At 37.2% G+C, this 144,179-nt stretch overlaps 3 protein-coding genes across 11 annotated transcripts; 1 reads left to right on the forward strand and 2 right to left on the reverse strand.

Moving 5' to 3' along the window:
- Positions 1 to 3,366: 3,366 nt before the first annotated feature.
- Positions 3,367 to 34,138, reverse strand: ZDHHC2 (zinc finger DHHC-type palmitoyltransferase 2). 4 transcript variants are annotated; one of them, XM_015862345.2, is made up of 13 exons: positions 34,121 to 34,138; positions 23,162 to 23,188; positions 20,024 to 20,118; positions 16,803 to 16,923; positions 15,830 to 15,899; positions 14,368 to 14,400; positions 11,716 to 11,836; positions 11,285 to 11,417; positions 9,940 to 10,066; positions 9,671 to 9,763; positions 8,806 to 8,915; positions 8,372 to 8,449; positions 3,367 to 6,789 (listed from the first exon to the last, which is right to left on the reverse strand). In XM_015862345.2, the coding sequence occupies exons 2-12, from the start codon at positions 23,181 to 23,183 to the stop codon at positions 8,409 to 8,411; spliced, it is 966 nt and encodes a 321-aa protein (XP_015717831.1). In that variant the 5' UTR covers positions 23,184 to 23,188; positions 34,121 to 34,138; the 3' UTR covers positions 3,367 to 6,789; positions 8,372 to 8,408. The 4 variants fall into 4 exon arrangements, with proteins under 4 accessions (XP_015717831.1, XP_015717828.2, XP_015717829.1 ...); XM_015862342.2 differs by lacking the exon at positions 34,121 to 34,138 and adding an exon at positions 33,639 to 33,847; XM_015862343.2 differs by lacking the exons at positions 23,162 to 23,188; positions 34,121 to 34,138 and adding an exon at positions 33,639 to 34,014.
- Positions 34,139 to 39,828: 5,690 nt separating this feature from the next.
- MICU3 (mitochondrial calcium uptake family member 3) lies at positions 39,829 to 83,076 on the reverse strand. 6 transcript variants are annotated; one of them, XM_015862320.2, is made up of 15 exons: positions 82,775 to 83,075; positions 73,214 to 73,367; positions 69,209 to 69,240; positions 68,301 to 68,379; positions 65,957 to 66,004; positions 64,730 to 64,812; positions 61,278 to 61,349; positions 60,280 to 60,318; positions 57,904 to 57,999; positions 53,496 to 53,596; positions 51,528 to 51,699; positions 49,623 to 49,731; positions 48,552 to 48,709; positions 46,049 to 46,123; positions 39,829 to 41,694 (listed from the first exon to the last, which is right to left on the reverse strand). In XM_015862320.2, the coding sequence occupies exons 1-14, from the start codon at positions 83,054 to 83,056 to the stop codon at positions 46,055 to 46,057; spliced, it is 1,494 nt and encodes a 497-aa protein (XP_015717806.1). In that variant the 5' UTR covers positions 83,057 to 83,075; the 3' UTR covers positions 39,829 to 41,694; positions 46,049 to 46,054. The 6 variants fall into 6 exon arrangements, with proteins under 6 accessions (XP_015717806.1, XP_015717804.1, XP_032300083.1 ...); XM_015862318.2 differs by lacking the exon at positions 46,049 to 46,123; XM_032444192.1 differs by lacking the exons at positions 46,049 to 46,123; positions 82,775 to 83,075 and adding an exon at positions 81,909 to 81,950.
- A 5,697-nt stretch (positions 83,077 to 88,773) lies between these two features.
- On the forward strand, positions 88,774 to 93,565 carry FGF20 (fibroblast growth factor 20). The gene is made up of 3 exons (XM_015862148.2): positions 88,774 to 89,405; positions 91,485 to 91,588; positions 92,244 to 93,565. Exons 1-3 carry the CDS (start codon positions 88,943 to 88,945, stop codon positions 92,487 to 92,489), a joined length of 813 nt encoding a protein of 270 aa, XP_015717634.1. The 5' UTR covers positions 88,774 to 88,942; the 3' UTR covers positions 92,490 to 93,565.
- Positions 93,566 to 144,179: the final 50,614 nt, after the last annotated feature.

Here is a 144,179-nt window from a genome sequence, read left to right on the forward strand (position 1 = left end):
ATGCTGCTTGTTGCTCACTCAGGGGACGTGCCATGCAGTGAAGATGGAATGGTTACTTCATGGTTTAGTTTATGGACTGGAATACATAACTGGCCACAAAACAGACAGTTTTGTGTAAGGTCTGTGCTTTTCCTCTTTGTGTGCTCTTGCAGTGTTGTGTTTGGCTGAAATAAAGAGATGACTGGTTCCGCTTACGACAATGGGGCATCATGAACTCTGGGAGCTTAAGGTGCAGTGTGCCTTGGAGTCGATTGTTCATCTGGTTTTATTTAACTTCAAACTGCTATATCAGAGATAATTTTAATACTGCTTTAAATGGGGGGAGCCTGAACAGTTGCAGAGACCAGAGTGGATCTGAGCAAGATGTTGAGAAGGGGTCCAGACACACTGGGATAAGTTGGTTGCTAATGAGTATGTGTAATGTATAGCTCTACATAAACACAGTTAAGATGCTTCTGCAGTGTTACAGGTTGTGTTTCCATTAATAACACGGCACCAATAGTATTGATTTTCATGCTAGGGGAGTCACCTTAAACACTGACTTAAGTAACACTGTACTTCAGAATGCAAGTTACAGAATCAAACCCATCTGTCTTTTGAGAGATAGGTGAGATTTTATGTTTTCACTTTATAGTGCTAAGTAGTTTCCTAGGTTGTAAGCATTGGTGCTTAAGAAATCTTGCTTTTAATTATGTTGGCTGAATGTTTTTTGAGTAGCAGCTGCTGTTCAGCTGTATAAAATTCTTTTGCTTCATCCTTTTTTTTTGTGGCCAGTTAAAAAAAAAAAAAAAATGATGAAAGGCTGATTTCAGTCAGCTTGCAAAATGAGTATGTTGGAGCCCAGCATTGTTTGACAGGGTTCTTTTAGGGATTCCACACTGGAACGTATTGTTTCAATACTAAGCTTATTTGAAGGTGTCTGATATTGTCTGGGCCTTTTTGTATTTAGAAAAGTGATGAAGCAATATACTGAAATCACAACAGAGCCACAGCGTAGCAGTTGTAAAACACAGTTGAATCTCTTTCTCAGTACTGGTTTCCAATGGCTTACCACTGTGAAGGGGCATGTTGAGGTTGGTTATTTTTCTTTTTTCTCCTTTGTGTTGGACTGAGTTGCATTGACAGAATGAAAGTGTAGCTTTAAAAGGCCTGATATTGGTGGCTTTATTTGCAGTATGCTGCATACAAACTAATGTGCTGTTCAAAGGAAGGGGGAGGAAGGGAGGCAACAAATGTGAGGCCTGCATTATGCTCCCAAAGGTACATCACTTCTTGTTTTGCCAGTGTGCTTTTTAGCTGTTATTTTTCCATTTTGCCCAGTGTCATTTTTACTTGAGAAAAGTGCATCTCCAGATCTTCTGGTTTTGAACTTCAACCTGGTTTCTTAACTTGTATAAGCCAGTTAAAAACACTGAAAGGAAGAAAATCATTCCATGGTCAAACATTTTTAGAACTTCTCAATGGACGCCAGCTGTTTAACATTCCTGTGATGGTAATTGTGAGTTCAGTGCAGTTTAAGGAATTGTTATTATTTTACTCATGGATAAATGAAATAGAGCTTCCTGAGCTTTTTATATAACTGCAATAAGTCAGTGCTGCAAAGGGAGCCAAAAGCATCCAATGAAGTTTGTGGGATATTATATCATTTGTAGAATCAGAACAAAATCTCACAAATAATGCAACTTTTTTTTTTTTTAATTATTTTTTTTATTTTTTGGGGGGGCAGAGTGAAACATAGATTGTCTTAGGCTCCTTCCCCAGTCATAGCACAAAGTTGTTTTAATGGTATTTCTCAACACTGAATGTACCTTGGCTGGTTTACAGGAGCTTGTTTAGGTGTTTTCTTCCCTCTTGCCTGAGTAGGTGCAGTAGAGAACTGAGGAGGATTCTCCCCCTTGTTCCACGTCTCAGGTTGGGGAATGTAATTTGCTTTCTGATGGCAAATGTCAAAATCTGATTTTGGCAGAGGCTTCTCTTGTCCTTTTCCTGCCAGCACAGATGAGATTTTCTTTGCCTCTACTCAAGTGGGAGAATTCTTTTGCCTGAGTGAGCTTTCTCCTGCTTTTGTGAGGCACCTCAGCTAACTGATGATAATGCAAGGGAAGTAGATAGAGGGGAGAGGAAGGAGGCCTTTCCCTTCTGTGGGAACTGGAAATCAGGAACAGCTGAACTGTGAGGGTCAAGTGAAATTACATAGAGCATGTCCTATCTTTTTTAGGGTAGTAGTTTTGAGCTGTGGTTACATTTATCATCACCTCACCATCTGGAGCAGTTTGCTGATTTATTTTTTTAAAGACATTACATTGGTGTCAGTGTCTTTTGTTTACTTTTTGTTATATAATAGATGAACTTTGCAAGCTCCTTTTCTTTCACGGCTGTCTCTTCATGCTCTGCAGCACAGTAGTATCTGTGGTAGTGTTTTACCCAGAGGTTGTTTGTTAATGTGTCTGTACCATCACTGAGCTTCTGGCCTTGTTTTGTGCTTGCCAGCTTTAACTAGTGACCAGTTTAACATCTATTACTATGGGGAAAATAACAGCTGTAATACAGCCTGTATAATTAATGTATTTTGTGTTTATAACTGGGACTTCTTAAATGAATTGAGAAGGGAAAAAGGGCTTCTAAAAATAGTGACTGTCAGGAGGTGTTGGGTCTGTTCCAGATACGCCAATCAGTTACGGCTGTGAAGATGGAGGAGGGTGGGAAGGGGGTTGAGGCTTACCCTGTGTACTCTCTGAATTACTGCTGCAAAGTGTTGGGCCCATCTGCTTGAGAAGATTTCAGCATGAGGATCTAGGCAAGAGCCTGTATTCACTGCCCCAGATACTACAGGGGCAGGATGGCTGAGTTACTCTACACCAGGAATAGGTGCTATTAGGAAAACTTGGAGAAACTGAAGGATTATCTAGAATGAATGACCAGCAAAGGGGAAAATTAAAGAGCAAAGGACAAACAAGCAAGTCTTTCCTTGTGTTAAGTCATACACTATTTGCTCTAAATTTCACCCCAGAAGGCTGCTGCTTTTCCTGTCCTCTTACCATGTGACTACTGAAAAAGCGATAGCTGCAAACAGTGACACCCCATCACCCAGACAGCATTACAGTATGTTCTTTAATCTTGTTTTGCATGAGAAGTTTTGTACAGGGTTTAGTATTCATGTACAAAGATTTCAGCCAAAAACCCACAGAGGCTGTAGAAAGAGGGGAAAAGCTTTGGGTGCGTGATGCAGGCCATGGCTAAGCAGCAGTTCCTGTGGAGTGAAGAGCCTTGGTGAAGAGGGCAGTTACAGTAACTACATTAATGAAGGTGTAGTACTGATGATAACTGGGGAAACTGAAAGTAGGGTATGAATGACCACTACATATGTGATTTGCAGAATGTGAAGCATTTATTTATATGAGCAATACATTAACAAGTGGCAAAGTTCTACACTAACGATATGTGGAAATTTATTTCCCCCTACATCCAACACACCAGTCAAGTGAATCAAGGTGAAAAAAAAAGTTTAGTCCAGCTGTGAGACAAACAACAGCCGTAGCATACCATGCACTAAAAGAATCTTGTTTCTTCCACCCATGCTAAAGCCTTGCTTAATGACCATGATTTTAAGTGCACATAGTTGGAAATAATTACCAGGGCTTCATTAGTTCAAACTGCTGACCTTTCAGGCTGCATTTTAGTGCACAGCAGCAGCTGTGTGTGTCTGATTGCTCAATTGAAGGAACCAGCCAACATCTATATGCTCAGTCTTAGTAAAAATAGTTCTCTGGGAAGACTTTGAGCATCACATCACCTGTACATACCTGATAAATAATATTTGTGGGCCACTTCTGGTGTAGAGATGTAGTGGGTTTGTTCTAACATAGAAATTAAGGAAGCTTGTTAAGCATGTGGGGGTGGCTAGTGATTCATATGACTGCTTATGTGTATACAAAATAAACTCTCCTGTCTCAAAGGACTCAGGCTCATTGGATGAGTCCAACAAACTCATCTAACTTCCAAAGCAGCCTGAAATGTAGGGTTGTTATTTCTAGACAAATATCAGGGCTTTTTATTTCTTTTAGCAAAAAAGTTGATTAACTGTACAGTAGGTATAAAGCAGTCTTTAAAAAAAATACAGAAATCACTTAGAAGACTATAGTAAAGTGCCTAGCAATAACAGTGTAAAGAACAGGAGAATCCGAGTAAGTGGGCAAACAGCATTGTGTACTTGCTCCTGTTACCTGTTCACAGATTCTCCCACATGCATGGGAATAGCATCAGTGCTCAACAACAATATGTCAGGATGGCCGTTTTCACTTCTCTATATACTATATAGATTGTTGGGTTGTTTAAAGCCAAAAATAGAGTTGATTCAGAAACTACACTTTGGAGCATGATGAGCTTGCTCTCACCTTAGCCGCCATCAGTGTTCTTGGTTCTTGGTTGTTATGAGCGCAACTCATACCAGCCTGTGATCAGGTATAGCCATGGCCCTCTGATTCGGATCTGCTGATCACAACTGAATGACCCTTGTATCTCATCTTCCTGTCCCCTCCTTTCATCAGTTTGTTCCCTGGCCTTATCCTCTCCCTCACTTTTCTCCTAGAGGGACAGCCAAAGGCTACATCAAAACTGAAGATTACTGAGGGCTATTGTGCTTTCTAACTGTGACTGCTGAGACACTTGGGCATTTCCTTATCCCTGTCGTATCTCTACATCAGTTTCTAGCCTTACTGCGACCCCACCTGAACACAGCCAGGGAGGGTGACTGCTGTCCTGCCAAAGGGCAGGTCTGCCACCTGCACTATAGCAATTCCCATTATGAATTTTGCTGGGAAGAAAGCTGTATTTGCCTTTATGTAAAAACATGGAGCAAGTTACATTAAAGCTGAATTTCAACTTCTTACTTACTCTTTTCAAATGCATGCTCCACAACAAATCACCCTGACTGCATAAGAAACAAGACTATACAGCCAGAGAACTTGAAGTGTCAAAAATAGATATTATTTTTCCCTCTCCCCTTTACCCGTTGACACCCTAAACAAACACTAATACAAACTAAGCTGATAAGACAACACTGAATAAATAGCTGTGGAAAACTTTTTGGTTACAAAGATGTCTGCAGGCATCATGTAAACCATGTGCTACCTTCATGCTAGTTTCTAAGAATTGTTCTACAGCAATGGATCCAGACTCTGGCACTTCTGGCAAGAATCAGATGGTTTCAGGCTGCTAATATTTTGAGAGTAATAAAAACTAAACAAACCCAGTGCAGTACTTTTTCCTCACAAGAAAAATAAAGCCACATTTGTGCTCCAACACTTATCACTTAAGCTGTAATCCCACGAGAAACAAAAGAAAGTTACCTGCCTGTAGAAGAGTTAATGATTTTTCCTTTCAGGGATCCATCACTTAGTACTCCTACCAGTATTCTGGCTTGCTCTTCTTCAACAAACTGGAATCTCTACACTGTGATTCTACCTGAAAAGAATAACTAAGTTCCTTCTTGTTATCTTCAGAAGAACAAATACTTAGCATTTAAATGTAAACACTGATACCAAAGATGTGGTGTATACTAAAGGCACAAGACAATTAGATCTGTGTTGCAGGAACACATCTTTCATTATCTGACTGGTTAACTGAGATGTTAAGAAAGCTGCTGCCTATTAGAGGGGGCTTCCTATGTGCAGCAATCTGGCCTTTTGGTATTACAGTCGAGTATTCATTATCCCATAACTGCAAATATCATAAGTTACCAAATGTCTCCTTGATTGTAGATGATATTAATTTATGCATTCAGAAATGCAGTGTCTTAAAAGAACAAGTAAAAAAATATCCAAGCCAACTGTCAATTAAGCAGAAGTGAGATTCTGAAAGACAATGGCCACCAAGAACACAGACTTGTTTAAAAAAACAACAAATAAAACACATGCACAAAACTGGCATTAATAACAGAACTAAATGCCTTTTGGTTTGAGTGAGGTGCCAGCCTTCCTTTTCTTAAAAGGGATGAAGGCTCTAAATGGGAGAATAAAATCCCCATTTCATAGGATTGTCCTGTGCAGCTTCCATAAAAATCCCCAGTGTACCAGCTTCACTTCTATATTATCCTTCTGAATGTGGGCTATTTATTCACTCACTCACCAGAGACTAACAAGTGTTCACTTATCAAAGGAGATTTCCCCCCCTCCACAACTTTCCAAGTTATTTAAAAGGGAGCCTTTGCTGTAACATTTTCCAAAACAATATCAGGAACAGTCTGACACTTCACTTGGGTTGCTTTATCTTCAGAAAACTGCATCAGCGCTCAAAAGAAGCAGCAATCCACCAAGCAACTAAATTGTCCATAATCAACACTGATTATTCGCCCACTTTATCAAGATCAAGCCAGCAGTGCAAACATCTGATTGAAGTCAAATACTTACAGTGATTTGAATTAACAGTTGAACTTTCAAAGTCAGGCCAAGAACCTGGGCTGTTATGTAAGGAGGGTTTTGTTTTCTTGTGTTGAATATTGAAGTAAAACCAGCCACAGAATTTTTACAATAGTAAACTCAGACTCTCCCCCCCCACCCCTCCCCACAGTACTCAGAACCACCTTTTACCATTCAAAAATAGTAATTTTAAGTTGAAACGTTCTTTACGTGATTCAAAATAGCATGTTTTGTTTCATGTTTCAAGCAATGACATGGAGGCAGCTAATCATCTGTCAGTTTGTTTTCCACGTAGGAGCAGACAGGAGCAGCTGGCCAATAGGGCTGATTTTGGAAGAACCCATCTTCCTTCCACCAACAGCTTTTTCTTGAACTGGAATAGAACATAAAACACAAAATACATCATTAGAATTGAAGAAAGCTTTTTAAAAATAAACTATTGCAAGAAGTCTTGCTAGTTTATTTGGGATAGCATCTCTGAGCAAGTGGAAGAATCATACAATTATTGAATGATTTGAGTTGGAAGGACATTTAATATCACCTAGTTTCAATCCCCTGCTATAGGCAGGGACGCCTCCATCTAGACCAGGTTGCTCAGAGCCCCATCCAGCCTGGCCTTGAATGCTTCCAGGGAGGGGGCATTCACATCCCCACTGGGCAACCTGTTCCAGTGCCTCACTTAATTCACAGTCAAGAATTTCTTCCCAACATCTAGTCTAAATCTACACTCTTCCAGTTTAAAACTATTTCCCCTTGTCCTGTCACTACATTCCCTTATAAAAAGCTCCTTTCCAGCTTTCCTATAGGCCCCCTTCAAGTACTGGAAGGCCACTATAAGGTACCCTCAGGATTCAATTCACATTCAATGTGACCCAGGATACAGTTGGCACTCTTGGCTGCAAGTGCGCATTGCCAGCTCTTGGTGAGTCTTTCATCAACCCACACTCCCAAGTCCTTCTCCTCAGGGCTGCTCTCAAGCCGTTCTCTGCCCAGGCTGTATTTGTGCTTGGGACTGCCCTGATCCAAGTGCAGGACCTTGCACTTGGACTAGTTGAACTTCATGAGGTTGGCACAATCCCAGCTCTCAAGCCTGTCCAGGTCCCTCTGGATGGCATCCCTTCCCTCTAGTGTGTCAGCTGCACCACTCAGCTTGGTGTCATCTGCAAACTTGCTGAGGGTGCACTCAATCCCACTGTCCATGTTGTCTACAAAGATGTTAAATAGCACCAGTCCCAGCACTGATCCCTGAGGAATGCCAGTCATCTCCAGTCTCCATTTGGATGCTGAGCTGTTCACTGTAACTCTGAGTGCAACCATCCAGCCAATTCCTTATCCAGTGAGTGGTCCATTCATCAAATCCATTTTTCTCCAATTTGGCAACCAGGATGTCATGCAGGACAGTGCCAAATACTTTGCAAAGTCCTGGTAGATGACATTAGCTGCTCTTCCTTTATCCATTTGCACTGTAATTATCACAAAAGGCCACCAAGTTTGTCAGGTATGACTTGTCCCTGGTAAAGCCAATTTCTCTGATGATTTAACTACTGAACTTCTGGGACTTTTTACTACAAGCTAGAGGCCATCTGTTTGCATCTGTACACCTCCCATTTTTATCATCTGTCTTGACAGTGTCATACCATGTCTGGCTGGTCTAGTTGCAATAGTTGCACTTCCCCAGTAGTTTTCATTCCTTATGCTTTCTGCAGAAGTCACAAAGCAGCCTGACAGCAGAAATACTACCTACAAGCAATGCCCACAGAAGTGAAACAATATTTTGCAAGCATGACCCATCAGATGTTTAGTTTAAAACCATGAATTCATGTACTCTTAACTCAAAGTAAAACAAATTGAGAGGAGAAGTAAACAGACAGGAATTATTTTGGGAACTTCTGTGCATTCTCCAAGTGGTAGGGAATAACGGAGCAGAAAATTAAACATACAGGATATCTACATACCGTTCCTAAATTATTCAGATGTTTCTTTTTAGGGAAGCTAGGTTTCATTCTCCATGGTTAATGCAGGATTGCTCATACCTTTAATGAAAAAAAAAGGAAAAACAGTTTTCGTTTCTTTACATGGCTTTTGCAACAAGGCAACATCATATTCTCATATAAGAAGTTTGTCCCCAGAAGAATCCCCAGCCTGACAGTAAATGTCAACTGGTACCCACTAGTGCTGATGCTCTCAGTACCTCTCTGTCAGGTTTAATGTGGAAGGGCAAGGCAGCTTGAAATGCCCAGCTTTCTATAAACACGCATAAAATAAGCTTAATGGCACAGCACAGCTGCAAGAAACATGAAAACAGAGTGTCCACAGTCATTTTTACACTGTATCTGCCAAAAGTAGTTTATTATGGAGAAAATCATTTCAGCATACATCAGTTCCTTACCAACTTTGCCCTTTTCGGCCTTTGCACCATTGTCTGACCAGGAATGTGTATCAGTAAGGAGGTGGCTCTGGGAGTCACGAAGTGGCTTTGCAGGGAACAGGTGGTTCTCACTGTAATGTCATTAAAAAAAAACAACACTGCTGAAAATCTCCATTTCTTTACCACACATTCCTTACAGTCTGTCATACGTGGTATTTTACTTCCCTTACCTTGCTTGTTTTCTGATGAATCACTGAACTTCTATCACTACATATATTGCAGTGTAGTTGCCAAAGGTACAAGTGTAATCTCAAAAGCAACTCTCTAAAGCAGAACAGGGAAACTTTATAATTCTTTGACAGATAATCAATATTTACATGCGTTATTTCCAAGTACGCTCTATCCATATTCTCTCCCACCACAGCAAACCTGCCACCATAACAGCAGAGAGAACATCTCCCGAATCTCTCTCCATATTTAGGCTGTGGTTCCCTTTTCCCTGACTTGGTCACTAGGGCAAGATTTGAAATATTCTCCAGCTGGATGTCATTGCTTGCACAGCAGCACCATCAGGCAGAACAACTAACTGCCCACAAGCAGAACAGAACATACTAACACTAATGAGGCAGTCATGGAAAACTCACAGGTTGTGGGATGTCACTGAACTGAGACTGAATTACAGGATGTATGTGGAGGAAAAAATCCTCTTATTTCCATACATTTAAATACAAGTCTCAGGCTTAGCTCAATTACAACTTACCTGTGTTAAATTTGACTTGTATTTCTTAATAGGAAAATCTACACATAAAACATGGTTCAATTCATACATGCACTGGCACAAAACAGAATACCAAGTACTCGAACCCAATAACAAAAAGCAGATTACTTTTTGCATGTTGAAGTAAGACCACCAGGTGTGGAGGCTTGCTCGGGATCTTGATTAACAAGGCAAGTTGGGAAGGAGCAACCATCCCCTAGGCTGAAAAAAAATCAAATTAGTCTAGTGCTTACAAAAAGTACATTGAAGAACATTTTTATTGCCTCCCCCAAAAAACAAATATTACCGTGTCTAATTTCAGAAAATTAAACGAACAAAAACCAAGGCACACACCCTGTGGGTCCTGACCATTGAAAGCTTTCAACAAATGAGCGTACCTTGAAAATATAGGCAGCAGCCAGTACTTCTTCTCATCACCAAACACCTGCCTTAGGTTTTTGCTGAAGCCCAAGCTGAAACCGTTCTTGTCTGTTCTGTGATGAAATATGGGTGCTCTGAATACCTCTTAAAGGTAAAGCAAAAATTCGTTAGATTTCTTCACAAGATAGCACATTCAAGTTTCACACCTATATTCATGCAATTACATCTCCAGCCAAGAGGAATGGCTGAGCTCAAGTGACCCAGTTGCCTCATGGAATTCCAGAGTCACTGCTACAAACTGTGTATGTAGGGATGGGTGGAAGTGTCCTGCCACCCTGGCCAAGGTGAGGAAGAGTGCTCCTTATGGCGAGACGTATTACATGAAGGTTTCAACATGTGGATACATGACAGATTTTAGGGAAAAGAACTAGGCTGAACTGTTTACTACAGTAATAGCAATGGAAAGGAAACAAAGCTTACCTTATGTTAGTAGTTCTCTACACTCTGGGGTACAAAAATTTTGTATGTTTTTACAGCTACATAAAGAAAGTATTTTACTTGTAGGCCCAGATCACTCCCTGTGCATGTCTACTCTAAATTTCAGGGGAAGAGAGCTAAATATAGCTTGAAGTGTTGCAGAGTGCCCGAGGCAGAAAATTCCTTCACCTTCCACATGTTGACTGATAGCCATTTAATTCCTCTAATTGGCTGTATATATAGCAGGCTACATAAAGCATGTCCTGAGGTGCTGACAGCACAGTTCACACGGACTGCTCTCGATCCATGGGGTGAATTGTGCTCCCACAGTGCTTCCCTATCTGAGGGTAAGAGGCTTTAAGTCATCCAGAGTGCAGAGGAAACCCACAAACCCTACACAAGTCTTCAAGTAAATAAGCTTTCCTCCAAATAACATATCTTCAGAATTTCCCTCTCATCTTCTACTAATTTGTAAATCTCAAGAAAACCAGAAAAAGAAAACAGGAAAACATTTAGAGATCTAGAAACTTCAGTGAGCTCATTATTTTTTGCAGACCACAACACAGTAAAAGGACAGGTGTGACTTGACAACTACACATCAGGTTGGTGTGAGATATTGGTTTAATGATGATGTCTGTCAGTTGTAAATACTCCCATAGCAGAGGCACAGGCCATCACCCCTGAGGCTTCTAAAATTACCCCATAACGTAGAGTCATTCCTGTGCACCTACAACTATGTGATGGACAGAACATGTAACTTTTCAACTGTCATTCACATATTTGAGTTTACAACTAAATGTGGAAGCACTGTCTTAAAACCTGTTTTGATATAATAGCCATCTGTTCACTATTTTTTGCTGCCAAACATAGAAGCATTAAGCTTACCTAAAGTCGACTTATTTTTGCTGACAAGCCAACAGTGGTATCCAAAGAGAGAAGACAGACTGACAGAAAACATAGCAGCAGCAAAGAATAAAAACATGATGTGGAACTTGGCTTGAGTATCAGGAAGACCATTCTAAAAATAAGAAAACAATGCTTTTAGAAATGAGGAAATAGCTATTTAACTTGATTATTAATAATCTATTCACCCAAATCCAATTCAGTGCAGACAGAAACACACCATGCAACAAGAGCCTGAGTAAATAAGTGATGCACCTTTTACGCACAGACAGCCACGCAATTTGGTTTTTGACAGCACGTAGGTTATGGAAACTGGTCCTTTCTTGAGCTTGTATAAACACTGACAAGAAGATTCTGACATTTGGATCTGGACTTCCAAGTGTATTTTAAGGAAAACTAAATTTATTACTTACTGTCCAAAACTTGATAAAATACTGTAAATCTGTTGCAGCAATGAAAAGGCAATATAGTAGAGAATAAGCCAAGAAGAGAAGAAAAAACTTGTAATTGGAGAATCCGACACAGTTGTTCACCCTGATAACAAAAAAGTTAAAATGAAAACAATGTAAAGGTATTTATTCACTTTGCATTCCTCCAATTTAAGATTAAACTTATTTACCTCATAGAAAGTAATATCAGTATCTAGACTCAGATTTGCTTCCTAGCTGTGGTGCCTCAAGCTACTGAAATGTGTTTTAGCTTTAACTTCCAGATTAGTGTAGTATTTCTAACTAAACCAAACAAAAAATTAACCTAATGAGGTTCTCCACAGTACAGTACAGATTCAGGTATCCATGTTATAATGCTTATAAAGGGTGGGAGGTGGGATTTTATTCTTCATTTGTTTTAACAAGACATGCTGTCTTGGGTAAATATTAAGCTTAGTATCTCCGTTTAAACAGAAAACAATAGCTAAACATCTGTATCAGTGACAATTAAATAGGACTCACAAGAGATGGTCCTAATTAAAAAAAAAAAAAAAATAACTACAAAGGCATGTTTCTAAGCTCATCTTGATTCTTACTGGAAAATAAATGTAGAATTCTCCCCAGTGAAGTGTTTCTTTCATTATATATGTCAAAGTTAGAGACTCCATGATAAACTGCAAGCTATTCAGATTCAAGGTTTCTATGATAACCCTGTTTACTCTTGCAGCATTTTTAATGGCAGTATTTACAGCACTTTTTAGCATGAGAAAAGAACTGTCATGCAAAATGTTGTTCAGCAAAAATAATGCATCTTGAATCAAAGATTTATCTCATCATTCTTTTGCACATTAAAATAAACTTTCATAAATCATCCTGCTTCTCTAAGTGACAAAGCCCCAGAGTGAGGAGTTATTACTAGAAAAGAATATTTCATTAAAAGATGAATGAAGAAGTAAAGATCAAGGTTTTGTAACTGTTCTATTTGCACATGCAGTATCAAACCATAGAAACCAAGAACAGTAGTTAAATACAAAGCCTAACATTATGAGGATGGGTAAAACTATTAGCACACAGGCTGGTGTTCTATTGCAGTTAAATATTCATTCAAAAGAACATTCTAGATTCAATTTGGATTATAGATAAAATTGAAAATGCTTCCTATTGAAGTAAAGTAGAAAACAGATCCTTTCTAACTCAAGAGTTAGTTTACTAGAAATGCCAGGTAAAAAAAAGGTAAGTTACAAGACAAGTCAGTTAATAAAAAGAATCATGAAATTGAGTAGTAAATTCTTCTCAGATAACTCCAAGGACAGAGGATATATGTTTCTCATAATTTCTAAGTTGTTCATAATGCATCTGGTTAGAGTTAGAGTTGTTATATATCAAATTATATCTTCTGATGATGCCTTAAACCATCACATTTCTGTCTACAGCTCCATCTATAACACATTGGTAGCAAGAGCACTCAGAAATCATTAAGGATTTTATTTCTGCATCTGTTAAACCATATACAGTAGCTAGAGGCAAATTAGCATTACATGTTTTTATTTATTACATTTCCTTTAGTACAGGAGCATATGAAAAAGTAAAGCCTCCTAGAAATCAAGAAATGGCTCATCTGAGGCAAGAACATGACTGCCATCTCTGCCATCTCACTACCTCTCCTTCCAAATGCTTTCCCTTACTTTCCCAAGGTTATTTTTAACCTGTCCTCTCCAGAAATCCTACTCCTAGCAGAATATTCAAATGCTAATTCCCATTACTGTTTCCCTGCTCCCCCTAAGCATCACATGGATTCTTTCCCATTCCCACTTTTCCTCACACACAAAACTAAATAAATAAATAAAAAATAATAAGCTTACCTATCTACTATACTGATCTGAACCCTTACTTTTATTGGTCATTGAAGTCAAAGAACTCTTGAAAATGGGTTTTTTTAAATAAAAGTCTTTGCAATTTGGACCTTTCTAACATTTGTCTTTAGTAATTTCTGTGAGATGGCTGCCAGAGTGAAAGAAATTAATTCCATATCCCCACTCACTGGTTCCAAGAGCTTCTGAGAAAGGGAAGGAAAACAAAAACATTGTATAGGCCAATATTCTGCAAAAGGGGGAAGAGTGGAAGGGAAAGAGAAGGGAAAAGAAAGCAAGAAAACAGAACCCTTAAAACCGAAGAGCTAACAAGATGTTTCCAGGAAGCCCATGCAAACTGTAGTAGGAGCTCTACTTTGCAGGGCAAATGTCACATTGGTAAGGGGGACAGGGCACAGCACTTCCCCTTGGTTTTCAACGCAGGGTAATATTTCATCATTTAATGAAATGAAGTCCTCAGCAATACTTAAAGGTCATGGAAAGAAAAAAGTGGAATTCTTAAAGGAATTTTTCTTTCTTACCAGAATTCTTCCTTACCCTAACTACAGAAATAGACTTGCCTAACACAGAAATGGTATCTAAACTTCTTTTCACATTTCACAAGCAGGCAAAGGGGATATAAAATAAACAATTCCAACTGCCCTGCAAGAGTGGTAATTTCATGTTAGCATCCAACTCTAGGAATGGTGAAACACCACCTATGATCCCCAAATGGTTTGTTTTACCAAATCAAAAAATGCAAAGCAAAAGCACATAGTACACTCACCAAGGACAATGATGGTCCATTTTCAGAATGCATCTTAAAAAGAAAATTAAACAAAAAAAGAAGAAAAAAAGAAATCCACCGCCAAAACAATAGATTTCAAAGCATATAAAAAAAAGAAAAAAGAAAAAAAGAAAAATCAGAAACACAGTTATGTGTCAGAATTCAACTATTTAAGTAAAGATCAGCATTACCTATGCATATTATTAGTTGCCTACTCTGTTAAGGAATGAGGCTTTGAAACATTTCACATAATACAGCTTACTTGCAAGTACTCAAAACAGTGTTGTTTTTTTTCAAGAGCTTAGTGGTGCCAGAACATGTTGTCTACAACAGCATTAAGATTTGGTCCCCTGTCTGAATAAGTTTTCAAATATTGTTTATTCTCTGACAAAGACTTGGGAATTAGACTAATTCAATGGTTACATATTTAATGATGCAACTAAGGATATTTCCAAGTATTTATATAAACATATGCACGTTCTGCATTCTCAGAACTTATCACATATGAAAAATCCAAAATTTTTGCACTTAATCACTCTCTATTAATAAAACGTATATAAGAAAATCAGATGGAAGCAATTGAAATTTAAAGGGCGAGATCAAGTTATTCTGCAAAATGTATTAACTAATGGCATTTCACAGGAAAACACTTTCTTCTGCTTAGATGGGGGCTGTTCTTTTCTTACACTGTAATCACCACCACACACTGCACAACCGAGACCCTCTTTCTGCCTTCAGTCACTGACTCTCAGTCTGCTCTGCCTCAAGGCAGTGTTCCAAAGTCTGATACATAATCAGCTGAAGTGTATTTGGAATAGCCCAAGGGCAACAATAATCAGCCTTTGAAGAAGCCCCTTTTCCTCCATTTAGATATTCAGATAATTAGCCACAAGAGTGGAGAAGCCCACAGACATTGAAGCAAACAGGAGAAAAGTCAGAGGGATGAAAGCTGACAAAAAGTAATTAGACTTTGGGGGCAATATGGAGGTGAGCTTCCTTCCACACTGTATGAACAAAAACTTTTTACTGCTGCTTCAGTTAGAAATGGGGGCTGTTTGGTTATCTCTGGTAAGATGTAAATGACACCGTGATTAGACTGAGATGAGTATTAGTTTTTATTCAGATTCTAACAAAACAAAATACTAATTTTAATCAGCTACTTTTGGTTGCATTCTTAAGGAGGGCTCCTTGTTTATGATTGTCATCCATTAATTACATGGTGTGTAAGATCACATAATCCAATTTGGCATCAAGAAGTCATCAAATGAATCAGACTTTACTACGTGCTTCCTCAGTAATAACTTAAAAAATAAACCTGAAAAACAAAAATCAAATCTTCACTGATGAATCATTAAACCTGTAAAATCTAAGAATAAAAAACAAAAGCTTCCGCATGTAAAATTCTGCATCAAAATAAAAAGCCATTACTCAGGAAAGCTACACATTTAAAGTGTTTTCTTACTTGTCACAGACAGAACAGTGATGGCAACGGTCTGGCTTTACGAGGTGGCATCTGTCACAGTATCTGATTGCTAAAGAAAGAAGTTGCAAGATTAGATCTTAATCTACAGATGCACAGTTTGTTTCCTGAGAGCTCTGCTGAGCTGTGGTCTCAGGAAAGTGCTGCAGTGAGATCAGAAGAACTTGCAAACCTCAAAGCATCCTTTAGGTTCTGCAATGCTGAATCTAGCAGAGCGAAGCCAAAACGCCTTTTTTGCAGTCTCTTAACTATGCCTGACAGGGTTTTTGTTGTTGCTGTTGGTTTTCAAAAAAACCTCACCTAAGTGGTACAAGCCAACCAACCATTCAAACCCATAAAATACTTTCTACAACCACACCATAACACAATTCCAGACTGTCCAACAAACAAAGCCATTTTAAGCTATTCTAACAGCTTTAATTTATTCTATGAGATTATCTTCTGTAATTGCTCAGCTAATAAACATTCACAAGCTTACAGTATCTTTAGGCTCAAACATTAACAAATTTACAGTATCATTTTTTCTTGCAGTGAACAGCCATCAAGTAAAACAGAAACTGTTTCTTTCTGTGAACTAATTACATACCTGCACCAGTTAATGATTAATTTGTTACTATTATTATTTTCTAACTCATGAACAAAGAAATTAAATCAATGCAGTTCAAACAGCTCCACCTGTAGTTTGTTAGTATTACAAGCTATTGGCTAATTCCAGTTTGCAAACATTCAGCAAGGCACTGTCAGTCCCCCATTAAATGAGAAACAGCGGTTTGCTTTCCAACACTTTTCACTGAATGAATAAAACTGCACAGAATGACATTTACATTGTTAGGTCAGATTGTTTATGAGCTATGAAAAGAACTTCTTCTGTACCATCCAAATCCCTTTAAATTAATTCAGGCAGCCAAGCACATGATGACACCTGCCTTTCATGGTCTCCTGAACACCTATTTACCTCCAGACATTGTCCGTGTGTAGATGGGAAGATCCTTGGCTGCTCGCCGCAATACTTCTTGCTGGGATTCACCTCTTGGCTCCCTTTCTAGGGATTCTTTGTCCGAGTATGACAGGTGAAACTGAAATAATTTTTAAAACCAAAGACAAAAAATTAGGAGACTTCAAGTACCCATAGAGATGCAAAAAGAAACATTCATTAAAATAAAGATAGATTAGCAGCATGTACAAGGTACTACAGCAAATAACTCATTGTTCCTAGGAGCATTAATTGAGTTGATAGCATTTTCTGACTAATCACTGAAGCAAGACAAAATTAAAATTATTTCAGATCTGGTATAGATGTAATGCTGAATGCTTCCAGAAGTATTAAGAGACACTCATCAAGGGCAGGATCAAGAGCTAGCAAAATAAATTTAATTACCAGTCCTTTGAAAAGTAGTTAACCTACTTCCATTATACCAAACATTAGATAATGAATATAAGCTAGGGATGACTTTAACTGAAAGAAAATATGCTGCTAGCAATACCAGAAAAGAAAGCTGAATTTCTTCCCAGGTTTCTGGCATTTTCCCTTTTTCACTCTGTCACTGGAGAGTGGCTATTCTCTTAATGGATGTGTTAGGATGTGGTTTTACCTCAGCCTAGCTGGGAACAGGGAAGAGCTGGGTATCCTGCATGGCAGAATCTCAATCTCAACACCTTCTGCATGAAACTGTCACTGCTGGAAACAGCAAGGACAAACATATCTCTGCTGAGAGGGTACAAATACTGAAAGAGATGTAAATAAAAGAGATGAAATAGTGTAGCCCAAATTTGCTGTACTTCTAGGTCCTCTGCAACACATCATACACATTCTTGAAATGGGCAGATCCAGAAGTCCTTGGTATCACTAGCATTTATGTCTACAGAAAGGCTTAAGAGTTAGTCACTATAGTAACACAATTTTTTTTCCCCCTAAAATGAAAGTAGTGCATGTAAAGCCAAGGGAGCAGAAAAAAAATAGAGGTAGAAACCCATTTTCACTTCCATAGAGGAGGTATCACTCTACCTTCCTGATGATATCATGGTCTTCCAGTAGAAGCTAGTGGCTCATATTTTAGCCCGAGCTTCTCACATCACCTTTCATTTTTAAGTAGCAAGAATGCACTCCTGTTGCTAGCATCTAAATTGATTTTAATTGGGTGACAAAAGATTTCTCACTACAGAAACTCACTTCATTAGACCTTTGTTTTTATGGCTTCTGTTTTGAAGAACATAAAGCTCCATAATTTTGTACTATTTCTCAGAGTAGTCTGCAAAACCTGCCTGGAAGCCATCTTCCTTCCCACAGCCACACAATACCTGCATACAGCTGGTGCATGCAGGCAAGGAATGGCACGGTCTGACCTGAAGCACTTAAGGTAGCACAGTACTGTGTGTGTTTGAAGCGTTACTCTGGGCAACTATCTCTAATACGGGAGGGATAAGGATAACGCACTGAACTTCAGAAGTGTCAGGTTAACAATATTTTCAATTACAAGCCACAGCGCTGATACTTTAACACCTTTTTTGTATCTGTAACATTTGAAATAAACTTAAAAAGCAGCATGCAGGCTGTGTGGTTTACAACAGCTGCTGTATTCATGAGAACAAAACTCAAAAGCCTTGCTCTCATTTTAGTCCTCAAATGAGTACTTGCTTTAGCTGACAGATAAGATGGATGGGTACCCACTTGCATGTACAGACTTTATCCCATAAACCGAAAGCCAAACAGTAACTTAACATCACAAAACATGCTAATTAATTTTTAAAATATTGCCCAGTGGATTAGCAAAACGACATGGAACAACACGAGATGTCACTTTGTCAGCAACACCGTGTAAATTGAAAGAACACAAAAACATCACACATTGCTTTCCATTACCTGGCTTCACTGCTTTTAATATGCTATTTGAAGTGCTTGAGTAGCATTTTGTGTTGGCTTTCAAATATCAGCATCATTACTGAGGATTTGTTATGATGTTCTGGAAATCTTTATGTGACATCAGATCAGTGACTTGAAAAGCATTCTGATTTACCACCACAGTCACCATGCACATATTTTGTGACATAATCACTAAATGAAATTAAAGTTATTAATTAAAGTTATTTCCCTGCTCTCTGCTCCAAGGTGTAGAAAAGACTGCAGTGTGAAATTCAAGACATCAGTTGCTTTGAATCATCTACCTGTCTTCACAACTAGGTCTGTTTTTAGTGAATGAAAATCATTCAGATAGTAACTTCTGCAAAAAGAACCACAGAAATCACAAGCTGCTTATATCACATTGGCACAATAGCTGTAGAAGATAAAGCTATGAGTCCATCCCAAGAGAAGTATTGGCTTTGTGGGCATTTCAAACTCCAAACAACCATAAGATGCTTCCTCTTGGCCAAGAGGTTCTGTGGCACGTCCTGAGGAAACTGAGGTGGCTGCATTGAGGCAGGATGGAGGATGTCAAATGCTTGTTTTGGTTGTACCAAGCTGCATGGGGAATAACTTCATTAAGACTATCAAGATTTTATTATTATTATTTAGGTAAAATCAACTACACAGAGCTAAAAGAAACTGCCTTGAGGATATATGACTTTGAACATAATTGGTGCCTTAACGTTCTTCAAGACAATTAGATCTTTCTCATCAAACACATCTATAGCAACTGGACTTTGATTTGGGGATATCAACCTTAGACCTTTCTTCTATGCAGACCTTTCTATACTTCTTGCTTCATCAGCCGTGGCTTCCCACCATCAGCTTACCAGACTGGGTGCTCGTGCCACAATCAAATTCCTTCATTTCCAAGCAGATATGGTAGTAGTTTGCATTTAAGGGACAACTGACAGGCAACTCAAAATGTGTCTTAAGCACACAGGAATCATACAGGGCCCTGTAGAGATTTAAACTGCTAGTTCAAATAACACTTTTAAAATTCTTTTATTTTTTTTAACTGAAGGAATTTTTCTTCTTCTTAATATAATAAATACTATCTCATTCTAAAAATTAATTCAAATATCTTTAACATTTAGAGGTGTATTTTTATTTTTATTTGTTATGATGCTCTTTGCAATCTGACTTATTCCTGATAAGAAGCTGTAATTACTGTCATGAAAAACCACATGAGATCAGAGATTAAGTTATTCAAATGCTACAAAATCAGTCACTCAACTAAGCTATTTCAGAAATGAAAGTTAAGTTTATCTTACTTCTTTTGAAGGATTCATTGGTAGAGTAAAGATTGTTTTCCAATATGACCAGACGAACAGCATGAAAAATATGTGGTAAGCGACCAGGCACACAACTAAAATCAAAAAGGAACAGAATTAATACCAACAGACCAGTGATATTTTAGTATTTGCAGACAGATACAATACATACCACAGGTATTTGCTTTAACGGATGTAAATACAGAGGCTCTGCAAAAGCTCTGCAACAGATATACTGCACTGCAACTTTATGTGAGACGAATACAGACTGCATGGGGAAAGGCATTATGCAGGCTACACGTATTTCAGAAGTTTGATGGGAGCTGTTAACAGCCTAGTACCAAGCAAGCACTCTCTCTTTACACATTGGTTAAATCCCACTTAATTGACTCAGGTCCACACTCTGTTTCATAAACTATGTGGTAATTATAGATACCTAAACAAGAAGGTGTTATAACATCTAAACAGCTGGAGTGAAAGGAGACTTAGTGTGCATGTGATAGCTGAATATTAACCAAAACTGGTCAACATGTTTTGCTAGATATTTTTTAGATTCAGTCTTTTACAAACAGCCATGCTGCCCCTCCAGGTTCTTTAATTTAAAGTGCTCACTACTTTATATTCTTCTCAGCAAGTGATGTATTCAGGGATTTACTTAAAGCAAAAACAAAAAAAAAACCCAAACCAAAAAAAACCCACAGAAGCCAGGCAACATTTACAATGCTGGTCTGTTTTATAATAACAGAATGTAACGTTCACTGCTCAAAAGCTCTCACTGTTCAAAAGGCATTATCTACCAATCATTCTGCACATTACCACAGGAAGTCACCAGCAATGCCATCAATTCACTACAATGAATGCTAAATCCAAAACGTGTTCTCTGATGTACTTGCTCTAGTATACAACAAAGAACATTTTCTTCAGTTCTTCTTCCTTGGGTAAATCACTTGCAATTAAAGGCCAGACAGGACCATAGCAGTGCAATATACTTCCCCATTGTACAAATGAATTCAGATTATACAGAACATTGGGTTACATGGATTCTACAGCTGTCACATTATTTATGCAGCTGCTGTAAACTCCTAAGGTCCTCAAAAGACACCACAAAGGGAAACCTGTGCACTTTCACTACAATCTGAAATACGGTCCCCAGATTTGTAGCCTACATATGTACGGCTATTCAGCATTAGAGAATTTTCCATATTGTATATGTGATGCTGTATATAACTGAAGGAAAAGCAGCGCTGAATGCTCTAGTAGTAGTTTGCCTCCAGAATACTCTTGAATATATATTTCTGGTACCAATGTTTTATAATTCAAAAGAAGTGGCAACATGGTAAATATTTACTCTCATTCACTAGACAGTTACAAAAATAAGAAACAAAAGCCAACAAAATCTGAAGAGCAACACTGCACAATGCCATATGTCCTACTTATAAAAAGAAAAAAATCTCATCAGCATAAGTAAAGAATAAATCTGGAACCCACAACAACCACAACATCCTAGATTACACTAAATAATTATTTCACTACTGTACAAGCATCTGTCAGAAACAGGCCATATTTTTAGCAGAACTTTAAAAATCAATTCTAAAAACCCCCATTTCTCTCAATTGAAATCAGTATCATTTAAAACAGTATATTCATGGTATAAAATGAGAGCAATGCAGGGCATTCCATCAATCTGGTACACTGTGCATTTACTAATCTTTGTCTGTACTTCATTGTTGCAAGAATGATAACTGCAATTAGTATCTTTTTCAAACATATGAATTAAAAATAGCCTAAAGACATTATTCCCTTTAATGTCTGCGCAAGACCCAAGCACCTCAGTTCTCCAACACAGCTTAGATCCTGATCAATCACTTTTCCCAGTTCACTCAGCACCCTATTCCCCACGCTGCAATGGAGCCTAGTCTAACCCACTGCAACTACAGAACTCAGGCAGAAATACTTCCATTTTACACTCTTCCTTTAGAACAAACAAACAACAACAGCTACAACAAAATGATAAAACAAACAAATAAAAAAAGGGAACATTGTACCCTTCACATGATTTTTTAGCCCACTTAAAAATAGCTCATGTTGCCTGGAAGGTTACAACACTATAATACAGAGCAATCCACACCTACCCAGCTCTCACTTCAGAAAACTCTACAGGCCAGGTGAAATTATTCCCCAGGTTTTGAGCAGCTAAAAGTATTTGCTTAATTTAAATTTTAATTAACATTAAATTTAATGTTTTCCAATGTCTTTTTCTGACAATTCTAACTTGCTTCACAAGCAAGACCTAACAACACACGGGCCTTTGGTTTTTATGGTAAGGAGCAGCAAGAAGCTGGAGCTGTCTCAAAGTCTGCAGGTGCTGAAGTTTGTGGGTACGCGCTTGTAAAACCACACATGAAGAAGATCACTGAACAGGGAAAAAAAAAAAGAGTTTGTTGTTTCAAGCAAATACTTCTTTATTAGCAAAAACCTGTACTAAGTGAGGGAGTCAAATGACTTAGCCTGCTGGAGCTACACAAGGATAAGCAGCACACCATGTACCTCATAGCCTCTATTCTCCTCCTCTACAAGCTCTATGGCCCCACACTTTGCAGTTCCAAGTTGCAATATAGCTTTAAAATAGCACCTCAAAAAACAGTCTCAATGACTGTGGGTAGGAGCTCCAGTGATAGCTGGCAGTTTTATTAATTTCTAGAAGGGCTACATATCTTAAGGGTTCTGTTCATTCAAAGATACTGGCTAAAATGAAGCTAAAGGAAAAAAGATAAAAATCACCTCTAATTTACATTATGTTGTACCCTGCACAAACACTGCTCATTTTCAGGAGCCTTCATTTTACATGTGCTTTCCCTGCTGTGAATTTAAAATAAAAAGTTGTTCAAAACAGAATATGACAATTATTTTAGTAGCTTCCTCAAAAAGACAGTAAAAAGAGTAAGAAGTTCTTTTTCTCATCTCTATTTTGAACGGCAAAAGCAGTAGCAGAATAGCAAAGGGAGCTGAGGAACATTAAAAAAAATAAACAGAAAAATTCATTTAAAGCTGACTAGATGTGCATCTCAATTTATTGGAAAACTATTATATTTCCCTGATATATGAATTCCACTTATAAACAGCTAACAAAAATCTTACCTTTTTCTCCAATGTTTGTCATTGTTACTGAAAATGAGAAAGAAAGAGTAGAAATTATGTTTAAATAGCAAATAACATAACTTGTTTTTCAGCTGAAAAGGAAAGAATCATCATCAAATGATACAGCTTAAGACCACATACTATCACACTTTTACAGGGCAGTTGTATACATTTATAAAAAATATGGGTAAATAGCTAATACCAAATTTAATTAGTTCCATAGCACCTCCTTTTATCCAAAGCTGCCTAAGTTTAGCCCAAGAGAAGCCATCTCTGAAGAGCAGTTATTTCCTTAGCTGTTGTTCATCAAGTTAAGTATTACAGTCTTTTTAATGTTCATTACTTACAAAAGTTCTGTTTTTGAGGATGAGGTTTCAGACTCCAGAACTGGTTTTGTCAGTGATACCTCAGATCTCCAAGGCAGAAAAATCGAAATGGACCACAATCAGAATGTTGCCCTCAGCTTTAAGCCCACCAAAACAAACAAGCTGCAAGACCAGGGAAGAGCCTCCTGGCTGGTAGGACTGGATCTCTTTTCCTCTGAGTAGAGGTTGCATGAGGTGCACTTGGCACTTCAGCACTGGGAAAGTATGGCTCTGGGAGGACCCAACCCTCCCTTTAGGGAGGCATCAAGGAGATGGAGCTGGGCTAATGTAATAGTGTTTGGTTAAGGACAAGAAATACTGGCCATATATTAAAATGAGAGGATCAGACTTGATGCAAGGAAAAGCTTCCCCATCACGAGAACAGTTAACTGGTAAAGCAAGCTGGCCAGAGATGCAGTGCAATCTCCACATTTGGAGACTGGATACAAACTTAAACAACCCTAGCTTGATCTCACATTTAACCCTGCTTTGACAAGGGGTTTGGACTAGATGGGCTAAATTATTCCAGGTCTATTAAAATGGATATTTGACTATAAATCAACTAAAACAAGCACCTACCTAACCTGAGTGAAAACAGTAAATAACCATGTTTATAGAGTTCCTTCAGAAGTCAGGAAGACACCACAGAAGTTGTGAATTATAAAGAAAACTCTAGTTTGTCCACAATCTTCTGACTTTGCTAATTGATAGCACAGATTGATAAACTAGATATCAATCCAGATAACTGCTAGAAAGAAGCTGAGGGAACCTACACACACAACTCTAAGAAGCAGAAATGATGCAGGATAAGGATGTACAAAAACTACTAAAACTTTAAATTAATAATTGTCCACAAGAAGTAACTGAAAGGTGTCTTTAGAGCTAATACATTAATTAAAGAGCACTGGAGCTCTCAAATTAGGGCAGAAAGCCAGTTCACAAATGTGGATTTTCTTCCTCTACTTGGTGAGGATTCTGAACACCTTCACCACCAGACCATCACAGTCTGTAATGGAAATTTTGCTAGTCTTCTCAGAATAACTACTCTTTGCCAGCAAAAAAAGCCTTAGCCAGGCATGCAGTGCAGAAGCTATAATTTCAAACTAAAGTTAATTCAACCAACCTCTGTATTATTTTTCCTCCTAACAAGGGAATGGCTTAGAGCACTGTTGAGAGTGCTTGTCACCACCCTTTCCTCCAAAGGCAATACATTTTATCCAAAGTTAAGTTGTTTGAGACTTATTTTCTGAACACTGAATTAACATCAGACAAGCACATTCTTTTCATCAGCACATCCTCATCCTTAAAGTAGCACAGCTGATGGTGACCAATTACAATTATTGATTAAGGACAGAGAGACTTTGAATGCTGATGGTCCATCCGCTGTCAATAAAAACTCTCTGCATGCATGCAAGTAAGGGACCATCTCATCTGACAAATTCAAATTTAGTAATTTCTTTCTCACTGCAAGCCTACAGCTTTTCAAAATTTCTGTACACTTCCCAGATTAAATACACTCTTCAGAGTCTGCATCTGCTCAGTGGAACATCTTTTCAGCTTCTGCGGTATCTAGCCTGGAAGCCTAGTACTTCCGACAGCAGCTGCAGACAACAAAAGACTAAAACATTAAGTGCCCACAGGTGACTGAGAACCAGCTTTTTGAACACATCAATCACTATCCTCTCTCTGACCCACTGGTAAAGCTCAGAGTTATCCTATGCACTCCCAAGTTGCCTCCATAGTGCAAGATCGAAGTAGAAGGGTGAACTCTGGAGAGCAGCCACCAATGTTCCACTTCACTAACCTTTATCTCTACTAACATCACAATGGCTGTTTACAAGGGGTCTGACTGAATGGTTGTGCAAACATCTCCTCTGACAGTGATGCAGAGGAACATGCGAGATATCCAACAACCTGCCACTTTTCACAGAGCAAACTATTACTCCTGTTTGCATCTTTTTAAATCACCTTTAAGAAACGCTCCCTGAAGGAAGCATAAAGTCACAGGAAAGTAATGAACAGGTATCTGCAGTAACACAGGATCAGAGATGAAATAAGATTTGCTATAATTCTGTTTTCCCCCACATATGAGGGAATTAACCATCAGAAAAATGAACAGCCCTTACAAATCAAACTTCTCTTTAAATCTCTTGTGAAAAACTATTTTTATAGGATGACTGCAATACAAAATCTTAGGGTAACTACAAGATGTCCATAATTCTAACAATCATGCTATTTATGTGCAGGGAACAATCATTTCCTAACAAGAAGAAACTGACTAATTTTCAAATTGAACAAAGAAATGTTTGTTATTTTCCCCCACCTTCTAAGTAGCACCCTTGATGTATTCATGAAAAAAATCATTCACTATTTTTTCAGTAAATACAGTGATCTGGCTTTGCAATACTATTCAACAGTATTTGATTATATAGTCTTTTGTGAATCATTTATACTACACTTTCTGGTGGTTTCCTCACATCTCTCTTCCTAGAGGTTATATTCACTGCTGGTAGTGCACAAAAAAGTAGGTCAGACCATGCATGGTCATTAATAAATATGAGCTTAACTGCTGCACATTCACTTAGTGGTAGTCAAATAGCGTAGAAATAATAAGCATAGAAATAATAAGCATAGAAAGTACCTACATCTGCAATGACCAAAAATAAGCACCAAGGACATGCCAAGCCCAATTGAGAAGCAATTTTTACAATTTCAGAGGAAGCAGGATGAATTCCTTTGAAATAGAAGTGGTATGGCAGTTTCCATATTTTCAGAGCCAGAGGTAATTGTAAACTCATGACCTGTCTTCAAGTAGTCAGTAAAAAGTTACAGCTCTGCTCATCTGCGATACTGCAGGGCCAGCCTCATTAGCAATTAGCCTTCCGCTGCTATGCTGCCAGGATGCCATTTACGGTTCAGTACCAGCAGACTATCACATAATTAGAGCCTCTCTGTTTCATTACACAGCCCACAGACGGTGCTCATCAGCATCAGGGAGCAGGCTGGAATATACGTGGGATGTTGGCCAAAGTAGATGCCAACTTCTAGCACCAGAAGCCTTGCTTCTTGCATGCCAACCTCCAAGACTCATCACACTCAGTCGTCTACACTGCTGAATACATTGTCTGCGCTTGCAAAAAAGTAACAGCGGACTGAAGACAGAATGCTACGTCACAGAAATTTAAAAAAAAAAAAAACAAAACAAATTTAAAAAAAAAAAAAAAGAGGAAAACAATCAGATGGAGAGAACTCAGAAAAGCCTGAAGAATTCATCCCCTGTTAGCTGAGAAAGGTTTTCAAACATTAGGAATGCTACCTTGATAGCCAAGTTATCTTAGACCTGCCTAGTATATCTCCTTTATCAAAGAACCACAGTCTGGTTGAGTTCAGAGTGGACCTCAGAGAACCTCTCCTTCAGCCAGGACATTCAGAGCAGGGTGCCCAGGCCCATATCCAGGGGGCTTAAGTGGAGACTCCAAAGTCTCTGGGCAACTTATGCCAGCGCTCTGGCATTCTCACCATAAAGACTTTTTTTTAACAACCAAATTAGTTTGCTATGAAGAAGATACCACATTGCTGGGCACAGAGACTTGCTGTTTGTCACAACATGGCCTTAGTGAGTTTGCTTCCACAGGACTGAAGATACCCAGAGAGTACCTAAGCCTCAGGACTTCAGGCATAGAGCAGGCTGGGATGAGATGGAAAATGACCAGCAAAATGGCCTATGACTAACTGAAACAGGTTCAGTCACACAACTGTAAGACAGAGTGACTAAGGCTGCTAGATTCTACAAATTGTTTGTAAAAGGTTTACCCATGCATGCTCCCTTTAACTCTGCCAGCTTACTTTGCAGTGGGTCAGGCTTTAGCACAGCATTAGGACTAGATTTCCCATATCTTAAAACATGGATCATTTTCTCTAGAAATCTTTTATCCTCACTCATGGAAAAATTAAGCGAGTGTCCATCTCCAGGTAGCTACATACAGGGAAAGGCATCTTGCTAAGACAAAGCCCAAAAGATCTTGGAAAATAAAAACTAATGTTAAAAAAATAAAACAAAAGCATCAGCTTTTCAGCATTAAATCTACCCTGATTTCTAAACCCCAAATCAAAGTTCCTGACCAGCGAATGTAATGGATTAAAATAAATAAACAAATTGAAGAAAGCAACAAATAAATCTTTAAGTTTAAAATCTTGCTTCCACATCTGATGTACATCTTCAATCTATTTAAGACTTTGGAATGGGAATACGGGATAGGTTTAAATCTGAGACTCCACAGCCACACCTACAAATAGTTGTTTCTCTCAAACTTTTACATAATTTAACACCCTGGACCTGATTCACAAAACTGAGCATGAGTTTTATCTTTATAGCACATTTGAAGCAGTAAAACACTGGTCTATAGATGCAGTTTAACTCTCATAAAAATGTTTTACTGTTGTGACAAAAATTGTATCCTTGTCTGAAAAAAATAAAAATAAATAAATAAATAAGTCAGTGTCAGTAATACAAACTACTGCTCTTCTAGACAGAGCAGTGAACTGCATTGATTCAGACTGACAAGGGAGGGAAGATTCAGCCACCAGTGCTTCATTAAAGGGCAAAAGCAGCAGAACAGTTCCTGGGAGATTTAAGGTCAGCTTAAGCAGTCCTTAATAATCTGCACATTTGGATTTGGCAGTATTTGTGAATGTGTTGGTAGACTCATTTTAACCCCTAGCACTGCGCCCATCAAACTACATCAATGCCCTCTACTCAGCAGTCAGCTGCTATTTGACAGTCTCTTAGGAAAGGTCAACAGAAATACTACTTGCAAACTGAGTATGTCGCAGAACAGACCTCACCTTTCCCCTCCATAGACTTCTTATTTACTTTCTAAGCTACAAAGAATACCTGAAGACTACTCCTAAAGATTTAGTATGATCAGATTTGTTTATTTTTTTTTATAGCAGAGAAAGAATACACACATACCAGTGAATACATCTACACAACATGATATGTGTCAAACAGTGTTACATCTTCAACCAAAGACACGATCCTATCTGATAATTGTATCTCCATCACAGTCCTAAGATTTTCAATTTATAGCCACGGTTTAACCTGCAAGGCACAAAAACTAGAGGTAGTACAGCAGGCACTACAGGAGATGAAATATCAGTCTTAACTTATGCAGAATTCAACTCCATTTCAGAAGTGGAATTTATCAAATTAAAGATGGAAAACACATGGGAAGTGTGCTGGCTAAAATCCAGGAGCCAGTTTTACTTCAGCAAGTTTTTAAACTTTCCTAAAAGTAATCAGAGATCTCAGGAGAGAAAAAAAAAAACAAAAAAACCAACAACAAAAAAGCAGTGTTTGCAAAACACAGTATATATATACAGTGTGCTTTGACCAAAATCCTCTGCTACCTTAGCAGCAAATGTTCAGATGGGGTATCTGTCAACAATCAACCACATTACAACATCCATGTATTTCTATAGCAAAGCGTAAGCAGTAGATGATTGCAAGACTTGAGCAGTAAGTACCACAAATCCTTTGATCCGTTTGGAGAACATATGGAGCAAAGAGCTCAAATCCAGATGACTAAGTCTTGGGCCCCCAATTTTGTCCTTTCTTTTTGCTGCTCCTGATCTGCTGATGACACCGTGCCATGCCTCTAGGGAACGCATTAATTCTGCCTCTAAATTGTGAAAATTAAGAACCTTTTTATCCCACCATAATTCCATTCCACTGACATTGCATTCAGTCAGAAACCTCCATTCAGCACTAACCAGCCTGGTCCTCCATCCATTACCCAACCACTGACATCTTTAGCAGCTGAGCTCTGTATCATGTTTTTCTGTTCCATACTGCAGGTTGGGGTTGGGCAGAGCATAGTTTCATACTCAGATCCAAAATCCTAGGTTGAAGCTTATGAGCTCTCCTGGCTGGACTGCTAACATCTTGTTACCTCCCCCTTCAGCCTTGCTGAAGTCACATACACTATCCCAAATCAGCCAAGCCATTAGCCAGGTGGGAATACTTCTTCCCCCTCCCTTCACTGAATAAAAATGAATAAATTTTATTTAATGAACTCCCTTCATTAAATAAAAAAGTGCACTGCTCATTTCTATGCTCTCTGGCACATGGGTTTACCTCCATTAGTTACAAATTCAGACTGTATTTCAAGACAAGATTAACTGACTAAGAGCATTATCCTTCAGATTAAAATCAATACCATGTAAAAATGGATCAGAGCTGAATACATGAAACCAACATGTGCACAACTGGACAACGATTTCATCAGCACAATCTCTGTGACAGATGTTTTTGATGACAATATTCCACATTTTCCTTCTTACGCAGAACTTCAAATCACAACCTGTAGGGAAAAAAAAAATCTCTATACACCAACAGGAACATCTCTGACAAACAACTGTCAGAAGCAGAATAACTATAGGCTCTGCCTCACCCAAAGCACAGAGCGGATAATTGCTCAAAGCCCCTCATAGTTCTACTAATGGGAGTTAGAGATGCACTAAAGGAGAAAGAGTGGAAAAAAATATTTTCTTTGCATAGGCAGAATTTACTAGATCCAAAATGCAATTTCTGAGTGTGGACATATAAATGAAGAAGATGGGGGAAGACTCAATTTGCAGTTCATGCTGTTTTTCCAGGTAACTTAAGTTGATATTTCACTGGGTTTGCTATCAAAATTGAATGTACTAATTGTACATGGCCTGTAATTTCTCTTTTTTAAAGCTTATCACTCTTTATTATGTTTATAAATCTCTTTAGTTCTATATTTATGCATGTCCAGATGTACACAGAAAAATGGCAGGAGTTAGAAGAAGGTGAGATATCACCAGGTACTTCATATATATTGTAACCAAGCAACATTTTGCATTCACTTTATCTCTAGGTGTGAGAATCTGTGAGAATATTCTTATGGAACAAAATAATTTGACGAGTTGTGGTATCTCACACAAAACTTCATCTGATTTAACCAAAAGCTACAAATTAATCATAAGCTCAACAAATCCTGGATTAAAACCTACCTTCTACAGCATGCAGACTTTTCCAGTACATAGATAGGGGTGGTTTCAAGCTATTGAAAGTCTGTAAGTATTTTCTCATTCCTAAAAATAAGTAGTCATTTCAACACTTGAATTTCTCATCTCTTTCTTCAGAACTGCATACTACTGGATGCATGCTTCCACCACCTTGAAAAAATAATATTACCCTGCATATTTGTATGCAGTGCCATGATTCGTCATGTTGACATGGCTTTTCAGCTGAGACATTTGCCTTGTATTATGTTGATTCTGAAAATGGCATTGATGTAGCATTCATCTTCAGGGCTCACACATAGGTATGCCTCACTCCTTCATGGAGAAATTACTCAAGATATCAACTGACCATTACATCAAAACAAAAAGAAAGCCCCATTTTACTTAAGTGTAATGCTGGTCCTAGAAACAGGTCTATCTATGCTATTCAGGAAAAATTAGAGACTGCTGTAAAGAAAGAAAGTTTCCAGTACAATGCATGTTTCCTTCCACACACATCGGTGTTCTATCCAGCCCTTCAGTGATGACTTCGCATCCTGCTCCAAAGTGACACACAGAGACACAGTAAGCAGCAGTATTGTTCTTTAAGTCTATAAGGAATAGCATTTCTCACATACTGTGTTACAGATCCTTTGAAAATAAACTTATTTTGCTTTTAACCCACTTCCAGCTTTGCAACTATTAAAAACAGACTCAGCTGTGTGTGTAATTCTTGTATTCCATGGCTAGCAGGAGAGGATAAATACTTGCTAGTATTCAGGAAATTTCTCCTTTATCTTAAAGGTAAAATCAGGTCAAAGTTCTCAATTCCCTTCTTCCCCACCATGATTTCTAAAGCTATATCATTACTCTTCACTCCTGTCCCCCCACCCACTTCTAAAATATTATTCAATGCTGTTAACTATCATCCCTAACTGTCTTAATGATGAAAAGAAACATCTTAAGGAACTTTTTTTTTCCTTTTAAAATGTAAACGTTTTCCTTCAATACAGACAAAACTGCAAAAACATCCAAACCACTCATTGAAACTCTGATCACTAAAAGCTCAAAGAAACCACTGACACGTGCAGTGCTGCTTGCTGAGACCTGCTGCACAATGGTTGATGCTGTCTGCTGTACATTGTGTTGTTGTTTGCAGTGGGGACAGCAAGTCACAATCAAATCAGCATTACACACATCCCCTGAGTCGGCAGCGTTGCAGGAACAGAGGATGAGTGGAACAGACAGGCTGGCTTCAAAGGCCTGAAAAGCTTACAGTCCTCTCCTGCTGCTGGCTTTCGTTCTCAGAGCTGTTAGCTATTCCGTCTGTTGTTTACACTAAATATTCATTAGTGAGACAAGACACAAGTTTGTTTTGTCTTAATATGCCAAAAATGAGGAAAAACATCCAGATACTGATAGGAGATGGAATTAATGCTAGTCACAGGCAACTGCTATGCTGAATTCCAACACTGGTAAGACACAAGAGATGGACAGGAAAGATTTAGAAAGAAAACTTAAAGAAATGCCTTTGCCCACTGAAAGGGCTTCTGTGCTCACAGCTTTCCGCATTAGAGTTCCTCTCTCCCTTTCCTCCCATCTAAAGCCTTTTGCTCTGAGGGGTTAAGAGCTTACATACCATAGCTTACAGTAAGTTTTAAGCCAAGTCTACTGTCTATGCATCAGTGACAGTGTGCACTGGGATAGATGTTGACTATAGGGTCACTGCCTCCTGATGCATCCAACCCTCCTGCTGCCACCTGACAGCCCATCAACCAGGGGCAGAACAACACTTCCTCACACTACAATGGGCCCTTTGCTCCTCTTGTCAGGATGCAGTACTCAAATCCCAGTCCTTAGCTGAAGAGCTTAAAGAACTTAAAACTCGAAAGAGCTGCTGCTTAAGACTAACACAATATTTTAGTACATTCTGGAACAGGCAGCACAGGGAGGTGGTGAAGTCACTATCCCTGGAAGTGTTCAAGAAACGTGGAGATGTGGCATAGAGGGACATGATTAGTGCACACAGGATGAAGGGCTGATAGTTGGACTGGATGATCTTATCGGCCTTTCCAACCTTAATGAATCTATGAAATCTGAATGCTGTTATTAGTGGGGGGGGGGATAAAAGCTATAAGAAGCTCATCCCAATGCAGCAAGTGCTGATGCCTTTCACTCAAAGAGAGGTGCTAGGCCTAGAAAACATTGCTGGTGCAATGCCCCAGCTGTGCAGCCAAGCTCCTGTACAACATGCGCCCTCTCATTGCATCCTTCCACAAACAACAACAATATATATATGTGTGCAGAATTAGTTACCAGACTGCTGAGATTTTTAACACAAAGAGCTGAAGTCCAGCAAAGTTACACAGCCATACAAAAGCACTGAGCTTGACCAGGGCACTCCCCTTCACCCTCATCTGCTGAGCTGTTGCCAAGCAGATCGACAGCCCCTGAACCTCACCTCCAACATCAGAGCAAAGGGGAAGCAACAGATGATTTGCTGTCGTTTGTGCCATGGAACACTTACACGAAAATTGTGAAGCATCTGAACATCATGACACATCTAAAATGTAAAGACTGTATCCAACAAGATGCACTCCAGCAGGAGCTGAAGTCGGCTCAGGGAGCCGAGCTAGATGAACGTGTAACAGACCCTCCAGGTTCGCCTGCCCTAAACCCACCCAGCTCCCAGCAGTGCGCACAGTCCGAGCGGCCGCGGAGCGCCGACCCGCAGCCAGGTGACTCCCGAGGGCAGCGGCCGGCGTCACGTCCTCCTGGAGATCCGACCAGCGGCAGGAGGAGCCCCGCCGCCCCAAACCTCCTGCCAGCTCCTCCCCGGCACCGGGAACTCTCCGGTAGCTGTCCGTGCCGGCCGGCAGGATTCCCTGCTCCTGCCCGCAGCTGTGCAGCGAAGGGGAGCGCTAACTGTGCTCGTACCGCCCGCACAAGCTGCAGTCCCGGCATCGGGTGTGGCGGCGGAGCGGACAAACAACGAGCACCGTCCCCGGCCCCCGACCCGCCCGTCCCGTGAAACCCTCTGCCTCGCCCTCCTCCCCTTTACCTCCCTGCCCGGTGACACTCACGCAGGCAAAGCTGTGTGACATAGGCGTAGTAGGACCAGCAGAGGATGCTGGAGATGAAGAGCACGGGCACCCAGTAGAGCAGCCGCTGGCAGCGCCGCCTCACGCCGCCCCAGCCGCCCGTCGCCCCGGCTGCAGGCGCGGAGGGCGCCGCCGCCGCCATCTTCCCGCACCGCATCCCGGCCGCGCACTCCGCGTCCCGCGGCCCGGCCGCACATCCCCGCCCCACCGGGTCCCTCCTTCCACGCTCCTCCCCCTCGTGGGGCGGCCCTGCCCGCCCAGCGCCGCCGCCGCCGGGACGGGCTGGGGGCGCAGCCTCGGCCGGTGCCTCTGGTGCTGGATCCGGTCGTTCTTTATGGTGCATCCACCATCTTTTTGTACCCAGGGCTGGTGATATTTGACCTCCCTTGAGAACGCTTTAAAAACACTTGGACAAGTGTTGCCCGGTTTGCAGGCGGTGTTTCACAGTCAGCCAAAATCCTCACCCTGATCAGTGATGACTGGTAGGGCTGCGAGGCTGCAGGAGCCCCGGCACCGCGCCGTGCTGGCACGGGATGCTTGGCGGCACGCAGCTGCTGACTCACCCTTCCCAAAGTTACGGGCATCGTCATCAAAACAGCCCCGAGGTGTCCCAGTAAATCCAGGCTGCCTTACGGGATGTGCGGCCGAATCCTGGCTGTGTGTCAGAAATACAAGGGCCCAGTCCCTGCGTGCTGCTGGAAGCTCCCGGAGTGCTGGCAGTGCGGGGAGTGTGGGGAGCTGCGGGCACAGGAGGCATCCACACTTGGAAGAAGGCTCCATAACGTCCCATGAGTGAGACCATTTCTGCAGCAAAGTAATGGCAATGCGGCTGCTGTTGATTAGAAACAGGATGTGAGACAGGAAAAAAAGAATGACATCAAATACAACATAGGTGTGCCACCAGGTTACAAAGTATGAGGATGAGATGTTGGCATGTTTATTACATTCATGGGGAAATGAGTTGGCCATATAGCTGCAGTGTTTCTAATGTAATGTGAAACCACATGCCCTTGTCAGTACAAGATTAGGCGAGGGAACTTCAGTTAGCCTGGGTGAACTGGGTGAGTGAGTGATGCAGGAGTATGCACTGAGGGGGAAGTGTAAAGCTATAAAATATGCCATGGCAGGAGATTAACTTCACCTGTTCAAGGAAAAGACCAGTGAATGGCTCAGCGGAACCATCTCATCAGTGTACAGTTGTTATGTGCAAGAAAGGAACAAAACTCTGTGCTGTGGAAAGACTGGAACATAATGATAAGAAAATATTCTGTGTTGTCTGGGATTATGGTATGGAATTTGCTTATAATAACTTTGAGAGTTTGATATAAATTGGAATGGGACAATCTAAAACACAAAATGGAAGGGGACTAATTAAATTAAGAAGGTAAAGATATAGCAAGAGGTGCTGAAAAACCAAATGTGATATTCATACACATGATGCTTCATAAAACAAGAGGATAAGGACCGAAACCAAAGTGACACAGACAATAAAACCACTTGGTTTTACTTAATGAATTTACATTTAATTAGTCTGTCTTAATACTAATTAATTTAATTAGTTCAAAATTAGTCTGTTCAGTGAAACAAACAGGCCAACTTCACTTTAGTTTTGCCAAGACCAGGTAATCCTGCCTTGACTGATGCTCATTTCCTTGCAGCATCTTTTGGTCAGAGTGCAGTAGTGTGTCCTCTTCTGCCCTCACCCCATGCCTGTCCCTCTGACTCCATGCCCATTGCCTCCACAGCTATATCACCCTACAGAGAAACCTTCACTCATCCTCCTCCCTCTTCATGGTGTGATGAAGCCTTCAAAGAGGTTAGTTAGCAGCAGAAAACCTCAAGAGAATTTATTAAAAGGATTTATTGCACTATGGTGAAAGTAAATTGTGGGCTAACATAAGTGGGTAGGTCTTCATAGATAGACTTCCTGACCAACTGCCTCTCCGCAATTACTTGGGCCATTGGTGTACTGTTGCTCACACAAACATAGACATAGAAAACAAAGGCAACTGACTGTCTTGTCTTGTCTTGTCAGGGGCTGGGTAGTGGGTAGCTGGGTTTGAAGAAGAGGCCTCAGTGTCTTCAGCACACCGAGGCTTGACAAGGTCCTTATCAGATGGTGATAATGAAACAGGAGCTCTCATCTTCCAGGTGCTCTGATGGGGAGCTTCCTCCTTTGGGTACAGAAGTAGAAGGTGCTAATAGCACCTCTTTCCATAGGAAGCCATCTTCATGTCTTCTGTAGAGGTCTAGTTTAAAAATATTCCTGCGCAAGTCGAAAGCACCACCTTGAGATAACAGTCACACCACGGCTGTCACTGCTGACGTTATGAGTTCTTTTATATTACTGTCAGATCACGCTGCATTTCCACAATGCCTGTTGTGTATGGGTAGCTGTTAAGAGCATTTTGGTGTGTTTAAGAAGTGAGAAACTGAACTAGGAATTCTGATCTTGGCAAGTCATCTATCTCGAGCAAACAGTAGGACAAGGTCTGTACACACATAATGAAATTATCCAGGCATTTTAAGGTATTTTAAGATGTGATCAACAGTTCCTGGTAATCAATCTTGTAAAGTAATAGCAGCAAAACTGAAGGAAATAACAAGTTGGGAGAACGTTTCATATGGTGGAGAGAAATGATCTGTAATTGATAATTTGGCATAAAGAGTCTCTTAAGAGCTCTGTTTTGTAACAGTTTGGAAGGTCATAAAATTTCAAACCAATAAGAATAAAAAAGTAAAATGAGCCACAAAAGGAAATAACCAGAACAACGATTATGTAAATTGACAGTGTTCTCCTTTATGTATATGTGATTTAAATACCCGAATACTGCAGTGAGAGAGTATTTGTCTGGATTAGGTGGGGAATTACTTCAGCATCCATTCAGTTTCCTGAGGATTTAATATCCAGAGATGGCCGTAGACATTCACATTTACAGCCCATTCATGAGTTATGACGAGCAGCTGGAAGCACAACATGTGTAAGAGCTATAAAATTCCACTGATCTCTTAAGACTGACATTACAAAAACTGAGTGTGGAAAAACAAGACTTCATACTGTGAGCTCATTTTAAATTGTCACAGATTTACTGAATGCTAGAACTGTCTGCATGCCACAAACAAGACACATTGCTAACTGGGCAAACCAGTGGCTCTGCAGGGATGTTCTTTGACCTTCATGATAGGGAACGTGCTGGTAGCTCCTCTCCAGAGTGCCTATGAGTGGGAGTACACTTACCACGCATGGAAAAAGAAATCTTCCAGTAGTGTCTCCTTCATGAGAGATATCACTTAGCAAATGCATGTCGCATACCAGCTGGAGTTGAGTACCATCTGTCTATAGTTCATGGCTCCCGGCTACGTGGAAACAAACCACTTGGTAACAACTCCTGTCTTAAACATTCTAGCCATAAGATGTATTTTCATTGAAAGGCTGGCCCAAAGGCATTCACTCCCTTGCTCTGTGCTCACCCTAGCAAGGTACTTTATTTGCAACTGTTAGGACACCCAAACCTGTCTGCTGTTGTAAGCTTTTCATTTTTTCACTTTCCACACTCTCCATAGGAGAGGCTCACTTAACTCCTCTCCAGGTAATGAAATCCTTCCTGGTGATTTCTTGAATTGCTGTTCCTGGACTGTTACAATACTGTATTTGCAGAGTCTGTTGTCCAAAGCTGCATTTAGGCTTATTATTTACCAACTCTTCTGTCACTTTCTGACAGTAATTTTTTCATTGTGCTGTTCCCCCCCCCAAACCTATTCATTTTGAGGTTTTCACTGTCCACTATTTTGCCTTTTTTGCCACTTAAGGTGGAAAAAACAGGAAAAAGTTATAACATTTCTAACCTGTCAATAGGGTTCTGCACAATGCAAAAATCAGGCAAAAATTGAGCCCCGTGGAGTGCAATGCCCCTGAAAAGCTCTTTGTAAGAAAGCTAATCTTCTATTGTTGGGGAGCAACAGAACACATCTCTGCACAAAATGCTGTATTCTTTTTCTTTCCCATTCCCAAGGGTCTGTGGACAAGGTTTTGGCAATTTGTACTTATGAAATTATAAAGGAAACAACTGGAGTAGAGAAAGTAAAGACTTCGATAGCCTCTCAGGGCATTTGCCACAAACAGGGACTCCTGGATTCCTGTTCCTGCTCCTTGTCCCATGCTTTGTAGTGTGATTTCAAGTGCAGGGGCATATTCTATTCACAAGATATACTGTCTCTGGCAAGAAGCATAATTTGCCAGCACCTAACACAGTGGCACAAGTTTCTCTGAATCCAGACTACCATCGTCCTGTTCTTCATTTTTGCTTCTGGAAAATATATTGGAACCATGGCAGCCCACTCTCAGCTCCATTTTTACTGTCAGCAGCCTCTAGTGAACCCTTACACTCAGGGCTGCCTGGTTAACTAGTTCAGCTAGCTGGCTGGTTGAAAACGGTTTGTGGTATTTCTGGATCTCATGCAATTCTCTACATGCTCTTGTTAGAAAGTGTATGTGACTAATTTAAGGCTCAGTGTCTTGCGGCAGAGATGTCCATCCTTGAAAGGTTGTTTTTGTTGCTTGTTTTTCCTTTACAGCACTGCACTCAGCAATGCATCCTTTTGAATCAAGCTTTTAGCTTCTAAATCAGGGTTAGAATGAGCTGGCTTCATTCTTTCAAAACAGAAATTACACCTCGGGCAAATCACCTAACACTGCTGAACAGTAAACCCAGTTACTAAATAAGCGTGGCTTACAGCTGTAGCTGTTTAAAATGAAGGAGGATTATAAATCTGTAAATGAAGAATTTGCAATGGATGTTAGAAAACAGGAGCTGGAACAGTTCCTGTGCAATGACGTTCATTTCAGTTATCTTTTTAAATTAAAGAGGACATATAAGTGCATAACTCAGCTCTGTGTACTTCAAAAGCAAAAACCAAACCAAATCCAAAGCACCTGACCAGGAGTAATAGTTTATTTGCTTACATTGAATAGAAATATTTTACTAAAACTTTAATCTGTTTAATAAGCTGCTATTTCTATGCATGTTTATACCTATAAGAGGTACTTTAAATTACAGTCTTTAAGTACTAATATTTTCTATGGAACTTTTCTAGTTAACAGTAATGTTCACCTGTGGGAGGAGTTTGTAAGTCAAGGTAGTGGTAAAGATTAACAATACCCATTCATGATTAACACACACCCCATGTACTTAATAACATTTTTGTGCATAAGAACTTAATCTATCCAAGGGCACCACCTGCTGACAGCTTCAGGGTGCCAAACCAAAGCTTTCATGGAAAAAACACTGTACATTCAGACCTCACATACGTTTGAAAACATATCAGCTTTGGCTCAACTTTAAGGGGAGTTCAGACATGGCACTGCTATACTTTTGCTTCAGGTTCATTTTTTGAATAGTCAGATTTTGGTCTGATTTTTCTTCTTTGACAAGTAATAGTTTGAAACAGTTACTGGCAAAAGAACTCCAGACACATCCCCAGAGCAGGACAGATCATTCGAGACTGTTATGCGAACAAAGTGAATCAAAAGGAAGTGAAACATTCCTCTATCACTTTCAGGTGGAAAATAGGAGACCCAATAAGTATGCAGGCTGTATGACCAACAACATGCAATTTTAATAATATACACTGCAATGATCATTAGTTTCAAGTGCATTTATTTTGAAATAAAATACATATATTCATATTCTACATCACATATATTATTATTATTATTATTAAATATGAAAAAAAATACTCTTAAAAACTAATCTGACATTTTTCACATTCTATTTTATACTGTGTGGCTACAGTTAGGAAATATATAGAAAAATGATAACATTGTCTCAAGCCATTCATAAAAGCAAAATGCACTGTTGCCTGTAAGGAAGGAGACAAATGATGATGGTTGCTGCTGCCTAATCCAAAGGGAGGACCACTGGTGAGAGGGCAGTAGTGATTGAAGAGGAGTGAGGGGAACTCCTGCAATAACTGGCTACCCCATTTTCCCATTTGTTTTGTTCTTCATCACTCAAGCAGCAAACTGGGTTTTACTTACACTGACAAGAAGCAGTGTGACAGCTCTGCGTACCAAGATGATACATTGAATACTAACGACTCTCTAAATCAAACACAGGGATTACATCTTATCCATGTCCTGTTGTATCAGTTCAAGAAACCCTATGCAAATCTTTTCTGTTTCTTTTCATGCTGTCAGTAGTTTAAGGAGGTCAGGGTGGAAATTTGGTATTTATTGTGAAATGTAAATTAAAATAGCGTTCTTCAAAAGCTTTCTGAACTCACTTTTCCTTAAAGCTACATTTAAAAAGACATTCTAATTAGCTCTTTTTTTTTGTTTGTTTGTTTTGTTTTAACTTTCTAGAGGGTAATTTCTCAAAAAACATCCTGCTTTTCATTTTGTTTTGTTTTTTAAACAGATAATTGTTACAATTATTTCTGAACACAGCTGTACTTACACAGATGCTATATAGTCTTCTATTTGCACGTGATGTAAGATGATATTTGAACAATGTGCACTGAATATAATTTTAAAAAGCTTGCTTATAATCATTTGGAGTAATAGAAGATTTCACACAACCACATATTTGTAGGGGTTGGAAGGGATCTCAGGAGATCATTTAGTCTAACCCCTTTGCCAAAGCAAGTTCACTACAGTGTATTCAGTTTGAAATACTTGAAGGCATATATTGTTCCTATGCAAATGCAGACGTATTTAACATCCAGCCCACCTCTTCAATAATGATATAAAAATTGTGTTTGTGTTTCTTGAGATCTAACACACAACATATAATAGTCACCTTGAAAGGGAGTAAGAAAAAAACACTGCTGCAGAATAGCAAAGAAAAAAATTAAGAGGAAAACACAAGCGTAACAACGTTCTTATGACTGTTTCAGTATTATCTAAACATACAGGACACGAAAGGTCATGGCGGCTACTGACTGCCTGAAGTCTCATCACCTTAGTAAGGCCTAATTTATGTCTAGTATTTGAATTGAAATATTTAAATATTAGTACATGTTGCTCCGTGCTGCTGCATGCATTCATATCTTGTTTTGCTTTTTCATTTGATGCAAACACGAGTTGTTTATTTTTCAGATGCTGCATTCCAGAGTAGTGAATCAGACAACGATAATTTCTACTCAGTGCCACATCTTCATATAAAAGTGCACTATTCACAAGAAACACAATTTTACTCTACCAAAAGTATATAAGTGAATATACACATGGAAATAAGGTCTGTAATAAATACTATAAAGTGTGTTACTTAACAGGAATTTGAATATTTTTACTTCCCTTCAACATAGTACTCATAAGACATCTTAAAATCAGTACAATTTTTAGAGGATTAAATTAATAAAGACAATAATAAGACTTAGAAAATCTGAACATTATAGTTCATACAGTACCTCTCTTAGGTAAATACCTATCTTTCACATTATAATCCATAATCTTACCATAACAGCTTTGTTAACTTCTAAGAGTAATTTGTACATTCAATTCATATGCAATTTGCTACATGAGACATTCTAATTCCCAATTTAGTACAAACATTTAATGGTATTCTTCTGAAAGCAAGTTCACAGTCTAAGTTGATACAGGCAGCTTCTCTCCATTGCCAAAATGTTTGCTTAGTCAGGTGTAATACTTATTTTTGTTTTCCTTTATGTGAGAAACATATCTCAGAAAAACAACAGATATTCAAAATGCATTCTTATAAAAAGGACTTGTGCCAATCAGACTACAGCTCATTTAAATGAAATACATACTGAAAAGTTGTTGTATGAATTCTAGACTTTTAGTGAAAAAGCAGTCTTGTGTTTTCTACTGCAACTGAAAGATTCATAAATCACCTGGGTTAGCCTGTTCTTCAACCAGAGTTTATAGGAATAAATACAGTTTTAACCAGGGCCCATAATCCTGCTTTCTTTATCTCAGCATATCTCGTCTCCGAAATTGTTTCCACAGATCTCTGAGATGTTCACTGGTTACAGTCATCACACAAGAGTAATATTCCTTCCAACCATACCTGGGACTCTCCTGTGAAAAGTGAAGAACATACAATTGGAAAAAGATATTTTTCACTAAAAACATACAATTGGAAAAAGATATTTTTCACTAAAATAATACATTAAATGTTACTGAAACTCATATAGACTCCATGTAAGTTTTAGTATTAGAATCACAAAAAATCAAATACTTCAATGGCCCAGAAGTACTTAAAGTAAGGGCTATAAATCTATATGTAGGGTAAGCTTTCAAACTACATTCTCACAGCACAGAATTAGCATTCAAGAAAAAGCCTATTGATATCAAAAGCTTTAAGAGAGGACTTCCTCTTCATTCAAGTATGTCCTACTCTCTATAGTTTCGTTTCTTCCTTCTCTGTGTTGACATTGCACTAAGAAGTTCACCTCTAGCACAAAATAAAGAAAATAGAAAATTACTGATGTTCATGAAACTCAGGCATCATGAAAAGCCAAATAAAATCTAGGTAGATTATATGAATGCTTCTTTATACTAAGTCACCTTAAATCTCAAACTGCACTGCAGTACAGTAACATTAATAAATGCTGTGGTCATGGATGCCTCATCCCTACAAGAGCTCAGGACCAAGATGGGGTCTGTAGTAACCTAATCTACTGGAAGGCGTCCCTGCCTATGGCAGGGTGCTTAGCACTACCTAACCTTGAGGGCATTCTGTGATTATATGGATAAGTGAACACTGAATAGAAAGTAATAACGGCCCACACATAGCCTGGGAGCCTCACTAGGCTGTATGTTGTCTGTAAGAATCACCAGACCTCCTTATTTCTTCCATTATGCCACACTTGTTGTTAGTACATACACAAAGATGTAGCAGGGTTAAATAGTAAAGCAAGAAACAGGCTAAGGAAGGAATAGGAATTATGTAGGTTACTACAAAGCATCCCTTTTTACATTTTACAAATGTATTTACAAATAATTTTATATTGTGATCCATCAGTATCTGGAGGCAAATGGTTACAGTATCAAGGTGAGAGACTGTCTGATATCTGGTTTTGGTTAAACTGTGTGAAGTTGTTTAAAATATTGTGCTAACACAGTATATTAAAACCAACTATTACAGATTGAAGCCTACATTCCATATATTCTTATTACTCATCTTGTATAATTAATAACATCCAGAAGCTGTAAATATTCAGAAAACAATCTAATCAGCACTATATGACAGACTTCAAATGAAATATTAGAAAGAATACTTACAAGAATGTAATTCAGTTGAGATTTATGATCAATTTCATTAAAAAAATCGTAACTTGCAAAATGCGTTGTGTTATTTAACAAAAACACATTCAGTTAATTAACCACTGCTCTAAGATATGCATTTCCTTTTTATTTTATTAAACAAATTCAGAGGAATATTTGTGAAAATCAGTAAAAGAAATACTGAACCACGTGAACTGGTCATTTACTTCTAAATGTTCTAAATGTATGCCTCATTATTTTATCTACTCTAAACTTACAGACGTAACAGGTTGTTCACGTTCTCTGATATTTTCACATTCCACATTTTCCTACCACTGTATCCAGATATAGTTAAGGAACTAGTCAGCTTTAGCATCAAAAGTCTGAGTTCTGAAACTTCCAGTTACATTTGTAAGATGAGTAAGATGTGGCTATCACACATTTTTCACTTCATCTATTTCAGAGATTAATTAAGTTTTAAAAAACCCCAAGAATCTGTCACTTCTTTTTTTTCTAATAGATGCATTCGGCCATTGCCTATTAGAGAAGTGTGGAAATGAAAAGCTTTCATATTACTAACCACAAGACAAAGCAGAAGACAAGATTGAAGTTTATTGCTGAAATTCAAATAAGGTTCTAAATTCACACTAAAGCCTTCCACATCTTTCTTGAAATGAAAATTTCTTCCCCAATAGTACCCTCCTTTTTTTATTATTATTGCTTCCTAAAAAAACTTACTGAAGATATAGAAAAATCATCAGAATTGAGACTATCTAGCAAACAGCTCTAGTAATGCAAAAATCTTAAAATATTTAAGAATGTATTGGGATACACATCTCAGTTTCTTTACAATTATGACAGAAAATATTTAACTTTAGTAATGTAAAAAAGTCAGCAAAATTGGAATTACATATTAAATCTCTATTACAGTTATTGAACACATAAATAGTTTAGCAAATGGTACTTTTAAATGGACTGGAATTCCTACTGAAAGGACTCTATTAAAAATTTCTTCATAGAATGGTTTGGGTTGGAAGGGATCTTTAAGATCATCAACTTCCAAACCCCCTGCTACAGGCAGGGACACCTCACTGTAGATCAGGATGCACCATCCAGCATAGCCTTCAATGCCTTCAATGCCTTCACAGAGGGGCCATCCACAACCTCACTGGGCTACCTGTTCCAGCATCTCATCACCCTCATAGCAAAGAACTTATTTCTAATATCTGGTCTAAACCTTTCCTCTTCCAGTTTCAAGCTGCTTCTCCTCATCCTATTGCTACACATCCTTATAAAAACTCCCTCCTCAGCTTTCTGTAGACCTCCTTCAGCCTCCTTCAGGTACTGCTACAAGGTCTTCTTAGAGCCTTCTCCAGTCTGAAGATCCCCAACTCTTCCATCCTGTCCCCAAAGGAGAGGTGCTTGGTATGCTTTTGCTCTTGGATAACCTTTTCTTACAACTTTCAAAGCAGAGTTTTCTTCTCAATTCTGTTTGTCAGTTCTCTGCTAATGTGATTTCTATGCTCTCCCTATAGGAGAGTACCTGCTGATGCCAAGTCAGATTCTGGGCCCTGTAGCAAGATCAATGTAGAAAAACAAGCTCTGCAAGAATACTGCCAGCTGCTTGGATCACACCAAGCTTGTGTAGTTGATCCCCAAGGACAGATTTTAATTATTTATCAGAAGGGTATAGTATTCTATATGCTGTAAAGTAAGTAGCATTGGTGCAATGTGGAGATAAACAAGGAGTGCAATGTACTGTTATACACCATTTCAGTGTGACAATTCAAACTACAGTATAATCAGCACTAAGTATGCCAACTATCTTAATCTCTTTCATCAGTTCTAAGTTTACCACAGAAAGTATATCACTTCTTATGCTTTAGCTTCAAGTTTCCATTAACTGACATTTGCTGTGGACTTTAGGAAATGTTAACAATAAATTAGAAAAAAAGTATTATAAACTATATACCATTTTAAACAACTCAGAATAGCTAACAGGATATGTTAATGTAATTCATCACAAGAGACAAGGAGCGGTTACTCAAGTGATGAGCAGTAGCTGATAAAAATGTCTGTAGGGAAGAAGGAGTTTTATATATATGAGGCTTATACTGCATTCTTCACTGCACAAGGAACAGATATCTGACAGGTACCAGATAGATACTAGGAGCATTCTTGTTATTGCACCCAAGGGAGTTACAGGCGGGAAGAAGAGCAGGTTAAATTAACCACCCACCTCCATACTACTGCCTGCAAGGCTGCTTCTAACCATGCTAGAGCACTCAATTAATTTGGTTTCTCCGTGCTGTCTCCCAGCACGTACTGTAGGCATACCATTATCCAATTTAAAAAATTTTCCTTGAGAATAACTGTCCATCATGCAAAATGACAAAATCCCCCACTATAAATCTCAATTGTGTGTATGCATGTCTGTATAGATTTATTTAAATATTTATCCAATTTATTGCATCTCAACAGGCAAATGAAATAATTTATTGCCTAAATTCAGGTCTTGTCTAGGTGTGTAGGGTATCCAAACCTTATGTTTTTATCACAGTCTCTCTTTTTGCCACCAAGCTAATTTTATTGTGTCTGATGTGCTTGACATTGGATTTTTTCATGTCACTGTATTTTGCTCCAGTCAGTCACACACTATTCACCGAAATTATTAGGAAAGCATCATGGCTCTACAATATTTTGACAGTTTCCTGCCAGAGCTTTTCATTATCTTGGAAAGTTTACAGTTTAAACAACATATAACGTGTAATTACAATGCAGACCATACCTGACATTGTAAAAAAAAAATCTGCTTTTCCAGTCTTCACTGGTAAATATTTATTAGAACTTGAGAAATTATTGAGAAGATGATCACAGGACAGACAAAAACAACAAAAACTACATAAGAATACTTTTCCATATCCTAAACACAGCACAAAATTGCCATTGGCTCACAAAACACTGACAGCATGAATTATTGTCAATTCCAGAACCAAATCCTAACATTTCAGTCAAAAAAACAACAAGACATTTTGAGCTGCTACATTGCTTACAATCAGATAATCTACTCTTGAACTCTGAAATGGGAAACAAAGCAGTGACAGTTTAACACTCAGCCATTCCTGCAAGCATGCCAGCACACTCAGACTGGGCAGCTAACACATACCGTGATTTATCTGCTATAGAGTTCCTTCCTCACGCAGGATTTGAAAGTAGTATACCTCTGTATAGGTTTGTAGCCCTGTGGAGCAGAAGATGGAGAAGTGCGCAGGTGCAGACAACATGTGAAGGCAGCCAGAGGTAAGCATAAGACAACAGTATCATGAAAATACAAAAAAATGGCTTTAAGTGACAAATAACTAGAAGATACAGTATAGTAGGTTCTGGGTAAAATGGTTATCATTTAGTCATTATGGCCAGAATCTTTCAGGTAAAAAAAAAAAGTGAAATTTGTAATGGAAAGGGAACCTATTTACATATGTTTAAACCAATCAGCAAATCATTTCTATATATTTTTGTAAGTTTATGGCAATACTCTGACTGACCACTTGATGGCAGCTTAATATACTAGTTGGTTTCAAAACACTAAACAAAGTTACAGGTTACAATACTGTGCTCCCAAAGGAGAGAAATTTCTTTAAATAAACTCCCGAAGACTTTTGTTTTCTCAAAAAATGAATATTTATGATGTTCCTGTAAGAGGGAGTACCTGATTCTTTTCAAGCTTATAAATTTATGGCTATGCGTTTAAGTAGGACAAATAGGATACAGATCTTTTAGAATTCCAGCTTCACCACGCTTCACTTTTGCTTTAAGTATCTTTTCTTCAGTATATCATTACAAAATGTCCTTTTTTATAACAAATGGTCCTCTTAGTGAAATCTGTAATCACCCCAAGGTTCTTCTGGGTAACATTTTAATCAAACAGCCATTTAAAAAGTTGAATTACTTCAAATTACAGACCTGTTATAATCTGATATTTTTAGATTTATTATTATTATTATTTTTAATGGTACCCAGGAACTACACTGATCTGAGCAGGCAAGAACTGTAAGTTACTTAATATTAAAATCAGGCATTTACACTTCATAAAAAGGTTACATTCTGCCAAGGCAAAAGTTTCCATGTTACTAAAAACTACTGCACAAGAGAAAATAATGTTCTTTCATCTGTATAACATAACTGACCAAACCTTAATACAGATTCAAAGCATAGTTATTAACAAAGATTTGTTAGTTGTATGTTAGTTTTGATATAGCACAAGACAGTGTTTGAGCCCACCACCATGTAGGAGCTATGGAGTAAACTTTTGCTTACTCTACCCACACTAAATATCCTACAATTTTTCACGTACAAACAATAGGATGCAATTAATTACACTTTCCGCCAATTAGTTCTGGGCAAAAAGTTCTTGTGTCTTCTCTAGCTCTCATTCTAAAACTAGATGGGAGGAGAAAGATGTTATTAAAATAAAAGGGAGGATTTTTACAGCTTTCATTTCACAGGCTACTACAGACTCCCAGAAGAATCAGCTTTGTGTGAGAAAATCTTACTTGAAATGTCAATTGGTAACTTCAGTACTGCAGCTGTCTTGGAATACTAATGATAATCAAACAAGCCTGAATATTGGTATGTTTAGGAAAAACAAAATTGAATATGGTATTTCTGGTCACTGAACAATAGGACTAAATCGCATCCCATTCTCCACAATCCAGGAGATATCTAATATCTAAATAAAACTAGACTTGATTTATGAAGGAAAGTGCTACTTGTCCTCACATCCTTGTGTATTCTCCACAGTTTTTTATGGAGTTCATTAGAATCTTTTTTAAAGGTCAAGGCAAAAGAAATATACGAGTAAGTTTAAATAGTGCTGGATGACAGATTTTCAGGGATTATACGTGATCTCATTCATGCATTTTGTGGCGTAGAAACATGTAAAACATTTACAAGAATTGCTTAGTAAGCAGACTGTGTCCTGGTTAAATTAACAGACAGTGGCACACTTACAATTGGTAAACAATTATAACATATAGCTGGACATCTTGAAACAGTAATGAAACAATTGTCATTCCCACACAATAATAAAAGGATTTGAGGACCAACAAGAAAATAAGCTCATCACAAATGCAGTGGCTGTTATCCACAGTTTAATATTAGATTATAATGTTACCAAAAATAAATAATAAAAAAAAATAAATTATTCCAAGTAGACTCAACAACATGGAAAGTTTTCAAACTACATGTAGAAAGCTAATCCTGTGTGACTAAAATTACATTACAGAAGTAATAAACTGAAATGTGAATTACAGAAATCATCATACACATCTTTTGGAAAAATTAAAGTTCAACATTTATGTCTATCTAGCAGGTTAAGCTGTAGCTAAGAACAGCACTTTGCATTTGATTAAAAATATTAACAGCTGTTATATGGAGTGTGATTACTGTACTATATAATAAATGTTATGTGTTCCTTATATTACTTTGTAATTTAAAAAATATCCAAGAATGTCAGAAGGCATTTATCTCACAGACTGCTTTTGGATTTCTATATAATGTATTTAAACATATGAACTGTTGGTTTGCAACATACCCAATGCCACAGATCAAAGTAAGAAGAGGCCAGCAGTAAAATCAATTAATATAAATTTAAAGGTTAAAATCCTTACCCTAAACCCTCGATTAAGTCTATCTTTCATAATGCCGATAAATTCTTTGTAACTCAATTGGTCATCTCTGTCGACGTCAAAAATCTTGAATACTGTGTTCACCAAATGTGGTGATAGCTTTACACCTGTGGCTACATAAACAGCACGCTTGAATTCATCTACATAAAGAAAATATCAGAAGAAAAATTGAACACAGAAATTTAAACTCTGAAATCCAAGCAATCTTTTAAGTTTTCACACTTATGTATTAAAAATAATAAAATTTGAAAAACGTAACTGAATTTAATGGGTTTAACGCAAGTAGTTCTCAGCTATTTTAAAATAACACACTATCAAACATTTTATATGAAAGACAACAGTAGATATACTACACTATATCTAATTACAAAACCAGAAAATCGTATTATAATTAATCTTACATTACATTTATGCTGATGACATTTTCTTAATTGACAGAACAAAAGAAACAGAATTTAGGAAATAGAACACAGAAAACCATATATTCCATTAGTAAAGCCATGTGATGTAGGACTACACTGGTGCTAATGCGTCAGACTCAGAGATACTACTTGGAGTGAGTACCCAAGCTTGACCACTTCAATTTGCACTACCTCATGCACTAAAGATTTTAGTGGGCATGTACCTTTCAATTCCCACTTATTGATTTGTGAAAACAATCCGTCCCTCTTTGAACTTTCTGATAGTTTCCTCCTACAAACTTCAGAGCAGCAAGTTTCAGAGACCCGCTATGTAAAAGATGCTTCCACGTACTTTAAGTTGATCTCTTATAGGTGTCATCAATTGCCTCTTAACCCTTGTACTGCAGGATTTGATGTCAAACTGTCCTGCATTCACCTTATCCAGCACTTACATGGCTTTCTAAGGTTTTACTGTATCTCTTGAGACTAAGACTTCTCTCTAAGTAAGTCCTACCCTCTTCAGAATTTTACCTAAGATGCTAAAAGTACAAACTAGGAATGAAAAGCCAATTTCCTCTCTATTTTAGCCAACAGCTCTGTATCTTTGTCAAAAAAATTGTTAAAAGTTATCTAACTTTTTATAAAAACTTACCTTGACCTATGGAACGACTTGCAAAATTATACATTTGCATTGCAATTGTAAAGTCTTCTAGGTTGTTCAAGAACTGGAAAAATGATCTAAACTCATCGAATGTGATACCCTAATGAAGAAAAGGGTGTACATTAGCATGATTAGAAGTATTGGTAGTGACAACAAAGGAATAAACAAACATTGCTTCTACACAACGCTGTTTCATTTGAAAACAGATACCGCAGTCATTAGAATAAACACGATTGTACTGAAGTCAGCAAGGTACAGAATTTGAATCTTGTAAAGAATGTAGGATGTCTTTCCTATTTTCCACTACAATGGATAGCAAATCCTTATTGAAAATACAGCCAGAAATACTTCTCTGCTACTTAAGGCTACCTCAAAAATTCCATGAGGATTATTAAGATGTGACAATTAACAAGAAGAATGAGTCTAGGTATGTATAAATATTGCAATGCCTACTAATGAAAACCACTACAAACCACTGTTATATCTGTGTATGCGCACTCACAAAAGTATATGGAATTAACAAATATGACCTAAAGTAAGCACTATATTCTAAAGAGAAGGTTTTATACATCCAGATGTAGCCACATAGATCTCTTTAGCTGATACTCTTACATTGCAGGACCTCTTCAATTAAAAAAAACATCTTTTCAATTTTGAAATTCTGAAAATTCAGAATTTCTTCTAAAAAAATACAAAGTTTTTAAGTGAGCATTTTTCCCTTTCCTTGTGGTATTTGTGGTATTTTTTCTTGTCCTAGCTACCAATCCAAAGACATGATAATTTACCTCTACATCAATACTGAAAGAACCTTAAACAGAGACTTTGAATTAAGCCAGGAATGATTTAATGCTATAATAGTATTAATCTCACCCTTTCCCATTCTTTGTAAAAATGGATGTGGTGGGTGGTTTATTTATTTTTTATTTTATTATTTCCACAGATTATATTCTACTAGACAAAACTGTTATATTAATGCACAAATCATGATAAAATTCATGGAATATCTTCAGGATTTGGTATTTGTACTAATTTCAGGTGCCAGAATGAATCACTAGATGCTTGGCATCTAGTTAGTAAAAGGAAGAAAACATACTGTGAGCAGGCAGCATGCCAGCTGAACTTTTTAACATGACCACAGTATGCCAAATGACTGCTATAGTTCTTTAGAGACTGCTACACAGAGCACTATGAAAGATTATTTAACAGGCTACACCCATTCACTTTTAGATGGAAACCTCTGATTTATATTAGTCTTGCAGAACATCAATAATCAGAAAAAAAGTAGTAATTTTATAATGTTGGAATTACAATGCTATTTCAAGTGTAAAAAAGCAAAAACATCTGAGCAATGCCTCTATGGCAATGAAAGACAAAGTCCCACTCTCAAGCAAGATGGTTGCCACAGGAATTAACTTCTTCCACTGCACTGATAACACTTTCACCAAAACAGTGATACAGCATTATGAAAAAGGGCAATGTCCTATTTTAATTAATAGATATATTGCATATGACATTTAGATACTTGGCAATGGTAAAGTGTCAGGATATTTCCAGGATGCAACAAAAGCAAGCTTTTTACCAGTTGACAAAGCATTCTACGTGGAAGTTACTCTTAGCTGATGAGCCTACTAGAGATCAGAAGAGGAAACTAACTTGGAAGACTTGCTATTAGAACGGTGATATTGGAAGACATGTTTAAAAGGAAGTGTGTATATTTGTATATTTGAGAAACTGAAACATCCGTGGCTCCCCTCAGTGCTGCTCAGCAACAACTAAAATGTGGGTGTGTTATCAACACTGTTTTTCTCATAAAGCCAAAACATAACATCACACTGGACAATATGAAGAAAATTAGCTCTGACTCAGCTGAACCTGGTCACCTAGGTAAACAATTACCTTTTCTTCAGGAATACTGCAGCGCATGTTTTCCAAGTAACTTGATGTATTTTCCACATTGGTATATCTCAAAAGAATATGTGCAAAATCTTCCTCACTGATAGTGTTCATCCCATTAGAATAGGAAAGGAATTCTATCTCTAGAACCTCAGTTTGCAGGTTATCCATAAATCTGAAGCATAAACATGAATATGGAAAATCAATAATATTTTATATTTTTACTATTCTTGTATAAGCATGTCCATTAAAAGACTTGTAAAATATAAAGCCAAATAAGATAATATAAATAATTTCCCTTTCTGTAGCACAGAGTGTACATTTGTTGATTCCACCCATTCCCACACTGTCATAATTTCAAACCAATGCAACAACCTTAACTCAAAGATAAAGAGTTTTAGCAAAGATTGAAATAAATTACAAATTTAAGGATTGCGTAATTTCCAGCTTGTGTTTGCCTAAATGTTTTCAGTGCATCACTGAAAATTCTTAATACTTTAATTTATAATTCTATATAGAAATTTTAATTTTTATGTGCTAGACAGAAAATAACATTGCATTAGCAATTTCCCCAAGTTTATTCCCCATTTATTTAACTTAGATTAATCTTACTTTTCTTTCTTTAACAACCCAAGTAGGATGAGCCAGCTCTTCCAGCCTTTCAATCCCACCTATTTTCTTTTCAATACTTCACTAACCTTATGACATTTCTATGAACATTTCTATGTTTAATTCAACAACATATTTATTAAATTCTGGACATCAAATCTGGCTAATGTACAGAACAGCTGGTTACAGCTATACATAAAAGGAAATGTAACTTCCCTGATCCTGCTTTATGTCCAAACTATACAACCAATGACCAAAGTCCTGGAGCTTAAATCCATTGATGGTCAGCCACAACCAATACCACTTCCCTCTTACAGGTTCCCAAAGCACCTGCCCTCTCAACACTGTAACACTACTTCCTAATATATAACTTGACTTTAAGAACTTGAAGCAGCTCAAATCAAAAAGATGCCTATGAAGAACTGTATGTAGAAGGAAAGAGCCTCCAGTTCAGAGATTTTTTTGAGCTGGAAAAATGGTTTTGAATAAAACTTGATGGATCTTCTTTTGTGAATATGACTAGTAGGTTTTGATCTCCTTAGCATTCACAGTATTCTGGTGATAAATGGGCATTGTAACTATATATCATGAAAAATGCTATTTTCTAGTTTTTGTTCTGAACTCACCACATTGAATTTCACTTGATGATCCATATTTTTTTCGATTGTATTAAAAACTGTGTATTCTTTGTAACATCCAAGATATTAAGGGAAAATGTTTCCCAAACATCTGATTAATTAAAACACAGTTTTAATTTTAACACAGTTAAAATAAACAATAACTATAAAGACAACAGACATTGGTACACTGGAAAGCATTACTATATAATTACAGAGACACTGAATATCCCGTGTTGGAAGGAACCCACGGGGATCAATGAGTCCAGCTCATGGCTCGACACAGAACAACGCAAACAACAGACCATTTCTCTGTCTCTTTGTTGCCTTTATTATATTACACTATGTGCAGCACAAAGGGAAAATAAACTAATGTAGTGTATTAGGCGAAAAGCGGGGTTTCGGGTTGTTACGGGAAAGGTTCCACCTCCCTAGTTAATATGCGTGACGCAAGCATATGGGCATCATAAGCCATGCCTACTCTCTAGAAGGCTCTGTGCCAAGGGTATATAAGGATGTGTAAACTTGAATAAAACGCCATTTGCCATGCGCTCTCTTGTCGCTGTCTCGGCATTTGGCCCAGCCGCGGATAGTCAGGGATGAACACGGGACAATTCAGAGCTACAAAACTTTATATCATACATACATTATATACACAGATGCATAAACTATGTGTATAGTAATATAATACACATTAATTAGAACAATCTTGCATTTCTCTAAAAGTCACAAAATTGAGACTTACCTATAAAAATCTTCAAAGTTCAGTTCAGCTTTTCCTTTCTTGCCAAAAAAGTGGACAAGCAGTGTTGTGTCAGACAGTGAACTTGCAATATCATCACCACGCTTAAATATTAGAATAAAAAAAATGTATCAAAGAGCATGACTGGATTAGTTACAGAACGGTAATCTGAGAATGTCTGTCAACACAATAGATCTTTCTATAAAAAAAGATTTTGTGTTTCAAGTTCATACTGTTTAAAAAGATTTTAGTATTTAAATTTGTTAAGTTAATTTAGTCATACAAAACAGCATTTTTTTCCACACAAAAAAGCATTGAGCTGTTAATTGCATTCAGTAGAAAACACTTTAGAACAACAACTAATATTATGGATGCTGCAATGAATACAGAAAAAGCATAAAAAAAAAACCCATCAACCCCTGAGGAAAAAACTGATCTAATCAGTTGAGGTAAATCACAAGAATAACTCCCTTTGTACCAAATCTCCCCTCCTTTCTATTGGGCAGCTATAAAGATATTAAAAGGAGTTACTTCATATAATCTTATATTTTCTTATATATCTTATTTTAAACTAATTATGGGACTTTATATTCCATGAGTACTCAATAAAGTGTACTTTATTTGATTCAATATCATAAACAGCAAATGACTTCTGTTCAAATCTTACTGTCAAATATATTAAAAGCACAATTAATTTAAAAATAAATAAATCAGTCTGTGGAGTAATATTATTTTCATTCATTCTCCTAAAAATATTCCTAAAGAAATGTTGTCTTTGCATCAGACATCGATTATTATTTTTTAAGATGTAGCAATACTTCTTCCTTAATAAATAACTATCAACTTTGAACACATAGACTTCTAAGAGTAGAAAAAACTAATTTTGACCATTTGTAACCATGTGACTATTATGTGCGCATTCAACTTTTTTACTATATAAATATCCTTACAGCACTGATGCATGTGCATTGATCTCACCTCTTTTACAATGACTCTTCAGATATCAAAGAGCTAAAAAAAATCAGTCAGTAAAATAAAGGTCTTAAACAAGCCATAGTATTCTACCATTAAAAGTATGTAGATATGGGCAATAAGGAAAAATATGAGGCAGAAACAACACATTTTCCTTTTAAGATACAAGAGCTAAAGAGGAAAACTTTTCTGTTCTATACTACCATCCGTTCAGGATTCTCAAGATTGTATTTCAAACTTCATCTTCCTCTTTATTCTCATATTCTTCTCCAGGGAGAAATAAGATGACATAGGATATATGCAAAGAGAGATTTCAGGTTCTTCAATTAAGACAGTGAGCAAATTAATTCAGAAAACTTACCACAATTTGTCTTTTAATATTGTTATCCTATACTACAGGACACAATACACTGAAACACAGATACCCTGATTTCTTATGTCTTTTAAGCAATTAAATCCCTAAGTACATTCAAACAATTTCCCTCAAGTACACTGAAAAGATATCAAATGTTAAATTACAGCCTTTCATCTTGCAAAAACATTTCAAAACCTTAGACTTAGGCTGCATTCACCCATATCTAAAGAACCATTTAACAAATACAATACATAAGTTTTTTGTTTTTTTTTTTTACAATTCCCATTTGGTCAGCCTCACTAAAAGAACAACAAAAAAACATACAAAATTCAGCCCAGAAACTCAAACCTGTGTGTTTCTCCATAGAACTGCAGGCAACTGAAAATTTATTTCTTTATTCCTTTCACCTTGATAGCACTGTATAAATTCTCTCTCTTTAAGGGCAAATGAAAAGGCTTTAGTCACTTAAAGCTATTGTTTATCGTTAATTTTTCTATTTTACATCAGTGAAAATGAAAAGACCACATCTGCTTGCATATATAAAAACATGAGACTATTTTGATCTAATATCTTTTAAAGTCTTTTAAATAAGAATAAAAACCTGTTTGATTTTGTATTCAGTGAAATTCATGTTTTTATTAAAGGTCTACTAAAAATAATTTAAGGTCATGAGTGACGGTTCACTTGCAGAACCATATTCCAAGAATGACATATGAATATTATGCTTTAAATTAATGAGAGTTTTCTCACTGCAAGTCCTTGGTTTTTCAATAGTTGTCACAGCCTCACTCATTTCCAGTTTCAGCCAGCAACTTAAGAATAAATTTACAAGCCAAATTCAGTAGTAAATGGAATATTCCAACATGATCATATAGTCGCTAAATTAGGAATAGCAGAATACTGTCCTTGCCCTTGCAAGACACTGAGTGTGAAGACCAACTTCCTCCCCCCTACCCCCCAAAAGATACTGTAAATTGATTCTCACAGCAGCAAACCATATTTACTCCCCTTTTCAACCTAGACAAGGCCTTCTCAAAAAGCTACAAAACAACACAGACTCCAGTGTCAGCTAGGTTTAGGCTACTTAGTACAGATGGCTATGGAATCACTGAGATGAGAGAGTAGCTGGGAGAGATAAGAATATGGATGAAAGCCAGCTGGCTCAAACTTAAAAGAAGATAAAGACTGTTGTAGTGAGAAGTGAGAAATTCTCAGTGGAGCAAATGAAGGACATAAGACTTTTTTTTTTCAGAAAATTATTTACAAGTGAGCTGAAAGACCTGCTATACACTTTACAGACAACTTATACCAATGTTTAACATAGGTTTTATTAAGCTTCAATGACATTATACGTTACAGACATTAGTCTGAGGTATTTGGTGTAAAAATTATCTCCAAATCAAAGCCCTGTAGAAATTACCAAGTATGAGGCCATCTATATTTGGGACTGAAGTTACGTCAGCTGTAGATTAAGAATAAAAACAATTCAGAAAATTTGTTTCCCCAAGCTCCTTAAGTAGCCAATCAAATGAGAGCCCCTCTCTACTCTCTCTGTTTTCATGAGCTCAACAGACTGGAGCACTGATGCTCTGGATTCTAATACTAGGTGGCTTAAATTAGAGCTACTAACTGGACTAATAGTCCGGGTGCTCATCAATTTAAAAGTAAGGAAAGAAAAATCAGCTACTCTAATTTACTGGAAGATTATTAATGCATTATTACTATGAATTATTACTGAAAATATTGGTTTAAAATTGAGTTCTGTAACACTTAATTCAGTGTTTATTTATTTTTATTTATATTATATCTATATTATTTATTCACTGATTGATTTATGTATGTTGCAAAAACAGATTCTAGCTGAGAGGTGTACAAAGAAGGTTTGATACCCAGGAAATGTATGCTCTATCTTAAGAGAACAATCAATGATCATGTTTTGTTTAGCCTACAATAACAAAAACTGAGAACTACAATTGTATTTATAGACATAACCATGCCTAAGAAGATACACACTAAAGAAGACGAAAAAGACCTACTGAAATTAAGTAATGACAGACTGGTGTAAAGGGGCTATGAGTAGATTTAGCTTGGCATTTAGAAAAGGTCCATCCAGGTCCTCAGATTATAAAACAGTTTCTGAAGAGGAGCAGCAGGGACACTAATTACTTTTAGTGTGAAACATACATAGCTTATGAAGCAAAGGAAAAAACTGTTTAAGCCTGGAGGTTTCTCTTTCAGTTCCATGTTCTCTCTCATTATGATTCTGCTTATGAAACATGCAGCTTAAGAGTAGACACTTGATAGTCAGTGAAGAGACTGCTGGGTGTCCTTCAGTGCCATGTTTAGATAAGCAATCAACTTCACCATACAGGGCACATGAAAGCTTAAAGGATGTAGTTTTCAAATCCACTTATTTATGTGGATTCACTTTCGTCTTATTCAGTTATTTCAAAACAGGTCATGAAACAAGAACCTTAACAGAATTCAAAGAACTATGAAAATCAATTAGGCAGCTCAGGGATATCACTAGTCCTCCATAATGATTCTGCAATATTCAAAAAGATTGACAAATATTTGTTTACTGTAACCATTTCTGTTTCAATCCAACAGCTACGCATTAACTGTTTTTGTGAGGATAAGCTTCGATAACATATATTAAAGAGCACCTTAAGAACATAAAGATTAAATGCTTAAGAGGCTGCAACTCTTATTAAGTTGTCCCATCACTGAAACAAGTCTTAATGACAAAGGCTTCCTGAATGACTGCTCTCCCTGTGAAATAGCATCACTGTTATTGTTAGAAAATGCTTCCTTACAGCAATGACTGAAGAGGACTTGATTTCCAACTCATTCAAAAGATAAAGTTATGTTTACTTGGGGTAATAGCCTTGAGTTATTGCACTGCACAGAAACAAATCCATTACATCTGAGAACTTCCAGGTTTAAAAAAAAAAAAAAAAAAAGAAGAAGAAGTAAGAAGAAGTATAATGAAGAAAAGAAACAAAACACATAAAATAGAAAAACAATGAGAAATAGTTAAAATAGCAATATGTTTATGGACCAGAGACAGAGGTTGCCTTATACCTCCGCAAGGTCTGAAAAGAGAGCTTGGCTTGTGCTACGCCTCAAAGTATCCCAGTAGCTTCTGGGGACATGGTCCTCTCCTTCTGTTTTAAGAACCTGCAGAAGTTTCAAGAAGGACAATAAAATAACAGGTAACAGACTTTAACATCTTTTCTAATTGATCCTCAGAAACACACCTCAATTCTTTTGCTCCAACAAAAGGAAATTCCTTCATCATTTACATCATTTTGTACATGAAAATACTGGTCTATTACAGCAATTTGATTTTTACTTATATGGCAGCTGTGCCAAAAAGTATCACCTGACCCCACCTTCTCAAACAAAACAAATTAGAGAAAGCACAGATCAGAATTATGCTTTTAGAAGTACACATGAAAATGGCCATCTAATTTCAATATTTTGCTGTTGTTTTTTTTCCTCACACATTCGTTTTACCAAAACGTATTAATTTCTTATGATATTAAATTTATTTCCTTATTGGTCAAAACATACAAGCCAGTATTCAATTAGATATACTAAACTAATTTTTCAGAATCATTAGGATGACATCCTCATAACATTGAGAAAAACTAAAAATAAAACATAATAAGCCCAACTTTAATTGTAACACACATATCAAGAAAACACTGTGCACATCTAATGAACTAAATTACCTTATTCAAATGAAAAATAAATGTATAATCTCCCCAAAGAAAAAAAAAAACTGATTACAATTTTCCTCTGGACTGGACTGCTGTGCAATGTGTAATGCACCATTATCACGAAGAATACCATTAGCATTAAATTGAAGGTTTATAACAGTATTTTACATATATAAATAAATGAATATGTATATGACTGATTACGTAATTACATAATTTACATTTTAAAAAAAAGTTTGATACTAGAGAGGTGAGCAATATTTCTGCACAAAGCAATTTGTAACTTCATAAAATAGAAGCAATAATATACACTGAGAAGTGAAGTGTTGGTTGCAAAATATTTGCTGGAAGGTATTTTTTAACTTGCCTGCTGCTTTTAGAAGTTGTTTACTTTTTCCTCTATCCAATTCCGTTCAGCTCTTCCGTGAATTATCATCGAAGAAATGTGACAAGCTACTCGGAATTATACCCTAGCTTAATATATATACTCAGTTCTAAATTGCTCAAACCAAAGAAACCCATATATTTCAGTGTGTACAGGATTATGTCCTTAGGTTAGTTTCTCTCTAACACTTACTCATCCTTTTTATATCTTCTAAGCCCTGGGTAGGAATAACACCTCCCTTTGTTACGCATATGATTCTGTAATACATTTATCTTAAGTCTTTGCTGAACTTACTCTTTTTAGCCAGTAGAATTAGTACTTCAGGGCATGCATATTTTCATTACATGCATCTTATCATTATCATAGTTCAGTTGGAATTTGGCTAGTAAAAGCAGTCATGCAATACATGCAGAACTAGTCTTAACAACAACTGCAGTATGCACCAGAAAATGACTTGAAACAATAAACTTAAGCAAATGAGAATACAGAAATATTTAAACCACTTGAATCTGCTCTACATGCTTTTTCTTGCTAAGTCTTGACACTTCTCAAATAATTACAAATGTTTTCAAAGACGAGGAGAAGGGCCTAATACATCACTTGTACCATTTCCCAGGTAGTCTATGGCTGCACTTCCTTGGTCTACAGCATCTTCCACTCTGCATGTCATCAACAGAAACTGAAAAAAGCACTACAGTTCTGTTGAAGACATTCAAAAACACCTCAGGATCCATTTTCTCTCTTGCCAGTTACATCTCCTACTCTTAAAAATGATCAAAAGTAAGTTTACTGTCACTTACATAACGCAAGGGCTTTTTTCTTACTGTAAAATCCTATTTTAGCCCAGGCTGAAAGTTCTTATTTGTTTGTTCTCTAAGTTAAGCACAAAAATATAAAAACTCTCTTCTGGTTCTTTCTTTTATTCTGTTTTTGTTTTTTTTTTTGTTTTTTGTTTTTGTGGTAGGATGGGGTCAAATGATAAAAATGGTAAAGTTTCATTTGATTTTAGCTTTTTTGTCCCATTACACACAAAGAAGCAAGACAGACTTGGGTTTAAGGTTAATTAAATACAGACCCAAAATTTCTTAAGACATGTTTTCTTATATTCCCAAAGAATATTGATTTCTTCATTTTATAGAAACAGAGCAGCCTTTCCTCCAGGTAGACCAAACTATTTTTGAATGCATGTAAAAAGCACATGCAACCTTTCACAGAGGTAAGGATCTAATATATCTTTATTGATTAATACTTGACTTGATGAAAAGCAAAAATGCAGTAAATATCCTTAAATCACACTATATCAATTCACTGGTGAAGACTGCATAAATGAAAAATATTTAGAGTACATACACTGTTAGTAGGAGCATGATATCCATAAAGTTGAAGACGCTGACATACAGCAAAAATGCGCCAAGCCAAGTATCACATGTCAGTGTGAAGACAGAAAGAAAAAATAAAGACAACAGAATAGGTTAAGATTCATTTTACATAATATCAGATTTTAAAATTTATTTTTAAGGTTATGGTGGATAGAAAATAGTTTATTTTTCATCTTATTCTTTAAATTCTCATACAGAAGTAGATGGTTGAGTGGAATATTGTGAGGTGGAACATTCCATTTTGTAATCATTACTTTTCCCAAAACTGAAGAATTTTTGCGGTAAATATGAAAATCTCAAATGAACTTTTTTTTTTTTTCCTGTGGATTTGACAGAAACTGGACAGAAACATGTCCATCAGTAAAAGTTTCTGCTACTGCTGCCATCCTCCAGACAAACCACAATCTTGTCTGTTTCTGACTTACCTTTCTCACGCACACCCTAGACACAAATTTGACGTGAAATGAGTATTCGGTGTTCCACAAAAATTTATTGCCATAATAATAACTAAATATATTTGGCATTGGTCATAAATGGCATTTAATATAGAAATAAACATGAATGTAACTTTGCTTATCATCTTTTGTCAGCTATATTAAAACTATCACAATAATATCAAGTCTCAGCATTTCTACGTAAACAGTCTTCCTAAGTTATGAGAACAGGAGCATAGTTTACTTTTGCTAAAGAGATGTTTCCCTTTTGCAAACAATGATACTGAGCCACTACTACTCAGTTTTCTTAGATTTAGAGATTCCAAAGGGAATCCATGCTACTGTCCTTACATATAATGGAATATTCACTCTATTTTCTATAAACCACTTATATAATTTTCCAACAACTGTAGTAACTGTTTTTCTTATGACAAGAATTTGTTTCAAAAAAGAAAAAAGTGATAAGTGGGCACAGTAGATCACTGTTCTAGAGAAAACAAAGTTGGCCAACTACAACTATTGTAATTATACTTACCAACATTGCACGCTTTTCTTCATCTCCTTTCCTTTCTCTCTTCTCATTTTTTTTCCTGAAGATCTCCTGTAGCTACGAAACAAATAATTTTGGTCTTGTATAGCTTTTGGAGTGTTTCACATGCATAACAGTCATTCTCCATAGGTAACATAACATGCAGTATGAAAATGCAGTTCTTTAGTAAAATATCAATGTTCCAATTACACTTTTTTTTTTTTTGCTAACATTTGTGCCTTCATGTTCCTTCTCTCATCTTAAGTGTAACACAGAGAGGCAAAAGGATTTTGTTTTTCACAAAATAAAGTCACTATCTCTATTTGGAAGCACAATACTCAGAACATCCCCTTTAGCTTTGTATTTTAGCCAAACTACATCTGTACTGGCCTACAAAAAGGGGGAGTTCCAGACTTTTCCACCTCCTCTAAGCACATCCTTTGTTGTCAGGTACTATTTAATACAGCTGTGCAGCTAAGCAGTCAGCTGGATCAATCTTTTTTACATGTTAGTTTCTAGACAGATCAGTTCTTACTCCTGCTGGCACAAGCATGGGGTGGAAACACCTGGTGGGGGCGAAACCTTCTCTGTCAGCAGCAACAAACTATTCCTCAAGAGTAATTTATCAAGTACCTTTGTTTTTTCAAGTCTGTTCAAAGCAGACTTTTGAGTTTTGTAAAACACTTCTTTCCCAAATCTCTTTATATTTAGAACTTTAAAAGTGACTTCTGAGACAACCTCAAACACAGGATTTAAAAAATACACATTTATGTTGGAAATCACAGTCTTCGTGATCTTATGATCTGTACTTATCTTTCTTTGTAAGTATCCATAGACTTTAAATGCTTTTGTTTATAGTAATACCTATTAGTATTTCCAAACCATTTGATAAAAAGTGTATCGTTATTTATTTTTCACAGCAGACAAAGCACTACTCTGACGGTACTCTGATGCCATCTACCTTTCAGCTTTTCAAAAACTGCAAATGTTATACTGCCACTTCCAGCAAGTGCTTATCACAAAATGAGCCAAAGAGAGCACACACTATGGCTGAAAATTTATTCCATCCTGAATATGGTATTTTCAGAGCCAAATATCATGGTGTACAAATAATGGTAGCTTAATTACACAGTTGTGGCAGTTGCTTCAAAGACTGGATTTTACCTACCATGAACCTGACAAAAACACAACACTGTAATTGCATGCACACAGAGCTCCACATGGATCAGAATGTGATCAGTAAAATGCAATGTATTGAAAAACTCTGCAAAAAAAAAAAAATTCCAAATTCAATAGAATAAAGTATTTCATAGATGGTAGATAACTAAGATAAAGGGACCAGCAAACTACAGCTGAGGTATGACAGTGAAAAACCAAATGAATGCAGCATTTAGAGACTGAAGAGCAAGTGATTTTGGAAATAATATTCTACAGATTTCCCAATCTTTATTAATTGTCTGTAGTGCAAGCATAGAACGCAAAATTGTGCTTGTCGCTGTACCTATTTTTAAGTACGGGATCAATTTACAGATCTTGGCCTGTCTTTTCATGTTTTTTCTTGCAAACTTACAGGCACAAACTACTGCAATGCACACTGAGCAGGAGAGTCATGAGAGGACATTTACCTAGATGGCCTAGAATATTACACAGCTTGCAACCTAAAACTGTGGAAAGAAGAAAAGTAAATGAAGAGACAGAAGCAGAAAGAAAATACCTAGTGAAAAGTGAAGTGACAAGCCATCAAGTAAAAGAGAAGAGTGGCAGTAATTGAAAAACTAAAAAAAAAGGAAAAAAAAAAAGAAGAAAATATCAAGGGAAAAAAGCATCCCTGGATGTATTTCCCCTGCCACTGAAGCAAAGAGAGTAGGATTCTGTTGCATTCATCATTAGAGCACTTGCTAAACTTCTAGAAATGGATCTTTTGTTCAGAAGGAGTGCTATAGGATACCAGTGAGTAGAAAACCAAATGTGAATGGATCTAGGAGTACTTTCATAGAAACATTGTTCCTATGGATGAGATTGACTGCTGAAAGCAGCAAGCCGAAGATCTCCTGTAACAAGGGAACACAATCCTCCTGTTCCCTGACCTCACCCTTATGACATAAGCAAAGAAAAGCACAAACACCTGAGGAATTAGTTTACAAAACCATTAAAGCTTTTATCAGAAAAAAAATAAGTATTTTGCAGCTCCTTATTATGCGTACACTTTATCTTGGTGATCTCTACATCATTCTCTAGAAAGTATTACCTTGACTTCCAATTTTACTATAGCTGATTGTAATCAACGGAGAAGTATTTTGCAAATGCTAGATATAGTTCATATGGCTACACTTACAGTCACCTGCTTCCAAGTACAGAGGAGACTATGCATAGCCATGCACTGTGAGTACAAATGCCAGATACATACTCTGCAGCTAGCTATATTCTGAGCTGGAGTTTCACTGATTCAATATTGTTTTTCATTTTTACTTTTCTTTACAGAGATATCCTCTACTTACAGTCTTTCTTTAGCCTTACTGAAACACTAATCCAGCAGAATTAGAATCAGTTTTTATCTACTACACAGATTCATTTAATATGGTGCTAGGAGCAAATCAGTAAATCTGATGTTTGAAAATCTTTGTTTCCTTCATTGCCAGAAAACAGGACTATAAAAGCACACCTAGAAAGAAAGATGTAAATGTCCATTGTAGTGTCCTTACTTCCCTCCTTTACTTACTTATTTACCTGATCTCATTTTCAGTAGAGGATTCTGGAAGGCAAAAGCTCCTGCTTCACTTTCCTCTGTCATTCTCTGTATTACTTTAAGTTGACAGCCTATGCCACTAGATGGTTTGAGGCGCCACAAAAAACACTCCTTCCCTTCCCCATTTGGTCCATCAGCCAATTAACTCAATGTTGAGTGGCTTTTTTTGAGGAGGAGATGGTTACCGGGAATAAGCAAATGGAAACAAAAGTAGATTTAATATTATAAGAGAAAAAAATGATTTGCAAGATATACTTTGCGGAAAGTGGCAGCTTCCAAAGCAAAGGAAACCTATTCTGATGGAACTATGCCAAAAGAAAACAAGTGTTCCTGACCTCAGATTTCACTCACTTGGTTGTACATCACATCCTAGAAAAGGAGAACTGAGGAAAATTCAGTGTGTTGAGGACAGTTTCTTCCAAGTCTCCGTGTTCTTTAGGTTAGCAAAGGTTTCCTGGACTGAACCACATAGCTTGAGTTGGAAACAATACAGAAATTGTCTGTGCTTACTCAGCATAAAATAAAGGCCTTGTGCTATCTTCAGAAAGCTTGTGTAAAACACTAACCAAGAATCTTTAAAAGTTAATTTCTAAACAAATATCAAAACTACATTTGCCATCATCATGAGTTTCAATCACAACAAAAACTGAATTTCAAGAGTACATAAAAACATGAAAAGACTGAAAAGTTCAAACACTGGAGATATACATACCACTAAGAACTCCTTTTTGTCCACCATTTCATTGCCATCAGTGTCAAACATATTGAAAGCAATTCTAAAACCTGCATGTGGCTCTGTCAAAAAGCAAAAATAATAATTTCTTCATTAATTGAAGAAAAACACGTATGAAACCCTAAGAAATTATACAGCATCTTTTATTAAAAATAAACACCCTCAGATAATTTAAATTGCTAAATCTGCATACAGATTAAATGCAAATCATAACATCAACATAAAATATTATTAATGTTATGAAAACATAAGGAATGCTCACAAAGTCACAGATTATGGGAAATAAACAGTAGAAAAACAACATGAAGAATCCAAGAAAAATACATAGCAGCAATGGCCGGTTCAGCAGTGGATAGTAATCATTAGTTCGTGATTACAGGTGTGTTTGGCTTTGTTTTAATAAAACAAGGTTTCTATGAAAACATGGTGTTTTCAAAAGATATTTTGAAAAGGTTGTTTTTGTGGTTTTTTTTCTTGAAAAAGCTTGTCAAAACAAATGATACTTTGATAGAGACTAAAATTTCTTGTTTATATGCTTCAAGTCACAGAAATTTGAGATCAGGTTAAAATTTTAAATCAGTTAATAAACATGTGGACTCTGATGGCAAATGTAAGTGAAGTCTTTAGACACTATGCTTTGCAGCATGGAAGAATTATGCCCAAATTTAGTCCAGATAACATGGAAACAATAAAAGCATTGATGGAGCAACTATGGATTGTAAGGGCTCAGGGCAAAGTTCCTTCTCTGTTTCACAAGTATTGAAATAAATTTTGACAGATTTTCTAAAATGAAATAGATGCTATTGACACCACTGTTTTATTGATATCCTTTATATAGAAAGATGTAAAATAATACAATAATGATGCACATTTTTCTCATCTGCCTATACTCAATGTCCTTTATGAACAGTAAATTCAGTATATACAACTAAAAGTTTTATTGCAATACAAGAAAATAAACTTGAGCTCTTAATAGGGTTTTAACCTCAAACTTCTCAACACCTTACTGAGTGTTTTAACGAATAAATGACTTAAAGTATAACATAACATCTCTGTAAGACAGGAGAGGTTCAAACACAGATACATCATCTTTTCCATACTGGGATATGCAGGAGAGAAGAAAAAATAATATTTTAATGCACAGCAATATACTCAGAGCTTCCAATTTTCTAAGGGAGGATTTTTGTTTTCCCCCCAAATACTTACTTGTTAAAATACATAAGAGGAATAAATATTCTGTGTAAGATATCACACCTGAAAACATCAATAGAAAAAATGATGCTGTATTAGTTTTACATTGTCTTCACATCTTCAACTCAAATGTATTACATCTATGTATAAGAATGAGCATTTTCAAAGATGTGGATATGCAAATTCCTTTTTGATAGCATTAAAACTTAAATAATTCAATATTTTAATCAGCTTTCTTCTGTTGTTTGTTGGTCTTTTTAGTTTGTCCTTGAGTATTTTTGGTGGTAAGTACAGTAAGTAAGGCAAACAAACAAATACAGTCAGTGGAGAACAGCTCATCAAAGAGAAACTGGTTAGATTCTTGAGCACTAATGATTTATTTGACTCTCTGAAAGCTTCACCAATAATGTATGACAACACTATAACAGCATGAGAACATTTATTCTGAAAACTTGAACAGTACTCCCTCCTGACTTTCTGCCTTCTTTCCAGCTTTGCTGGAATTAAGAACAGTGATAAAAATCACTCCAGGTACTTCTTCATTTGTGTTCTCCAATAACACAACAGCGTATCAATATGTGGCTAGAATTTATACAGCACTTTGCAGAAACTCTTTGACAATGCCTACTGAAGTCTATTTGGACAAGCACCTATCAAGAAATCAGATACCTCACATGTCTTCATTCAGTAATGTAGCCTTTTTTTAATAGGCAGTCAATAAATGTAAAAAAATGTATTTGTTTGTTTGATGACACTTTCTTTGTTGCAAAACAGAGGAAGCAAATGCAACTGTCAAATAGCCCACCACAAGCATGAAGACAGCAATACAAAAGGCCTTGAAAGCATTCTCTCCTTCTGTTTGTACTGGTATACGGTAGCTGTAGACAGATAGTTCAGGTTGACTGCACTGACTGTTATGGGAGAGAGGCTCTGTAACTTCAATTGAATGGAAAGAAAAGCTTATACCAAGATCTGAAAGAACAGAAGGAGGTCACTCAAGGGTAAAAACATAGCAAGACCTAAGGACAGCTGGCATAAATTTGTGTAGTGCAACTAATTCAAGTAAATCTGTGGCAAAATACATTGAAATAGACCTTTGCTACTTGTTTCATACTAAAACATGCATGTTTTAAAGAAAATGAATAAATCTGGGAGCACTCATGCCATACAGTAATGAAATTAAATCCAACAAAGGAGACCTGAATTCTATTCTCATTCCTTTCACTGACTTACTAAACGACTGAATGAAGGACTTCTGGTCTATTGTATTAGATATAAATAATATTGCAGTCCAACAGCTTCTATTGAATTTCACTAACATAAAACTTAAGTACTGTTGAATCAAGACTATATTTTTGAGACGTTTTATTACAGACTTGGGAAGGAACATCCAAGTACATACTTTTTACTAATCATGTACTGACTTAACAGAATCTGAAGCTGAATTTTTATTTAATTAATATTTCAGGATTGAGCTGTTCTGATATCAGCATAGAGCAAAGAAATACAATGCAAACATATGCCAGTATCTGTGTTTCTCACTAGTTCTGGCTGCAGAGTTGAGGCAAAAAAAGTTAAGTGCAGTTTACAATTAAAGACTTGTGAAATTCAAGCCCATGAGCTTGAATCCTCAGAGAGTAGGAGCTTATTTACCCCTTTAACAATGTTATGATGTAGTCAGGGGTTAAACTCAATCTCTACAGGTCCCTTCCAACCTCTGCAAATCTGTGTCTCCGTGAAACAGATTAATCAAATAAATGCACACATTCGTTTGGATATTTTTATTTTTTTTTTTTTGCTGGTATGAATATTTTATATATCTATATTGTTTTTTCCTTATAGCAATTACTTGTGAATGTTTTTGAAAGTATTCTAAAAGTTTCAATAGTCCTTTGGAACAAGCAATGTGAAATAGCCAAAATCAGTTTAACATATTCTAAAATACCAATTCACTTAAAGATGCTAGCTGTAAGCTGGCATGATTAAAACACTGCAGAGTTTAAAGGGAACACCTCTATTTGGTAAAATATAGAAAACACAACTATTCTCTTATTGAAGATGCGACTCAGGTTAAAGTACAACACTACTTCAGCACCAATCAATTAATACATACGACAATTTGGTTCAGGAAAATCACAGAATTGTAGGGGCTGGAAGGGCTCTCCATAGACCACCAAATCCAACACTGATTCAAAGCAGGCACCCTACAGCAGTCTGCACAAGTAGGCTTCCAGACAGGTCTTGAATATCTCCAGGGAATGAGAATCCACAACCTTCATGGCCAGCCTGTTCCAGTGCTCTGTCACCCTCACTGAGAAGAAGCTCCTTCACATATTATTAATAAATTCTTATCCCTCACCTTTCTCATTGAGGTTACGGAAAAGTTTGGATGAGCCTTTCCAAACTGGTGGTGTCTCCATAAGGATCTGATTCAATTCCTAAAAAAATGAAATCAGAAAAATATTGACATGTCATTAAGTAATTAAATGAAGACGTTCCTGGATAAGTAGTAGTAAGTGCAAGGAAATCAACATAAAAGGAAAGGAAATGTATACAACTCTGCCATTTAATTTAACTTCAGTTTAGCACACTGACTGTGGGAAGTATTCACATAAATTTTGCATATATGATTAATCAAAAAATTCATCTAAGAAAACTCACACGAATACAAAGTGTTTAAAGAATTGGAAAGACATGTAGAACTTGTATCAAAACCTTACTGAAGTCCAGGAAGGAGACTCATCCTTAGCTTCAGTGAATGTGTGCAGCAGTGAGTAACTTCAGCAGCAAATACATTTTATGTCCTTTTAAGATACTTGACCTGAACCAAAGCAAACTTCACCCATGAATACGAATGTACTTTACCCTTGATACAGGGACACAGACAGTTCTCTTGCAGTTGTACAAATATTAAAAAAACCTGAAATGTAAGAGGCACTTCAACACCACAAAAGGTAGAGTGGCTTCAGTATTTCAAGCAGCTGTTACACTTAGACAATAAAGGAGCTCAGTCAGATATGAACTGAGGAAGAAACTGACAGGGGTTTGAGGAAGTCAGTAAATCCAACATAATATGCTTGAGCAGCTGTGCCCGCTTGAGATTCTAGATTCAAATCTGTCTAAAGCAGCAAAAAAGTAATTAAAAAAAAAAAAGTTTTTCTAGAAGTTAAAAACCCACTTTCTTCTGTGACTCCCAGTTCACATTGTGAAAGTAGGCCATTACCGCAAGATACATGGCTATAAGATAATAAAGGAATTATTACTCACCTGCTTGGAAAGGGATCGCCACTTTTTAGCACCTACAACAAAAGACAAAGTTACGGACATATCAAACTCAGGTGTGCCCATATATGGTGTCATTACAATTATAATATATCCATACTCCACTTTCTAATAAAAAAAAAAAAAAAAAAAAAAAAGAGGTATTTTCCCTATTGAATTCAACAGATAGAAGCTATTAAAAAAAAATCCTTCAAACATCATCAGAAGCTAGGGCTCCTTTTAGCCACTCCTAATTACTCAGATTCATGTTTGCTCTTACAGAAAAAAATAGAGCTTGACAGCAAGAAATGTTAACACAGAATCTGAATATTTCAGAACAGGAACTGCTCATGAGAACTGAAAGCTGACAATGGATAATAGTGAGCTGATATTTTTCATGCAGTCTTAAAATGAAAGTATCTAGTAGCAGATGAAGATACCAGCATTTGACAACAGTTGTTCAGAAACATGCAATAATTCAGAACCTGAGGTTCATCTTCACCCTCTCATGTCTTTGCAGTATTAAACTAAAGCACTTTGAATATGAGAATTCACAAAAGTACCAAAAAAAAAAAAAAAAAAAAAAAAAAAGGTGTTTATATGCAGATCTCCTAATTTCTGTAGGTAAATCCTATGCTAAGTTCAAATAGTGAACAGTTAAATGACTAAGAATGTCATTTGAATGCTAGTTACTTAAAAAAAAAAAAAAAAAAAAAAAAAAAAAAGTGGTAAAATGTGGTAAAAATGCATACCTTCTTGGTTGGCAAAGGCTCATATGTTCATATTATAGAACATATTGACCTGTAGAAATCCCTTTCTCATGACGGCCTCCATGCTTCATTAAATACCAATCATGAGACAGATGCCACTCATTGTGATATAATTTGTGGTTAGAAAGTGTCTGGAATTGCAGTTTTACATCCCAGTCTGCAAACCCCATTCCAACTACAGTGTGTTATACAAAGCAACAACATATCACCAACTAACAGCATTTAACATATATTTCAGTTTGATTATTTACTATTAATTAAAGCCTTGCCTCAAACTACTAAATAAAGCTAAACAAAATAACCTCTTTCACCATATTGTTTTGTGCTTATGTCTACCATTATATATATATATACATATAGAATATAATATATATAATAATTATATATATATATAGCCTTCTAATCAGATAATTTCCCATATGTTTATACATGGATCTGTCCTTCTAGGCATGCAAATCTTCTATCTACATGTATACATTTTACAGCTCAGTATTAGGTTTTTTTCTTTAAATATCTACCAAGAGCTAAAAGGAACAAAACATATTTCCTTTTCTTTTAACTGACTTTCTAAACATACAAATGCATATTCAGATGACACAAAAATTCATTAAGCTTAATTAGGGAAAAATACATTTTTCCCTAATGACAATCTTTACTATAAAATCAGCAGCAATAAGTTAATTATGCCATTTACTCTGTGTCTTTATAACAGCTGCCCAAAGTCAAAAGTTGTATGCTATAAAAGAAAATATACTCTTACCATATTAGTTAGTGTTTAATCAAAAAAGGAAGTGAATGCCCTCTTGACTTTTGTAGAGTTTACTCTATCTCCAAAGTAAATCAGCCACAATGGATGCATTCACTCCATCACAGATCTCATTCAGGTCTAGTATTATTAGCTTTTCTACAAAGCAGGCATAAGGAGCTACTTTTATTACTCTTCAAAGGGTGATTTTGCTTTCTAGTCTTAATCCTTAAGAAGTACAAGTGTATGTTCTTTTTAATTGCAATATCTATATATTTTATTATGTCAGCCTGCATGGACCCAATTATATACCATTTAAAACAAGACCAAAATGATTCAAAAATACAAAATACATATTATTTTATTCAGATAAATACTTCATTTAAACTTACTACCTTCAACAGAGCAAGACAGATAATTAGGTCTTGCCCAAGCTGACAGAGCAGTACAAAATGAAAACTAAATATTCAGGGATCAGAATCTATAAGTGGCAACATCTGAAGGCTGTTTACATCTTTTATTATTTCTTATTTGTCAGTCTTTTGCCCAAAATTCACAGCTCAGTTCTGCTCAGGTATCCCAGATAATATGACTTCCACTGTAATGAAGTCACGTCCTTCTACTTAGTTACTGCCTCTTACACCATCCCTTAGTCATCTCTGTCATGTAATCTCTGCTACTTGCATACAAAACTTAAAGGCATACAGGTTACTTTGGCCTTCAGTCTCAGAGATTAACTGGATGCCTGGAAATGACTTTTATCTGAGTAAGGTCTTCAACACTGAACTCAGAAGGGCTCATTGCTGCTTGAACTCTATCTTTTCACAGAATCAAAGAATGAATTACAGAATGACCTGGTTTGGAAGGGACCTCAAGGATCATGAAGTTCCAACCCCCTGCCTGGCAGGGCCACCAAACTTCCACAAACTTCCACAGCTTTTCTCCTCTGGTAAGAGGCTTACAGAATACTCTTGGGAACTTAACACTTTTAAATTTATTATTTAATTTATAATTTAATCTGAATATTTGCAGTGAGGGAGGAGGAAGTCTAAATGTAATTAGTGTGGAAAAGTCTTACTGGTCTACCACTCATACACCATCATAAAATTGAGCTAAAGTGCTTTTTTTGACTGATATCCAGTACATGCCACAAATGCTCCATAATCATACATGGTTATGCTATGAGATGGACAGCCTGAGGAAAAGCTGATGAAGCCCAATTCCATGGTCACAGAAAAAGGATCACCTGAAGACCTGGGCTGAAGAAGTAGTTACAAAGTGCTGACGTATAATTATATTAATTCCTGTGAAAAGAGATCTACCTCATCCATTTCAACTGGTGAGCAAAACAGAGAACGAAGATTCACTTCCTGGTGGGAGTTTAAAAGTTGTTTAAAAGTTGTGCAAGTTTTCACCATCTAAGCTCTATCGTCTGTTTTCACTGTTACAAAGAGCGATTACATCTGTAGCTAAAAGTTCAGGGAGTTCTGATTACTGACACAATCAGCTGAAATATTTCCTTTGTTTCATTACAAATAAGAAAACAATAGAAAAAAAATATGGAAGCTTTCACCTCTCCTCAGACTGCTTAACCTGCTTTTGACTGCGTTGTATGTGTTAGTTTTCTTCCTTAAATCTATGATGAGGTATGACATATATCACATCTGAGCAATGATATGTACTTTTCTCAGAAGTTGTATGCTGCTACCAATGCACTGCAAGCCTGAGGGCCCAAGATCAGCAATAGGTTGTGATATGCACTTATTTGGTCACTCTTTGATATTTAAGCAAAATAAACAGCCTAAGTGAACTAAAGTTGATAGGTTATTTTTCATTAACTTGATTGATACATAATGCTACCTTTAACTTCAAATGTAGAAAGTGAATCCCTTGAGGACTGAAACTCATAGTTTGTTATTTAGAACACCTTGATATGCTTGTAGAATCTCTGTAGGGAAAAAGAAGAAGAAGAAAAAACCCCACAAAACCCCAAAACAACAGAACACCAAAACCAAACAAAAACCAACAAAACAAACAAACAAACAAACAAAAAACCAAATGATATCAGATGATAATTTAGGATGGTCATTCTAAATTATTTAGGTTTCTTGCCTGCTCATTTACACATAAAGTTCACAAAGGAAGGAAATTTTGCAGCACAACTGTCCTGCTTGGAAAGAATCCAGAACTGCAACCCCATCAAAGCAAATGGTAAAAATGAACTTATCTTCCACACCTACTGAGCTGTGTGTGACCTCTAAGACAAGAACATTTATCTACTGACTTTTGAGGGAAAACAGTTCACAGATGTTTACAAAGTAATAACTATAAGGATGATGACTGCATGCATTTAGATACCATGAAAAATAAAAGGGGAAGAATCAGCGCCTTTACACACTAATCACAAACAACGGTAGTAATTAAAAACAAATGGAAAAATAAGATACATCACCATTATGGCCACAGCAATTTTATCAATATAAAACTTCTGCTTACGTTTTGGTTCATCACTTGTGACAGCCTGAATGAAGTCATATGGAGTCATATAAAGCTGGCCTTCAAATTCTAAACTGGCAAACATGCGAAACCGTTGCTCCCGAGGTGTCGCATAAAGGTGCAAATCTTCAAGGTCTGATCTGTTTTCTGTGACCTTCAAAGACAGAAGGAAACAATTTAAATGTATCATTTTACAATTTGCCACTGCCCTTCCCTACAAATAAACTCTAAATTAAAAAGTGATAATTCATTAGGTCAAATCCATCCAAATACTGTTGTACAGTAAGAGCTAAAATTAGGACTTCACTACCATCATTTTCACTCTTCCATAATTTTAGTAAGTCATCTTTACCAAGTGAAATTTTTTGACATGAACTGAGCTCATAGCTAAAAGAAAAAAATAAATAAAAACAAAAGAAAAAAAATTAAAATAAGAAGGTTCATAGAAAAGAAAACAACTCTAACTCAAAAGTCTGTGTAACTTAAAATGACTTTGTTAAAATTATTTGTGGTCTCATATTTCCAGAAGAAAATGAAAAACTTTTTAACTGCTTCTTCAGGTAGAGCACAGCTGTTGATGGCAATAGGCAAAACACTTCTGCAACATTCCCCAGTGCAAACCTTCTATGAGTACTACTGTTTCAAGTATCTACTGCAATCAAAGCTATGCACGATTATTTGTAAACTTAGTAGTATGAAACTGTAACTGTTCTCAATTGTTACAACTTTATTTGATACAGTCAAGGATTTAAACAGAAAATATGTTACCACTAACTGAAACTTTTCTACAGCTCACAACCTGGCAAGCTCCTCGGAGGATTCAGGAACTTGAGGAAAATGCACATTACCTAATTTTATTTATGTATTTATTTTAACAGAGATGAAAAACATAAAAACCAAGTTGTTTCTCAAAAGGACAAGCAATGACAAAGGTAACTTCTCCCAGTATGTAAAAAGAGGAATGAAGTATTTTACCAGTGAAATAACCCACTCTGCCACCATCATCATTACTCTCCTCATTTCAGACAGTATTTCTAAAACACTTCATGTATCAAAATTAACAAAGAGGCAAATAGTAGCAATAATGTAACTAATGTCTACATTTCTTTTAACTAAGAAAATATCTGAACATATTTTGTGTTTACAGAGAATGCTCTCTTTTATTTTAAAGCCATTACCACTTGTTCCATCACTACACTCCTTGATGGAGTCTCTCTCCCTATTTCTCCTGTACGCCTCTTAAGGGGGGGGGGAAACAACAAAAAACAACCCCAAAGAATTCTCTTCTGACATACCCATTTGCAAGTTGAAACATTCATGTGCTATCTCACTGTTTGAATATGGTCTTACTGATCCTTCTGCAGTCCAGTGGCATTCAAGCTATGCCTTCATGTGGGATTTACACAACTTAATTGTTTCAGCAGAGCTTGTAGCAAGATAATTGATTACCCCTGTATCTGAAGGTTAATAATCTATCTTATTTTTGATATATATGTTATTTTATTGCTATCACAAACATGCTTTTGAATAAATGCAGGTTGTAAGCACAAGTAATAAAGCAGTATATCTGCAAAGCCAGCTTTCAGAGAAGACGCTGCTTCAAGGCCATGTTACACATACAGCAACTGTAATCAACTGTAATCAGCCACAATCAATCACGCATAATCAGGAGAATCTGCAGATAATGCATCATTCAAGAAATATCACCTCGCTTTTTGATGACTGTAAGTACTTGGAGAGTATGTTAAAGACACACTTTAACACAACCTGAAGTACTCTGTGCTAATATAAACCAACACACTGCAAACATGGAATTAAGACATGTTCAAACTTAATTCATGTAAGTACTCTAGTCTCCAAACTCACATTTTCTGCTTCATTTTAGCCAGTCTACATTTTCTCTCTGGCTATATAACAATGCCAGCATTTTATACTCCAGATAAATGTCACTGTAACTCAATATGAATACTGGCCCGCCACCAAAACAAGCCATATCTCTCAATACCCTGCATGCCCTTGCTCTGGCACTTGTACCCTCTACTTGCTAAGTGTTAAATTGGATAAGGGAAAGGATATGTCTGACAAATTTTTGTTTTGGTGGTGCTATTTTCACACAGATAAATTCCTGGATCTATCCCACAAGAAAAGTATTAATTCCAAAACCTAGGCCACAAGAATTTGTAGTTTATAGAAAAGAAAATATATGGTTTGGCCATGACCAGGGGGCAAAGGGACCCACAAACCCCATCCTGGGAAAGGGAGGAGGTGGAAAGGTAGGGAGATGGGACTGGACAAGGGAAACTGAACTAAAGAAAAAACAAACAAACAAACAAACTTAAATTACTATATACAGTAGCGGAATGTGATATAACACAATATAATACCACATTACTGAAATTGAAGCTAATATATCAAATAAAATGCAGAAGAGAGAGACCAAAGACCTTATACTAACACTGTTGGCAAAGCAGACAGGGAGTAAAGAGGGAAGTTCCCAGTTCATTTTAACTTTCCCTCCAAACTGAAAATGGAAATGGAAATATGAAGTCCTCTGGAAGTCGTAGTTCATTCTTCTCTTCTGAGACAGAGACCAGAAAGATCTACAGAACAACAGCACTAACTCCAACTCCCAGTGCACTGCATGATGTTATGATGTAGAATACTTGTGGAAAACCATGAAAGCATGACACCTCTTCAAGCAGAAACCTGCACCTATTCAGCTGAGCACAATATGGAAACTACAGGCTCCACTGCATTTTTATTCTGAAGACTAAAAACACCAGTATCTTGAGCTTTGTGGTTTCAACAGAAAGAATCAGAACAAGCTGTTTATGCTACTGCTTTAACACGGACTCAAACAATTGTATACAGGGCTTAACTTTCTGTATTAGATCGCTGGACTCATATTTATATATGAGTCAATGTTCAAGTTAAAGCTGACAGGGGCTGGCTGCAGAATATTTGGGGTACCCAGGCACAAGCCTCAGCTAACTGCTAAGTAAAACCACCTACAGGAATATTAATATACCCTCCCCCCTCCCCCCCTGGTTTCCTATTATCAATTCATGAAACCTATAGCAACTTTCTCTTGAATAAACCCTGTAATTACTACAAGCTCTTTAATATGGTAACTGAAAAGTCAAGACATTCTAATTCTAGTCAAGGCATTCATTTAAGGAATTCTTCTCAACACAGTTACAAAATACATCCTCAGTGTATTCTCCCCAATGTTGAGGGATCATAATTCAGTGAAGCAAGTATGTGAATTTTAGCAATACCATGATTTTCTCCCCATTGATTTATTTCACATTTATGCCCAGGTTAGGCAATCTCATACAGCAGCACTACCATCAAATCTAATAGATCCAAGAACAAGACAGAGAAAGCAGGCACTGAGTACCTCAGAAAAAGTACTGTTGGCAAAGGAGCGAACATCATTCAGTAAGATTCCAATTTCTATTTGAAGTTTCAAGAGCTTATCCAGACTAAATCTCTTTCTCTGTAATCACCAACAATCTTCAAAACCTTTCATGAAAGTACATCTCTTTGAGAAACAAAAGAGATTTTTTTATGCTTCTATTTATTAATCCTCTTAGCAGACTCTTCTAATAACTACAAGGATCTTGTATCATTGTTGCCTTAGGAAAACTGGACATAGCCATTTTCTTCAAGCAGAATGTCATGCACCTCCCAGCAGCAGGATATCTTACAAGTAAGTAGCAGGTCTGCTCCTGTTTATCTACACACATATACCAACCCACTTCACTGAACTTGCAGGAAGAAAACAAGAATGTAGCTGATGGCCATTAATTCCCACCCTTCCACCTTCACAAAGGAAGTGGACATAATGGGGCAAGAGAGGCCTGACAGCTCTCACAAACAGTGCATTATCTTCTCCATGATCTTACAAAAACCTGTGCACTGAGAGTTGTAATCAAACAGCTCATTGCTCATACCCTTCTGCTCTTCCTCTTTCCAACTCAGTGTCTCATTTCTTGGTATTTGGCCTCCCACGCATTAGGTTTTGCCTTTTCTCAAGCACAGTGCCAACACAACAGCAGTGTTTTGAGGTGCTGCTGCGTACATTCCCAGCTTCCACCTGTCTCCTGCAGAATCAGGACCAGGTAGATTACAGCTTAATTTATACCAGCCAAGGAGGAAAAAAAAAAAAAAAAAAGAAAAAAATAGCCTTGGCCTAATTTCTTGCTGTTCTGAACATTCCCTTTATGTAAAAGTACAAATGCATGTCTAATACATAGAGATATTTAAAAGCATTTCCTAAAATGGATTAAATGACTTTCACACAAACCACAACCAGACAAAGGATACAATGGAAAACATTTTCCAGAAGTCCATTTTAAGATCGATTTAATTTTTATTTGCCATGTTTTATCAAGCTGAACACAAAACTAATTTTGACAAGGTACTTCTCCAAATGGGAGTATCATGCTTCAATTACACGTGCCTTCCACTGACAGTCTCTGCTACAGACATATTATAAACAGCCTGAAGTACCAGCTAAAGGCATCCAAAGTTTCAAATTCATTATGCAAATGAATTGCAGCACCTCTTTTAGAGTAATATCCCTCTGTATTTTCTCCATTTAATCACAGCAGAAATGTAAGTAAGGCAATTATAGCAATTTTGCTTGATAGAAAGTCTGTCTAAAACTCATCCCCATTTTTGGCTTATCTTTCATATACTAACTGCCAGTAGAGAGCTGACAAACAGCCTTGGAAGTCCAGTGCTCTGACCAAAGTTTTCCACATACTACTCACACTTCCTTAAAGCATGGCTAAATTTCCATTTCTGGTCCCATATCTGCCTTACTGGCTCTCATATGTCAGATCTCTGTTCTGTCTGAATTTGGCACAATATGTATTAACTTCTATGGCCTTATAGTGAAATCCGTGCTGTAAGATGGCCTAATGCAAGACAGGAGCTCACATAGTGACATCAGAGCAATTAAAATGTTGCAGTAGATGACCTCAAACTACTTGAAAATATCAGTTAATGGTAATTATACTGTTGAGGTTCAGTAGAAGTAAGATGTAGAAGATATAACATGGCATAACTACCTTTCTTACTAAAAAACATAACAGAAACACTCATTACCCAATGTTGGTCTCATACCCAGTTGAAACAGCAATTCAGAAGTTTTATTCTGTGGCCAAAGATTTAACTTCTCCACAGAGACAAGTTTAAACACCAGATATAGGATTTACTGTTTGGAAAAAAGATTCCAAAGAATCTATTATCAAACCCCAGAGTAACACTCCAATACTCAGATCCTAAGAATAACTACAACTAGTTCAAAATATTTTACAAACAAACAGATAAAAGCATCCATACTGAGTAGGCATATATATGAAACGAATAGTTCCAGCAGTACCATAAAAACCCCACCAGTTTGATGTATTCCAAGCCAAATCAGTGTTCTTTTGCTTTTTTCCAACTGACATGAAGGCGAACCTTTTTTAGGTAAAGAAGCCAACATTTGCTATTAAAAGTACCTTTGCTTGCAGTCAAAAGTATGTTACGTTACAGCAGTTTAATCTTTAAGTAATTTATTTCAAGTGAGTGAGTTTCTTTGAATTTCTACTTGCAAGTAATCTGTCTTCCATCAATGAGAACCCGTGCAAATTATTAAGATACAAAGGCTTTCAAAGCACTGCTGTTCCTTACTTCCTTCACTTAGATTTGACTTGAGGCTTATTTAATATGCTCCCATGTAGATAAAAGTAGCACAGTTTTGTTTTCATGCTGGGTGGCCAAAAGGTTAAACGTCATGTTCCCAGTGTGGGAAAATCCCAGAAGTAGACAAAACTGTTTTGATGCTTACAGAAATTATATTTCTAGTAGACTACTTAGATGTAGAACAACCAACAATCTTGTCAGTTGATCCCTCTTCTCTGAGATAAGAACATTATTATATTAAAATATTTATAAGCATAGGAAGCTGGAAGCTGGAATGCGTTTAAAACATTGAGAAAAGAGCCCTTTTCATATAAAATACTGTTACAGGAAATTTGTGGGGTAACAGTGTTTATCCATAAGCACAGTGATTCTTGATATCTTCCAAAATAAATATTACACTCAGATATTCTCCAACCGTCCCTCTTACATGAGTCAGACATGCAAATTACTCAAACTCCAGAAGTTCTTCCAGAAGTTTCAGTTAGTACATTTATTCTGCTGTACAGATCCATATGCTTCGCTGCCTGCAAGACTGAAACATGCAGTATCCAAAACATATAGCACACATTTTTAACCTCTTAAGGAACACAGAAGTAATGTCAAGAGGCAAACACGCCTTCTCCTTCAGCACAACTCTTGCTGCAGCTGGTTGGCAAGCACTAACTTCATCAGGGTGATTACACAGCAAGGAGCTTCACACAACATCAGCCACAGAACCAACCACTTTCCCACATTTGGCAACTGACCTGCTGCATGAAACACACAATGTGTATGGAAAACAGTTAGGTACAAGTGATCCTTGTGAAAATGATCCTTCATGCATCTCTTAGAGCAGCACACTTTTAGAGCAGGTAGAACAGCCTGCTCCCTAAGGGAATTTGCCTAATATTTTGCAGTTAAAATCTTGGTCTTCATTTCACAGTGCTGGAAATATATGACGTAATCCACTCAGAAATGTGCTGCTACAAATAAACTTGACCTTTTGAGTATTTTCACAGACAGATTGATACTACTGCTGAGGAAGAAGGGAAAAACCTCTAGAAACATCCAAAGTACACAGCTTCTTCTGGATATGAAGCGTGCCTTCAGGAAACCTGATAAAGTAAATACTCTGTGTCTGTCTCTCCTCAACCACTTTTTAATTTCTATATTACTTCTGAAGGAAGCGATTCTTAGAGGCTGTTTCATGAAGTCTGGACCTGGGGTTTGCTACCTTAATGGAATGACAATGTGGTTACAGAAAAGATCTCTTTGGGGTGCTAAATATGTCATCATTGGTATTCCCAAGAAAATATTAGTAAGCTGTAGAAATGACAGTGGATGCAAGGAATATGAAAGCGAGGAAGTGGAAGACAAAAATTCTGAAGCTGGATTATGTTTTTCTGATGCCACTATATTTTGGTGAAAAGGCCTGGTACACCGCTGTCCTGACAAGGTAAGGAGTTCATGAGAAGCGTATTGTCTGAAATCTTCAGGATCAGCACCTGTCTTGGGTCAATATCACTCTCAGTTGTCAGTACAGAAAATCTGTATCGAAATAACACTTCTTCCAGAAAATTTTTATTCTGAATAAGCATCTCCCAGACCTGCAAAGTAGCTTTTCCAGTCTTCACAGGATCCTTCTGCTATGAAACTGGTTTGAGTGCAGCATTTTACTTCTGTTTTGAAATGTCACATAGGAGTTAACTATAAATTAAGTGGAAGGCTTTGTGGACTTTGGTAACAACAACAAAACCATTGCTCTTCAGAATATCCAAGATTTTACTCCATGTAATTAAAAATCCCTGGTCATCAAAACTGTTATTATTCTTAGAAAACTATATGGGAAAAAGAATCCTATAGGCAGCTTAGATTCATGCTGCATCTGTAGCAAATCCTACTCCCTATCATAAGACCTCCAATAATATACTTGGTCGAACAAGTATGTTATCACATTAACTGCATAAGATTTGCCTGCTCAAAATACTTCATCACATGGCTACATGGACATTATTTGGAAGCAGATAGCCTCCAAAAAGAAAGCCTTTGTTTTAAGTCAAAACAAACTAGGTTAAAAACAAATGTGCATATATCCTTTTCAGTGTCTAGGAAGACCAGAAACTTATTCTGCTGACTGCTGGAGCTGCCTAGATGAAACACCAAGGTCATTCTACATATTACATTTCCACAAAAAGCCAGCTCAAGAAATAAGGAAGACGTGTGAATTAAAGACTAGCTATGGTTGTCTTATCCATATCTATCTTAAACATCAAAAATGGTTGGAGTACAAGTAGTTGAATATCTGAATGCATTATGATACAGTTTTCACCTACAAATTCACTGCGCACCATTAAAAATTCAGTTATCCATCATTACTGTTTCAGAAAGATTTTTTCACCCCGGAGCACTCATATTCTTAGCCAACTTGCTTCTGCATTTCTATCTGTTTTATGGAGCCCCAGAGGTGGAGCAAAAAATCATTCACTGTAATTCCTTCTAACAGTAGCTGCTAGTAGAGTAGAGTAGAAAGGATGCTTTTTCAGAAATACTGGACACTTGAGTTTCCAATTAGGAATCAATGAGATCATTGGGAAAAAAAAAAAAAAAAGCTGGAACATAAAGTCAAGTATTCTGAGATGTCATTCTTTGTGCGTTTAGTCTGGTAACACAAACTGAGTGTGCAAATCTCAACCTACTTCTTCAAATATTTTTGTTATTTAAGCTGAAAACCAAATTAATTACAGCCTTTCCACATAGGAACACCAGTAACTTATTTTCCTCCCACTCCATGTTCAGCTACATTGCATCCAAAACCACTTAGAGTACACACTAAATCTAGTGACTATTCTTGAATGCAACAGCCATGTTTCCCTCAAAAGTAGTTGAAAACTTATGTCTGGATAAATCAAATGAAGTAGTGTTTTGTCCAATCAAAACAGCATGAAAGACTGAAAGAGTCTGTTAGGTTCTCTGCGCCCTAGCAGCACACTCAAAACAATAAATGCTCAGTGAAAAGTACCTGGTTCACTTCTCCTTCAGGAGCCATGCTGCCCACAGAAGCTGCCCTTGGCGAGCAATTTGAGGCAACAGCTTTAACCGCACAAGGTCTCCGCTGCAAAAACACTGTGCTCCTTCCCACACAAAACAAACCTGATGTAGAGAAAGCAGGCTGCATGCAACACTGATGAGCAGTCTGAGAAGATGTCATCCTGGGAGATCATTTGACATTTTAAGAACTATGACACGCATAATAATAATAATGACAATCAAGCACAACCAGTATCATTTACTAAGCACAGCACTGTGCTGGAGTTTCTCCCTATTTGGAAAATTCAGCTCATGCCACGTAGGTTCACGCCACCTATTTTGAGTTCCCAGGCCGGCCAGGCACTGCTCCTGTTGAAGCAGCCCAGCCTTATGAACGCACACCTTACCGGCACTGCTGCTTCTCACAATGCAAACCTTCCGCAAGACTGACAGTCAGATATTAAAAACATTCTAAGCACGAGGCACAGAACACACAGGTTTTGTCCCACCAGCAGCGATTCCGCTCTACGTTATAATAAAACAAGGCGAGGAGCCCCAGAGGCAGAGAACAGCGTGAGACGCACATCGCTGCCGCTCCCGCAGCGCAGCCAAAGCCCCAAGGTGCCGGCCGGCAGCCCCGTTATACCCAGCGGTCCGGCAGCCCGCCGGAACCCGCCCCCTCCTGCTGAGAGCGGACCGGCCCCAGGCCCGATGACCTCAGCCGGTTCCGCAGGGGAGACAGAGGGACGGCGTCCCTCCACCTGCGCTCGGCCACCGGCCGGCAGCACCCCGGGGCCGTGCTTCGCCTCGACGGAGCGAGGCTGCGGGGCGGGCAGGGCGCGACGCGCACACACCTACCGTCTCCTTGGCAGCGGCCGCCACGGGGATGGGGAGCAGCCCGCGAGCTCCGCCCGCCTCGGCGGCCGCCGGCTGCCGGGAGAGCTCCCGCCGCCGCTCGGACAGCTGATAGCCCGCGTAGCCGGAGAGAGCGGCCCCCGCCGCCCAGCCCAGCTCCCGCCGCCACCTCCTCGGCCCGGCCGACCCGGCCCCGCCGCCGGCCCACAGCCGCCGCGCCGGAGGGGCGCTCGGTGCGGAGCCCAAGCGGCGGCGCCACCGCAGAAGGGTACGCAGGGCGGCCATGGCCGCCGCTCCGCCCCGGTGACAGGCGGACAGATCCCCCGCGGGCGGCCAAGGAAAACCTCGCGAGAAACGGGGAAGGGGTGGGGAACGGAGAGCCCCCGTCAGTCCCCGCCCCGCCCGCCCGCACGGCGGTGCCTCGGACCGGGGCGCTGCCCAGATTGTCCCCTGCCTCCCCCGGCAGCCCGGCGGCAGCGCGGCGGGCACGGTTTCTGCCCTGGTCCTGGTGCCTGAGGGGCGGCCTCAGAGCAAGGCAGAAGCAGGCAGACACGTGCTTTCTGGTAGCGGTGGGTTCTGACCATGTCGATGGGAATCAAAGGCATTTAGACCGAGCGAGAAGAGCGCGTGTCAGCCCAAGTGTCTGCAGTCTGAGCCAAAGTGGTTGGGCAGGGCCATGTGTGGAAACTGCCGAGTGGGGACTGAGCTCGTATGTGTGCCTTATGGCATAGAGCTATGGAAACACAGAACATCCCGAGCTGGAAGGGACTAACAGTGATCATCAAGTCCAACTCCTGGCTCCACGCAGTACCACCCAAATTTCAAACCCCACGTCTGAGAGTGTTGTCCAAATGCTCCTTGAACTCCAGCAGCTTGGGGCTGTGCCCACTGCCCTGGGGAGCTCATTCCATATCCTTCCCTTCTGCTTTTTTGCAGTTACACTTCATAGATCTTCCTAGATGACCCAGAAATACACCCTAGTAGAAGGCTGAAAACAATACATTTAGGAAACAAAGAGCTTCTGAATGCCGTAAGCCTGAAGAGGTGACAACATCAAAATCTTTCACTGTTTTACTGCTGAGTCAAAAAAATTCAGTGACCTCAGCTATACTTACTGGAATGAAGATTCTTTTGAGTCCATCAGTCCTTTAAAATTAATGATGTCTTGATATGATTCCAAATATTGAAAAACCTTGGTACAGATATACAGAGGTCTGCAGTCTCCTGAAACTTAAAAACATTGTGAGACTCTTCGCATAAACCAAAATTAAATAGTGTTGCCTGTGATACCAATATCTGTCAGACTGAGTCATCAGTTTTTAGATTTGTTGGAAGCTGACAAAGTATCCAGTAATTTTGGACCTGTACTATAAAATGTCCATAGGAGGTGCTTGGTTGCAAGAGGCACGGTTTCTGCAGATGGAGTGTGAAGCAGGGAGCTAAGCAACTAGTCAGCAGAGAATGCTGTCATTGAGCCAGGTTAACTGAGCCAGGTTATGGCCCTTTTCTTTGGCTGTGTATCACACTGTTTAGCTGGGACTCGGTTTGACCACTTGATTCCCTAGGAACTTCTGCCTTCCCACATCCATCTTACCTTTCCCTCCAGTACTTCCCTCTGTTCCTCAGGTTCCCAGAGAAGTGGGATTCCCTTACACCCTTTTCAAGCATATATCCCATTCCTTTCAAAGTGACCCCAGACTTCAGTTTCTCCCACCCTTTTGTAATGTTGTGCTTTGAGGCCTTCCCATCAATTCCCAAAGGAAACCACAGACAAAATGTATGCAGCCTCATCTCTGCTAAACATTCCTGGCCATGGACAGCCTCAAACATAAGCAAGTATCGAAGAAGAGTTACTAAAAAGAAATCTGCTGTTTTGTCCCTAGCTGAGGCTGATGGGCAAGGAACTTGTCAAGCACTTTGTGATACACCATTCTCCACACCATTGCTGACCTATGCTGTGCTGAAATTTCGTAAGTTACATACAGACATTTCAAGTCTTAAGGACTTTCTTTCCCTGGGGTCAGGTGTAGCTTCAGATTTTTGGTCTTACGTTATAAGTTCACTCTTCCCAAGCCAAGTCAGTGGTACTGATTTTGGTTTGGGTTGTGGGTTTTCTTTTTTCTTTTTTCTTTTTTTTTCTTTTTTTTTTCCCCTTAAAACTTTGCTGTTTTTATGTTACTGTGAACAAAATGTGAAGCTGTTATGGTATCATATACAGATACTTTGGAAAATATAAGAACTAAATCTCATTTAATACATTTAATACAATTTCTAAGAAAAACCTCAGTAATTACTATATTACACAGTTCACTATATTACATAGTTCACAGGAGAACTATGCCTGTGCTTGGCAACAGGCAACCTGACAGTTCATACTGACATAAGCATGTCCAAGGCTGAATTGTCTCAGAAAGACAGCTACCTGAAGAGATGATAGCTAATCCATTTCTGGATGAGAAATCACTTTTGGTCAATGTAATGTCCCTAAATAAACCTGTTAGCTGAATGAGTGATCAGTTACTTAAAATGATGAGAACTGTGAGTGATCTCCCTGATGACATTGTTTCACTGAAATTGGTTAGCTACAGTTTAATGACTTTTCAATAACACCCTTAGGCTAATCTTTTTTTTCACTTCAAAAAACCCAATAAACATCTGTAACTACTTATGTCCGAGCATGTTACTCAAAGCTTCACTGGTGAGGTGTTTGCTTAGGAACAAGAGTGCAATTTATTTGGGCAGTAAGTCAAAAACTGTAAGCTGTCTGCACATCCTATGTGCACAGGTTCAGAAGCCATCTAGTATAAGTAAATCTTGGTGCCCTTTGTTTAGTGATCAGCTTAGAGAAGTGACTGTATAAAAGCTGCCAAATTACACATTTAATTGGAATATGTGGATAATGCCCATTCTCAGTGAATGTAACTGGACATAAAAGTTCCTCACTACCTAGTTAGCTCATTAGTTTCTCTATCCCATTCCACTTAAGTAGGAGTTATCCACCCTGGATACATGGGCGATGTAATAATGTCTTAAAATTCCTTAAGGATATATATATTCTTATAAAAAAACAAACAACAAAGAAAGTGCAAGAAAAGTAGCACTTCTGTAGGAAATTTGTATTTTTTCAGCATTATTTTTACCTCCTCAGAGTTTTTTCATTATGCATGTGTAGCTTCTGTGTGTTCTGTTCTTATTGAAATTAGCTGGCCATGTTTTCTTGTCTAAATGTAGGGATCACAGAATCATAGAATTAGGAATAATCTGGAAATTACCATGATACACAGATATCTATAGCTGGACATATTTCTTTATGTTCTGCTGAGTGCATTTTGTTCCTCCTGTGCTTTCTCATATACTCATGACCTGCACCCTTTCTTTCTCCTAGTTGTTAATTCTATGGTATGAGTATAATGCACTGTTATAAAGGAGTTCTAAAATTAATAGTGGCATAACATGTTGCAGAACAAAGTTTTACAGCTAACAACATTTCCTGACCAACTTGATAGATGCGTAGATCTCTTTCTGTATACATATATGTATGTACAGCCTGGGTATCAAGGACCTAAGTCCATTGCTTTCTCTGATCCCTTGGCAGCCACCAGGTGTTGCCTATAACAATATACCATTCTTAGGTAATATACAGTAATTATATTGTCTATAGGAGCCCCCACTACTTGCTGTGGAAATAAGAACTTCACCACACGTGTATTTGTTCAACGACACACTGGAAGTGCAGCCCCTAGGAAGTATACGTAGTGTTGATTAGATTGTACTGTATGCTTTACGTTCAATAATACACTCTTGTAAAAACACTCTTCAAAATTATTTAACTTCCCATGGCATAGTCTCAGAAGGTACAAAAAAAATCCAAAAAAATCCAAAAAAACAAACAAAAAACCCCACCATGCTACAGTGGTACCTTTTCCTGTCACATGACTAGTGCAAACAACAGAAAAAAAATCCTCTTATCTTTTCATTTCTTTTCTGGTACTTTTTAAAGCAGCTAACAGGTTTACTGCTCAGACATTAAAGACTCCACTCGGAAAAGATGGATGTTGTATTTTCCACTCAACATTAAATGCTTCCACTACGTAACAGGAAAGCTTCAGTCATAAGGGCCTTCCAGCAGTGGTGGCTGAGAATGTATTTTTCAGAACACTCCTTCACTGCTGGGCACAGCAGTGCCATCTGACCAGAAGAATCCTCTACTCTTGGTAGGATGTGAAAAGTCCCACTGGGAGCTGGTAGCACTTTCCATAACGGGCACCTTTTTGCTCAAGAAAATATATTTCCTGTGTATAACTGTACCATCCAAGTGCATGTCCTGCTAAACAGCAGCTGCAATGAACTAATTGCGGTTTGATCTTGACCTGCCCATCATGTCAATAAAATTGCTTGATGCTCGTTTCAAACGTTTTAGGTATATCTGAGTAATCAGTGTGCAGGCTACTTGAGAAATAGGTGCCATATAGATTGTCCAACTTTGATCTATTTCTTTGATTTAGCACTGCAATTAAGTAGATTTGGTTCAAAGAGAAAGCTCATTGGTTGATGTTTTACACTGATGTGATAATGTTTACACAGATGTGCTTTGAAATCTCGATGATGGTGGATTTTTTGGTCCCGCCACATGTCAGGCTTCTGTTATCTGAAAGGTAAAATAATATAACATCTATCTGTAACTGCCTTCAGAACAGGTCTGCTTGTGCTCTCTCTTCTGAGGTGATTTATCTGATCATTGTATTTAGCACTAGTTTTTGGTTTTTTTTTTTTAGTTTTAAGTCCCTCCACAGTAAATCACTTGCTTTAAAGCAGCCTTTTTATATTTCAGGTGCACACAGGGGCAGTACTTAGGACTGCAATGATGAAAAGGTGTAGCATTACCTGCTTTAAAGCACCTGCCAATTAATTAGCCCTATACTCTCCACAGCAAATAAAGCTAAGCAGTCAAATCCATTTGATCTCTCAGATTCAGACTGCAACTGAAAGGACCGCAGAGCGAGACCAGAGAACTAATCTTTCATGATTCTCTGCGACTTTTTTGTTTAAATGAAACCTTAGACTGCCAAGCAGCTCTCTCGAATTTCTGAAAGAATTAACTGTGAAAGATCGTTGCATTTTATATTCTCAGCCTTTGCTTTAATATCAGCAAGAACTGCTTTGCATAGCTAATGCTAAGACAGGTCGTGTAGTTTGAGCACTAGAAGTCAGTAGATATTAAGGAAAAAGCAGCAAAGTATGCAAAAGTCAAGCTTTTAGGATCAATACACCATCACTTTATCAATGCTAACAATGAATATATTTGCATATATGAACCATTTTGCTTTGAGTGGAAAAAAAATGCACAAGCTCCAGCTGCAAGAGGATAGCAAGGTCCTAAATTGTTTCAAAACTACAGAAAGACACCAGAGACCCTTCAGGACAGGGCATTACTGCTGCTTTGTGATGCTCCCAGGTGCTGGTAATGGGCTTGATGCAGGACCCCAGCATGGATGGATGGGATGAGCCGTCTCATGGTCCTTTTCCTTTCACATCTGTAGGCTTTGAAAACATTTCTCCCAAGCCATGTTCCTGCCCATTAATATTTTTAAAGACTGATACCCAACTGCTATAGATCAGTTTCATGTCACGTTAATAAATTAAGTGCAAGGGAAAATTTGCAGAAGGGAAAGCACCTCCCTGACTATGCCAATTTCTTTAAAAAATTCCCCTCCTTGTAACTGAAGTGATAAAAGGGAAGGGTAACGCTGTGCATTTTATTAGCGTTTCAGAAACAGGGAGTAGAACTGTCAGATCTTTGTGCTTCTTTCCTTTCATGTGTGTCTGGGCAGGCCTCGCCCTCAGGTAACGCCCTTTCTCCCCCTTCCCCCCCACCTCCCCTCCGCCTCCCCTTGCACCTGTCCTCGGTGCACAGCCCGCACATCCCAACCAGGTTCTGGTGCCGGTCCCGGTGCCCCCAGCACCTGTGCCCGTCTGCATACCCGGGCTCAAACGTTCGCGTATCTGTGCGTGAAGTGCAGCCCGGGCGGGGGACTCCCGGTTCTAGCTGCTCCCTCCCTCCGTTCCCTCGCTCCCTCCCCGCCGCCGGGCAGATGGGAAGAAGGTGCGATGCGAGGGGGAGCGGGTTTACAATTTCAAACGCGGCCTCCCCGCGGAGGGCTTCATTAGCATATGTCAGGGGGACCACCGTATATATATATACACGCGGGGCGTATAAACACCACCCGCCTCCTGGCTCGCACCGGCTCTTCTCGGCTCAGCTCCCCATGCTCGGGGCCTGGCCGCGCAGCCCCACATGCCCGCCGGGAGAGGCCGGCAGCCGTCCGCCGCCGCTCCCTAGCCCGCTCGCCCCGCGCCCCCATGGCTCCTCTGGCCGAGGTGGGGGCACTCCTGGGCGGCCTGGACGGTCTGGGGCAGCCGGTGGGCGCCCACTTCCTTCTGCCGCCCGCTGGGGAGCGCCCGGCGCTGCTGGGGGAGCAGAGGGGCCCCGTGGAGCGGGCGGCGGCGGCGGCGGAGCTGGCTCACTTGCAGGGCATCCTGCGGCGGCGGCAGCTCTACTGCCGCACTGGCTTCCACCTGCAGATCCTGCCCGACGGCAGCGTGCGCGGCACCCGCCAGGACCACAGCCTATTCGGTAGGTCGTGGGGTGGGGAGCGTGAGGCTCGGGATGTCTGAGGGTGCGGGCGGGTGGGTCTTGCCCTGTCTGTGGGTACAGGGTATAGGGGGACAGGTGAGAATGGGACCTAACTTTGTTTTTTGGGGTGCTTGGAGACTTAATAGAATAACGTATTCATTGAGGCCCTTATGTGGTATGAGGCTGCTTTGTGGTACAGAAGGACAAAGTAGAGGTGGATAAAATTCCACTTTGCTCAAGCATCGGCTTTATTTCCCTTTGCTCTCTCTGTCAATAAACCGAAAAAGAAGCGTTGAGCCCCAAAATATGAATGTTTCTCGTGGTTTAAGAGTAAAGCGTAGGCAGTAGTTGTAGGAATGATGCATCTGAACAAACCTGCCGTTGTCAGCCACACTCGAGTTTGGGTGTGTGTTGATTCAGCAGTCATAAAAAGGTGATTGAAGAGCTTCCTATCATCCTCCCCACAGCCAAAACAATCTGCTGGAATGGCTTTTAATTGCTTTTATAACACGTGGATGTTCTGAGAAGTAGAAGAGCTGCAGTCAAGCAGAGCTCTTCTCAGAAGGGAGATTTCCTACAGCATGTAAACATGAAATAAATCTGTATTTAAAAAAAGGGGGAAAAAAATAAAATAGCCCAGGATCAAACATCTACCAGGCTTTTTAGAAATGTTCTTCCTTTATTCTACTTTATTCTGTGCAGGTTTGTCTGATGTGGTTGCTTTGTGGCTGAATCACCTGCTTATTAGAGCTTAGAAAAAGGGCGGCTTTGAAAATGATACCAGAGAGACAAAACACCTCCACCTCTTTTATGGGGCTCTGTGCTTTAGGAATCGGAGCACGAGGATGATTTACATGCAGTAGAGGTGTTTTTTTGTTTTTTTAATGATCGCTCTTTGTAAAGGATTTATGCTCTTTGGTCCTTGGTGAGGTAAATAAAAAAAACCTGCCAAACCTCAATTAAAATTCAGAACATCTAAAATTATTGTGCAGTCCATCTGCTTTGCAGTGAAAAAATGGTCCTGAATGAGAAAGAATGATCGTTAATACAGCAAATAGACAAAAAGATGTGGTCAAAATCAAGTATGCTATTAAAATCACTTTCTTTAGATGGAAAGTTTTTAAAGACTGATTTGTGGTTTTGCTGCTCTATCTATAGCAAAATCTTAGGTATGATTCCCAAACAGCTTATTTCTGAGTCTTTGTTTACATTGTTAACAACTCCAAAAAGCTGGTTCACACGTCTCTTTCCTTTCATGTTTTATATGCACTGTAATCTGTGCATATCAATTGGTTAAATGGGCTGGCACACACTTGCCAAACTGCAGGCTTCAAATAGTGCCTCATCTTCTGAATGCTTTGTGTTGTTACCATGTATTACATTTTGGGGAAAATGTAGTATAAGTAATGTTATAATACAAACCAAATGAGCACCATATTTTCAGCACACAAAAAGGTGGCACTGAACTGAAGATAGCAGGTTACGTCAAGAGGTGTGGGCCCATAAAGCTAGATAAGAGCTTTGGCAAATACTTTTTACTCCCCCCCCCACCCCCCCTATCCCCTTCTTTTTTTTTCCTGTGGGTAGATTCTGTTATATAAAATTCCCATCTGTACTTTGATTTCTATTCAAATGGTCTAATAATAGAAGTGTTTTTTTAAGATAATGCTATAGAGAAAGTATATTTTCAGGTAATCTGAACCTATCTCCTGATGTTTGTGCAGGCAACTTGGCAAACAGCGTCTAATCATTATAGATTGCAACCACATAGTACTAAAGGTTTTAGCCTGAGTGATGAATGAAAACCTTTCATCATTAAAATTAAAGGTGGAAGAAAAAAAAAAATAAGCCTTCTTCAAATAAAGCAGGATTCTTTTACCTGGATGAGGCTTCTCAGGCTGCTTTCATGTGAACATTGTATATGTTTCCATACAGTGGTTGAAGTTTCAGAAAAAAAATAGGCTATATTTATTATATATACATTTTCCAGATATATATTTTTAATGATTTTATTCATTTTTGTCACAAGTTGAATTAAAACAATCTTTTTTTCTTTTTCTTTTTTCCTTTGGATATCAGGTATCCTTGAATTCATCAGTGTGGCAGTGGGACTGGTCAGCATAAGAGGCGTAGACAGTGGCCTTTACCTTGGAATGAATGAGAAGGGAGAACTCTATGGCTCTGTAAGTATTGCTTTCATGTCAGCTCCTACATGTTGAGGTTTTGATTCACTTGTTAGCACCGTACAAGCACAAAAAATCAGTGATCTGAATAAATGTGAAATGGTGACCTGCTGACACACTGCTTGCACTTAAACTAGACTACATAGTTTAGAAAATGAGGTGAAGTTAGCTTTCCTTTGTGTAGTGTGCAGAGTGTATTATCACCACAAAATGAAAATAGTAACAATGTTCCTTTTGTTGTGATTAGTTCTGTCCTCCTGCTTAAAATCTGAAAAGTAACACACCATAAAGAACCCATGCAGGTCTTATCTCTGGAGTGGTAGACTTCCCATGACAGAAATCTACTCAATAAATTACTGTGGGTCAATTGAATTCCAGTTAAATTGTAAATAAGTGGTGGCTTCTTAGCTAGTGTTGCTATATAATATGTTTAATACTAAATTGGATACGTGTAGGTCCAGTTTTTAGAAGAATAAAGGGCCAGTTAAGCTTCCAGATTCCATGTCATGTCTATATAATCCTCTTGGATTTGTTTTGTTAACAGGCAGAACAAGCCTAAGATATTAAGACATCTCGTTTATCATTTTCTTTCATAAGTGTTCTCACATATATATCAACAGTTTGACTTATTTTTCTATGCCGTTCCTTTGTGTAGGAGAAACTAACTCCTGAGTGCATCTTCAGGGAACAGTTTGAGGAAAACTGGTACAACACTTACTCCTCCAACGTGTACAAACATGGAGATTCTGGGCGGCGATACTTCGTAGCACTTAACAAGGACGGTACTCCCAGAGATGGTGCAAGGTCCAAAAGACACCAGAAATTCACACATTTCCTGCCCAGACCGGTGGATCCTGAAAGAGTTCCAGAACTGTATAAAGATGTGCTAGGATACAGCTGAGGAGAGAGGGACGCTTGGAAAGAAAACCAAACCAGTGCTATTTCATCTTGCCTGTTTTCACATGACAGTACAGGAATTTGAAGAAGCTACTTTGTGATGGACAGGCCTCTATTTTCCAGAGTTTGCATTTAGGAGACAAAGCCTTAAAACTGACAGCTGATTAGCTTCCTTCAAACTTGCTGAACTGTATGGCAACCAGTAACAAGAGGGGGAAGTTGGAGTGTGACTTTCTTTAACATTACAAACTCTTGTTGATTTTTGTCTGGACTACTTATGGCCCATAAATTATCATAAACCAACTTGCATCATGTGGATCCAACAATGGCTGGAAGAAATAATAATAAATAAACTGTTATACAGTTAAAAAAAAAAGCCAATAATGTTGACAACTGCCTACAAAGTTTTGGTGGCTTCACTTCAGTGATGGACTTTAGATGTCAATACGTCATAGTCAGAGATGGGACTTTTCTGGATGGACCTATTTATACAACTTCAGATAGCATATATTTATTTTATATATTTATTTATTACAGAGTTTATTTTTTACTGGGATATGAAGAGAATACAAACCCCTACCCCCAATGAGAAATCATTTACAGTGCCAACATGTTCACAGTAGTGTCGTAATACAGAAATGGCACTACACTGCTATGCATCTCAAACCTGAATATTCAGATTTCAATGTCTGTTAGTTAAAGATAAGGTTATATTTTGTGCTCATACTATTGCTGTATGACTAACCTTGTTTTGGAAAGATTATCCAGTTTTTTTGACCTATGAAAGTGCCTCGCAGATCTGTATTGAATTCAAATGCACATTTGAAAAAGGGAATTAAAAATGATTTCACATTATTTGGTTTATTGTCGTTTTTAAGTTGAGCCTTTAACCTTGTGTAATAGTGCAAACCTGAAACAATAATGAAATGCTTTAAAGGTACCTTGAAAGAACAAGTAATAGTAGCTCTCGAGATCTTGATTTAAATCACATCGCACTTGTGTGCTTTTTTTTGTTTCTTTGTTTTTCTTTTGGCCAACTGACTGCTACTTTCTTTACTAGCACACAAATGACTACATGATTAGAATCCTCTGCATTGCATCAAATTTTCTTGTAGGATTCTCATCACTATACAAGATGTTTTAACTATAGGTCATCAATTTTAAGGGGAAATGGTAACTGAGTAAGAAGTGTCTGATACTGTTGAATGGATGACTTTGAGTGAATGCTGTTTCTCCCCTGAGTACAGGGGACCTGAGGAGATAATTGCTTTTTTTACCCAATTCTTAAATTAGGGAATAATCTGAGCATCACTTTATGTGTAAATACTGCCTGAATGCAGACAGGCTCTAACTCTGTGCCAGTGAAGACTATACAAGTATATATATGATAGTTTAATTTAGGACTGTCAGTTCTGAAGCACAAGTTTCTTAGCATGCTGACTGACAGATGAGCCTCCAGTTTATGTGAGACTACTGAGGACTGATGACAGACTCTGCATGATTTAGACCATGGCCTGCTGTCAGATGGCTGGCATCTCCACAGGAAAGGTGGGTTCAGGAAAGAGACTGGAAGGAGGGCAGCCAGATGTGTATTTTGCCAGAGTTGCTCTCAGGTTTCAGGTGCCAGCTCCCCCAACGGGCTACAATTCAAAGTAACTGATTTTGAGTTCAGTATGGTTCAAGTACTGTATGTGCATCATTTATATCAAATCAAGGTATTGACAAGACATATTTTCCAGCATATAACATGCTTGCTAAAACCATCAATAAATGAGAACCTCTTCCACTCTATAATGAGAAGTGAATGAGCAAATGGACAAAATCACTTTACTTTCTGCCAAATAGAAATGGATTGCAGATACAGAGAAAGATGTTTCAATGCTTCATGGCTAATGATCTGAAGCTTAATAAGGGTACAGGTTTTGTTAAAATTTTCTGAAAAGCAGGTAGATGAAGACTTACTGTGCACTGGATGCAATTTACTAAAACAACATTATAATGTGCTTCAAGTTACCATAAAATAATGAATTTGAGGGTGATACTGAGTCTTGTTAATAATAGATCAGCAAGTAATATACTTCAAATAGCTAAAAAAATTACGCTGCATATTAAAAAATAATTTATTTCATATAAGTTGAGTAATAAACTATTGGCTGCTGCTCAGGAGACAAACCCCATCATTTCTGGCAAATATGCTCAGTGTTCAACACATACCATTAAAATAGTCATCTTTCTTTGGATTAGCAATTTACTCTTAGTACAACCATGTCTAAAGTACTTTCAAAATAGCAAAAATTGTACTAATCTTTATTTTTATTGCATATCTTTCTTCCCAGATATGATACAGTGTAGAGCAGTAATTGAGGCTAGTTTTAAGTGGTGAAAATTCTTCCACTGAAAATTCTGAATCTGAACAGCTAGCCAGTATATCAACAAAGGAGAAAAGTGATATATGCTGGTCATTTATCCCAGTGCAACTTGAGGTATATGCCAATAATCCTTGATCAAAATGTTACGCGGCAGGCACTGTGGTGGCAAATGCATTTATAAAACTTAAAAGTGTTGGAAAAGTGTCACAGCCTCCTTTTGCACCCTGGCATGTTTCCACTAAAGTAATATAATCCATTTTCCTGTTTTGTTTGTAACACTCACCTACTTTCTCTTATGTTCTGTCCATCATGATCTTCACATTCAGTTATTTTTTTTTTTTTTTTTTTTTTTTNTTTTTTTTTTTTTTTTTTTTTCAGTTTTAGAATGAAAGGTGCCCAAATGAATAAAGACAGAGTTTGGTTTTATTTAGCCAGAATAATTATTGGTCTACTTTGCAACAAATTTTAATTTGCATAACTCTCTCAATTTGAAAGTCAAGGGCTGTTCTAAAGTCACAAACAGAGTAATCTGAAAGAAGTGTCATTGTTAAAAGTTCAGAGGAAATTTGTGAAGGCAGACGTCCCATAGATTTAAGGGAACATGTCGTATGTTGAAAGAAGCCCCTGCATAACTGACTGCTCTGTTTCCATTTTTCCCAAGGAAGAATAGTTGAAGACAGTTACACAGCTTATGTAGCAGGTGCAGCTCCGCTTTCTGCTTCCCACTGGTTCTCATTGGAACTGTGAAACTTTTGGTCTTTTGATCCCAGAAGCAGCTGGGAATTGGGAGCTCCTTGCTAGCTATAAATTTCTTTATACATTTGTTTTCTGTTGCTCTCTTTTCCAAGTTCTGTCAGAAATAATGTACTAGCAACACATAAGGTTTTCTGAAGTCAAAGAATCATAGAATCACAAGTTTGGAAAGGACCTACCAGATAATCTAGTCCAATTGCCCTCTCATTACCCTTGCTACCACAAAGTCCAGGCATAAGTTCTACTCATGAGCGTGTTTGAAAGTGAATTTATTACTTTTATTAATCTTTGTATTCTTGGTCAGAATGTGGAATTTCAAATTTCTAACAGTCATTAAAGCTTTTGTGGCAGTCATCTAGCTCAGATATAGAACACAAGTGCCTCTGGAATTGGGTATTTTTCATTAGGTGAGATGATATAACTGGAAAAAGTGCACTGCTTGTCTGAAAGGCACACAGCTTTTTCATTGGTCTGAACCATTCATATCTGCATGGAGCACTTTAGTTGAGTCTGTCTTCAAGTTTTCTGCCATAAGCTTATTGGTGCTACTTCTCATGCACAAATGTGACAGCTTGCATCACTGATTTTATCTGCAAGTTCAAATCGCTGGAATGGCCATGTGCTCTGACAGCACTCCAGGTTTTTACAGAACTTACTTTCTGGTAGGTGAGAGTCAATTAACAAGTGCACTTTCGCTGCAACTTTTACTGACATCAGTTTTCATTCCTTAAGGAAAGTGTCAAGCCACTTTCATAGGCTTCCAATCTTCATTTAGTACCTTTATAAAGATTCACTTAAGCACAGATATTTCATAGAAACTGTATGAGCTATGGATGTGATTTGTTTTTAAATTAAGGTTTATTTAACCATACCAGGACTACACTATGGCAGCTGTAACCATGCTTCTACCAGCCACTAGGTTTTCCATGCTCCTTTTTCTGTAGAGCCATGAACTAAATGGAGGGAAGACATTTCTAGTCACTGTAAATGTATTTTCAATATTGCCTTAACATAGTGAACCAATTCAGCACTGTAAATACTGAGAAGACGGTGGTAAGATGCTTAATTTTTGCTCATCTTGGTTCATAAAACTGAGAGATACTAGCAGTAAGAATGCCTTCTGGAAATCTTCTCAGTTGCTTCTTTTGCTTAAAATGTGAGGAAAACTATTAACTTCACAGATGCAATCATTTGATACTTTTTTTCTTTTTCTCCCAGTAGTATATTCAGCTACTGTGGTGAAGTTTTAGCTGTTAGTGTGCTTGGTGATAGAGTACACATACGGGTGTATATGCGGCTCTCTCAGTACCAGATGATAAAAACTTTGCTGAAGAGAGAGGAAGAGCACATTTTGAATCTGATATGTATCATCAGGAGATTAATCAGGAAAGTTTCATTTACAGCACTGGCTTAAAATAAGTTTTTGTTTATTTGTTTTGTTTTGTGTTCTCAGCATTTTTTATGGTCCTCTGTGGATTCTTAACAGTCAAAGATTCATGGACTAAAAACCAGAAAGTTATAAAATCTTCTCAGGTGGAGAATACTCAGCCATGGCAATGTTAGAAATAAATTGTACACAAATAATAAAAAGGAAGATTAAAAAAGAAAAAAAAAAAAAAAAAGAAAGAAGAGAAAAAAAAGGAAGAGGTCAAACAGTTACTCCTATTGCCATTTGGAGAGATATTAAGTTTCAAACAGAAATTGGTTGGCAGCTTGCCAAAATAACTATTTCATCTGCAACGTGATCAGACACTAGAACCACTCTGGAAGTTCAGGAGAAAGAGAAAATACAGGGTTAGAGCAGTGGTGACACTTGCTCTTTCAAACAGATTGAAAGTGCGGTGGTACTGTTCTCTTTTTATAGCAAACGCAGCTCACAGAGAAAAGAGTTGAAGTGTGAGAAAGGTAGTCTTCTGAAAGTGAGGTCAATAACAACTTTCTGTTGTAAAGTTTTGATATATACGAATATTGAATCATAGGATTGTTGAATTATGATTTTTCGTATGGTTATTGGAATATGCTTTCTTAAAGCATGAGGTAACCCAAATCACATACTAATTTCATGGATGTCAAAAGTTTTACTGGATATATGAATAGAGTCCAAGTTAATGCTCATTTGCCTCCCAGATGCCATCTCTTTATAAATACAGGTCTAACCTAGCATATATTCGCAAAACATACTCTTCAAGTTAGTTACCAGTGTCTCTTTTGTTCCTGGAAATAACAGTCTCAGTAGTTGAGTCCTTCAAGAAACAACTTCCTGTTTTTATTGCTCATAGAATAGATCTTCCAGCTGTCTCTAATGTGACTGTGGGTCTCAGGGTGGGTAGATTTGCCTTAAAGAAGTTTTGTTTATACATGGCTGAGGTATCAGAAGTGATTGGAAACTGTTCACTCCTAAATTTTTAACAGTTGACTGACCTTCTCATTGTGCTGAAGTTACTAGGTAGGATCATATTGGCTATCAAGTCATCAGTATCCCAATAGTGCTAATTTTGTGTCTTCTGTTCTGTTGGAGCTGGAAAACATAATTTTATTTTCTATTAGAGTTACGGATGTAAGCCAGCTGGCTGGAACTTGCAGTGAATAAAATGGAGGTGAAATTGACAGGGAGGGGAATATTCTCAGAAGTATTTGAACATTGAGATGTGCTCTGAGATGATTTTCACAATTAATGTCTTCCTTGCTAGAGATCCTACAGCTCATGAGAGTTATCAAGTTTTGAAGTCCAGATGGAAACTCCTTAGTTTCAGCTGAGCAGAAGACTATTGTTGTTCTTTTGGATAGTCACATAATTTAGTGATAGCATAAAAATTTGGAACTACACTTTTTGTTCGGCCCTTTCCTCTATCTATTCAACCTTGGGACTACCTATTAAAGTCTTTATACCTCAATTTCACTACCTATAAGGGAACAATATCTCCTAATTATTAAGCTTAAGATATGTAGAAAAGTCTTGTAACTTTAGAAATTTAACCTGCTGCAGAAGCTACCTATTAAAATGGTCAGTCCCTTTGGTAACCTTAAACACTATGATATAAATGTATGCTTCTAGCCTACTATATTCCAAATATGATTTAGAACTGGGTTTTGTTTTGAAAATGTCAAATGGTGGCTCTTCCTTTTCAAGAAACTCATTGTCATGGTCTTGACAGAGCTATGCTATGTTGATGGTCTTCTTGTCAAACTTACAGAACTGCAGTTCTTAACAGACAGACTTGAATATTTTTTTCATATGAAAACTGCTTTAGCTGCTCTTCATATTGCTCTTTTTATAGTTAATTCAAAATAATTTCTGCTTTTCTTACAGTCCTATTCATCTTTGAGTAATCAATCAGTAGGTATTGCTGTGAGAAGATTGCTTTGTCCAAATTGACCTTAGTGAACCAGAACCCAGGGCTTAACAGTCCAGAAAGTAGTCAGCAAATACTCTTAATTCTGTGAAATTACCTTCATATATACACAGAAACTTCTGAACACTGAACTGCAAACCCTGTGTGGCACAGTACTTTCTCACACTTTCTCTTCTAGATCATGGTTCCATGGGTATCTGTCCAAAAATCATAATATTTACTGAAGTTAATTTTGTGAGTGCTGAACACTGTAAAGTGAAATATGAAACTGTCCCTAGAATTGACTCATGGCTGTATTCAAGTATCACTGCAAGCACCATATTGCGTTTGAGTTGTTGTTAAGAACTGGGTCCAAGATAACCACCTTTGTGTAATGATTGTGGTTTTGTGGCTTACAACCTCAGTTAACTCCACAAATTTACCATACTGAGGAAGAAAATTATTTTATCTGGGAATGTATCTACTAATCTTAGTTATGCAAAGTGTTCTCAGTTGTTCTAGTGATTATGTTAAGCAAACAACCTTAATAAAGAATATGTAGATTTTTGTTTGTTTGTTTTATTTGTAGAATATCTACCTTGGAAAGTTAAATTTGTCTAATTACAGATTATTAGCAGAGTTTACCTTAGCCATTCTATCTAGTATGATTAGTTTTTTTTTCATATGACAAATCTGTCTTTTCTTAATGCTCTTACTCCCGCTCACCTTCTTTTGTCCATTCTTTGGCATTTCCTTTCCCTCAGTATCTCTGAGATCTTTTACAGGCCATTAATATAAAAGAGAGAAAAGTAAGTTATATCTCATAACCAGGTATTTCTTCCCTGTATATTCTGTCTTTGTGCTTTGGGGAATTGCGCACTGCATTCAGTGTGAAGAACTAAACCTATCTTGGCTTTGCACTGCACTAGCTCTTGTTGTCTTTACATATTTAGACTGTCCCATGACAGTATTTTAAATGAAAAAGTGACAGATGATAAATGACACATAGAACTCTCACGTTTTCATATGAAAAAAAAAAAAAAAGAGGCACCATTGTTTCAAAACAGCAACGCTCTTTTATCTTAGGAAAAAACTTCAATAGTTCTATGAACAATTTTGTTGCTTAAAAAGATGGTGAGTATGCCCATATGTTTTCACATGGTTCTTTTATGATGTTGGCCAGCAATGATGAAATTAGCATGTTTTGATCTATATACAAGATGTTCATAAAGAACTTGAAAGGAGCAGTTAGGAAAATCCAAAAGCTAAAACATTTAAGATATACTTTCTGGTCTCATTTTTGTGTGATTGTCAGCCAGGGACTATCATGATCAAGGTAGCTTGCCAATTGCCTGCCTCAGATACAATATTTATTGCTGCAGTGGGGATTTCCTATCAGAGATCTGAAGACAGGCTTTTGTACATTATCTCTTATAGGCAACCTATACAAATCAGTAGAAGAGATCTGATTGCAAAGTAAAAATAACTAGAAGAGAGAGATTTTTGATCTTTGGGTTTATTTGAACTTCATTTTGTTGTTGTTGTTGTTCAAGTTTTCCTGCAGGTTGCTTAAAAAAGAGAAGGAAATTGTCTGATGTTTTGCTTTTCTATATAAAATCCATAACTGCGTAACAATATTACAAATGAACATATTTTGTTACAGACTTATGAGGGATAAGATTTATTTTGCATGCTACCCAACAGGAGTAGATACATACAGCTCACAGGGATACTCATCACTTATAAACTTGCTGGAAACACACAGGAATAATTAGCTAATTAATTCAGCAATTGTCTAACATTTCTGCTTCTCTTTTCCTAAGAGATAATTGCTAAGTAGTCCAGAGCACTGAGAACAGCATGGGCTTAACACATCCTGAGAGTCCCGTGTCTCCTTTGCACAAATGGTGTTCCTTTCCAATGAAGGCTTTTCCACAGATGCTTGGGAGCTGTCTTAGCCTGCAGTGCTAATGCTGGTGTACTTCTGTGTAGAGATGTAGCTGATATTGATGAAGCAAGGGCGTGAAACACAGCCGAGTTCTTGACATTGTGCTAAGCACCAAAGGTGTGTGTGCAGCCAGCGGCGGCAGCAGCCGGAGATCAAACTGCTCTACCAGCATTTAGCCCCGGGTGACAGAGCTGGGGAGCAAGATCAGAAACTGTCTGCTCTGAAGCAAATCTCATTGGCTGTCTGTCCTTAAAAGGCAGATGGGCTTTTTCTTTCAAAAACATTCAGTACAATTATACCATTTTCCATTTTGTCTTAACTGTGGCATCCAAGGCCCTGTGTGGTTCAGCTCCCATTCTCCTGAGTACTCAATGCTTTACTTGCCAACTGAACACGTAGTTAAGGGGATTTACTAGTAAACAGAGTGGGATTTTTCTCATGCCTGAAAACTCTATCGGGAACATGAATTTATCTGATAGAGAATACTGATCAATATATAACTTGGAACAGGCTGTCTGAGTGGCTGCAGATGCTTTATATATCCAGGTCTCACTGAATGGCAGCACAGACTTCAGGTGTATAATAATCTGCAATATCTTATTGCTGCTACAATAATAATAACTCTGGATTTCATTTTCAAAGACCTCACTTTGAAAAATTCTATTTCTACTGTCATGGGAAATAAAAAAAAAAAAAACAAAACACCACCACAGTTAATTGAAAAGTGGAAGATAAAACACAGGCACATATTGCAAATCAGTAACTTTTTACAAGTGTTATTGTTGCCAAGTTCTATTATTTTCACTGTGTTCTTTCCTTTTATTTATTGCAGACTTATGTCACTCCACCACATTATGTGTAGCCTTCCTGCTCCCAAGGGCCCAATGGTAACATTGGTTTGATGGTTTCCAATTTCCTGGAACAAGGCAACTTGCTGATAAAGTGAAGCAGAAAATTAAATTATGAGAATTCTATAATCTTAGTAGTTTCAAAAGAAAAATAAGGAGGAGGTAATCATGCCATTTTAAATATGGGAAGAGCCAAGACAGGGAAGCAGTGAAATATTTCTACCAGAAGAAACAAACTTGAGGGAAAATCTGTGATGTGCTTTTACCAGTGTATAATGCTAGGATTAAAAAAAGGAAAGCGTGGTAATTTAACACAGATGGGAAAATCCAGTCAGGTCAGGTCTCACACAGGGCAAAACCAACCTCTAGTCTGAAATAGGATTTTGCTAAACATCCACTTTATAACTTTACCTTCATAGCAGTGCCTTACAGGCCTTCTGGGTGAACACCAGTGAAGGACACTGCATTTTGATAACACAACCTTCAAGCAGAATAGGTGGAATTTTAAAGAATCAGAGCTCCTTAAAATGCTCGTCACATAGGACAGTATTTGAAAAAACAGAAATTCCCTCAAGGAATATAGGCAGACAAAACAGTCCACTTTAGCACAGTGCCTGAGATGTCTGCACACTGAAGGACAGAAGAAGATTAAAGAGGATGCTGTTCTTATCAGGCACCTGAAATACTAGTTCTGTAATCTTGCAAAGTATAAATGAAAGGAACAGGACATCAGTAACCATGCTGAAGTCATGCATATTGTAAAGTCAGAGAGAGATGTAAAGTGTTTTTTAGCTGGGAATGATTTTTTCCCAGTACATGTTCTGCTGTTATCAAAATATCTGACAATAAGGATATAATGAAGAAGAATCAGTGAGATTAGTGTGGTCCTTTTCCATCATTTTCCTTCCACAATTCTGAACCTCTATTGATTCAAGAAAAAGTATAGATCTGCATGAGTGGAATGACTCAAAATGCTGAAAGCACTTTGTAGGTGGAAATTGGGTTTCTGTGTCTCAGAAGGGCAATCATGAACAGAAACACGAAGAATGAACAAATCTGATTAGCTGTTTTTTCTCTTAGCATTGGTACCAGGTTGCACCAAAGGGTGCATCAGTCAACCTCAACATCCTAACAAATGGACTCAATTGTCCAATGGCAGATGTGAGGGGAATAAGATGAGAATACGACAAGCAAACAGTAATATTTCCCCATCACCCCAGGTGATGCTTTTTTATTTAGTTGTTTGTGTTCATACATTCTTTGTCTTCAACAAATTTATCTATGCTTTTCTGAGCCTGTGTATTTAAATACAAAAAAATTGCTTATGGCAGTGAGTATTATGTCTAATTACACTGTTGAAATGTCTCTTGCTTTCCACTTTCTCTCTCCCTTCTGTCCCACAGTCATTCTTTCCTTCTCATCTTTCTTCCTCCTTAGGATTTCACATTTTCTTGAACTGTAAAATACAGTGAACAATATCTTCTCATTTTACTTCTTTCGCATGTGGAAGGAGCTAAGCATTTCTCATATGAGTTGGAATTGTTGATCATCTTCCAAATTTTTATATTATTTTTTGTTCTTCTTGTTATCGGTGACGAAGCTGTCTGCTAAATTCAATACATGCATATATTGTGCGTACGCATGAGACATAAGGATGAGATTTTTTTGTTTGTTTTGATCTGAAAAGTAAGTTATTGTCTGCACACTGTAACAGCACAAATCATATTACGTTGAAGGAAATAGGCCAGTGCTGTGAAGCAGGCATAAACACCCCTGTTTAACTCTCAAATCATACATGATTCTCTAATCATCCACAGAATTGCATAGGTTCTTGCTGCTGGGGGTAACATCCTAATGTATTTCTCAACTTCTGCAGCTGAGTTGATTCTCAGATTCTCAGCAGGACTAAAGATCAAGAAGATATAGGCATTGTTTAAAATCACCATTCCATTTAACACGTTGACCTGTGCAACACAAATGTCTGACTAGGGCCTTGGAGTTAACTGACAGTAAATAGAATCTTGTTTACTAAAAATTATAACCCTTTTCACACACACAAAAAATAGTATCTTGGTTCAGTTATCAACACAACATTTGAAATTTGAAGATATATTTCAAGGAAAGAGATTGGAATATTGCTAAATGTGAATGTAACTTTGCCTTTAGAAGATGATTATACTTATCACCGATCATGTTTTTTCTCAGTGAGAATGAAATACTTATGCATTTAAAAATATATATATATAACTTCAGTTTTGAATGTTACACTGCCATCTAATGAGATAACTGTAAATTGCATGAAGATGTACAAAGTTTTGTCATATTTCTGGAAGCAGACTGTATAATACTTAATGCAACTTCAATATTAGTGGCATTTACAATAATAGGAGAAGGACCTTTGTTCATCATAACACTAATGTTGTAATTTACTGATGATGTAGTAAGTGACTGGAAAAAAGCTTGTATATGGCAAATGTTTTTAAATGAAACTGCGAGCTAAACAAATGTAGTAAATAAAGTTTCATCTGCAGACACAAATAATAAGTAAATGAAATTTCATTCCACGAGTCCTAACATATATATATATATATATTTTTCTGGATGTCAGACAGTCCCAGGCAGTACTTACAATGACAAATGCTGTTTCTGCAAACTTGGACCCAAATGAGTTTTGGGAGTGAAGGTAGAGAGACACCCAAACTCTGTTTGCAGCTGTGCAGTGTAATTTCTGAATGAACTTGATAATTCACTAAGGAAAAATCGTGTGCTACCTCTGTCTGCATGGAAGTACTCACATAATGCACTGCACCTCTACTAGATGGATGCTAAGACAGGATGAGGGAACCCCCTGAAGACTTTTAGTTCTTCATTTACTGTAACAGTTGGAGGCCAGCCCTGGTTGGATTGTGATGACTCTGCAGGTCTTATGGGGCTCTGAAACAATTCAGTGGCAGTCTGGGTGTGGCTGAGTAACCCAGGCAGGAAAGACCCTCAATGATGGAGATACCTCTGGGTTCCTTTTAAGATGTATCGGAGAGCTGGAGGTCTGAGTACAGATATCTTGGGCAGTCACAAGAGTGGCAAGTGGGCTTTCAGTCTTGATAACGAGACCTAAAAATGTGCTGATTTTATTTCTAAATATTTACTTGTGTGTTTTTTTTAACACAACAAAAATAAATACTAAACAAAACAACTAAACAGCCTGCTTCCCACTACAGCAATACCAATCTCGTGTAACCCTATTAATCATCAAGTTTACAGAACAAACTCCATCATGAAGAACACCAATTGACATTGAAACATTTCGCTACAGACAAACAAATCACATTACTGACGGTTCTACTAATTTGCTGCAGTGTATTCTAGTGGAGATAACAATCATTAATTTGCAGTCTTAGTTGACTTAAGCTGGCCAAATACTAGTTGTCTGCATCATAATAATGAAGACTTTGGTATTCACTGGTGTTATTGGGGTCACTGAAACTTGACACAAACAAAGAGAGGAAAAGCACTTACACTAACAAACACTGTAGTCTCACCAATCAACAAGACCGAGATCTGGCTTTTCAGTGAATGAGAACACCTTGTTGATTTTATGGAACATGAGGATCTTCGCACAAGGAAGATCAAAGGGCTGCGGTGTGTTTCAATGAATAACTTTATGGGACAGATGGAATCCGTTCAGAGAGACCTGTGACACACAGGGCCAGATTATCAAGAGTATCAGACACTAAAACCTGTTAGTGTGGTGAGACCCTTACTCCAACCCTGTCAGTACTTTTTAGCTCTGTTTAAAGAATCAATCTACATTTTAACTACTGCAAAAGTTCAAATGGAGGTTAAAAGGATGAGCTTGGGGATGGCAGGCCAAGAGAAATACTGTTTGCCATGCTTCTGTATTCCATACAGATGCTGTCAAATGTTACAGAGGATAATTTTCTTTTGTAAGTGAGACATGAATATTGCTGAAAGCATGCCAAAACTCAAAACTTATTTGGTCAAGTAAAGGCATTGAAATTGTATGTTCCCTTGCCTCTGGGATCATGAGACATGAAAAACACTTTATGATTTGTCATTGATCAAAACAAACACACTCTGTGAGAAAGGAGGGGTGTAATCAGTACCTTTCATTGGATTTCTTTAACTTCCACATTTGCCCCTGTTTTGTTTGACAGCAGGTTTTCTGCTAAAACTCTGGTCAATTCCTTCCTTCTGGGGGACCCTAGGCAGGATTCCTTGACTTCTGAAGAGCTAAGCTCCGTCTGTTCTAGAGTTACTGGGGTGCATTTTAACTCTGTATATTTAGCTCCTAGAGTGCACTTGCTTGTCTTTTAACAGCATATTTACCTCTGCTACCCTTTCAAAGGAACAAAGTTTCTTGCATTGTTTCTATTCTAGGCCATGTAACCTAGAGTGTCCATTTTCCAGAACTCAACACTAATTTTATGGAGAAAAGATGCAAGATTGACTAACAATGATTTTGAAAAACAACAAAAAATTCTCTGTATTTCATTGTAACCAGTACAAGACTATACAGATCTAAAACGTGTAACAACAAGTACATGGGGTTCAAGCCTCAGTTTTCTTATCACTTTTGAACACTCTTCAATTTATTTTTTTATTTTTTTATTTTTTTCCCTAAAATGAGGGCAAATATGAAAAAAAAATGCAAACAAGCCTCACCCTATGAACCAATTTTCAGACAGATATTTGTGCAAACTCTCCTTGTCCACAGCGGCAATTAGCCTGTGTGTATTATGATACACGTGATGGAGGACATAACAGTTTCACACTCATTTTTAGCATTAATTAAATAAGAAACAAAACTTTCAGATGTTTTTTTTTTTTTTTGAATTATTCAAGAATAATGACATGTAAGAACTGTTGCAGTATTGGCCCTGTTCACACTTTTCAGACATTACACATAAGTCCCAAGCACTTCAAAATGAATACTCAGTGATTACAGACTGTAAAAGCAGTTATGATTCCTACCTGGGATTGGCTGTACATAGATGCCCTTTAACTACCTCACAGCAGCCACTTGAACAGCAGGCAGAAAGATTTGATCACTCTTTTTTTTTAAGCAGCAAACATCTAGTCACATCATTGGACATAATAACATATTAAAACCAACATTTTGATAGGCATAGTAAGCAGTTCCATACAGCTCATATGACTAGCTCACATGACTTTTTTTTCCCCATAATTTTGTAGGCATGAATAAGCTTGTCAGGTTTAATAGCCTTTTAATATAAATAAAACATTCACATGGTACATCTGGACAATAAGGTAAAATGCACATTCTGCTTTAAAACTGGGCCCTAACATCCCTTGCAATTGCATTGTTCTGTTAGAATCCTCTCCTATTTTAAGTGAGGAATTTAAGTAGGAAGAGGAAGGAGTTAAAAAGTGCACTGTCAGGCAGGTGTGTTGGTTAGCAAACTCTGCAGCTTACTTCTTGGCCCTCACGCAGTGCAGGTGTTGAACATCAGCATTTTCATCCTGTTTGATATCTAGGCTTTTGTGTTTGTCGTCTGGGGACTTTCACATTAAATCTGTAGGAAAACCCCCCTTGCTTTGTTGTTTTGGCTAAATAAGAGAAAACAGAATTTATTTTTTATCAGTCTTAAGTTTAATAAAGCTAGCACAATTCTGCCTGTCAATCCAAGAGGTGAAGGTCCTTTTTAGCTCAATAGTTTATATTACATCAGTATGTCACTTACAAAACATTGATAATGAGGAGGTAAAGAACAGCAAGCTGGCCATTAAAGAAATGTGCAATAAACAGTGAGGAATAAACCAAGAAATATAAGTACTACAGTACATTTCTGAACTAATAAAAATCAGTGTCTAAAATTGGCAGAAAATCTGATAGATGTGCTCACCAAATGGAGAACATTTCTGCTTTATGGTAGGGATTAATTTTTTAATTATGAGTTATTTTTTTAATTAATCATGAATTAATTAATTATGAGTGTGTTACTAGATAGTAAACAGTAAAATGTATGAAAAGCTCATCTAACATCTTTCATATATGCAATTTTTTAATTTTTTTTTTTTAAAATTTAAGACCAGTTAATTTTCATTAAGGGACTTGCCTGAAATTGTTTGAACTTGTCTGATCATTAGAATTGTCAAAATACAACAGCAACAAAGACACCCACCACAACCACCAACAAAAATACCCCCAAATAATCCCTTCCATTTGCTCCCAAACCAATTGCTATGAAGTTTTTCTTATTTGCATTTCAGTCATTGGCTTGTTGGTGGAGAGTTTTCAAGAGAGCTGACTGACATACCTGAGTAACATAGCACAATGAAAATGAAACAAGTGGTTCACTTTCTGTCCCAGGCACCTGGAGCAAAGTTGTGCTAATAAGGGAATCGTCTCTTCTTTTTTCTTTTTCTTTTTCTCTTCTTTTTTCTTTTTCTTTTTCTCTTCTTTTTTCTTTTTCTTTTATTTCTGAATGACTTCCAGATAACTTATTGACTTTGACACGAGACACATCCTAGCAGCTTTTTAAAATGTTAAGCTGTAGTTACACTTTCATAAATTTTATCAGCAAGATGAGAACTGGCATATTTTTCTGCCAGCATTCTGTACTTTAACACCCAGGTACATTCCCTTTCTTCAAATTGCTTGCAATAACATAATGTACATTTTTGGAGCTGTTCCACGCAACCAGTTTTGTCTTCTTTTTAACACATCAAACTCTTTCTAATGCATTAAAAGACAACACTCCAAAAGTACTGATGATCATAATAGAGCAGAAATTTGGAGTATCTCTGTTTTTTAAACCATTACTGCAAAAAACAGTAGCATATTCTTATGCAAATTCATGTTCCATAACTTTCTCTCTATGCCACAGAGCTGAGCTGAATGGAAAACTGTTATGTACATTATGTAAAGAAATTTATTTGCACTCAAAACAAATCCTGTAATCTTGACAAACCACCAACCCAAAAGTCACTGTGTATGTGGAAGATTTTATTATCTGTGTCTTAAGCTCAAAATGCTTAGAGGAATTGAACTTGATTTTCTGTCATTTTCTTGTGGTGGTTATTATATTATCACACTAATACTGGACTTGGCCATGGAAAGAGTATATTTATGATTCGTTTCCCTTTTAAAATCCTTTTAGTAGGTACTGTAATTCTGTGTTTTTGTGATACTACTTTACAGCTTACCTGAAAATCCATTTTATGACACTGAAGAGATCACTTTTTCAAACAGAGAAGTCACATTGGTACATCAGAGCTTGTCTAGATTGCATTCAGGTCTTACTGGTACTTCATTATTCATTTTGCTAATGTTAACCAGCTGCTGATCTAATGTCTGCTGTTGGAATCTATTTGGGAATCCTCTCTCTCCTCTGATCATAAGGACAGTTTAACAATTGTTCTCTATTAGCAAAATGTTTTACTGTCCTGTAAAACCTAAACTGAAAGTTGCAAATGTTGTGCTTTGAATTACTTTCATGTCTGAACATGACTGACATGGAATGACTTCATTAAGTTTCAGAAAAAGTGCATTAGAAAATTTTTAGACTGTCTTATAGTTACTGTAGTCCTGACCTGAGTTTTGATAGAAATCACAACTTATATTTCACTGCTTGTCTTTTTAAAAGACTCTTTAGTTCAAAAAAATGTCTAGAATTATTTTGTTGCATATAGTCCTGATCACAAATATTTAGGAATATTTTCTGAATTTCTGATGCTGAGAAACAACTACAATGAATCACATTCCAGAGTTAAAGACTGAATAGAATTCAGTATTTTAAAAAGCTAAGAAATTCAGTATCTGAAAATATGACAAACTAGGGCATAACATTTTCAGCTCCTAAAGTCATCTAAGGGCTACTAATACAGCACAGAGCTGAAGGTAATGAGGATCTGATTGCATTTTGGATTTCTAAGTGTTGGTTAGCAGTGGGTTTCCTGGTGACTTATAGTCTGTTCTGTCCTTCAGTTCCTTCACTCAACATCAAAGAGAAGAGAAATATATACGTAAGACACAACTGCGATATGAAAAATCTTTGAGGTATTGACAGGTGGATTCAGCTATTTGTGAGTATTCTGAAATTATTTAATTTGTGGAATGATATTCTTTTTAATTTATGACTACAGGGCTAACCAGATTTTTCTTATAGAGCTAATAGTAATCTTTATCACTTTCAAAATTATTTCTAACTGCTTCACTATTCTAACATGGCATTTGGAATAAAAGGTCTGCAATGTTAAAAGTTGGGAAGGACAGATAAGATTAAACATTTCCTGCCTAATCTTATTTCATCCTCCTATTCATATGTGTTATGATATCATCTTTCACAATCACATGCAGTTTTTCTCCCATGAGAACTCTGGCTTACAGGGTGCATAATAGTTATCCAGCATTTCTTTTCATCCTGTTCACTATGTGGTTTACCCTCAGGTCTTATTTTTGTTACAACATCCAAAATCTTAACTTTCTGGAGAATCACTCATTTTGTTTTTCTGGGAAATTCTCGGGTTCTCTTATCACACCAGCTAATTTCCTTATGGTTGCTCTTAAACCTATCGTTATTATCCTTTTGAAAGTACATTTAAAACAACCAGTTTCTGCAGCTGTACAACTTGAGTGAAAAGTGGTAAAGGCTAAATGTGACAGATCACTTTTTGGGTGCCAAGGCAGAGATATGAAAAATGATTTTTCAGGAAAATATATATATTTTGTAAAACGTTCTGTATGCATTCTTCTTCTGAAATATTTTGTAGTTTGAACTTTCTAATAATTTCTAAGAGAGGAATGTTCCTCTGTTATACAGCCCAACATGATTTAGGGTTCTGTTCACCTTGTGTAGAAAATTAAGTACAGGGAAACAGGGGCTTAAGCTAGCATTGGCAAATGTAATTCTTTCAGTTCCAATCTTCTGAAAGCTCAGATATGACACTTTCTCTCTTTCTAATATATTTTAGATGTATCTTCCCAGTGAGATAAGCAACTACTCACCTTAAAAACCTTCTGCCAGGTGAAACCTGGACTGTTGGCTTCATGCTTTTTTTTTCTTACACTGATGTCATATATGCTGTCTGAATTTAAGACAATAAATAGAAGCATAGAAGGATGTTTCTGTCTATGAGAATCAGTATCAAGGTGGAAATATCTTTAGTGATTTATTGCAGTAAGTTATCATCTCCTTTTCCTTCCCACCAAAATCAACCAAACAAAAACCCCTTCCAAAAAAATCCAAAAAACCAAGCAACCAAAACCATGGTTGTACTATCCTTCTATTCTTAGCCTTGGGCTTCTTTTCCTCTGCTAATGTTCCTAAGCCTTTCCTTGTCTTCTTTTTATGGCATTACACTTCTTCACTTAAAGAAAATAAATAAATAATTATTTTAAGTTACTTTGACTCTTTCCCTGTTTTTCTACCTAGTTTTTTGGTTTCTTGCTCTTTCCTCATGACTGTAGGTCCCTTACTTCTTATAGAGTTTTTCCCTCTCTGCCTTTGTCTTCACCAGCCCACTGATTTCTCAGTATCTTTTTGAACTAAAAAACATTCTGTGAAAAGAATCAAAGTTTCTTGCTAAGCCCCTGTGTTTCCCTAACTCTAGAACTCAATCCTCAGTTTTCTCTTTCTGCAAATGCTCTCAAACTTGTAACCTGTCTGTCCATGCTTGTCACTCTTCTGCTTTCCCTCCTCCTCTGGGAGCCAGCTGGAAGGCACTTAAGGACAGGAAAAAGCATTATTTCGCTTTCAGCTCCAGGGTCCTGTGTCACATAATTAAGCAATTAGCTGGAGCAATCATAAAGAAGTCCTATTTTGTCCTTGCATCTTTGGGTACCTGTCTTCTCAGTAAGGTGGAATCATGGAAATCTTGATTAACCACTGAAAACAGATGTCTTTGGAAGGCTTACAATTTAATTGCTATAATGAGAATTCTTCAGACTGAGAAAATGGTGCACCTCGCACCATGGCTACCACCTAAACTTTTTCTTTTTGTAACTTGTCTTGAACTTACAAGCTCAGAACTTCCCTGTGAAAGATTTTGTTTTTTTGTTTAAATTTCATTCTCAGAAATAGCTGTGCTCTTTCAGCTGAAGTCTTCCACAAACTGTTTGCCTCCCAAAAGACCAATGAAGGTATAAAATGGCTTCGGATTCAAACCTAACCATGTGCAATAACAATGTTATGGCACCAGTAGGTTATGGAAATTACCTTTTTTTTTTTTTTTTTTTTTTTTTTAATACATCACACATGTTCACTGTAGCAAACAGTATATTTCAGCCAATGATCTCTTTGTAATTGAAGATTTCAAGAAACAGTACTTAGTGTAAAGACATATTTCAAGGCAAAATTGGGGTTATATTTTACATCTACAGTACAGCTATCTCAAACAAGCAGTAACCTCATACTTATTTTCGTTACAAAGAGTAGTGTTTTTTGTTTTCTCATCCTGTTGTTTTGGTCACAATAAAATCTTCTGTCTGATTCAAGTCTTTAAAATCCAATTGTGAACCTAAACTACCTTCTCCTCTCCTTGCTATCACTGCAGAATGCAGTGTCCTTGTCTTTCTCTTTTCCTACCTTCCTGACTTTTTCCAGATCATGGAAGGATGCTTAATACTTTCTACCACTTGAAAAAAAAATCATAGTTCAATCATCCTCTGGGGTTTGGTGAGATATTAAGTAAAGGCTCAGAAACTGAACAGCCAGAATCCTGTCAATTAATAGAAGATATTCTAACAATTGGAAGTTAAGGAAAATCAGAGACTTTTCATAATTGTTTCACTAGTAATGTGAAAGTAGCTTTGAACATTTGAAATTCTGGAGTTCAATTAGCCAATTTTGAGCTTTCCTCAGTATACAGTACTAGTGTTGTATGCTTATAATATCGTTATGTTAGAGTATCAGGCAATCTAAATAATAGGTTGTACATCAGACTTCTTTTTCTGAAATTATATATAAACAATTTTAAAAAAGTAATTTAAAGGTACTAAGAATATATAAATGCATAACATTTTTAATTAATATGTGCATATTTGCAAGGAACAAATCTTCCTGCTTTTGGTTGCACAAGTGGAATCCACATTCAGTGTAAATCAAATGTAATACTGAACCAAAGAGAACCTTCTGTTAAGGAATGAACTAGCTGAAAATGCACCAAAATACAGAAATTTTGAAAGAGATGTGAAAGAAAGGGTAATGTGATAATAATTGTTTTGTGATAGGCGATGATAATTTGATACGTTACAAAACAATGTTAAAACTAAATTGTATGAGATGCAAACAAAAACCAAACAATGCCCATTAACAGACATTGTTTGAAGCATTTTGATATCATCGTTTAACTCTTGACATAGTATTCATAGGAAGTAACACTTCCAAACAAGTAGAGGCACAAAGGAATTTGAGATGATATCCCTAATGAAACCCAGAGCTTCAGCACTGTGAGAAAATTAAAGCTTGGGCCAAGAATCAAAGAGAAGCTGAAAATGCTTCAGAAGGCTTTTTATAGTCTAGGATCAAGGAGGTTTTACTTTTAGTGTGCAAAGGGCTAATAATGATCTGCTAATCTATGTGCAGCATTTATATTGTTTTCCTTGTCATTTCCAACAGTCTATCAAAGCCTCCTAGCTAGGATCTGCTTGCCGGAAATCAGATGTGGCTATGAGTCTAGTGTGTGTAAGTCTACGTTGGCTTATGTGATGTTTAGGAGGATGTGGAATGCTTTTAGGACTGTCTAAAGGTTAAAGATTTTAAATGCAGCTACTCACTTCAGTCACATTCTGGGAGCAGAGAATAGACAGAGAGCAGAACAGAAGCACCTGGAACATATTTCCCCTACAATGACACTTCAGCAAGGACCTGGAAAGATCATAGAGCTACAGGGTTTGCTTCTGACTTTATCCTACACATCTAAACAAACTTCTGAAATAGCCAGAATGGCAGAAAACAGGGAACTTAGAAAAGTAGTTTGAAAAAGAGCGTTTTTGTTTGCATATGTCTGAGAAATGTGTTGTAATAATTATTTCTTGATCTCACAACTTTTAAATCATTTCATATATTTCAGATCAATGATTAATATTTATGTCCTTTAACAAGGAAGTTTATGTAAATAATGATGAAATTTTGACGAAAAAGAAATTGATATTTTCCTGCCTCCTTCTGTGGTACAGGACTGCCTCCAGATCTAAGTTTTAATAGTAATCCTCAATGTACTTGTGAATAGTTTTCAATGGTTATTCAGTTTCAACTTCTGTTTATAAATTTCCTACAGCTAGATAAACATACACAATATGCATGCAATTATAAAACATAATGATTTGTTTACCAAATACTGGGTAACTATGTAACATTTAGGCTTAACATTCAACAGTAAATATTTAGTGTAAATTTTTCAGGCCCCATTCAGTAATCATCTATGTTTTTAAACTGTCAGTTTCAAAGGCAGATACATAAGTTATTTACCTTTATACTGTTAGTATCTAATGAGTGGTTTTTGTGGTTGATCACTTCAGATTATCTTTGGCAATTGTTGTGTTATACATGCAAAAAAGAAACCCCAAACCACAAACCAACAACCACTGGGTTTCGCTGCAGAATTTCTATGTAATTTATGTATCCACATAAAATGATGACATTAAAATTTTTTAATGCCATCTATTTTGCTCTCCACTCTGCTTGCTATAGAACTGAAAGTAAACAAAATATAAATATGTTTGAGAGGAAGAAATGGAAAAAATCACAATGCTAAATCTCTGTATCATTCTGCCAAGTTATATCAGTATTCCCAAAATGCTTAGGAGTAGTGTTAATGAGTTAAAGACACACTTTGATCATGTCAACATTTTGTATCAGTAAGCAGGCAAAATTATTTAAATGCGTTTTTACATGTTTTATCTGCAGAAACAAAACTTACAATGTAGCTTGCGAAATAAAACAAATTATTACACTGATTTTATTTATTTATTTTTCAGTGTTTTGGACAAATGCTATCATTGTGTGTGTGTGTGTATACATGTATATATGTGTATATATATATATACATACATTTATGTATAGTGCTTTGACCTCTTTAGGCCTTTGAATCTGAGATAATGTTAGGGAAAAAAAAGAAGAGTCTGACTTGATTTATAAGTAAAAGTGAAACCTGCTGTATTCATATATGAAACATCTCCTGTGAAAATTAACTATCCTGATGAGCTCAGTGCTGAGCAAGTCTAGGGAAGAAAGTGTTACTATGTTGTCTTCTATTAATAAAAGTAGCAGTATTTGCTCAGTTTGCTGTGGAAGAGAAACCATTTATTTGGCACAGGTTACTGGATGTGGTAGTTCTTTATTTCTGGGGTAATGAAAACATTAACTAATTGTCCTAGTTCTTGACAGCTAGTATGTTCCTTGTGTAATAGGAATTCACTTCCTTTAAGTATGTATGTCAGGTAGTGGCCCTTCATAGAGATGGAGCAATCCTTTGTAGAACTAGGAAGACAAGTAATTCTTCCCAAGAGTCATCTTGTGTATGACAAATCTGTGCTACACAAGTAGGAACTTTATTACTTAAATCAATAGTAAATGAAGTACCTCAGTTAAAGGATGAGTAGCATATGTGGGCCTTGAAGCAAAGAAATGTGGGTATCTTGGGCTTGGTTTTAGAAAATCAGAAGGGTCCCTGAGATGCTTTTTTATTTTATTTTTTATTTTTTGGCAGAGGCACAAAACTGCTGCAAGAACAGGGCTGTTTTAGAGCCTCTCCTCACCATCCCTCCTGCATAGCATGCAACATATTTATACTTCCTGCCACCTCCTCCAAAAGACAGCAGGGGAATCATGTTTTGCCAAGATACTATCATAACATCGATTAGGTAGATATTAGGGAGCTTTAGTCTATTTGTTTTTTAAACAAAAATGTTTTTAAAAATACTTCCAAGAGCAGGTATGTTTATTCCTATTTACCTATTTGGGAAAGATATATCAATTTATTGTCTGCAAGATACTTACTTTTCCAAGAAGATTGCATTGTTAAATATCAAGAAATGTAACACCAGACTTGATGGCATTGTTTCTCATGAGGTTTATTTTACTGAGAAGTAAAAATACTAGAGAAGCTTTTAATCAAAGGGTGGGGAGATGCTGAAACAGGTTGCCCTGAGACGTTGATGATTCCTCTCCCTTAGAGGTGCTTAGGCCAGGTTGAATGGGGCCCTGGGCAGTCTGATCTAGTATTTGATCTAGCAGCTGGCAACTCTGCCTGTGCAGAGGGGTTGGAACTTGATGATCCTTGAGGTCCCTTCCAACTCAAGCCATTTTGTGATGATTTTTATTTAATATGAATTTTCAAAGTATCTTTGCCTGTTTAGCACATTATAAAATGATTGGTCTTGACTGGCTGTGAATTTCATTTGATCAAAATAACAATACTGCAAAAGGGAATGTTCTTCCTGACACCGTAAGGAATCTGCTGTCCTTTGAAAAAAAAGATGTTTTGTTTATATATATTTTAAACAATATTCTGATGATGAATTCTGCAAATATTGCAAATCTTAGGGTACAGGATTTTCAGAGACAGTCATTTAGAAGAATTCTAGCATAAGAGTAGCACTACATCTCAACTGCAGTTCTCTCTGCTGCTGACAACTGAAAAAAAAATACTTTTTCAAGTTAGATGGCTCAAATTATTACACTAATTTTGCCTTTTTTTCCGTCCCTTTTCTCCTGACAAAATGGTGATCAAGACTTGCAGAATGAAATCTTCAAAGAAACTTGGCTTGTAAAAATCCAGGCAAGACATGGAAATGTTTTCTACCTAAAACTTTCCCATTGGAGCAGATGGGTCAGCCAGCCCCATAATTGAAATAAATTCTTGCCCTCTAAAGAGAGGGTGATTCCTACAGGTCAAAACAGGGGTTACTGGTAGGTCAGCTGAGATAGCCATTACTGCAGCTATCTGCACAGTGTTTAGGTTTTAAGTGAACCAGAGATGTTATAATGCAGAACTGCTGGTCCTTGGTAGAGTTTCCTAAGGTCATTAAGAAAAAGATAGCTTATTAAGCCTGAAATTGTTGAAGAAAAGCACTGGACTCGGTTCCTAAACAGAAGTTGTATGAATTTAAATAAAATTGTATTGGGACACTTTTCCAGCTATAGTGTAACAAATCTGTTTGGACAACAGTTCCACACAGACAGCATTTAAATATTTTCTTCATTTGGTCATTTCTATTTTGTCTATCTATCATATTTCAATTGAGATTTTTGTTAGCGTCCCATATTCAGGCCAGTGATGCTTTTCAAGTATGAAATTGTTTAATTAAAAGCACAAATATTTACACCGTGTTGAGAATTAATGACCACTAAAATCAATAGTATGACTTTTATACATATTACAGTCTAGTGCAAATGCTCTTGGAAGCTTAACATTTTAATTCTGTGTGTCCTTAAAACCAACTGAAAATTCAATTAATATTTCTGGCGTGTTTTCCTGCAGTTGAAAATATTTGTGTATAGGGACGCAAAAAGAATTGAAAATGAGATGAATACTGGGGAATATTTGTTTTCAAACAACAGGCAATACTGTTCTTTGTTTTCTGCAATTACAAAACTTGTGAATTCTCTTCTACTTGATGTCACAAAAAACGCAGAACTTAAATAATATGAACAAATTGTTACGCTTATTTTCAGATGGGATATTCAACCTGCTATCTGAATTTTATAAAGAAAAAAGAAGTATGCTTCTAGGCAGGAGATACAGTGTAGTCTTATTGGTGCCCAAACTGGACATCTGGGGAATTGTAGCTTCAGTTTGTAACTGAGGATATAGCCTGGGTGAAGTACCTGGATTAGTATGTTTACTCTGAAGTTTAGCTTACTTCAGTGCTAATTACATCCTTGGAACTTGATCTAAACTTTCCTCACTGTGAAAAACACATATCTCAGCTGATTTAAGTAAAAACAAATAATAGAACCATAGGATCATAGAATGGCTTAGGTTGGAAGGGACTCTAAAGATCATCTAGTTTCAGTCTCTCTGACACCTACTATATCAGACTGACCCCATTAACCTGGCTTATATCTTATAAGATCTTATAAGAGAATCTTATAAGATAAAATATCAAAATGTGATATTTTGGAAACTACTGACATGAATTGCTTTTGGTAATGACTCTCTTATGAATAAAATTCCAGTTACTTTTCTAGAAAAGCATCTCACTTGTGATTGTAGGAAGAGAATAACAGTATTGTAATAAGAAATTTTGAACACTGATTGTAATTCTCCATTATAAAAACCACAATGACCTCCTTGATATGCACATACTGTGGTTAATTTCTATTTCACTAGGTCATTTTTCCAGTAAATTATTTCTTGTAGTCAAATCAATGTTTTCTAAGAACCCAGAATGCAAGGGAGATATTGAGGAGTAGAAAATGAAGAACTTTTGACTTTAAAAGGGTACATCATAAGATGTAATATTGCCTAGTTAGTTTCTCATGCTACTTGGATTTCATACCTCTTACTGACCCAACATAGGATTATTTACCTTTTGTTCATAAAAGTAATTCACTATCTGTGACTGGACTCTCCCAGAACAGCATCTGGTTTTGTGCTGCAGTATTACAGCAGTTATATTGCCATGGAAAAGTCATAACGTTGCTCCATTTTCATTTTGTAAATCTATGGTTCTATCTCATAGATTAAATTATGATTTACTTATTTTATTTATTTATTTTGCAATAAGCAGTCAAGTATGTATGGGGAAGGTGAATGTATATGCTGTGCAAGCTCTGATTAGTCTTCTTCACAAGAATTAGAAATTCGTTTACAAAGAACATTACCATGTGCTTAACATCTATTCAGTTATGATCCAGCGTTGTTCCATTTGTACCAGCGATGATATTAGGATTGTATTTAAACTATTAGTCCTTTGTTATGTCAGGAACAAGTAGAAAAATTACATGTAACACTCCTTGGAATAAAAGGATCATTCTGACTGTGAATGTTGGCTTAACTGGATCAAGATTGAAGCTTGGGAAAAATGTTAATATGTGGAGAGAATTTGCATGGAACAACTACCTGTGATATGTGTTTGCATTAAATATTACTGAAGCATTATCACTCTCAGACCCTGGTTCAAAGTATGGGTAGGCTGGGAGTAATGTGTCCCTTAGGATCTTTCAATAGAAAATCAGTATACTGTGGGATTTTCTTTAACTGCTTTAAGTAATTTTACTCACCAATTAAAAAAAAGTTCTTAATGGTTGTTTTTACTAATAATTGACAAATAAACCTACAAAAACAGAAGCCATTACTGGTTGTCAGTAAGATACCCATATTGCTTTAGCTTTTGTTGCTATATAATTTAAAACATTTTTTTCTGCACCTTGGCTAGCCGTGAAATTAATTAGCAAAAATAAACTAACATCTGACAAAGTGCTCACAGTTTCTATTTAGGGATCTGGATCTTTAAGAGAAAGAATAAAGAGCCATACTTCTTCCCCCACAAGACCCAGCTGGTAGTGATGCATGTTTAGTATTTAATGTAAATAAGAAATGCATTGTGTGTTTGATTCAGTTTGATTTAGCAAAGTGCACCATGTGTATGCAACTAATTACAGAGAGAGAACAATATACTGAGGTTTCTTTTAGGTATCCAAAAACCCAGTCACATGAAATAAAGGACACATAAAATTATTTATCTTCCTTAACCTCCATGATTCATTTCTTCTCTCTGGAAAACAAATCTATTCTCTTATCATAAGATATTGTGCAAAGAATATTATTGGCAAAAGCAGGATGATGTTTTTTTAGTTTCTCAGATAGCATATGCCATATTTTCAAACTAGTATTAAGTAAATTATTAGGAGAGCCACTACAGTATTACTTCACAAAATTTGAACCAGCAATATATTCAGAAGAGTATTATAAATTCTGTGAATGTTCTTTGGTGGGGTTGCTTTTATAGGTAACTTTTCTGAAGTTATTTATATATATATAAATGGGCTGTGGTTAAATTCATTTATATTATATAATTGTCCTGAAATTAATAGGTTATTACAGGCATGGGGCCAGATTCCATGTTGATAGAAAGTCTCTATGCACCATCTGAAGTTGCTGGGACTACTCAGACACAAGTTATCACTGAGCAGTCCGTGGTGCTGTATACAGTGATTCAGTGGTGACAGTCAGATACCTGACAGCCGGTCCATGAACTGTGAAAATGCTACACCTTGAGGATATGCAGAGAACTGCAGCACTTTTTAAAGCAGACAAGTAAACAAAGCAGGTAATTGACAGCTTTTGAAAAATCTCTAAGAAGCTTCCAGACATTTTGTTAAATTGATGCCATCTTAGTAAAAACTGAGCTCTCTGTTGAGATATTGATTAATATATTTCTTAGTAAAACATATTAACTGCAGCCATGCAAGTGAATTTTATTACTTGAGATTGTTTTTTATTTACATATATGATATCCTAAACAAAAGAGATCCATAAGGAAAATATTAAATCTCTGTTAAAAACAAAACCAGGTCAAATATACAACATGGGATAAAACCAGTACAAGTGAAATATTTTTAAGAGTGCTGAAGCACAAGTGCTTCTTCAAAAGTAATCCTTCTTGTTCTACTACTTTGGCCCACAGCATCAGAGGGGGATGTCAGTGATCTGGCAGCAGAGATTTGATCCTTCTGTCAATATTCTGTTCCATTTTGTTGCTGTGAAACAGATAGCAGCAGAGGGGAAGTCTGATAAAATGACATGGAGAGAATTTTTGTTTTCACGTGACTGAAACCAGGATGAATTTACTGCTACTTTGAACTAGTAGCTTTACATAAACCACACTGTGATATTTTCTAGGACAAAATGGGCCAAGCGGTGATTTTGAGGACTGCATGATCAGTCTGCAGCTAGGAAATTCATGTATTAACAATTTAGAACAACTTACCAGAGCCTCCCGATGATTAAAGGTGTTATTTTTAATATTTTATGCAGCATGTAATTACTAAACATGATTTATTTCATCCTACTTTCATTTGCAATCTGCCCTCAAAGCTTATGTTTAACCAGAACTTATACTGCAAGTGCTTTTGTATAAAGTCTATTTTAATTCAAACCATATGCACCTGTACATGTGGAGTTCAGTAGGATGAAAATGAGATAAAGAGCTTTAAGCAACTTTGGTCCACAAGCTGTCCCTAGCTTCTGTGCCTTCTGATAGAGTATAGAGTGTGTGTCTGAGCACTTCCAGAATATCCGAGGCTTCATAGGTGTAGCACTCGCTTGCTTACTGTGTTCCTTCAGCCTTCCTTTTGGCAGCATGAAGTCTATCCCTCAGCTTTTGAGAGCTGTATTTCAAGTCAGCACAGCAGCCCCATTGTAATCCTTGTTAGCTCAGACCCCAGGCAGAGAGTAGCTGATTCTTTCAGCAGAATGTAACAGCCAGATAGAAAAGAAATAAAGGTGGCTTATCCTTAACTCTTCTTCTACCAACTGCATCTTTAACAAGTGTCAGATTTTTGCTTCCAGGATTAGTTTCAGTTTGACAGCCTTTAAAGATTCACCAATATTTTAGAGTTTTTAATTCATACTAGCTCTAGTCTAGTCTCCTCTTCTACATGCCTATTAGTGATTGGAGCACACTGAGCTTAGATATTTGTTACAATTAACAAGATGCACATCTCCTGGTTTAGTTTCATCTGAAGGAATCCATTTTGCGTGGACTGAAACAACTCTGAGTGCAAACCAGAACATAATAATTGAGAAAATTAAGGAGATTTGCACTGAAAGTGTGTTACTGACCAAAGCAGAAATGCTAATGCAGAATTGCTGTCAGTTTTTGAGTGAATTACATGTTCTCACCCTCTTGATATGATGCTCCTTTATTCATCTACTAAACCTCTGCTTTGAAATGTTCATTCCCTTGAGAATGAAGAAAATTGCTCCTGAGGAAAAGCTTTACCTTCAGAGTGTTCTGCCTCACAAAATCTTGAAGGAAGCTGAACATATAACGAAGAATGGAAAAAAGCAAGACAGAGTGTTTCAAAAGGGATTTCTTCCACAGCCTATCAATTGGCTTTTATAGTTCTTTTTGTTTCATGAACATCATACTGACTTGGAGGTAGTGAGAAAACCATCTTCCTGTAACTGTATTGGTTTAAAAAAGTATATTAAAAGTTTATATAATAATTCTGAACAACTTTAGAGGAAATAAACCAAGAAAAACTTGCAGGCTTAAGGTTTCAGCTTAGCAAGTAGAATAAGTAGAAGTAGATACACAGTGTTTTGGAAATGTCTGAAAATAACCTGATATGTTGTTGAAATAAACAAAGGGTGAGGATAGGTAGAGCAAAATAAAGCCACTCAGTTTACAGGTATAACTACATTTGTTAAAAGATCATTTTGGGCTTAAAGACTAATTTTCATTAAAAAATATTTTGAAGTCTTTATAATCTATCACAAGATCTTAAATGCAACAAAAGTTACGACTATACTTCATCTTAACAAGTCAAGTTTCACTCAGTGAAAAATGTTACACAAAGAAAAAAAAGAAAAACATTTATCCAGTTCAGAGAGAAGCTCCTTGTATTGCCTTATGCTTTTTGTTCTGGGCACCTGAGCAGGGAACAATGTGCCACTTTCAAGTAGAACAAAAGATTCCTTCATTGCACAAATGCTGGGAAAGATGACAGCTGGAAAATCAGAGCCTTGGAGGACAGGTAGCTTGCTTGAGTCCTAATAGGAAATTGGCTATTCATGCAGACTTTAATGTCTGGCCCTATCTACTTCAAAATGAAGTAAGATTACCCTCATTTAAAAACATGTGCACGTTTAATAGTAATTCTGGATGATTATGGTTGTGAGAAATCAGATGTGAAAGTAATGAAAACAAATTGTAGTACATTGAGGTATATTAGAAACATTTTACAGTTTAAAAAATACAAATTATGTCCTTCTAACACGAATTTGAACTATTTCATCTCAAACTATTTCAAGCAAATTAGTTTCTGTTAAATAGTAGCTACTAATAGAATGTGATATGTTTAAATTACTTCATTTCAGATGTAATAAAATTAAAAAGAAATGGTCAATTTCAACCCAGAAATGGTCAAAAGAGTCACAGCAAAAATGGCAGGGAGTCAGTAGCAATGAAGACAGTGCTCATGAGTGACCACTGGGTCTATAATCATAGAATCATAAAATTGATCGGGTTGGAAAACAGCTTAAAGGTCATCATTTAGAATTTTTCAGCTTTTCTGAAAGCAGTTGTAAACCAGAGAAATGGGAAGTCAGACTGAAGAGCAAGTATGATTAGACTAGTAAGTAATAGAATTTTCCTTACTACAAGACAGTGGAATAGCGACCATCATGTTTGTAGGTCAGAAATCTATTTGCTGAGTTCTTCTATCTGGTGTTTTTCAACCAGTTTTTGAGAGAATGGTCTGTGATGCTCATCTCTTTTTCAGCCTTTCTATGGAAGACTCTCCATACATCTTTGAGTAATTTTGGCTGTTTGTCAACTTAATATCACCATTAGCTCCAAATCTGCAGTCACTAAGGCATGAGGGTATTGTGGCATAGAAAGGGGCTGGCTGCAGACATAACCTAAGTCTATACTGCCCTTTTCTTACTTATGATGATTCTAGGATAGTATTCATACATATTCTGGCAGTGTTAAGGAGTAACCTGAGTTTCAAGGAAATCACATTTTCAATTAAAATGTATGCAGTTTGAGTCTGAGGTAAAAAGTGACAATAGATGGACAGAAGGAGCAGGGTCATGGTAGGAATCACAGAATTGTAAGGGTTGGAAGGGACCTCTAGAGATCATCAAACCCCCCTGCCAAAGCACGTTGCACAGGTAGGTGTCCAGGCGGGTCTTGAATGTCTCCAGAGAAGGAGACTCCACCACCTCCCTGGGCAGCCTGTTCCAGTGCTCCATCACCCTCACCATAAAGAAGTTCTTCCGCACATTCGTGCGGAACTTCCTATGCTGTAGTTTCATCCCATTACCCCTAGTCCTGTCCCCACGCACTACTGAAAAGAGACCAGCCTCGTCACTATGGCTCCCACACCTCAGGTATTTATAAACCTGGATCAAGTCCCCTCTCAGCCTTTTTTTCTCAAGGCTAAACAGAACCAGTTCTCTAAGTCTCTCCTCATAGGGAAGATGCTATGAAACAGCAGCTTGGAGTCACAGGAATTTTTGTTGAGGGGGAATTAGAGTTAACAAAGTAAAATAAATGGAAAAAATGAATATGGACTGGAAGGAAATACTCACAGTAAATCAAGAGATGATGAAAAACTGTAAAGTGAAGCTGAAGAGACTTGGAGACATCAAATGGTCAATGAAGGGAGTAAAAGTCCAGTCCAAACTTCATAGCATTCTCTTAGTTCTGCAACCCCATTTCTATTCTTGTAGAATATTTTAACTACGTTAAGACTACATGGTCTTACTGTGCTGTTTCCTCAGTTATGAGTTACAGGGGAGTTTTATCTTCAGATGCTTCAGCTTAAAAGAGATGGCACTTTGACAGGCTGCTCTTTGTGTGTGGTCGTCTGCTCTGGCATTCAGTTGCCTATTTGATCTGGCATGGCATGGTATATGTTTTCTAGGCTTTCAGAGAGGTTGAGTTGTTCCCACAGCTGACAGACTGGACTTAAAGGAGGTTGCTACTGAAGTCTTTAACTAGTGGGTCTGTAGGAAGAGTAGCAGAGTGGCCACATAGCTTTTCATGGTCATTTGGCTAATGCATTTATAAAGTACCTGCAATTTGTATCTATATTTTTTGTTCTATGCATTTATCAAAACACGTTCTATAAGAATGGAGGTGTGAGTGAAATCTAACAGAAAGACTAAACACTTTATTCTTCTCGTTTTTTTTTTTTTTCCATAGCAAGTTTGCTCTGCAGTGCAGTGGTTCTTCAGACCTCAGACTTTCTTTGTTAGTTTATAAACTGTCTCATTAAAACCTGTAAATCTTGTACTGAGCATCTAATTATCACAGCCTTCTGCTTGGGAACAGGTGTAAGAAATACAGTTTTGGTCTAGTAAAAGAGAGAAAAATATACTTCTATAAAAATTCATGTTTTATGGAACAGGTCTGTAACTGGTAACACTTTCTTGTATGTGTGAAACCAGTTACTTCTTCAGGAAAAGTTAAATGCCTACAAGTAAACCTTAATACTTTGTGGAAGTAAGAATGTGCAAAAAACCAGTAAGGACATTTCAACTAGTATCAGTAACTCTCTAGTTCTGCTATTTATTAATACAGCTCTAAACCTTGCATCACTGCTTATGGGTAACGTTTCATGTGCAGGAACAGAAAAAACAGAAGTGATTTGTTATTATTTAACAACATATACTAATCTTTTAGAAGTGTCAAAAGGCTTATAAAATTTCTGCCACTACATCTCCTTTTAGCAGTGAATAACATGAGAAGGAATCTTCACCATTGCCTACTTGGGAAACAGTAGATGATGAACTTTTCATGCTTGGTCTCTAATTACATTTAGTATAGCAATCAGCTTTTGTCAGAAAGATGGTTAATATGGAAGTTATCTGCCTTATAGATCTTTATTCTCCATTTCCTTTAAGAATGTTAATCAGTTTTGTACGTAAATCAAAGAATGATCAAACAGTTCACCTATCAAATCCATATCTTTCTTCACCATTAGTATCACTTAACTGGGACAAGGAGGAGCATTGGTGTCTCAGGAGGAGGCTGTCTCATTCTCCTAGAAACCCTGAGGAATGAAATCAGGAGGGTCTATCAGGGCAGGGTTCAAGCCAAGTATGATCATCCTGCATTTTTAGACCTACATGGTATCTGTTCTGTGGCTAACATGTGATGTCTGTCATGATGAATGCATTTCACACAATCTAATGTACTCAGTTGCACAAATCCATCAATTACTTCTATGGTACAAGCAATTTTAAAACTACCTCTTTGCATTAGACCATTCAAAAGAGGAATGAATAGCCTATTAAGAGGGTGTTTGTTTCTTGTAACCTCTCACAGATGAAGATTGAGGATCTTTTTCATTCTTAGATTCTTGTACATTTCCGTAACTTGTAACTACATAATGGAGAAAAGAATGAGGAACATTCGTCCTGCATTATGTCTTATTTCACACTTAATTTATGTGGGTATCATCACACAGAATCACAGAATCACAGAATGACCCGGGTTGGAAGGGACCTCAAGGATCATGTAGTTCCAACCCCCCTGCCTGGCAGGGCCACCAAACATACACCTTTACTAGATCAGGTTGCCCAGAGCCCTGTCCAACCTGGTCTTGAACACCTCCAAGGACGGGGCATCCACAACCTCCCTGGGCAGCCTGTTGCAGCTTTTACAAGCAGGAGTGTGAGGATTACACAGAGTATATCTCATAGACTATGCTACTAGACAGTCTAAAATATCAGAGAGCAAAATAGCAGTGCCTCTCTCAAAATGACTGCTGACTTTCTTTTGTCAGACTGTTGGAGATAAATCACATAAGCTTCTTAAAACTGGAATAATAATCTTTGGTGATTAAAACAGCTGATGAAAGCTTTAGAAGTTGGCTTGTTGCCAGTTGCTGGTTTCCTGTCATTTCATATAGTGTTGTTTGGCCAATTAGTACCAAAGTGTCCTTCTCAGAACCTTGCTTTTGTTGATTCTTTGCAATAACAAGCTTCAACACTTCAGGTTTAATGAATCCATTAAATATGCTCAATCATTTTTTAGCTGCTAATAATTCTCCGCAGTGTTAAATTTACAGCCCTAAAATGAACAAAACCAATTTGTTGCAACCTCCTTGAAGACAAAACAATTCTCTCCAAGGTTCGAAGACAGAACTTGACACAGAAGGCCCGCATTTATTACAGTTGTAAGAATATTCGCTGGTTACTATGAAGCCCAACAGCATTATTATTCTTGTTCTTATTTATACAGCATTATTTTAAGACTCATGTCTTGAAGGGCAAAGAATGGAATAAAACATCCACATTAATGTTGCAGTGTTAACACTGGTGAACGGTAAGAAAAGGCATACATATCCTTTGTGATCTGATTTAGTTTCATGCTTAAGCCAGTGGATTTAACAGCACTACAACAACGCTGAACGTTTTACATCAATTTCACAAAAATAAAGGAAAATAAAGGAAAATAGAGATTTGAAAATGAAATATGTAAACTAGCTTCTTTGGCATCGCCTTCAATGTTTTCTTTCCTTTTTATGACCTCATGCACACTAAATTGTCAAGTATTCAAATAATTTTATTTGACAAGAATTTAGATGAGATAATTACAAGGCTTTGAAAGCTTGGAAAAAAATGTGTGAATTCTGTCTATCATTTAGGATATTTAAATGAATTAATCAAACCTTGAATTCTGTCATAATTTTTTTTTTTTTCCCAAGATGCTTTTTCTTCAGCAAGAAGAGTTTTCTAATGATACTCAGCTTTATAGGAGGTGTTAGTTTCAAAATGGTAGCTTTAGGTAATAACTGATGGTTTTCTGTGTTATCATATTAGATTAAAGATGCAATGCACTGCTTTCCAAATTTTTGTTAAATTGTTTATAGGCTCCAGTGAATGTGCATGTCTTACCCATTGCTGTGTTTATTCAGTTTACTCCTAATCAGGCCAGGTTTTGTTGTTATGGAATTGTAAATGTTTGTTTAATGGGTATTCTAACTTGACCAGTTTTATGATGCAAGACCAGTGTTTTCAAATGTATTCTACCAGTTCATTTCCAGACTGAACTCTTACAAGTGCTATTTCTATTCTTAAAATTATTTTGGTGCACGTGTGCCAAATACTGCATTATTTTAGAAAGGCATTTATCTGCTTGCAGTCATATTTCTTCAGTGTATTCTGAGCACTTAAAATACAATATTTTTTTGGAAGTGGTCAGAACTGAATATATTCTCTGTCCAGTGGATTAGATTTCCCTCTGCATACATTTAAAGTTCACAGAAAGTCTCAGATCTGTTAATAAGAGTTGTCCAAGACCAAGAAATGGTCTTACAGAAATTATTAAATATTTAGCTTAACATATACAACATGTATAAGCCATAATTCTTTCCCTTATTAGATACTTTTCTATGCATGTTAGCATAAGAATGCAAGAAAATTACAAACCAGTAAAATAAGCAGGTTATACAGTAAATGTCTTTTAAAAAAGCCCTCCTTTCATTTACAGGGATTCCTTGGGGTAACAGTCAGTAAATCATGGCCAAAAGTTGTTATTACTCACATGCAGGAGGTGGAAAACTTCAGTCTGATATACAGTCATGCATTTTCATGCTTCCTCATCGCAACACGGGAATTAGTATGTGGGTTACAGACAGATATGATTCCATTTTTAAGAACTGCTTTAAAACACCAGTGGGAAAAAGAGAGAATATTTTTCTGTTGGAAACTCTTAAATGGAATTTTATGTTGGTACGGCAATACAAGTCAATGAAAGGAATTCTGTTCCTCAGTGCTTATCCTTCAGCTCTAAGATGTATGAGGCTCATTTTGCAGATTTGAAGCTAGTGTTAAATTCATTTCTCTTTAGAGGGAGAATTTAGAAGTCAGTATAACACTTACTCCATAATATTATGTGGTACTCATACTAGTAGGAATTTGCCTTTTATCACATTTCCAAAGCTTTAGATTTTTATTTTTCTTGAGAAATGCCACTAGAATTTCTAAAATAGACCTAGATTACATTTGGAATTCTTCTGAGATGGGAATATTTACTCAGTCAGTGAGTGAATTTACATAATTCCTCAACTGAGCCAAAATGTCTCAAGAATAGAGCAGTGAAATGTGTAGTGGTACTCTTCCTTCCCTTCATGGAGTAATATCAGTCTCCTAATTTGTAATAAATATACTTTACATCTTAATATATGTTTAACAAAGTTTACAAATGCTTTGGAGAATGTGATATCAGAGAAAGTGGTTTGACTCAGGTGATCATGAGTTTTGGAGAGAGTGTTGTTCATTTGCACATACAGCAGCTGCTATCTGGGTAAAGTTATATCTTGTATATAATTTTCATTTTTGAAACTATTTTAATAATAGATAATTCAGATGATACCTTTAATAGAACTCCTTCTTTTGATAATCCTAATTTTTGATTGCTACAATCTATATGAGATTTTACTTCTGGTTAATAAACATGTTTCAAGAATGGATATAAGAAGATAGGTCATACCCTAATTTTAGAGACCAGTGCTCATATTTAACTTAATATTGGTGTAAAACTGTAAACCTACAGTTTCACCACAAGAAATAGCTTCGGCTGGCAAATCTCAGGCTGCCGTTGAAAAGAATAGTTCTACTGTCAATCTTATGTAAGCTATACATTTCTCCCACCTCCCATGTACATCTAGAGAGTGTTTGAAGCCTATTTTTAGTTACCATTGTTGCAAGGTTAATTTTCAGATGAATCAGTGAGACGACATGATGTATTGCCTGATTGCAATGTACAGTTACAAGGACAACAGCCTGCTATGTCAGGTGTTGGCACTGTGAAAAAATGAAAGAATACATGTTGCACTCTTCAGTCTATCAAAGTGTATGTATCTGGTTCTTAGATGCTGACTGCAAGAGGCTGCTGTGAGCAAGTAAAGTTGTTTTTTTTTGTTTTGTTTTTTTCTTTTTTTGGTTTAATCCCATTTCCTTTTAAGTTTCTGTCTGTCAGTGTTGTTTTACAGTATCTGTTCACATACTCTGGACCTTGTTTGATATCCCGCTATGAGGCTGAATACCATGCACCTGCCCATTCAGCTTCAGAAGTAACATTATAAAAAGTAGGCAGATGAGAAAGATGTCACAATGACTTACTAACTTTTCAGTCTGAATCATAATAAATCACTGTTGATGGTTTTGTTTTATTAGGGTTTTTTCTTTTCATTATTATTCAAACGGAACAGAGGAAACAAAAATGTGTCTGTAATTACCTGCCTGAGAACTGACATTTTGGTAGTGGAAAATGTAGATTGACTTCCTTTACATTTTATACCTCAGTACTATAAAGATTTTGAGGCAGAAAACATGAGACCGACTCATGTCTCGGCAACTTCTTCCTGGGCCTTAAGGAAGTAAGGAGATTTGAGAATTTCATGCTGGCCCAGCAAATTCAGCACACTTGATGAACATGGGTTTGAAATTACAGCCTTTCCACTTAGAGTGGAAATCTTTTAGCACTCAGGCTTTGCTGAAGTAGTGGAAATGAAATATTCCTGTTGCACAATTTCTTCAGCAAGAAATAGTTAAAAGTTTCTGCTGTATAGGCTCTGAGGCTTCTGAAAGAGAGCATCTCACAGTACTTCTATCTGTATCCAACATGGTGAACTGAGGCCAGCTGTCCAATCTTTCCATCATCACTACCGTCATTCACATTCGGAGATGAAACAGAACTAGATCCATGAAGAAAAAAATATAAAAGACTTGAACTGCATTTGAGACTAATGTCAAAAATGTTTCAGTTCTCAGGTAATTTTCTCAGTTCTGGCTCCTTTCGTATTTACTTCAAAGGTTCAGTGAAAATGAAAGGATAAAAATTGGTATTTAGGTTTGTAGATAGCTGTAGTCACATTCTTGTGACTTGATCCTGCTTTGTTGAATGGTGTCTTCCCCTGAGAAGTCAGGAGCTGTCTATGCATTTTGAGGAAATGTCTTGCATTAGAACTAGCAAAGGATACAGCAACACTAGTAAATAATGGAGCCTGTGTCTGTTTTCCTATTCTATGTTACACTGCATATTAATATAAATCAAGAAATTAAATTCATTTACCTAAAATTAGCACCTAGCTCTTATGAGAAAATAATTTGTTTGATCAAATGAGAAATTCAAGCATGAACTTAAACTGGAGAGAGGATATAAAATGGATAATAATCACAAGATGCACCAAATAATTTCATGTTATTTATGTGTGCCAATTATACCATTTTGCATGCACAATCTTGATCTACCTTGTTTCAGCCCAGCTCTAAGCCTGTAGTTGATTCTAAAATGAGTAACTGAGCTGCAATATTCTGACAGTAGATCAGAAATGTTAACTACAAAAAATGAACTCAACATCTACACCTACTCTAATAAGAACCCATACCACGCACTACACAGTGTTTTACACCCTTGGTCTGGATGGGATTTGGTGGTACTTTCTGGTGTGTAAACTGACGGGCTTAGCTCTCTAGCATAACTTCATGGTACTCTTTGTAGTGGCTAAACAACTGTATACTGTAGATGGCCAAAATGATTTCCCTTGTCTTCTAATTTTTCATAGTTTAGTGGATTTCCATTGAGGTTATGAGAGATATTTGTGTGACATACTGGGTTTCCCATACCAAGTTTGTAGCATTTATTTCAAAGTCTAGAGATGACAGGATCAGTTGCTAGGTGGTGTACATATTTTGAGAGTAATATCATTTCCATGCTTCATTATAGCAAAAAAATCAATTACTCTATGCTGTCTTTGAGTTCCAGCAATTAGTTGTTTGACAGAGTGTTCTGACAATAGGAAAAGCAGCGCTCTCATTTTTGGACAGAGTCCTCAGAAACAAGGAAGTTCTATGGCACGGAACATCACACTATATTGAACTACATTAAAGTTTGGAACAGAATTTGTGTTAATAATGGGGAAAGTCATCGTGTTCGTAACATTGTTGGCTCCAAATTTTCTTGCTTTAGAAAGGACACGTCTGTAGAGTCAGTGACTCCTTGTTTTAGAAGCAGTTAAACTCTTTTTTGCTGTTGGAATGTGCAAAATCTTAGTGTTTATTTTACTCTGTACAATTGTAGCTACTGGAAACTTTTGCTGTAATTTACTTTCTATATCCTGTGGCTCTTGACCTGATTCTACATCAGTTTCAGCACTTATAAGCCTGGTATCCTGTCTCCATTTTACTGAACCGTCTTGCCTTCCACTGAAATTTCTGCATAAGACTCACTTTAATCAAATGGACTTCTGGGATTCAGCGAGAACAGCATCAAGACCCTTGTATACAAAGGTTACCTCTTCTAAGAAACCAGAATTTGCCAGCATATTTTATAATTCACAGTAAGAAATCAAGTACAGAGACATAATTTATGTAAACATATCCTATATTTTATAATATGACAGTTTATAAATGCTCATTTTTCTATTAGGATTCAAGAGCTTTTTGCTAACTTTGCTACAGTGACATCCTATTTAAGGAACAGTCTAAATGCCCCTTCTCATCAAGGTAAGTGGATGATGTGAGCTGCATGGACTATTTTCCAGGGAATCACTCAGCATTTGTACAACAACCTGCATCCTTTGTATCCAGCACACTGAATGGAATGCAAAATGAAACTGTTTTGTTTTTTTTTTCTCCTTTACTATCCCTAAAACAAATTAGGAATGTAGGAAACCTTTCACTTTGAACAAAACAATCATTATAGCAGGTAACAGGACCTCACATTGATCAGTGCTTTCAAAGAAAAGGCCTTGACCTGTGCCCTTTGTCTAGCCTACTTCTAGGCAGGATGGTAGGTTGTATTTTTTTGTTGTTTTATGTTGTTTTTTTTCTTCTCTGTTTTGTTTCTTTCAGTGTCAGCATTCTCTTTCTGTGTAATACATTCTCTTGGAAAATGTCTCTCTTTTCAGGCAGTCCTTCTGCATCGATCAAAACCCCTCCAGAAAGCCTCTGTAGAAATCTGAACTTATAATGCTGTTCTTTTATACTTTCTTACAATGAACAATGGCTCTCTCACTACTAATGGCAACAGTACATAGATAGAAGCAGAAGTGCAAGGAGTTGGGGGGAATAGCCATTATTTGCAAGCCTTGCTGTTTGATGTCCGAAAAAAAAATAAAATCCTGTTTTCTGCAGCCAAATCTTTACTACCTCTTGTTGAAAACATTCATGGCCTTTGCAGACCAATTCAGAGATGAGGAGAGATAAGAGTGGATTAAAATATTTCTCTGGGGAGGGAAACATTACTGACAATTAGATGGCCAAAGATCTTAGTCCTCTATTCTCCCTAAATAAAGAGAAAGAGAAAACATTCTCCTTGATCCCTTTTCTTTGGTTTGTTTGGTCACCTTTGAATCAATAATCCCCCAAATATTGGCCTAGGAAGTAAATGAATGAAACTGAATGGGGCTGCACTGAATAAAAGACTCCCTCTACTGCCCAAAATACAGATAGCCAGATGCAACAATTCTTTTGTTTACAGAGTGGATATAAAACATAAGTGAGTGAACCTTCTTTGTCATTTTGGTCAGATTTTCTAACAAGCAAGATGTGGAGTTGTTGGAGTGGGTCCAGAGGATGTGAGCTGGGCCTGTTGAGCTTGGAGAAGGCTTTAGGGAGATTGTGGCCTTTCAGTGCTTGAGGGGAGCATATAAGCAGGAAAGAGCGTGCCTTTTAAGGTGGGCACACAGTGGTAGAACGAGGGGGAATGGCTTTAGCTAAAAGAGGGAAGATTAAGATGTTAGGCAGTAATTCTTTACTCAGAGGATGCTGAGGCAGTAGCATAGGCTGCCCACAAAAGCTATGGATGTCCCATCCCTAAGAACATTGAAGGCCAGGTTAGGTGGGACTCTGGGCAACCTGTCTGGTGGGTGGCACTTCTGCCCATGGGCTTTAAGGTCTTTTCCAACCTCCACCTGTAATTTTGTAAGCTATAATATAAAACCTGCAATCTATAATCTTTAAAGTCTGCTTTTTCTTTTTCTTTTTTTTTTTTTTTTTTTCTCTTTCTTAATATATTTGAAATGTGAGCAGTGCAGACATTAAAGGAAGAATTATTGGCAAGTTAAGTAATGTTATTTCTTATCAAGTGTTTAGAAACAAGACTCAGTAAACATACCCATTTTAGTGTTCAAGAGTGCTAGACTGGCTGATGCTTAGCTCCAGTTGAGTTTATTTTATATGCGCTCAGCAAGAAACAGACATCAGTTTCATAGTAGAGAGAACATTTTTCTCTGAAGAAAAAGAAGCATTAAAAGTCATCTCATTAGAGAATAAAAGTTTAGGAAGTACAACCAGAAAATAGACTGCTGCAAGAAAGTGTGGAAAGGTTTGAGTTCCAGAAAGGAACTTTAAATCTCTCCCTGGAGTGAGACACCCAAGCGTCTCTCACTGGCTTTACATTTAAATTCTGTCATTTCCATGGCTTAAGTATTCTTACTGCACTGGAAAGTATGACAGATATACTCAGAAACTGAATTCAGTAGATAGAGATGATTATTTTCATAGTATTACTTTAGTTGGTGGATATATCGTTGTTGCAATTTAAATTGTAAGCTTGTTTGTGGAATAGCAAGCTTGGCAAATAAATTCTGCCTTTGTACCAAGATGAATATTAAAATGCATGTCTGGCTCCAATATTTTTGATGCTTCAGTATTTTGCCGTTTTAGATCTGCAAAAAACAGTATTTGGAATGCATACAAAATTTGAGGTGATTTTTATGAAGATAGAGAGTAGAGACAAGAAATATTAAATGGTTGTTAAGTGGCTAAGTATAACTTAGTGGTCAGATTACTGCTGATACTCTGTATGCTAATAATGAACTCCGGAGTGTAAGTAAAGGCAATGGTGGAACTTGAAGCAACTGATAATACTGGCAATTTAAGCCTTCCAAAGCTGTTCATTAGGTTCAAGGTGCCACAGTGGAACTGGATGCCAAAGCCAGCAGGAAGGGAAACATGCAGCAGGTTTGTGCAGATGGAAAAACACAGATGGAATAGTTCAAGAAAATCAGCTGATACAGCTAGTCTGGCAGAAAGGTCTACTTTATAAAAAATGGAGCCAGTTAAGCAATCAGAATCAGCAATCAGAATTTGTCAGTATTTCAGACATTTTTTCTCTCCTGAACAAATAAGTGTTCCCACAAAAAAATACTCGACTCCTTGTTGCAGGAACAAGAGTCTTTCCTCAGGAAATTTCACTTAATTAAATTATTGTCAGTTAATGTAAAATTTTAATGTAAACTTTTATACACTGCTTGATATAGCTGTGTAATTACTATTAATAATTATAGTAATCAAGCAAATTTTGGCTATTTTGAGCATTCATCATTTGTGCCTTTGAGTCCATTTCCTGCAAGCTAAAGAAATGCAGACTTACTGGAAAGCTAAGATTCTAATGTTATTCTGGATACAGCATAAAATAGTTCAACTTATGGAAAAAATATTGCGAAACATGGTGATAGCTAACATAATTTAAAACTTTTCTTGCCTCCTGACTCATTTTCTTTCATCCTCTTCCACTGCTTTAAAGAATCTATGAAACAGTGCTGTACTATTCTGAATACATTCTTTTTTTCTTCTGAAGGCACCATAGAGAACAGTCTGTTGGTTGCTTACAGGAAAAACCTTGAATTGTTATGTTATTCTCTGTATTTGCCACATTAACTCCCAGGTGGCCTTTTTGGAAACTTATCCATGCATACTTTGTCTTCTCTTACCCCAGAACTCTCAATCTCTTCTTATCCCTTCTGCTCTGGTCCTTTTTTTGTTGCGAGTCCTCTTGCAGATATTTCTGCCTCTCTTTATGCTTTTTTTTTTTTTTCCCCCACCTGCACATTTTTTTTTTTTTTTAATGTTCATATTCAGAAGAATTAAAATGACTACATATGCATGTAGTTCTAGTATATAAATGGTCTCTACTTGTTTCCACCTGAATCATGGGGGGTTTATTCTGATCACCAATGCAGACTTTCAGGTCACAAGGTAGAGTACTCAGAGGATAAGTGGCCTGACTTTTAAAAATGGATGTAAAGAAGGCATTGAGAACCTCAGCCTTTTCCTTATCCTCAGTGGTCATGTTCCCTGCTGCATCCAGTAAAGGATGGAGATTCTCCTTAGCCTTCCTCTTATTGTTAATGTATTTGCCAAAAATATTTTTATTCTCATTTACCACAGTGGCTAAGTGGAGTTCAAGATGGGCTTTCGCCTTTCTAACTTTCTCCCTGCACATACTAACAACTTCTTTGTACTTTCTCCAAATTGTCTGTCCCTTCTTCCACAGGAGACAGAATTTCTTTTCTTCCTGGAGTTCCCTGTTCATCCATGCTGGTAGATCACCATCAAGTCCAACCAGGTGTTGGCTTCCACGTTTGTGTTTCTGTAAAGAACAGTTTAGAAGTAACAGGAAATAAGAAGACAATACCAGCTGAGGATATTCTTAGATAGCATTCCATTCAGGTTCTCAGTGTCTATCTGTAAAGTTGTGCATCTGTAAGGAAAAATCTGAAGGCTGCAGGGGGTTGTTGCTTGGTGCTAAAAAAAAGGGTGCTCTTGAGATGAAGTGGGCCAATAACTGAATTGCCAACTTAGCAGAGATATACTTAGCATTTCTTAGACAGAGACTAGCTGAACTGCTAAATCAGCAGTTTGGTTACTGCCTTATGGTTTTATGGATTTAGCATAAGCATATTTAGTGAACTGCTGATTTAGCATTTAGCAGGCCATGGGGTAAAATGCAACACTGCAGTTCAGAGAGCTGGAGAGCAAGGTCAAAATGAGCAGATATCTCTGGGTCAGGTTTGGAACTGACTCACCATGAAAACTGATCAGTGAGCCTGGTTAGAATGAGAGAGTACAAAAGGCCAAAGGTTGTGGTGATTTAAAAGAAAAAAAAAAGGCTAAGACCAAGACATGAGCCTAGCAGAAAGGAACAAACACTGAGTACCTCCAAGTTCAATTATCAACTACTACAGAAGCAAGCATCACTTGCCTGGCCACCCAAACACATTTCAACAAGGACATGCCCTGAGTAGTCCGCTTCTCCCAAGTAATAAGCAAAAGTAAGACTAAGGAGAAAACATCACACCCATTAGTAAAGTCACTAAATTGTAAGAAGATAGCATGTTATTTGCAGTATAAGTAGATATAAACACTATAGATTTTCAGTTTGGGTCAGTAAAACTTAGCTTTTTTATTGCTTCTGTGTGTTTTTGAACAACATGTATATTGGACAGGGACTCATGATCTTTATATCCTCTGTCTTCTTATTGTTCTTCTCTTATTCTAAGGGATCAGGCTGGGAAGAAAAACAGTCCCTTCAAATTGCTGTTTTTAATGTTTTTCTATACAGACACAAATGATAGAGAAAAATATATATATAGTTAGCAAAAGCCACTTTCACAAAAACGAAAGGGCATCTTATCTGGATTCTAGATATCTAGATCTAGTTTTCTAGATAGATTGATCAAAAGAGAAGCAATCTGAAAAATCTGCAGAGAAGAACCTGCTGCAAGTATGACCCAGTCCTCACCATACCCGGTGTAAAATTATGAGTAATCTCAAGTGAAACCTTAAAAGTTCTCTATTAAGTTTTCTATTTTAATAATACAACTATGAGCCAGAAGGGCAAACCCATTACCTTATGAAGGTCAGTTCTTTTTTTAGATGCTGTCTCCCCCCCACTTTTTATTTATTCTGTGGTCGTTTCCCTTTGAATTTAGTAATTCATATTTCCAGAAACCCCTAAATGTACTAGTTAGACTACAACTATAAATCGTGAATTAAAAAGAGCACCAAGATTCCCGGTCGTCGTATTTACTTGAATTTAAAGGCAGAACACGAATCTGGGGAAAATCAGCAGTTTCTCCAGTAGGGGGAATCCTTGCTCTATCTGAGCAGGTTTCGTTTCTCCTAAAGCAGTTCGCAGTGATTTTAGTCCATACGAAATGCTGAAGTCTGTAGTTCTGTATCTGAAATCTCCATTTAAAGTAGTGGTGAGATCACTGGTGCTTTGAGTTCAACAATTCAGTATGTGCAAGAGGAAGATTGATTTCTGTTGATCCGTGCAGAGTGTATAGTTCTTGTTCTCCTCCATATGTAATTAGCTGATGCACAAAAAGCGTAGTCCTTGAACAGAAGTGTCAAACAGCTTAAAGACTAAACCAATAGATTTGTTTCAGAGTCTTTCATTTTTTGGGAGTTGACATAGTGAAGAATTCGGTAACATCTACCATAACATTTATTTCTCCCACAGCTTTTCATTTTTTAGCTGAATCTTTTCCCACCACTTGAGCTGTTCAAAATATTCTGCAGGCAAAGTAATATTTTTGTGGAGTTGACTTGCTTAATCAGTTTGACAAATAATATCCTCTATGAAAAGCCCACTGAAAATTGGTGTGATACTGGTGAATCTTTAGAAAGATACCAGAATATAGCCTTGATTAAAGGTTTTCATGATATAAAGATCTGAAATCATAAAAAAGAACTCGGGCAGATTCTTTACTTTTGGATAACTAATTCTTTCTTTTTTGTTTCAAACAGTGTAACCATCTAGCTAATGAAGACTATTTGCTGGCTCATGCTAGATTGCAAGTGAGATCTTATGTGAGTTCTGTGTTATGGGGAGTGAGAAACCTTTCCAAAGCACATAGTATTGTTCCTGATTAGTTTTGGGAGACAGCTGAGAGTTATGTGGGTTTGTGGGGAGAAAAGTTGATTACAAGAGGAGAGAGTGAGCATAAAAGGAAAGAGAACTCCAGCAGTGAAGATGATTATCACACCTGTGAAAGGGAAATGATGATAGTTTAGGGGGAGAGTCTTTCATGTTCCTCAACTACCAAGCAAATAAAGTAGAGTATAAGGAGAATAGAAATAATATACAGTTATTTCTCAGGTACAAGCAAATGGAATAGTAGTTCTTCTGGTGGCAGGACGTGATCAGAAACATCCATGGTGTGTATTATGGCCATAGCACTGCCAGACAAACAACAAAATAAGAGCAATACCTCTTTGTAATGGCCACTGCCATTGTCTGCACACAGTCACAGAGGCTATATCTGAGGTTGAAAGGACCAGAGGTGATGTAAAAACACATTCTCCTTTATGAAAGGCACTGAACTGGAGTCTTAATGTTGGATTTGGCAGTATTCTGACTGAAGCATGCCAGGAGAAGCTGGTAGTGCATCTAAGCCTCATATGCAATTTTCACTTTGGGAGCATCCATCTGCAATAGGTGATACTCATTGGAGCTTCATTTGAGGTCAAAATGTTACCATTGGTAGTGTTTCATGTCAACTGAAATTAAAATAGTTGAAGAGCTGTTGGGGAAATCTGTTCCTGGAATATGAAAGGCTAAAGTGAGAGTTACCAAGGATGGCAAGGAAGATTTCAGAACATTCTGTATAGGTAAGAAAGAGATACAAAGCATTAGTGAAGTGCTATAAAAATAATCTTCATTTAAGAACTGAATTTTAAAAAGTACATTAATATTAAACTCGTAACAATTCAATCTGGGCAGAAGAATTCATCGAGTGTAACAACAGAGCCTTAAGAACAGATAGGTAGAGCCTTGTAGTGGCTCTTTCAAGTTGGTCATTCTCTAAAGACAACAGCAGTATAATTCAGGGCCCCACTGCTTTCTTTTTCCACAGGCAGCATCTGTTTTCAGAACTGCAAAAAGCAAACAAAATCAAAATCCTCTGCTCTGCCTGCTGAGTGCAAGTACTTTCAGACAAAATACAACTGACCCAACACCTTCACAGAAGTCAAATTATCAGTATTGTGCTAGGCAGTGATTTAATAAATGGGGATTTCTTTTTGTATGGAAAACTACACGTACCCTAGGCAAAAACCAGGCAAAAGTTATGAGCAAATTATTTAGGAGCTTTCTTGCTGTAGCTCTTCAGTTCCTGAGTGCTTGTGTACTTTGTATGACTTCTATGCTGTAAGCGGAGAAAGTATATCTACTTTTTGGACTGTTATTATATTTGATTAACTGCCTTTATTTTTGTTTATCTATTATATGGTGGTAGCTTAATATATCAGACTAAAGAAAATACATTGCAAATCAAATAATACCAATGGATTTTACATTCTCTGTTGTTTGAAATATAAAATCAAAAGAACCAATATTTTCTTTATTTGAAAGACACATGGGCTAATTTCCAACCAGGCTGTTCTGTGGAATTATGCATTTATACAACTGGCATGAGTCATTTTTATGCTCAAAGCTAGTAATTAAAACTTATTGTTGTGAATATAAAATAACCCATGGACATTCACGTAAATAACAGAAGTGACATGAAATGCATATCAGTAGAGGATAGCATTCAAATCTCACACAAGATACAGAAAGGACATCTGTATTAGGTTGGATAGATTTTAACTTCACAAGAAATTGCAGAAAGAATTTATTAATCTTTACTTCTTTAAGAACTTATTCCAATATTCATTCATCTATGCTATATCTCGGAATAGTTTTTGAAAACACTATATAGGATGCAGTTATAACTAAAGAACAGTGGAGAAAACCAACTTGTTAAAAAAATGGACTTGACAGCTAAATCTAGTGCCAGCAGTTTCAATGAACATTTTGTTTTGCCATAAGGGACATAGGGTATAGACTGAGGATCTGGAAATGTAATTCATAAAGCTAAAATCATTTCCAGATAAACACAATAAAGCCTTCTCATAGAGTTCCGTTGTTTTCTGTATTGAAAAAGCCTGAGGACTTCTGGCTGCTGGATGAGGACCCAATTAAAGCATTAGAGAAACAATTTGTGCCTGGCCCTGATTTCAGCTATTGCATACTTCTTTTTCATCTTTTGATGTCTGTATGACTTTTGCCATTGTTTAAATGATTTGCTTACATTTAAATTGGAAGCCTTTCGTTCCATTGCTGAGGGCAATTGATTGGTAGCAGTGAGATGGAAACCTCTCATAGGACTACAGAAAACAGCTTGATTAGTGAGCATGTGTGACCCTCCGCATAGGCACAGTAGATGTTTTCAGGGACTCTATGCAGGCATTACCAATATATACTTGATATCGTTGCTTTTTGCAGAACGTATGCATGCTTTCATGAAAAATGAGCTCAAGAATATGGGAAGGCTAACAATAAGGAGAAAGGAAATTGCTTGTGTTTTCATATCACTGGTGGAATACTGATTTCCTGACTTATTTTTTCTTGCTTTATTCTACAGCTGTTATTTTCGTGTACAGTTGCTCAGAAGTGAATTTTTAACAGCTAAATATGGTATGATTCATTAGAGGAACAAAACCTTCTGACCTGGTGACATATTTGCTCTTGACTTCCACAGAGCTATATTGATAATTTTGTTACTCATATCCATTCTATTAATGTTTATATCTAACACTACTTACATATGTTTGAATGTGAGGTGTCTACAGTACAAAAACTATGTGGATAAACTTTTACACTTAGTCTTCCACTACAACTAGTTAACTTAATGGGTAACAATTTATCAGTTTCTATTTATTAATTATAGGTATAATTAAAGTCGCATGTAGACAACAGACACTGCAGATAAAAATCTCCATGCTTATGTACATGTTGATAGCATCCTAGCTAAAATTAAGTCAGTGAGGCATAAATGTGACCCAGGTTTACAGAGCGGGAATGTCATGTTAATAAGCAAAGTTACAGATGTGTAGGTATTGTCCCTGTGCAATACTGATAATGCAAGCAGAGAATCTTTGGTTAAATGTCATCTGGTGCCTGAACCAGGAGCTGCTCCATTCACAGGAGAAAAGAAAACAGAGTGAGCGTGTTTTTTGAATTAAACATCTTGGTCTATATTTCTGTTTAACAACTGTCCTGCTGCTTGATTCAATGATACTTGCAGAGGGAAGGCAAACAATGCTGTACTTCGTATGAGTGTCTCTGCAGCTCAATATAGTTTTGTTGTTGTTTGTTTCTTTAAATAGTTATTTTGTGTAATGAGGTGATTATCAAAGAGAAAACTTCCAAAGAAATAATGATACTTTATTTCAAACCTCAGAAGCAAACACTTCTTTAATCCTAGCTACAAAAGGAGCCATTCTCTCTCCTTAATAACACTTCTGCCTGAAAGGATGTAGCACCCCTTTTTAAGATCTTGTTCCCATTTGAATTCAAAAGAATATATCGGTTGTCTTTTAGTCTTTGACTTCCACCTCAGAATGAGCATAGGAAGTATAAAATACAAATGTATGTTTTATGACACTTCCAAAGGAAGTGCAGTCTGTAATCTTGATGGTCTGGCTTATTTTGGGTATAGTTAATTTTGACATGTCTAGTATATGAGAATTTAAATTTTCATGAATGTGGCTTTTCCGTCAAGGCAATAAATATTTCTACAATTGATCGAGACAGAGACAAGAAAAAATGAGATAGTAGGAATGATGAAAAACATTTCAGTATAACCTCAAACTGAAAATTATGTCAGGTTTGCTTTCTAAATGAAGAATCCAATTGCTCAATTTTTACTTAATTTTTTCAGTTTGGATTATTTGTTTTTTAAAGTTCTAAATCCGATGTTTATTGAAACCAATGGATGCTGTAATCTTCTCCCTATGTGTTTTTAGGTTTACTCAGATTGAAAATTCTTTAGGATTATTGGTTCCTACTGTTTTGATTTTTACTGGAAGCACAATTTTTTATGTTATATCTTCAGTTCCCTTAAAGCTGGGATGATTTGTTGGATTCTTGTTCTGCTCAAAATCCTACCTGAAGGAGAAAGAGAGAGGGAGAATTAATGGAGTATTATTCAGTCTGCTACAAATCTCAGCCTGGGACATATTTGCTGTTGACAAGGTTAAAATCTGCTGAAGCAGAATTACCGCCTATGCCTTTCCTTTGTACCTTATCCTGTCCCATAAAGCAATCATATCCTGCTTTCTGAGTCTATCTTGATATACCAAATGTGGCACTTTACACCCAGCCATATCTTCTGTTGCTACCTCTGTGACATAATCTTTGTGCTCTATCACTTCAATGCAGCATGAAGACAGAGGAGCTGGAAAACTTTGTTCTGTTATGCTTAAAAGTGACAAAAAAAAAAAAAAAAAAAAAAAAAAAAAAAAAAAAAAAAAAAAAAAAAAAGAAAAAAAAAAAAAAAAAAAAAGAAGAAGGAAAAAAAAGAAGAAAAAAAGAAGAAAAAAAAAGAAAAAGCATTCTACAGAATTTTCTCTGGAGTCCACTTAGAATTCAAATGAAATGGTGTTGCTTTTCCACCTAAAGAGGGGTGGATATGCACTATAATCCTGTGCAAAGAGTGAGTTAAAAAACACAAAATGAGTGGATGTTTTTGACTCTTTTAACCCATCTCCAATCTGTAAATCAGCAATAAATCCATCTATTTAGAAATTAGCTGTTTTGCTCACATGGTCACTGAAGAGGGATGAGAGGCAATTGCATAAATGATGAACTGTGATGCCTATTGGCTGGTCCATGGACATAGGAAAGAAGGGAACATTTATGTAGCATAGTACAATTTTTGCAGCAGTGTTCATTCAGTATCTTGATGCTGTATAACCCACTAAATACTGAACTACTACAGAACTGCTAGCTAATCAAGATGGGTCCTCAGAACTACGTTGCCCTGCACTAAAAGTCTGAGCAGTGGCATGATGAGGAATGTACTATGTTTATTGGGGAATACTGAAGTTCAGGTACTTAGTTCTTTTTGTTCTAAGCCTGGAAATAGAATGAGTACATGTTTTCATTGAGGGGCGAAGTTAATTAGTCCTTCTCTTTCAGGCTGAATCCTATCGTTTTCGTGCTCCGGGCTTGCTGAGTACAAGATTGTTTAGCAGTTTTAAATCTAATTCTGCCTCTAGCACATCTTCAAATTCATCTCTTCTCCTGCCAGCCATTAAAAATTCCTTGCACACCTAATCTTGTTTTACTGCATCCAGACTTTGCCTACAACCTTGCTTTCCTATGAGGTTTCTTCAACAGTTGAGTTCAGTAATCTTCATAAGGTAGCGAAGAGCTCTTTGGGATCTGTGAAGCAGACATTCTGTAGGCCTTTGAGAAATGATTCCTACATATTTTCTTATATTTTCAAGGGTCTAACCTCAATATTTCTGTCGTTAGCTTTAATTTTTAATTTTTGGTATTTTTTTTAAAGTGAAAACCACAGAAATGCTCTTGTCTTTTCTATCATGGTTAGCAATAAAAAAATATTTAAAAAAAAAGAGATTATTCTGATGGATTATTCTCAGTTGGATTCATATCCAGTCTTGAACTTTCTGTATTTCACATTCCATCTGGAAATTTATTTAAATGGATTTAAATAAATCCACGGATTTGTCCCATTTAAATGGAACAAAATCCTATCTGCAGGCTTTCAGATTTATATAACAGTAAGGAGCTCTTAAGCACATTAAAAGGTTTAAAAGTAAACTATGAATAATTTCCACTCTATTCTTATTGACTACCTTTAAGATCCCATACAGAATTAAATATCATAGACTACAAATTTTCACAGGATTGATTCATGAACTGCGATTGCATCTCTTTTACAAAAGTGGTTGAACTCCGATGAACTGACTCATTTTCTGCAGATCATTTTTGTTTATAATCCGTAAACATTTCTGGTTTTAAAACCACTGCTTTGCTGATGTAGTTTTCCAGGAAGATAAAGAATTTTATATCATACTGAATAGCTAACAATTACAATGTATGTCTTATCATCAGAATATCTTTATTAGCCAGTGAGTAGACTAATGTTGCACAGCTTTATATTTTAATAGATGCTAATTTCTTTA

The sequence above is a fragment of the Coturnix japonica genome, chromosome 4 (genome assembly GCF_001577835.2).
Source record: "Coturnix japonica isolate 7356 chromosome 4, Coturnix japonica 2.1, whole genome shotgun sequence".
In the NCBI taxonomy this organism is placed as follows: Eukaryota; Metazoa; Chordata; class Aves; order Galliformes; family Phasianidae; genus Coturnix; species Coturnix japonica.

What these genes read in the sequence shown, in the direction of transcription:
- ZDHHC2 (XM_015862343.2), bottom strand. Translation starts at nt 33,999, where the DNA reads ATGCACCATAAAGAACGACCGGATCCAGCACCAGAGGCACCGGCCGAG. An exon ending in CACTGTTCTGTCTGTGACAA is followed by an intron (nt 14,401 to 15,829) that starts GTAAGAAAACAC and finishes TTTCTTTTTAAG; the next exon opens with ATGCATTCTGAAAATGGACC. An exon ending in CAAAAATAAGTCGACTTTAG is followed by an intron (nt 10,067 to 11,284) that starts GTAAGCTTAATG and finishes TTTACCTTTAAG; the next exon opens with AGGTATTCAGAGCACCCATA.
- MICU3 (XM_015862318.2), bottom strand. Translation starts at nt 83,056, where the DNA reads ATGGCCGCCCTGCGTACCCTTCTGCGGTGGCGCCGCCGCTTGGGCTCC. An exon ending in CACAAGTGATGAACCAAAAC is followed by an intron (nt 69,241 to 73,213) that starts GTAAGCAGAAGT and finishes CTTTTGTTGTAG; the next exon opens with GTGCTAAAAAGTGGCGATCC. An exon ending in GGCGATCCCTTTCCAAGCAG is followed by an intron (nt 68,380 to 69,208) that starts GTGAGTAATAAT and finishes TCATTTTTTTAG; the next exon opens with GAATTGAATCAGATCCTTAT.
- FGF20 (XM_015862148.2), top strand. Translation starts at nt 88,943, where the DNA reads ATGTCAGGGGGACCACCGTATATATATATACACGCGGGGCGTATAAAC. An exon ending in CCAGGACCACAGCCTATTCG is followed by an intron (nt 89,406 to 91,484) that starts GTAGGTCGTGGG and finishes TTTGGATATCAG; the next exon opens with GTATCCTTGAATTCATCAGT. An exon ending in AGGGAGAACTCTATGGCTCT is followed by an intron (nt 91,589 to 92,243) that starts GTAAGTATTGCT and finishes TCCTTTGTGTAG; the next exon opens with GAGAAACTAACTCCTGAGTG.